Here is a 144,179-nt window from a genome sequence, read left to right as displayed (position 1 = left end):
GAGAAGGAGGACATTCGTGACTACGTAACCCACGTGAGGAGTCTCTTCAAGAGAATCCCTATGGGCGAGCGACCGATTGAAAGAGCAGTTTTGACTGTATTCATCAGCAAAATTCAAGACGATGAGTTATATAAGGCTTTGGCAGGCAACTCGAGCTTGCAGCAAGATGCACTAGCTAGAGTGTTTGAGGAAGCCATCAGAGTCGATGATCAGCTGAAGGAACGGAGCTCCAGGAGCTCGAACCTAGAAGAGACCAACTCGTGAAGCTCAGAGAGAGCGTCAACCTCTAGTGAGCGATCAGTCCCATCATCCCAAGATAAGGGGAAGGCCACCGAGATGAACTAAGACTTGGCTAATGTAAAGATGGAGTTAGCCAGGTTGCAAGACATGGTGAGACGCCCAACGTGCCCACACGTCCAATGCGTGTACTGTGGCGGAAACCACTTGCCATCCGAGTGTCAAGACCCTAGGTCAAGACCTTGTGCTAACTGGAGTAGGTTCGGTCATGACGTCGCACATTGTAGATTACCAAGGAGACTTTCGTACTCGCAACCCTACTGCCAACCTTACCTAGCGAACAGGCCGCAGCCATTCTTCGAAAGGGGAACCCCATTGGCCCTCCCTGTGCCTAACAACATTAAGCGAGTTGTTCCTAGGATGGACATAAACCCTACTGGCATACCCAGACCACTTGGTCCTTACATGACCCATCCACCGAGCGATGCTCCAGTCCACTATGTGGAAGAACCAAATGAGGAAGAAACTTACCTATGCCCTTACATCTCACATGACGATGAGGGCAACACTGTCCTCATGGATTATTGCCCCGTGTCGATGATGGCGTTAGGAAGAGGACGAGGTAGAGGCCTAGGAGGGCAGACGCAAGAGCCAATCACCTGCTGGACTTGTGGTCACCCAGGTCTCATCACCTGCTGGACTTGTGGTCACCCAGGTCTCATCACCTGCTAGACTTGTGGTCACCCAGGTCATGTCTCATCACACTGCCCTAAAAGGGAGCAGCAAAACAAAGACAAGGCTAACCAAAGGTGTACTGAGTGCAGAATCACTCATCTCTTCGTCAATTGCCCAAAGTGAAAGCCGTCTTCTAGCTCAGCCAACGTACCATCTATCCCATTGGGGCTATTTGGAGTCGAGAACCTCAATGGGGAGGCGACACCTATTCCATTACAGGTCATGACCCATGCCCAAACAAAGCAGGTCCTGGCATATCACTGCCAGGACCTAGCAACCTTGACACAGCTTCGATAGAGAAGAAAAGCCGCAAGCAGAAGAAGAAGAGGTTGGAAGCTAAAATTGCACTAAAAACGGAGAGTGCTACAACTCTGCTTGCTGGAAAGAAGGTCTCTGATACAGAGGCAAAGACTTTAGCCCCTAAGATGTCCAAAAAGGAAAGTGCTAAGGTAGGGGAATACCCGCATCCGAAGCAATAGTTAGAGGCCATAGAAAAAGTTAATGAATGGGTGAAGGAGGCTCAAGAGCATCTAAAAGACGCTAAGCCCATCATAGAGGATGAAATCGACGACCTCTCTAGCATAAGGACGCCAACCTTACCTCCTCAACCACGGTCGGGGGAAGCAACTGCACCACAAGCAGTGCCACTAGGGCCAAGCCTTGATGCTACAGGGTCGTAGATTAGTCACACAGCCATTGGTCAGGACGATCCAGGTTAGGAGAAAGACGAGCACCCAACGATCTCCTGACCACGTTGGTGACTATCCTTGTAACACTTAGCCTGGGAGATCTGCTTAGGCAGTATCCCACCCTATGGCAAGATCTTAAGCAGTGAGTTGAAGGGTCAAGAGAGCAGGTCACGACAAACTCGCATGACCACGATGCAGAGATGCAAATACCGAGTTTGACACTGCACTCTATGCCTAAATCCTTACACATCAATGCCTTCTGGGAAGGTTCCAAGATGCATGCGGTCTTACCGGTTCTAGCCCTAGGTGATACAACAAGAAAGGGAATCGTGGACACGGGAGCTGGGGTTAGTGTGCTTAGCCACGCGGTGCTTCAAACTTGGGGAAACCCGCCTGTCAAAACTGCTAGGTTTAATGTCACATTAGCAAACAGTATGAGAGTCAAGCCATTTGAGGTGCTTAAGAATTGGCCAGTGAAGATCGCAGGTGTCCAATTCTCTGTGGACTTTATAGTCATGAAGGGAGTGGACTACGATATCCTATTAGGCCGACCCTGGATGCGCAACGCTAAGTCATCAAAGATTGGGGTAACAGCTTGATCTTCCTTGGCAATAGAACGGATGCCGTGAGAATAGAGATGGACACTTGGAAGACCTCACCAATCGTCTTAGATGCCATCTCTGCTATATTCAAGGGTAACGCCCAGTTCAAGAAGTCCTACGGGCACTTGACCAAGTATATCCCATGCCCAGAGGACGAGCGGGATTGGATGCATGTTCTCACTACAATCGACCTGCCGTTCTCTGATCACGAGGCGTATGAGCAAGCCATCAAGACAATCAGCAAGTCTAATGACACACCCTCTGCACCAATCTGCATGATGGCATGAACCCTTCATGGGAAACCTAAACCTGTCAACTTCCAAGTCCCAACCAACAAAGGGAAACTCCAGGAGATATTGGAATACTTAACAGACAAGCTAGCTAGCAATCCAGCTACAAACTTCGAACCACTCCAAGATCGCCTAGATGAATCCAAGTGGCAATGGACCAAAGTACATGAATTAAACCTCATGTATAACTGGGCCCTAGTTCTTGACCACAACGACAAGAGATATGCCAAGCCCTAGGAGACGACAAGCAATCTGACAAAGAGGACTCTCATGGCAAATACGAAGATTGCCAATCCTTCAGTTGACGAAAGTGAGGGTGAGGTAGACACCGTTGAGTACACACTGAAGGGCAAGAAATAGAGCAAATACGAGCAGACTCCAAGCCGTAGAAAAAGAGTATCTTCAGGAGAGAGCGAGGAGTCATGTGCATGGAATGTGATCGTACCTGGTTGGAACACGTAGGGATCATAGATCTTGAATAAGCAGGTCTAGCCCAGCTAGGAACGACATCAATACTTAAGAGAGAGTCGACGTCCGAACTGCACCCACCAGGGGAGACCAACTCTTCTAGCGACGGCGGGGAGTTCAACTCTGAGTCAGAGATTAGTTCGGATAGTGATCCAAAAATCCCTAGGCCGCCCATGGCCAGACGCACCAAGGGGGACCTACCCGTCCACCTGAGGCACAAACGATTAAGGCAGAAAAAGGCAAAACAACCCAGGGATACACAAACGGAAGAACAACGAAAACCGCAAGACCTCCCTAAACGATTTACGAAATTCCAAAAAGGGGATAGGGTAGTAGTTCTGTTAGGTGCCGAGCATCAAGGGCAAACAAGCGAACAGATCGAGGGACCAGCCAAGGTCAAGGAGATGAACCTAGCCCAGGAAGGGGAAACACCCCAACCAGTCTTCATTGCTAATGACTTGACTGAGGAAGAAGAAACGAGTCTTGTCGCTCTCTTGTGAGAGTACATAGACGTGCTCACCTGGTCCTTAGAAGAGCTTAAGGGGGTAGATCCGAGTGTCATGACTCACAACATACCCATGATGCCAAACGCAACGCCAGTCAAAAGCAGCGATCGTACCCTATGAATCCAAAACACGCTCATGCTATCAAAGAGAAGATTGATAAGCTGATGAGAGCGGGATTCATTTACAAAATTGAACACACAGACTAGGTGTCACCCATAGTCATCGTGATGAAGAAGAATGGAAAAATCCGAGTGTGTGTCAATTACAAGAAGATGAACGCTGCTACTAAGAGGGACAACTATCCATTGACATACACCGAGCATATGCTTGAGAGAGTGGCAGGCAAAGAAGCCTACAGTTTTCTGGACGGCTTCTCAAGATACAACCAGGTGCAAGTGCATCCTGCGGACAGGCACAAGACTGCCTTCGCCACTGAGTGGGGCGTCTTCACTTACATAGTCATGCCCTTCGGGTTGACTAATGCACCTGCCACCTTCCAATGCCTCATGTGCACCATCTTTAAAGACATGCTTCGCAAGGAGTTGGAAGTCTTTATCGACGACCTCTGTGTCCACTCGACCTGGATCAAACACTTAGACAAACTACGCGTGGTCTTTGAGCGGTGTTGCTTATATCGTCTCTCCTTGAACCCCTTAAAGAGCCAGTTTTGGGTAAAGAATGGATGCATCTTAGGGCACGTGGTGTCGAAGAATGGCATTTCCACTGACTTTTTGAAAGTCAGGGTTATTGTCGACCTTCCACCCCCAATCAACTACAAGGGAGTTCAATGCTTCCTAGGCCATACGGGGTACTATCGGCAATTTGTAATGAACTATGCATTGATCGCCAGACCCTTATACAAGCTGTTGATCATCTTCAAAGACCGAGGCATGCCAACGAGCATATGAAGAGTTGAAAAAGGCTCTAACCACAGCACCAATTCTACGAGCCCCAGATTGGACCATTACTTTCCACGTGCATATTGATGCTTCTAAGTTTGCCGTGGGGGCAGTGTTGTGCCAACCTGGTGAACACAACTTAGACTATCCAGTGAGCTTTGCTAGCAGAGAACTCACTGAGATGGAAATGAACTACTCGACGACAGAAAGAGAAGGATTAGTCATGGTGTTTGTTGTGAAGAAATTCCGGCACTATCTATTGGCCACACCTTTTACCTTTTTTGTGGACCATCAAGCCCTGCTCTATCTAGTAAACAAACCTTGCGCCACAAGACGCATAGCTCGATGGCTCCTTCTGCTCTTGGAATTCGACTTCTCCATGGTTATATGAAAAGGAAAGCAGCACTACATGGCTGACCATATGTCATGCATTCCCACAGGAGAAGCCGCTGGACAAGATATTGTTGACGAATTACCCGATGCCCATCTCTTTAACCTGTCTAGCGAGAGAGAGATTTATTCAAGGCTGATCTAATGCCATATTGGGTAGATGACATAGTCCAAGTACTTGAACATGGACTGCCTGATCGACCGATGGAAAAAGGCTGACTTAGGCGATTAATCCTTAAGATCCAGCCCTATCAACTGATCGCAGGCCAACTCTATAGGCTCGAGCAAGAAGAATTGCTATGCAAATGCGTATGCAAACATGAGATGCATGATGTGCTCTCAGAGGCGCACAACGACATTGCTGGAGGGCACTTTAGCGGAGATAGGACAGCACGAAAAGTGTTGCAATCTCAATGGTGATGGCCCACGCTTTTCCGCAATGCAGTGCAATTCGTCAAGCATTGTGACGAGTGCCAACGGACAAAAGTCTCGATTCGCAAGGATCAGATGGAGTTGACCCCAGTTATCGCATGAAAACCCTTCGAGAAATGGAAAAGTGACTTCATAGGACCCATCAGTCCTGCGGCCTAGTATTCACAGGCCAAGTACATCATTATGGCCATGGACTACCTCACGAAATGTGCAGAGGCAAGAGTGACACGAAAAAACAGCGCTAGTACGACTTCCAAGTTCTTATGGGAGTAGGTGATTGCGCAATTCGACTGCCCCATCGAACTGGTCAGTGACCAAGACATGCACTTCATCAACGAAGTGATAGCGCATCTCCTGTCCACCTTTCTCATCATCCATTGCAAATCCTTGCCATACTACCCTCAGGCAAACGGTTAGGCTCAAACCACGAATAAGATTCTTATCAATGTCTTGACCAAGGTGGTCTCAGCCTCACGCAGTGACTGGGACAACAAGCTGATAGCAGCTCTGTGGGCTTACTGCACAACTTATAAAACGACTGTCGGTCAAACCCCCTTTAGGCTGACCTATGGAACTGAAGCGGTTCTATCATTAGAATTCTTCGTTCCTAGCCTGAGAATAGAACTTCAAGAACGATGGGAAGGGAAGGAGGCATGGACGCAACGCCTGGTTGAACTCGAGCGCCTCTCAGAGACTCACCTTCTAGCCACCCATGTGCTTATATGTGAGAAGGCCCGACGCAAGAGTTGGTTTGACAAGCATGTCAAGCAGCGCAACTTTGAACAGGGCAACTTAGTGCTCCTCTACTCAGTTAAGGGGCATAAGCAGAAAATTAAATTTAGAGCTCTTGGACCTTTCAAAGTTCGTGCGATCAGCCGCACAGGCAATGTCAAGCTCGAGACCTTAGATGATGAGGGCATAGGCTTCTTCAATGGCAGTCATGTCAAGAAGTACTACCCTCCCACCCATCCTTTGCACGAGCCCCCGATGTTAGAACCGCCTATCGATACGAGTGGCCACAATCATAGAGACTGATGATGAGGATGAGGAAGCCGTAGAGCCCGCATACCTCCATATCACAGTCACTACAAAACAAACATGTGCTTTCAATGCCTTGATCGACGAGGGAGTAGACTTCAATGTCTTAACTCATGATCATTGGACTCAACTTGGCAAACCACCACTTCAACCCACTAATGTGAAATTAAGCCCATATGGGGCCCATTCCTATGCACTTCTCGGCAAGTGCAAAGCCACCGTTTCTATCAAGTCTGAGACTATCCCAATGGTTTTTTACGTGTTGCCAAATGCTAAACATGCAGGCACGAAGTTGCTGCTAGGGCAAACTTTCAAAAAGCAGACTCACTGCAATGTTGATTATGAGTCGCAGCGCATCCACCTCGCAATGGGCAACGTTTGCATTGTCACTGCCTTCAGCAAGCGCTGTGCGACCTCATCATTGTTCGCAACGCCACCGGTAGAAATATCCGTAACCAACTCCAAGGAGGGGGGTAGTGCGCGACCGCCACCTCCCAGATTTCATGAATCACAGTCCACAACAGCAAAACCTAAGGCCCAGCAGCCTAAATTTCAATAGCAATCTAAGCCGCCGCAACCGCCACCTAGGAATCGAGGCTCCTATCCTCATAAAACCAAAAACCCTAAATCTAGGAAGCCAAGACATAGTCACAGCAAGCGCCGCATGCTCAAGCAAAGATGGGTCCCTAAACCCTCTTGCATGCGCAAGGCTACTACGTGGGCAACACCTGGCTGTGGATCCCTAAGGCCTAGACGACCAAAGGCACTACTCAAACGCCACCCTCAAGCTTGATCAACCCAAGTCCCATAAAACCTCCAAACCATTTGCCGCAGTGTTCCCCAAAACCACAGCCATCTAACTCATCCGTGCCTAAACCCAAGAATGTCACACAAGCCTATCGGCCCAAACAATAGACTCCGTCACATGAGTCATCGCCCGACCAAGTCAACCCGACTCCCCAAATCATCCCTGAATGCAGCAGTTCATCCGTCGTGGCTGCTCCTAATCCGCCCATAATCCAAGCAGTCCAACCGCAAACTCAAGCACACTCCCAACCACAACTCTTCATTGTCACCGGCGCTAGTTCTAGCAAACCGCGACCACCCGTCGGCCTTACGCCCTCGTATAAATGCAAATCCTTTTTAGCGCTGGCCGCCGACCTCGCTGAGGACATCGGGGATGACGTGGTGGAATACATTAAACGACTAGACACCACCTTCATGTTGCTAGCACTAAGCTACGACCACTTGGACTTATGATTATTGAAGGAACCCTTTGCAACTGAAGTTCAAACCATGCCCTGCTCCTAGGAGACCTTTGAATTCGCATTCACAAACACTTCTCGCTCTACTGCTCTGAATTTCTCAACAACGAGATCTCCGAGGAGCAAGCCATCAAACAGCGCCTCATCACGTCATACGATCAGCGAACCACTTCTGCTCTCAGTGATCAAGAAATCACAGTGTTATCAAAGCTCGCTGATACTGACTCCCCATTCTTGAGACATTGGTACACTCTTAGGCTACAATGGGAAGTCGAAGGGTGCCGCATAATGACCAACGTTGAGCAACGCCGCGCGATCAAAACAGCAGAATACGACCCCACATATGTCGCGCCAACCTCGTATTGAGTGTTAACCACTCTTCCGGGCCAACCCATGGAAGAACACATCAAAGGACACCCCTACCTCGACCACTTATTGACTGAGGAAGAGTTACACATTGCTAGTCGTGTCAACTGTGGTGACTTCCTAACAGATGTTCTCACATACATCACGCAAGTGAGGATTCAACCCTCTGATCTGGACTGCGAAGCTCACTTAGAATACAACTCCTAGTTCTATGATTGGCTCCTTCACAAGTAACTCCTACGCCACCATGCCAAATGCCCTTGCTCTTCTGACCCTAAACCCTAGGAAGGATTTTTCTCAAGCTGGAAGGGGAGGGGGTGAGGTGAATCAAATCAGGCCAACCAAATCAAAATTAGTGAAACACATAAACATATATTATGAAAAACTGGCAAAAAGTCAAAGGCTGAAAAGAAAAATCTACGGTGGTTCTTAATGAATTCATTCAAAAAGCATAGAGTTTCTCTTTTTTCAGCAATCAGCAAATTACCATGTGGAAAGCACTAATGAAAATTTCGGTTTATGACAGGAATGAAAAATATCGCAACAAGACCATGCCCACCAGCTTCCATTCACGGAAGAGGAGAGAGCACAATACAGCATCACCTTGGAGAGCCGCGCCTACAACCAACTAAAATTCCGAACTATTCATAATGTAGAAGGATTAGTGGCCAAGGAAGAGGTGGCCAGGAGAGTTGTTGAAGACTGCAACTTCACCAAGTACCTGGAAAGATTCGCACAAGAACCCAACCACACAAGCTGTGTGAAATTTCTCAGGTCTTACGACCCCGACAACGAATGCGGCACCATCACAATAAGAAGGGGACAGAATGCCAAGCAAGTGTTGGTTCGCTTAACCCCCGCCTTGGTGGAAAAGGAGCTGGGACTAGAACCAAAAATAGAAAAGAAGCAGAAGAGAGATGTGTACGCCATACTGGGGATGAGAAAGGAGGACGTGCTAACAAACGACGGCATCAACATCCAAGATATCCCCGATGCAGAAACCAGATTGCAGGCAAAACTGATACATGCACTCTTTTCTAGCCAGCGCTATAAAGCATTGATGCACCGAATCAGTATGCCGGTACTTGAGAATGTGGTAGCTCATACCCTGCATAAAGTCGATTGGAATGGCTATGTGCGCAAAACCATCGACCAGGCAGCTAAAGCACTGGCTTTAGGAAGCATGCCCACAGGAGGAGAATCCCCAACGTCTAAGGCCATAGAAAGAAAGAAGGCCTCCTCCAAAGCCTCGTTCATCGCCTATGGAAGCATCTTAACAGTGCTTATCCAGGAGGCCGTGAAAGAGATGCAGGATGCAGAGAGGGAAGGGGAAACCTTGACAGGTCACCCCCTCATAAGTACCAGGAGAGGTCAAGCGACAGACTGAGACCGATAAGGAAGGACAGGGGCAAGAAGAGCAATCAAGTAGAAAGCAGGTCAAGGAAACCAAAAAGAAGGCAGCGCAGAAGAAAAAGAAACCGGATGAAGGCCGCAGGAAGGAGAAGGAAGTTTTGGAAAAAGCAAAAAGACAATCCCTCAGGGAGGCCGAGGAGAGAGAGAGAGAAAGAGGAAGCAGGAAGAAGAAGAAACAACAGAGCAAGTCAAGCAAGCTTAAAAGGCGTCAAAGCAAGAGGCTGAAAGGAGAAGAAGAGAAGAGCTAGAAGAAAAAGAGAAATTAGAGGAAGAATACAAAAAGGCCAAAAAAGAAAGGCAAAGAAGAGCTGTGGAGGAAGAAGAGAAGTTAAGAAGAAAGGAAGAGGAGGACTTGGCCAAGGCCACACGCCAGTCCATTGAGCAACAATGCAGGGTGGATGATCCACGAGCCTGGAACCAGCTGAGGGAAGAAGGGCCTAGCTCTAGGAGCAGGCACTAGAAGCCGCATTGCCCGCAGTCCTGGAAGGCAAAGGCAAAGCACCCCTTCATCCTATCCCCACCCTCATGGCACCCTCCACTGAACCCACTATGCTCACCCCTAGCATCCCCACCAGCATGGAAGTTTCCAATTTTGTGGCCTGGATGCAATACTTCATCAGTAAAGAAATGGCCCAAGGGAAGAGCATAGAAACCGTGACCACACGGCCAAAAAGGCCAGTGGCAAATGCAAAATCGAGGCAGGACCAGAAGCGTCCGCGTATGGAGGCCTCAACCACCCCCACCCACGCAACAATGATGCCACCAACGAGTTACAATGAATACGTCGCCGAGCTGCTCTCCCAATTGGAGAGGGCGAAGGAGGAAAAGAGAGTGGTGGTGGCTAAGTTGGTGGCAAAGAAAGAGCCAGTGGTCGCCTTCCAACCAACTGGAGAAAACCCGCATTATAGCCATGCAACAACGGCAAATATTTGACCTCAAGTAAGAATTGAAAGCAAAAGAAGACATGGAAGAAAGCTACAAACAACGGCTTGAGGACGAAAATCAAGAACTTGTGCAAATGCAGCGGGAATACAAGCTCCTCCTGATGCAACATGGGGAACTGGAGGCAAAAACTGCCACCATTGAGCAAATGATGGAGGAACTAAGCGCCAAAGAAGAGAAGAGAAGACAAGAGAGGGAGCAACAACGAAAAGAGATTGAGTCCATGACCTATCAACTACACCTCGGAAGGAAAGAACACGAGAATATGAGCAAAGAACTCAGAGCCCAGGAGCAGAAGCTCGTAACCCTAGCACAAAAGTAGGGGGAGAGCATGGAAGGAATGAGCAAAAGGGCCGAGGAATGGGCCACGCAGAATGAGAAACGGTTGAAGGCACTGGCGCGGTGCCTTGCCTTGGTGGAGAAAGAACAAATCTTTGCAGAAAGCAAAGCGAACGCTACCCAAATAGCCTTCATTGTGCCTTCCTCAACACATTACTGGACACAACCCAGCCAGAGGGAAAGAAGTCGTTGGAGATGGTGTAGAAGAAATTGAGTATCGCACGCAGAGCCCTACATGCGGGGCTACAGATGCCACCCCAACTTGCGGAGGTTAGGCTGGGCTTAGAAGAACAACGAAAAAACCTGCTATTGGCCGGCCTAAACCCCCAGGAGGCTGACGCACTCGGCTTTGAGGAAGGGGCGCAGCTAGACGACCAACAGGGGAAGGACACTAACATTGAATATGTCATAAGAAAAACCAGTGAAGAAATAATCCCACAACCCCCCTCGCCGCACGATCAGGAGTAGCAACAACTCGACCCGCCCCCGAATAGACAAACCATCCTCAAGGAGCAACGGAGAAAATTAGTGGAGGAAGCCAAAAGGCAATTGCAAGCCAAACCAGTCGTACAGCCATCCACATCCCTCCCACCATGCCCCGATGACCTCCCAATGCAATTCCACGCGGAGCTGGTAATTTGGGAACGGCAGGAAATTAAAAAATGACCCTTTTACTTTCAGTTTCCTCATGCCTAACAGCCTGAGAAGGGTCCTGCCAATTAAGGTAATAGAGGAGGTGATCGCGGCTGGCACAGCCGACGGACCAAAAATGGCTGGATAATAGGGCAAAGACCCCCACTCTGTGGAGCACGGAGAAATCAAAGTTTTGGCAAGACAAGGTATTCGAGGTACCACACACTGTAAGAGGCTACAATTGTCAACCTCTCTAGAGAAGGCGAGTATGCGATATTAACATACTCGCCTAGATAGCATTTTGCAACACCCTACCCTACGAGAGGAACGACCCCACATTCATGGCGTATCCTCATAGGGTAGGCGTGGATTTTGTTGCTACCCTCCACGAGCACCATGACTTCCCCATCATCTACAACTCCAATGCCACCTCCTTCGAGCATGCCCTCCTTTTTTATTTAGGAAGCCTAAGTGACTCCATAACGCACGTTCTCGTAGACTTCTCCTCCTATCCAAATCCTGCCTTTAACTACATGTAATTACCTTAGGCTTCTTAAGCTATTACTCAAGCAAGATCCGACACCACAAGAGAATGGCTTGCCCCCCCTCTTTTTTGATCCCAATGCTATTGATAGCTATGCTATGGCACACTTAATGATGAGAGCTAGCCTACTCCCCTCCTTTTGCCTAGCCCTCTTAGAGGACATGAATGACAGCCAGTTTACTAGGTGCAATCACCCTTTCCTCTCCACCACCTCTCTCCATGTCCGCATGAATTTGAAAGGATACATGCAAAAGCCACCAATTTTTGTGCAAATCCATCCGACCCCCTTCCCCTCCTCATCCAGATGAAGAGAATTAGGCCTGGCTGTCATTCCACTACTGTAACAAAAAAAAAAAGCACGAAAAACACTCTCCACTGACTGGACAACATCGCCCACTTGCAGAAGCACTTACCACTACATAAAGCACGATCACTGCACCTAGGGATTCTTAAGTTAGGTGTGTCCGGTGGCTTCGGTTGGCCAGCTCCACTCCCAACCCCCCAGCCCTTTTGCTCCCCCACTTCACGCTTAGGGCACCTCAAGGGCAGGACATACCTAGGGAGGTAACACTCGCCTATGGTTAGACCTGTCACCCTAAGCCACTTACACCGCACCTCCCTTGGCACAAATGGGGTCCTCAAGTGTGGGACATCACCCAGGCTCGCTTGTGGTTAGACCCACCTCCCCATTCCACTAGCACGAGCACAATGCACTAACACGATGAGGTAAGCACTCCCCTTAGGAATAGCACCGCACCTTCTCCTTTCAAACATCATAAAAAGCAACAAACCACCGACTTTGGAGGACCCGTCAATCGCGCAAAACCCATTTGGCTCCTCCGACGAAAATTTCACAACTCCCACAAGCACCTAAGTCTCCAAGTGGCCCTCACCATTACACCACTTGGTCAATTGCCTGCCAACCTACAACAACACAGAGGTGCCATGGGACTAGCATCCGTCTAGGAGGGGGTAATGTTAACCCCAAGTCGAGATGGCAGAAAAAGGAAGGAAAAAGCAGAAAAAACGTGGAAAAATAGAAAAGACACGCAGGCGCCCTCCAAAACTAAGCCGGGGCAAAAAGCACAATTTTAAATGAAGAGCGCCTCAAAAAACTTGGAAAACTCTTGTAAAAGAGCGCCAGGCTCCCTCCTCTGTCAATTGTAAAATGCTAGATGGGTGTAGGCTAGAGGCATAAGGCTAGAAGAGGAAAATGGAAAAAGACCTTGCCACAAGGGCAGGTCATGTAAAAAAGGGATGGGTGCCCATGGGATTTTAGGGTTTGTATATATAAAGTTCAAGAAGTGAATGAGAGCTCATTCTTTGGTGTGTGGCTAACAAGAGCTCTCTTCTTCTTCTCTTCTCCTCATCTTCTTGCTTGTGTGTGCTCTTGAGAGAGGGAGTGTGAGAGTGTGAGGGAGTGAGTGTGTGAGAGTGAGGGATCAAGAGAGTGAAGCTCTTCACCATCTCCTCTTCTCTTCTTCTCTTCTCTTCTCTTTTCTCGCGCGCGCGGCTATGGAGGATGGAGCTTGGAGATGGAGGAGGCTTGAGGATGCTTGAGCTCGCATCTAGGATCGTGGAGCTACCGGGGTGTGTGAGAGAGGAGGCAACTCGTATCGGCATCAAGGTAAGCTCACTACACTCATAGGATCGACGGCGCGTCGGCTAGGTGAGAGATAGTCATTAGAGCTTGCTTGAAACGTTTGAAGCAATAAGCGGTCCGTGGGTCTTGGCGGTTGAGTGAAAGCTCCCACAAGATGTGTCTTAGTAACCTCCTCTAGAGCATCCCAAGGTTCAACCAGCTCAATTGGGACTAATTGGTGGGGTGAGTTAGTAGGGACATCAAAGGCATTGGGACTACGATCTAGAGTCGTAAGCATACCTCTTCTAGCCATTGTGTCTCGGTTAGTAGAAGGTTTATGTACATCACTCTACTTCACATCATTTGATGAAGATTCAGTCATTGTAGTACTAGAAGTAGAGGTAAGATTTGGTGTTGTGTCACTCATCCTTGGAATAAACCATTCATAGAAATTAGGATTATACTCTAATGAAGCATGGTCATCAAGAAGTTGTTGATCATGGGTGAGAAAAAAGATATATCTAGTGACATCAATCATCATGTCTCGTTGTCCTAATCAACTTGCAATGTGTAGCTCTTATTCTGAAATAAGTTTGTCACACAAGGGATCAAGTTTAGCCAATTTAGAAATGTTGACACCACGAATAAGTACAAGCTTTCGAGAGATGTAAGAGCAACATATGTAGGATCGTGCATTGAAGTCTAAAGTGCCTTTCTTTGCAGTAGTAGTCATTAGGCAGCTATACCATATCATGCAGCTAACCCTCAACTAGAATACCATTTCCATTCAAACTCATTTTGTCCTGCCAATGCTGCAACATCTTTCCAACTCATGTGTGCTTCCCAGTGTAGAACATAGGAATTAATCAATGCTTCTCTTGCTCTACCTTGGTCGTTTGCTTTATAACTTCTCCCACAATTTGCTAGGAAAATCCAACAAATTTGTGAATGCTCTAACCATGTCAAAGGCTTTTCTAAGAGTTCCTAATGCTCAACAATATGAATTCCAAGGTCAGCATGAACATATGCATGAGCAAGTGAAGTCAAGAGTGTTTCATCTAATTCTTGAGAACTCATAGCTTTTAATTGATCTCTGTGTTGCCCTCTCTTTTCTGACATCTCCATGATTGATCGTTTAGCTACTTTCAAGTGTACTTGAGCTTTTGGTCGAGAAGAATGTGACTTGTGAATCAATGGGTTCATTATGCTCTCTGCACTAGATTCTATATCCTTGTGTGAGATTGAAGTATTGGAGGCTTGTTCTTCACTGAAGTGACAATCTTGGTCACAGCCAAGGGATGGATTGCATGGGTTCCATCTCAAAATTAGAAGTAGTAACTTTTGATTCAGTGGAGTAGTCAATCATGACAGTCAAAGATGACTGCACTTGGATCCTTGAATTGAGTGAAAGTATTCATGGTCTTGGTATTTTCAAATTTATTTGTGACAACATGCATAGAGGGAGGTCGTTGCTCTTTTGATATTTTCATAGCTATCCCTTGTGGATCCTTTTCCTTAGATTGAGCAGCTACACTAGGCTACTGTTGCCAGATTTTCTATTTTGGTTTGGGTGACAAAGGTTCTTGGTTTCAAGGAGACATTGGTTGTTTTGAAGAACCAGCAATAACCTAGGGTTGTTGCTTATCAACACTTGAGGGCTTTATCTCATCTATCCTTGGACTTTCCATTTCAGGTTGAGGAGCCTCACATGGAAGTGGTTGCTTTGGCTCTAGCTTTTCCTTCTTACTCTATAAATTTTTAGACACTACCAGTTCCTCGTGTGGATTAGCAGCAACTTCAAGTGGTTGCTCTTTTGGAATTGTGGGCTCAAGTGTCATAGGAACTAGCTCATCAGTCACTAACTTAGCTGGTGTTGTCTCCTCAATTATCTTGGTCCATGACCTAGATTTATGTGTGGGTCTCTTTTGCTTTCTCTTGGATTTGGATGGGACTTGGTCTGTGGTCACAGGAGGTGGCTTTGCAGGTGGTTTTGATAACCAAATCCAACAATTTTCCACATAAAACCCTTGAGCATGGAGCAATGCTTTGGACACCCATCACAGCCTTGTGCTAGCTCTCCATCGACACTTCTAATTACTTGCCCTAAATCTCTTTCCCCTTTTAGATGCAGTTCTATTCCAAACATCTTGAGAAGCTGTGATAGTGTTTCTAGTAGCTATGGTCTTTCCTTTGGTTTCAAGAAGATTCCTACAATTGAGCGGCTCTCTCTTGTTCTTGTGTGTGTCTTGAGTAGTTCACTAAGAACTCTTTGGCTATCCTCTCTAGGGATTTGATCTGATTCTAAGACAAGCTTCTTGCCCTTCTCTAGAGAAGAGACAAGTCGCCTTTGCTAAAAGTAGTGACTGTCTCCATGTCTAGTAGGTTTAGCTATATACGGTGTGCTTCATAGTCCACAATGCATGTGATTGCATGCTTGAAAGGTCTTCCGAGCAAGACTTCCTTTCCCATATCTTTTCAATTTGGGAGCACATATAACAATGTGGGCATGATTTCAATCTCAACAATCAAGAGAATTTTGCATCATCCTAAGAGGGAATAGGTTGATCCTCCATATGGCAACTTGATAACTGTGTTGTCCACGATGAGTTTAGGTTGTCCAATCTCAGTCCATACCTCATAGGTCAAGATGTTCTAATTTGAGCCTTCATCTATGAGAGCACCAATGATGAGCTCTTGCTTGGTAGTTAGTTTGACCCTAAGATATGCATGAAGGATTAGATATTCATTGTTTGGGTCAGTGTTTGTGGCTTGGACCTTTTGGATATTAGGCATGGTAGACCTAGTTAGGGTACTACATAAAACCTTGCATGTTGGACAGTCATGATACATGCGAGTGATGTTGCACTCAATGCAGCTAAGTTCATCCCTTGGAAATTTTTATCTATCATCGTCCGATTAGCTAGGTATGGCCTAGGCTCTTGTGTTGCTCACTCTAGCAATATGTGAATGGATAGATTGATGGGAATGTTCACTCGTTTGTGTTGACTCATCAAGTTTTAGGACTTTGAGACCTAAGGTCGAGTCCACTATGAGGCACGTCGACAAAGTATAAGGCTCTTAATAGCTAGATGACAAACTTTGCAACTCTTCTTGCAATGGTATTGTGTGGTTCTTAGTGTGGATGTTCTCGTTCAACTCTCTAGGCTTGTCAATTGCTCTTATATTTTGCAACTTTGTTTCTTGGACTTCTTATCATTCAAATTTGTCTGTTATTGGTCAATTGGCCTTGTGATATTGCACCAAGTGCAAATGGTGATATTATGGGCTCAATGGTTGGCTTCTCCTCTCAATTTGCTGCGATCTTGGCAGTTTCTTTGCATGTGGTTCAAAATGATTCAAAGGGGTTAGGACTTATGGCAGCTTGGTCGATAATATTTTACTCATCGTGCCCTTGTAACGATTGGAATGGAGCACATGACAATGGCAGCTTGGTTGGACAATTTCCCCCCTAATGACTTGCAGTGTGTCCTATATGTAGATGTGAAAGTGACTATTGTAGTTGTGCACTATGATCCTAAATGACCTAAGGTAATGTCACAACCCAGTGTGTGATGCCAAGGTTACCTAGGTGCTAAGTGCAATGTGTGCCAAGTCCTTGCAATATGACGAAGTGGTTACCTAGTTTAACAAGCTCCTTTTTGAATCTTAAGTCATTGAGATATTTACTTCAAATGCTTAACTTCAAAACCTACAAGTTAAGGCACTTTGCAACACTTTGATTCAAAAACTCGCAAGAGTGAGGTGTGCAAAATTAGGCTTTCTTCCTTTCCAATGCAATGTGCATGGGTGCAAGCAATTCCTCAAAGTGTCATAACCATGTCATGCTAACAATATGGCAAGTAAGGACATCACTTTGATGCAAATACATAAAGCAAGAGGTTCAAATTTAGAATGTGAGTAAGACAAGTATGAGTGAGCCCTGAGGCATAGTGTGTGTGTAAGTGGGAGTGTGAGTAAGTGTGTGAGTGAGCGAGTATGAGTGAGGGATAAGTGAGGTGTGAGTGTGAGTGAAGGATAAGTGAGATGTGAATGTTATGGGTATGAGTGAGTGAGTATAGGTAGAAGTGTGAGTGAGCGAGTGTGAATGAGGATGAGTGAGTGGGATGAGAGGGATAAGTGATGAGGAATGAGTGAGTGTAAGTGAGTGGGTATGAGTGAGGGGTGGGTATGAGAAAATGAGTGAGTGCAAGTGAGTGAGTGTGAGTGAGGGATGAGTGGGCAGGGATGAGAGAGTGAGGTAGGTATGAGTGAGTGAGTGTAGGTATGAGTGTGAGTGAGTGAGTGTGAATGAGGATGAGTGAGTAGGTATGAGGGAGTGGGTATGAGTGAGGAACGAATGTTGAGGGATGAGTATGAGAGAATGAGTGAGTGTGAGGGAGTGAGTGTGAGTGAGGGATGAGTGGGTAGGATGTATGATTGAAGTAATGATACCTCTATCTCTTCTCCTTCTTCTTCTTCTCCTATCTCTTCTCCCTTCACCCCTTCTTTTCTACCTTATTATAATACTTCTTCCACCATTAGATTAATTGCAAGCTTTCCAAGAATACATAAAAATTAATACCATATGCATAACCTTGCCACACAAGAAATCCAACAAGGAGAGTACGAGTTTGCATTTTGTGTTTGAGATTTGAGTTTTGAGTTTTTTGTATGTGTTTTTTTTTTAGTTTGTGTTTTGTGTTTTTTCCTACCCTAACAATGCCTATCTTCACAATCTTAATCCAACAAGCCAATTCCTTCAGATTTAGCCTTCCTAAGTTAGCCACATGGGTTTTGGAATGCTAGCCACAAACATGAACGGTCAAAATCCCATCCACCCCATCCACGCCCATGCACAAGCCTCCTATTCCTCCACATGATAGGAGTGTCAGAACCTTGGCAATTGCACCATCCTAGGTCTTGGCAATGGAATCAAAATGTCAAGCCTAACACACCAACAATCAAGACTTTGGACTGACTTCTATTGTTTCAGAAGTTGCAACTCACTTCAGTGACAATCTCTCACCTTGTCTCTCAACACTCCACTCTAACTCACTAAGCATCCTCCTCTCCAACCCAAGAAAGCAAGAACATGAGACTAGCTCAAGTTGCAATGAACTCACCTAACTTACCTTCTTGTGTTTGACGACCCGAAGGCTCAAAGATGGTTACACGACCACGATCAATACAATCCAATGCCATCGCTCCTTCGCATCCACAACTAAGCACACCAACGAGTCGAAGAGCTAGTACGGAAAACAAGAAAAGCAAGAGGATGGTGAAGAGCTTCACCTTCCCTCAATCCCTTGCTTAACACACCTCTCACTCTCTCCCTCTCAGTCACTCTCAACACAATGTAAGCAAGATGATAGATAAGAAAGATTGAATAAAAAGCTTGAGTAGTCACATTGATAGAGCTTCCGCATCATGGATGTGTCTAAAGGGGTGAATACGACTGAGACCTCCCACCATTATATAGACCAAGAATTGGGGTTAGAGTTAGGGTTTGTGCCCCTTTTGTGTTTAGGGTTTGTGCTCCTTTTGCGTTTTTTTGCATTTAGGGTTTGCGCCCATTTTTGGACATTCTACCCACTTTATGGGCTCTAGGCCAATCAATCATCGTTGCATGCTTCAACCTTAGCCTAATTAGGCCAAATCTAAGATATTCTAATCACAAAAACATGTGTGCAACTCACACAACACTTGTGGGAGCAACAAACACAATTGCAAGTGATAGATACAATTTGCACAGGAGTGAGCCCAACTCTCACAAAGTAATACGTACATGATAATGTGGTAATGTCCATAAATTACAAATATAATCCAAGTGCCCAATAAATAATGCACTAACATTCTAGAAAAATATATCTACCAAAAAATAGTAGCTGGCACTTCCACATTTGTAGTCTTCTCAAAACACCATTAACAGTATGTTGGGTGAATATGAATTCATACTCTTCCTATGAACACGGAAGGGTTTTAACTGTTTTAGCTATTTTGTCACCTAGGAGACCTATGTGCAATCGATTATAGCTATGAGCAAACAAAGTAAAGGTATTATCCACTTGTCTAATGTAGGTGACAATATCTTCACTCGTATTTGTAGCCATGTCGACAACTAAAGTTTAGATAGATAGTCTGTCGTATGAAGGGTGTAGTTGTCTAAGTTTAGTGTTGGACACTTCATGATTCTGATTATTTCATTGCTTTGATGTTGATGATGACTTACAATTAATTTCATGTGTCCATTAGTGATTCTAATTGTTTTAAATTGTGGCTATTAGTGCTTATTAATGGTTTTTGTTGGTGGGGTAGCTATTGACTATGGTTTCTTTGCTAAAGAGTGGGAAGGGATAATCTTGTTTGAATCTTTTTTTCTCTCCTTCTTTTTCTTCAGGTTATATGTTTGGATAGTGGTAATAGTCCACAGCTATTGAGTTGCCTTTTTCTGCATTGTCGGTGGCTTTGTCATCCCTTAGGGGTTGTTGTGGCACCAATTTTCATATGCTGACACATGCAATGGTTTGCTTGCTTCTATTTAGATCTCATAGTAGTATGTTATTGCATTGAGGTTGAAGGCACAACAAGCTCTTTGTTCCTTCACACAATTACATGTTTATATTGTTATTTGATTGTGGTTGACACTACAACTTAAGTTTGTGCAAAGCAATTGAGTGGGTTTCTAATAATGGAGCCAAATCCATCTATTCTAGGTATAATAACCTTGAGCATGCAAAAAGGCACTGGGGTTCCATCACAACTTTGCGATGGTTCTCCTCCTAGATCATTGACACCTTGGTCTCAATTTATGGATAGTAGATGCTAGTGGTTGAGTTGTAGATGTCAAAACTTTGTCATTAGGGCTTTTGCTTTCAAGGTTCACTTCTTCAATTCACCCATGGAGTGAGGTATTAACACCCCTCCCCAAAGATATCATGACATTTTGCTAAATGCATGGGTGGCATGATCTACATGGCAATAGTAAGATCACCCTTGTAGAAAGCTACTATGATCTTCACATTAGAAAGGGCCAAGTTGATACACCGAGTGTCATAGTCAATATTACAATTAGTTTGCCACTTAAAGGTTTTTCCTAGTACGGTTTGTTTCATAAGTCCTATCACATATGCCGGCACATGGAGAATCACGAAGAGGCTTTTGGTCTCAATGCCTAGCATTACTTTACACTTTTCAAATAAATTGCATGTTTCATCCCTTGATGGGTTAGGTTTGACATTAGCTTGAATTGACTGAGGTTGTCCTATTTGCAACTAAGCATCATGCCTTAGGATGTTACACAGATCCCTCATGGATGAGTGCACATCAAGGGTGTCCTCCTATGTCACGATTATTATGGCCTTAAGGCAAGCAAGTGACATTTGATTCTATGCCCGCTCTCTCATTGAACATTGTGTGAGGTACATTTAGTTTAGAATTGGTATCAACATTCAACAAGTTTTGTTCTACAAGTAAGGCTTCTTCCTTAGGTATGCCATTGTCAAGTTTCTCAAGTATGAGAGTATCCTTTGTTGTCGTCCTCTATGCAAGTGAGTGGGCCAAAATTATGCATGCTTCGTAAATCTGCTTTGAGTAGTGCGAGGCTGGTATCTAGGTCAATCGATGATGTCTTCCAAATTTCCATTTCTACATTATTTTTTTAGTACAATTTCCAAGGAATATTAGTCCATCACTCACTTTGGATTACTCAATCATTTCTCATACATGGTCTACCTAGTAGGATGTCGTAGTCTACTTCCTTCCTTCATGATAGTGAAGTTCACCAAGAACTGGGCACATGCCATATTAAGTGTCCAATCTTTCAAAACCCCCAAATGGTATTGCTTTAGCGTTGTTGGCCAACTTTACATTGAAACAAGCAATCTCAATGGGATGGTAACCACAAGTTTGAAGAACCACATGGTTGAGACCAGTAACACCAACTCTTGTGTTGATGATTCCTTGTTCGATTGTGTCTCCTAATGCCACTATTGATACGACTGCACATGTTTCCATTCATTCCTAAAAGGCATTTATCTTCTCTCTTACTCAAGTATTTCAAGTCCTTAATTTCCCTTAGATCTAATGTACATGGGAGAGAAAGGCAAAATCATGCTCGTGATTTCTTGCAATTGGTCTTTCATCATTGATTCAATGTCTTGAAGAAGTAGTTGGGCTCTTTCACACAATTCTTTACCTTCTCTGTTATTTCCAATTGCTACTTTGGGTAGTACATCATTTGGTGGCTTATTGACAATGGGCTTAGGTGGTCTAGGTATTCTTGTTAGATCAATTTCTGTCCTAGGTGTGGTGGTTCGTTGGTTGTTAGGTGCTAGTAATGCCAATGGAGCTCCTTGTCCCAAGTTGTGAGCCACCTAATCAATGAATAGACTTGTTGCAAGTCAAATAGACATTTGGCTATGCATTGCCTCATGCTCAAATCTCTCATAGTTTATGCAACGGTGTAGTCAAGTAGAGCATTTTGTAGAAAGGTGGCTTCATCCATAATGGATGCATTGCACATGAACTCCAATGGTGGGTTGCTTTGGCATATCTTGGAGCTTTGCTATCTCTAGCTTTAGTCATGACATTTCTTGTATTAATTTGATCCCCTTCACTCTCTGTTGTGTATTGTAGATTGGATGCTTACTTTGTATAGTAGATTTCTCACTAAGGATGATGATGGCTCCCATTGGTTGGATAGTCTTTGCATTCCATTTTTTCAACAAGTCATCCACTTCTATTGCCTCCTCAAATACATTGGTCAACATATCTCCTTGCAAACTTGGGATTCTTGCTAGTAAATTGTAAAGCTCTTCATCTCTAATCCCATTTATGAGGACTATAGAGACCACTTTTTGTGTTAGCCATTTAGTAGTAAGGACCCTCTTATATAGACTTTAGACATGCATAACATAGTCTTTGACCCCCTATTTGTATTTCTGGCTCATATTCATGAGCTTGATCATAAGGTTATTCGTATACCCTACTTCCTAGAATCATTGAACGAAGAGGAATTGAGTACTTTAAAGTCATTCCTTTTGGCTTCATCTAAGTTTTGAACCAAGTTTTACCTTTTTCACTTAAACATAGACCAAATACTTGTGCTTTCTTATCTACATCTTGGAGGTTTTTGGCATCATAGACTTGCTCAAATTGCTCCATAAAACTATCAAGATATTTGCCTTCTTTATACAATTCATATTGCTTCACAACTATGGGGATCTTATTTTAGTTCTTAGTGTTAGGTGTGAGACCTAATCTAGCTAACATGGAGGATACTGAAGTGGTGCTATTTCACTTATTGGTAGAGCTATCCATTAGTTGTTTGATGAGAAGTTTGGAATGAGTGAAGTCTACTTTTAGGGCTCATTCTTTCTTGATGTTTGCTATTGACCTCATTCATCCTACTACTTTTAAGACCCATTGGACCTAATTGAGTTCAGCCTCACTTCTTTGTCTATATGTTCGATGCACCTATAAGAAGCTAGCAACTTGAAAGGGATGCAGGAGACGCGGGAGAGAAGAGCACACGCAATGTAGGTGCTGTCAGCCATGTTATGACAGCCTTATTGCACTTTCATATATATATATATATATATGAATAAAGAATATGGGCAGTCATATACAGGGGCAAGCCCAAGGGCCTTTTATCCCAACAACCTCCCACTAAAAGGCCAATGGGCCAAGGAGTGAAAAAACAAAACAAAAGAAAAGAGACAAGGTGAGGAATCATGACATCTCACCCAACGCCCAATCGAAAAGCGAGCTGTGCAATAAGTGTCGAGAATCTCCAAGTCCAAGACATCCAGGAGGCAAGTGATCATGGAGCTCCATACAACGGAGCAATCCAGTACAACTCATGAGTGCAAGGTTGTACATCATCATCATCAAAGTAGCGCATAACATCAACGTGGCACATACAAGACACCGGAGAGCATCCAAACTCTCCAAATTCAATCACTAAAAGAGGGCTAGCATCCCAGACACAGACTAGGTCTCAAGTCAATATGCAGCCTCAGCGAAGCGGAAGACTGAAAAACGACTTTAGAATTAGTCATAAAGCGCACGAAACGCATATCAAGAGGTCGAGAGGTATCTACATCTCATAAAAGATAGCATGACAGCTGCGTAGAACTTGCTAGGCATCTAAATCCCAAAACTTGTAAGCTGTAAAGTCACCATCTCCATAACCAATGAGTATGCATCTGCGTGACATAGGCTCATGTGGCATACTAACAGATGTCTAGCCAAACATCTTCAAGTGATCATAGGAGGGTCTCATGCCACTCTATGTCTCATGCGGAGTAATAACATCCAAAGAGAAACACGACATCCGATTAACCAAGTAAGCTGCCGTCATAAGGGCCTCAGCTCAAAAGCCATAATACAACCTAGCTGTGGTAAGCATAGAAGCACCCTTTGCCTGTAAAGTCACGCACATGCCATGAGCAATCCCATAATACCATGGGCATAAGAAATCAATGCCATATTGCTGACAAGAGATCCGTAAGCTGGGAGAGATAGCATGACTCTCATAATCCATCTGCATGCATCTAGGCCTGCTACTAGCAGAATCCATAAACCTGTCAAGCATAGTAACAGCATCCTCAATCCATACCAAAGGGTAAGCCCAAACATGGTGGGTAGCATGATCCATGAAGGTCACAAAATACAATGCTCCACCAAGTGACCGAGAAGGCATAAGTCCATATACTACAACATGGACTAGATCTAAAGAAGCATGCCTCACATGATCGCCATAAGTCAAATAGGCTCTGCACAGACCATGAGTACAATGAGGGCAAGTAGCATGGGGAAGAGCAGGCAATAAGCCCATATCACATAAAGCATCCATCTCAGTGTGTTGTACATGGCCTAGGTGATAATGCCATAATAATGCATATGGTACCCGCATAACTGCAACCATAGAATCTCCCACATGAGAGACATGAATTACATAATCACTGCTATATCTAGCACCTCTGGCCAATATCAAGCAACCACGATGGATTTTCCATGAAGTATACCCAAGAGAGATATAATATCTTACAACATGCAATTGACTGACAGAGATTAGCCTCTTACTGAGCGTAGGTATATGCAAGATATCACGGAGCATAAAAGAAGACCCATTTGGCAAAGCCAAGTGTACATCCCCTGTACCAATAACATTGCAATCCTGCTCAAGGCCCAAAGAAATACATCCGTCAACCTCCCTGTAAGAAGAGAACCAAGCTCTATGCGGAGTAACATGACAAGATGCCATACTGTCTAAAAGCCAATCAAAGGTATAGGCCGTATCACTGAGCAAGTAATCTGCAGGGTAACACGATGCCAGGAGTCTAGGCTTAGCTGCATCATCATGGGTAACTACATGCACCATACCACCATCAACAGTGGTCTCGCCTACTATATCATTGACTCTGCTCTCATGTCTAGTGCGGTGCAATCTTTTCTGCTCTCTAATCCACTTGAACCATTTACACTTCATATGCCCTGTCTTTCCACAATGAAAGCAAACAGAACTTGTAAAACCTATAGAAGAGGACAACTGCTCTGTAATAGCATGAGTAGGGATGTCCAATACATCCAAGGAGCTCAAAGAATTAGGGGAACTCTCATTAGAGAGAATAGGCTCATCAAGAGGACTATCTGCATGACTAGGAGAGCTGGAAGACATCATAGCATACTGCAAAGGGGACTCATCCAAACTAGAAGGAGAGAAAACAAAGGCATCAACCACGGATGCAAAAGCTCCCACACGGACAAGCCTAGCAGACAAAAGCATGACATATCCAACCACTATAGCTCATAGCCATAAAAGCATAAGCATGCCTCGGAGCCATAAATGCATAAGCATCCCTAAAACATAGGAATATACATAACTTTGCAATGTTTCATACCATGTACTGACATACATGTCCAGCCAATGGCAAGTGGCAAATAAACCTCCAAGAATTAAGCTCCAATAAAAGCCCAAATATTTGTGTAAAATCATCCAGGTAAATAGCATAGATACCATACAACAGAGAAGCAGGATGGCCATAAATATAAATGCCAAGCACTATCCAAGCCCACTGATCAGTAAGTATCTCGCATATCAAATGCAAACGAGCAATCACAGCTCAATAGGCAACTGCCAAAACAAGGGAGTAGTTCATTGCTCAATACTTGTAAGTGCGTCCAAGTAATAGCCAAGATCCATAATCAGAGCATCAAATCCCATATAGCATCCAAGGTCGTAACCGAAAAAGCCAAGTCAATATCCAACTCCTCAAGGGAATACTCAAATGAATGTTGAGACGAGCTCAAACAACTGTCATCCACAGCCAAAGCATAAAGCATTCACCAAGACATCATAACCAGTACTGGGTAGCCTAGGCATAAACCATGTCATAGATGAAATGCCAACTGTAAAGAAGTGACAATCAAACCCAAATTGAGCTCTAATCTCAGCTCAAAAGCATTCTGGATCATAAACAAGACATGTGGTATAGTCCAAATACATCATGACATCATACCGAGTAGCCGGGAGCACCCCGTGACCAATAGGCATAACCCAACTATAGCATAAATAGCTTCAGCCCTGAAGTTTCCAGCAGCAAATAACAGTCCAAAACTAAGCAAAATAATGCTCAAACCAAGCTCAAATCAAGTGCCAACTCATAGGCATACATTCCCAGACATGTAGGCACCAACCGGGCATAATCGGGCATCAAATGCCAAGACCTGTAAGCATAAAATTGAAGTAACAGGTGGCTGCCCTATTTTGGATAGATTTGGGACTATTCAAAATAGTCAATGGCTGATATAAATCAGCTCCAAATGCATCTCACATAAGAGGCATAACATCCACAAGTGATCCGGTATCAATAGATATCAATAGAAGCATCACATAAGCCATAGACATACAAACACATGCCATCTCAGACCTGAAATCTATTGCAGAATATTCTATCATCAGAATTTAGTGAATCCAACATCATCGTCGTGTCCCAAGCATGTCAAAACCCCAACTTAGACTCTTACCTTGCCTGAATCGGGTTCCGAATGCCCAAGATATGACAAAAAGAGTGATTTTTAAGCCATTTTTGCAAACATACGCAAATAAATCGTGAGCATGATGTTGTACTTGAGGGGCCAAATCAGGGTGGGTAGGGGCTAAGAAAAAGCCCAATGAAGGCCTACAATAGGCCTACACAAGCCTAAGACAAGTCCAAGCAAGAGGTAAAGAGAACAAGCTTCAATGATGGAAGCTATGGCTGCCTCTTCATGAAACCCTGCTATTCATGTCAAAGAATGGTTGAGAACTGAGTGAGAAGCAAGCTCTCATACCTCGTGTAGATGCTGGGGAAGGCAAGGAAGCACTCGCGAAGGACCTGCTATATATATATATATATATATATATATATATATATATATATGAATAAAGAATATGGGCGGTCACTATACACGGGCAGGCCCAAGGGCCTTTTACCCCAACACAACTTGTATTACTAGACCTTTCCCTAGTCTCTTATCCTCTCTCAAGTTTGCTAGTATTTCTTATATTGTCCTCCCTTCATGCAATGTCTTTGTCTGCTCGTCATATTGCATGATTAAATATGTCAAATATCCAATGGGAAATTAGTTGAGTCGAAGGCCACAAGCTATCTACATTCATGCTTGAAGTGGCTGTGACTCTTACCTCCTCTTGTAAGGCCAAGTTTTTTATGAGGATGATTAGTCCATATAATGAGATGTTGGCTCCCAAGGAAGACATGTCTTAGTCTTTATCGTGTGTCAAATATATTACACACCGTGTTAAAATAATTGTTGCCTAATTTGCCCTCATGGGCTAGACAAACAATGATGTCGTCTCTATTTATCTTTTGTTAGGGTATGGGTCTCCTTTGCTTTCATCCTTGTGTTTTTGTTCAAGCTATGAGATCTATCATAAGTGCATTTTCTTTCTAGCGTGCTCTTTAGGAGTTCTCTTACTTAGCTCATCTTTATGTGTGTTCTTGGTGGCATGTTAGTCCTATTGAGAATCAAGCTCGGTGATCAATACTGTAGCCAGGCTGTCAAACATCACATGTGACATAATAAATGAGTCGATCTGGCTTAATCGTAGTTAGCGTGTGTGGTCAATTAGTGACCTATCTTTATTTACTAGAGTGTGTGACTAAGAGTCTTCTTCAGCATTAATGAAATAATGAAGGAATGAGGGTACACTACCCTCTATTCTTGATGGCTCCATCTCTCTCTCTCTCTCTCTCTCTCTCTCTCTCTCTCTCTCTCTCTCTCTCTCTCTCTCTCTCTCTCTCTCTCTCTCTCTCTCTCTCTCTCTCTCTCTCTCTCTCTCTCTCTCTCTCTCTAAATATGGTATCAGAGCAAGCTTTGTGGAGAGCAGGAGTTGTGGAGCTTGACTAATGTGGAGAAAACAAAAGAGTTTGAAAACATTGGCGGCCATGGTTCTTCCTTCTTGAGGTGAGCATTCAATCCCAACCTCCTTTAGGCTTGTTTGTGCCTATTATAAGGACTATAGCGGCTTAGTTGAGCACATTGGAGTTCATCATGGAGCTTGTATGGCTCAAGGGGATGACCAGCATTCGCTGTAACAAACATGCAGATTATGCTTGTTTCTCAAGTTGATCTAGACAACTCGTTGGCATTGTTACTGGTCCTCTTGGCATCAATTGGCAAAGCATTGATCATCAAAGTATCTCTTGGACCTCTTGGCATTGCTTACCTTTCTTCTTCACATTGGTCATTGACATTGGGCATTGGATTTGAGTTCCCCATTGACTATCAAAACAAGGTAGGTCTGCTATAATACATACAAAGACAACATATATCGCACTGCTTGAAGTTCATTGAAGCTTATATTAATGTCTACTCATGCTCAGATGATGCTTGGACACTTAAGGATGTAGTGTGGAAAGTCTTGAACATTGTTTACTCATTTTAGAGAACATTTACTACTAGTTGTAGTAGGCCCTTGCTAGTTACTATTTGAGAAAAGACTATCTTTCATGCTTATATGAGATCTATGCTACCATTGATGCCTGTATGGATATGTCTCAATCCCTAGATGATATGCCAAAGGTTGTGAGATGACTTGTGAGGTTATGGAGTTGATATAATTCAGTGAATGCAAGGTTTTTACTATTGGTTATACTATGGTACTTGACTGCATATCAGACACTTTGGGTGATGTATTGATGTATGTTGGGGGTATTATGAGCTGCAAATGTACTTGGATCATTGAACAGTTTGTATGGGAGTAGAATCTACTTAAAAATATTTGAAAGGCCTTCAATTTATGTCTTTTTGAACAAGTAAATGAATGTTTATAGTGAGCTGAAATTAAAGTACAGCCAACTTACTTACTTCTACATACTTGTTGAAATCTTGCTTGTGAAATATTTGTAGCTAGGTTGTAGCTGCAGTTAGCAAACTCTAACAAGTCATTGCAAACTATTGCATTGCTATTGCCTAAGTGGGCAATCCTTTACTATTGTGAATAGTTGACAATAGCATCATGGCAAATGCAATAGGTAATGACAATCTTACTCAAATTGTGGGGGAGAAATTGGACAATAAGAAAATTACCTTATGGAAGTTTAGAATGCAAAACTTCCTGATTGGAAGATGTTATCGGGACTAATGTACTAGAGATGAAGATGAATCAAATTTGCTTGATAGAAATCCTCCTATTGAGAAGCAGAGAGCTCATAAACAGTGGATGGAAAGAGCAAGTAAAGTTCTACATTGGTTCTCATTGTACCTATCAGATGTTATGGCCATGTAGATCACTGATTGATGATCTCCGAAGAATGCATGGGAGATTCTTATGAAAAATTATGGAAATGTAACACTGGCAAGGAAAATTCAACTTATGCAACAATTTAATAACATGACTAGAAATGGTAGATGCATACATGCTTACACAATTGAAATTAGAACCATTGCTGATCAACTTGGTTTCATTAGATCAAAGGTTAAGGATGATGATGTGATTGTAGTTACCCTGAATGGTTTGGGCAAAGAATACAAGGCCTTTGATACATCTATTTTTACAAGACCAGAACCCCCTAATTGGGATGAGTTGCTTGCATTGTTGCTACATGAAGAAGTCAAGCTAGGCTTGAACACATGATCTAGTACTTGTCAGAAGATAGATGTAGCTTTTCACTCTAGTTGAGAGCTAGAGGTGGTAGGGCTCAAGGAGCCTCTCGAGGTCATGGTAACACTGAAAATAGTTATATGCAACAACAACAAAATTCTTTGAATGGTTCAAATGCATAGGGTAAGAGAGGCTCATGATATTTCAGAGGCAGGGGGAGATCACCTAGAGGTAGAGGTACTTGGTAGTCTACTGATTAGTCAAATAGAGACAAAGATTCTCATTATTATGGCAATGTATGGTTATATTGCAAAAGACAGTCACAAAAAGCAAGCTAGTATGAAAGCTAAGGGCAGACAACATGGTCATTATGCATTGTTCAATAATGCTAATTATAATTAGTCATATAGATTGTTTTCCATGACACATGTATCAAAAGATATGCCTAAGCAAGGAAAAGCCAATGAGAAATGGTACATTGACTCAAGTGCGTTGAATCATATAACCCCACATGAAGAATGGTTTAATGAGATGACTATAGAGCTCATGGTTATGCATGTACAAGTGATGATACATATCATGACATTAAGCATACAGGTGTTTATTCTTCGTCGTGCATGATGGGAAGAAAAAGAGTATCTATGATGTTTTGCATGTAGCATCTATTATAAAAGCTTCCTATTTGTTTGCTTAGTGGATTTTGCAAGTAAGATTCAACAAAGGTGGATGTTTCATAGAAGAGTATGGAAATGGCTATAAGTTGATTGTGAAGGGTAAATAGAATGGTGGAATGTTTACTTTGGATACCGCTATTCTTTGAACTAAAGGTAGCCATGTTTGCTCATGATAGAGGACTAATCAAGATGCTGAAGTTTGGCATAAGTGCATTGGGCATGTTAATATAAAAACTATGTAGTAGATAGAGATTGTACTTAGTCTTTTGAGATTCAAGTATATGGATTTAGGACAGGCATGTTCAGCTTGCCAATTTGGAAAGCAAGCTAGGTTTCCATTTGTCAGATATGTCAAGAATAGCACTAGACCATTGCAATAAGTGCACTTAGATGTTTGGGATCTAGCACATAATGCATCATTTAGTGGTGCAAGGTATTATGTCTCTTCCATTGATGATTACATGTACACTTGGATGTATACTTTGAAGCATGTTGAGAAATGACAAATGATGTATGCTCTAGGAAGAGTTGTCCTGAATCCCATATGCACAGTAAGGAGAGTGGAATAATCCAATTTCTATAAGGCATTGTACTTGACTATCACTTTAAAATGGAATGAATACAATGTCATGATGCTTTGTACTTTCAGTTAAGTGTCTTATCTTTGTCAGTCCTACACAAGATTGTGTTTATGAGTCCAAGCTACCATCTTGGAACCTAATTCACTTGTGTAACAGTTTGTCTCTACTTGTCTAAGTCATCATGAGCTTGGTCTTCATCTTCCACCCACCATATCATCCGCCATGCTCTAGATCCATGACTTCTGACATGGTATCATAGCCTAGTCGGGCATGGCATGACTCCCTTCTCTGCTCTCTCAATCCCTCTTAACCTCAAGTCAACTCAATGAGCTTATCTCTCAACTCATCTCCACTTGCTCCACCTTGGTAGCCATAGCCAAGTTTGCACCTAGCTTCTTTCAAGCTTCTATAACCTTCTCTACAGAGCATATCTCTCCAAGCTCCCTTATGAAGATTTATTCGTTGACTTCGAAGGCTTCTTTGTATCACATAAGAACTGGACATTGCCCTATCTACTACTCAGCATTGTTCTTTCTCTTAGATTCTATCTTGCGTGGCCTCCATAGCCAGGCAGCACCTAATCACCTTGGAGCCCCTAGATCTCACACTACAAGCCATTATTCATCATGATTCCTTCTAGGGGAATCTTCTCTAACTTTAGACATACCTCTGTGGCACATCACATCTCAACATTGGTGCTACTTTAGCCCAGCATTATCGAATTTCGTCGTTGTTGTTCGAAATTGCATATGCATGCGTTTGCTTGATCTACTCGTGACGATTGTGCATTGATCTAGAAGATGATCATAGGGCTTTTATAGAGCATAAAGAGAGCTTCATTTTCATTAAAAAAAGTTTTCAAAATGATCCATTATAGCTCCTACAATCAGTGAAAAACCAGGCTTGGGTCAAAACCCTAATCTAGGAAGCCATAGCAAATATTACTTAAAGCTTCAATTTTCTTCATTTTCTCACTCCTCTTGGCACATTCAAGCTCCTACCACACTGCATTGAGTAATCACTGTGTTTAGCAAATATTTCATCAACCAATCATCAAGCTTTGGAAGATTTGGAGAAATTAAAGCTCAACGGGACAACATCATTGCTACTACAAATCTCAAGCTCTTTAATTTCAGTCAAGTAGAGTTCCTACCATTCAAGATCAGCTACAACACTTAGTCTTGTAGCAAATATTTAATTGATTTACCATCAAGGAGGGGTTTCAAGCTGAAGGGGTAACATCAACCATCATGCAACAAGAATCATCATCTTCAAAACCATAACATCTTTTGATACGACATAGTGGGATTTGATACTACCCCATCACTTGTGCTTGAAGTAACTCACCTTCTGATTCTTGCTTCAAAGATTATTCTCAGTCAGTGTGATGATTTAAATCCCATGTAAATCTCAATCTTCTTGTAAAAGGATAGACATTGCACGAGAGTTCTCGTGGTAAGACCTCCTACTAAGATGACTAAAGTGGAACAAATAGCAAAAGTTTAATGGTGAAGGCTTTCATGCCTAGAAGGAGAAGACCATGTACCACCTTATGCGGAAAGACTTGTGGGACTTGTTCAAAGATAAGGAAGAAGATGTAGATGACAAGAAAGAAGATACTGCAAAAGACCAGCCTAAAACAAAGGCATGGAAGAAGATGAACAACAAAGCTCTAGGTATTATTGCATGGGGTCTATTAGATGATGTATTACATCACATCTCCGACATCAGGGATGCAAAGAAGGCATGGGAAAACTTGACAAAATCTTTGGTACATAAGCAAAGAACTCAAAGGTAAAATTACTTATGCGATTTTATAAGTTCGATGTAAAAGACAGTTCATCTATGACTATACACATCAATAAGTTCAAGAGCCTTAAATCTCAACTAGCAACTCTTAAAAAGAACATTGATGAGGATAAGGCAATAGCAATGCTACTTGCCAATGCTAATCATGAACCACATGAGAACCTTGTTTCAACACTAAGTAATGTTCCCAATCTCTCACTCAAAGATATTGAGCACTCACTGCTTGATGGAGAAAGCAAATTTAAAAGCAAAGATGTAAAAGAGACCAGCTTTGGGGAAAATCTCTTATACACCAAATGAACTACAAGACCTAAGGCAAGAGGTTGAGGATTCAACACCGATGACAGAAGTAAGATGACATGTCATTATTGTGGTAAGACCGGCCATATTGCCAGTGAATGTTTTCACAAGAAAATAGTACAATAGATGTAGAATGACCACCACCAAGGTCAATACATGAATGAAGAAGAAGAAGAAGATGCTTCCGCTACCATTAACAACTTTGACAGATTGTTCTAAGGAAATTTGTTCCCATAGTGGATTTTCTTTGTAAAAACCCTTGCCAAATATGTAAAATCTTAAGCTTTAACTTGACTAGGCTGCCTATGAGCTAGTCTCCTGGGGCATGTTATCTATGGGGGGGCAAAAGCCAGCAAGTGTAGGGACTCATCATTTGAGGGGGGGTGTTGAGAAATGACAAATGATGTATGCTCCAGGAAGAGTTATCCTGAATCCCATATGCACAGTGAGGAGAGTGGAACAAATCCAATTTCTATAAAGCATTGTACTTGACAATCCAATTCACTTGTGTAACAGTTTGTCTCTACTTGTCTATGTCATCATGAGCTTGGTCTTCATCTTCCACCCGCCATAGCATCTGCCATGCTCTAGATCTATGACTTTTGACAAAGAAAAAGGATGAAGTATTGGATTTCCTTAAGGATTTCAAAAGTTGTGCTAAAAAATATTTTGGGTCATTTATCTCTTGCTTGAGATTAGATGGAGGAGGTGAATATGTCTCTTATGAATTTGTTAGGTATTTGGCTAAGCATGGAATCAAAAGGCAACTTACATGTACTTATATGTCGCAACAAAATCGTGTGGCAGAGAGGAAAAATAGAGTGCTTATGGAAGCTGCAAGAGCTATGCTAAAAGAGAAGAATTTGCAAAACTATTATTGGGCTAAAGCAGTTGTGAATATAGTGTATCCAAAAACTAGATTTTGCTTTGAGCCCTCATCAAGGAATTCGTGAACCATGCTACTTCTTCTAGAGCTTTCCCTCATCCCTCCACACAAATTAATGAGCTTAAACCAACATTTTGTGTTTCCCGTGAAGAACCACCATGCAAAAGTTTAGCTATTCCATTAGGGTAAGGGGGCCAGTATTATGGCATGCGGCTTGGCTGCTCGTTGCTTCCATAAATCGTGAGCACAAACATCAAATTGAATGGAGCGAGCTTGTTGCAATTGGCCTACAACAAGAAAAAAATTTCAAAGTCATTTCATTCTCCAACATCACAAATTGAAGCTGCTGAATAGATTTGTGTGCTTCACTAGATTTTGCTTTGAGCCCTCATCAAGGAATTCGTGAACCATGCTACTTCTTCTAGAGCTTTCCCTCATCCCTCCACACAAATTAATGAGCTTAAACCAACATTTTGTGTTTCCCGTGAAGAACCACCATGCAAAAGTTTAGATATTCCATTAGGGTAAGGGGGTCAGTATTATGGCATGCGGCTTGGCTGCTCGTTGCTTCCATAAATCGTGAGCACAAACATCAAATTGAATGGAGCGAGCTTGTTGCAATTGGCCTACAACAAGAAAAAAAATTCAAAGTCATTTCATTCTCCAACATCACAAATTGAAGCTGCTGAATAGATTTGCGTGCTTTAAAAAAGGTGTGCAAAAGTGATGCATCCAAGCAAGCACGAAGAAAGAAAAAAAGGCGAGCCCGAAAAAGGTTGCGGGAATCGGACCCCTAACCGTTGCAAAGCATATAAAGTCATTTCACATGTAGCCAAATGCACATTGTTTAGGTAGATCTTCGTAATTGGGCTGTGAATCCATAATAATAAAATAATTATTACCGAGGAGATGTAACTTTATCGACTCTTTACCAGATGGGTCCCGCCTACGTAGGGAAATACTTTGATCGATTAACAACTTGCAAAGTAAGCCTTCCTCATTTGATGGTGTAACCAGCTTTATAGGGGAACTCCGTATACTTTGAGTAGTGATCACCTGAGCTTTCGAATATATATCTCTGTCCGACAATTCTTTGAGTGCCTTCTCTCTGTCGCAAGGTCTAGCGAGCGCAACATGAGCACCCCCTCGTCTCAGGTAGTTCCCTTCTCTGTTCCTTTATCTAGGGTTTCGAAGTTGTCTCTGGTCGCCATTTTGCTGTCTCATGCTTTGCTTCGTTCAGAGCCTTGGAAAAGTCGCCATCAAACGCTTGCAAAGGGAAATAGCAGACTGGCAGAACAACCCTCCCGCGGGATTCAGGCTTAACCCGACAGATGACTTGCAGAGGTGCAGGCCTTCAAACCAGCCATCATCGTCGTCATCATTTACCGCCATTGATCATCCTTGGATGAATATTATCGTTAAACGTATTTGCTATCTGAATTTTAGCAGTATTATTGTTGTAGTTCTCTTGTGTGTAGAATCCCGAGGCTCACCAAAAATATTCAGTTCATTATCTACGGCTTTGTTGTCATTTTTATCATTGTGATTTCTTTATTAATGTTATCACTACTATCATCACTATTCTTATTGTTATCATTAATAACCGTTGGATTATCGTCACCTATGACTATACTACTACTATTATTGCAGCAGTGCACTGGCATTATCATTGTTGTCATTGTTTTGTGCTTGTACAAGTAGAGAGCTTCCTGATGATCCCCGTGCCATTTGTGCATTCTTGTAGATGGACCATAGAATTCTCAGGGGCTGCTGGCACATTCTATGAAGGCGAGCAGTTCCAGTTGCTTATTGAGTTCCCTGAGAAGTATCCATTGGATTCTCCTCAAGTGAGTTGGAAGTTTGGCTTTCATTGGATGCATGCTTGCCTCTATCAATGTGACGATTTCAGACATGGAAATGCATTGTGGAAAGTCGAACAAAAAATACTGGTCACATTTGATTTCGTTCTGATTGCTTATTAAATATAATGGCAGGTCGTCTTCACAGGCAATCCTCCAATTCACCCCCATATATACAGCAATGGACACATTTGTCTTGGTAATTATTTTTGTTTTTGGTCATTAACCATTCCATTCATTCGGCCTTGGATCTTTGTGAATCCAACAACCACCACATATGCTTTGACAAGTCTTTCGAACATTTATTGTACGTTTTTAAGCTGGTCAATACATTTGGTAATGTCCAAAAGAATTTTGAAGTATCATATGCTTTGACAAGTCTTTCGAACATTTATTGTACGTTTTTAAGCTGGTCAATACATTTGGTAATGTCCAAAAGAATTTTGAAGTATTTTAACAATTCATGGGCTTATGCTTTGCATGGATTGCAAGTGATGTACTAAATGCACAGCATGTGTAAAGAAACATGATAAAATTATAGCAAGTACAATAGAAAGAGAATATGCTAATGCTGAAGGCCATGCTTGCTGGAATATGTTGTAATCCTGGCAGTCAAGTAACGGTTTCCATCTTATTCTCTAATCTAGACCCAACAAAAAAATGGATTTCAACTTATCCTCTACTCAAGCTTCAATAAAAGAAATACCTGTCCTATCTTTCCAGCTTGTTAGTTGTTGTTTATGTTTCTCCCAATGTCTATGATGAGATGGTTCCTTGTGGTTCTTTGATGAGCCAAAGTCTCATATAGATCCAAGCTTGCTATATTTGAACCTATTCCATTCTCATAGGTGTCCATCTACCTACCACTTATTTAGTGTACATTCATCGTTCAGCCACTCACACAAAATGTCTTGCCCACTATAAGGTCATCTCTATTGAGTGTAAAAATGTGTTATGTACGTACACTATTGTTTCAAATTACATCATACTTCTTTCCCCCTTAAAGAAAAGTATTGGCCTCAAAACATAGTGAGAATACCTTTGCCTAATTCATGATCAATAAGTTAAATGTTACGTGCTCTTTAGTATGTAAAACATCAAGCCAACACCATATAGATAATGACATGAAGAGCATAGAACATATGTGATGTTCTACAGGAGAATTGTATCTATGGCAGCCTTAGGATCTTAATCTTAGCGTGCATGTTTCGATTTACATAGTTATACATGTCAATTCTTAGTGGAACTAGGAAGCCTGTGAAGTTTGTGAGTTGGTGTTTAGTTCTCATTCTCTTGAAGCTCGTCATGGAATTTCGTTTTCATATAGTTTTGCCGTTTGCATTTATAATATATATTCATGGTCTCTTTCATTAATTCATTGTAATTCACTTCCAATGAGTCTTGGCATGGGGTTAGTTTTATCCAAATTGAACTTCAAATGAGAGAGGAGGGATTTTGAAGTGACTTGCACTTTATGAGGCTTTACTTTTAGTAAGGAGATTTTGACTATTAGTTGACCTTGCTACATTAATCACATTATCAAATTCTCATTTCTTTTTAGCTTTTTTGAGTTATTATCATTTTCACAATGTTCTTCTTTTAGCTTTAAGACAATGGGATTATATGAAAAAGTATATCCTTGAGGATACTTGGGATCTAATAAAGGAGGAGAAAGTTAATGAAGCTGTTGTGTTTTCTTTTATGACTACATTTCTTTCAAATTTGTTAGGTTTGGATATTTTCAAAGCTATGATATTGGGAGTGTAGTTTATTCTAATCCCTTATGATTTGAAACTTACCTACCACATTACATGAGGGAGACAAACATGTGGTTGAGTATGTTGGATAAAACATGAAGTGTACATGGAGAAAAGATTCCCTCTTGTTATTGATAGATGGATGCTCCTATCGAAGGCCTCACTATGAGTAAAATAGTAGATTACTAGTTGCCATCATGTTTCTTGTACCATGTGTGGTGACATCTCATCTATTTGCGATGGGTAGAGAAATTTGAGGTTTCATTTCTAGGCTTTGGACTTCAGTCACATTGCAAAGAACTATTGGTTTGAGTATGATCTTGGGATGGGAGACTCAATACTTAATCTCAATACTTAATTTGGTATACACAAACAACACGGATTGCACAAAAAGAGAGTTTACGCCCAGTATTCTTAGGTTGATAAAAAAAAATAAAGATCACAGAAAATTGAAAACAGTCAATAGACAAAGTCAAATGCCAATAGATGTTGTCGCCGAGTCTTAGAGAGCAGTAAATGCTGAAAATGCAGCAATAAAATATTCGAAAACTGTAAATGCAGGCTGAACAGACATTATATGCTGATGCAGGCCACCAATCAGGCATTAAATGGAAAACGCAGGCAGCAACAAGTCAACTTGCAGCAGGGAGCAGTTGCTAGATCAGCGGGGATGTAGATGGCCTATGATCAGCAGAGCACCAAGAGCCTAGATCATGCAGTCTGACACTGTGTTAGAAGTGGTGTAGCAATGGAAGCATCGACAAATGCTGAAATAAATTGCTGAACACAAGTTAAAAGAGAAAGAAAATATAAGAATACTACAAAAGAAGAGAGCTTAGAGATGTTCTCGGGAAATGGAATCCATATACCAAACACGAGTCACGTACAACAGTGACTCATTGACTGCGTGGTACTGGTATTGGCTCCTCTCTCCAATAGAAAGTCCACTTGATGAATGATGATGATGATGATGATGAGGGAAAGGAGCCTCTAGAATATATAGGCTATAAATGTGACCCTAGTAAATGTTCGTTGGTGAGTATTAATGTTGTAAAATGCCAAGCAAATAAAATGCCTAAAATCTATACAAATGTGCCTAGTCCATTAGGCATACATCGACTTAGATATGAGCTGACAATCTTGCTAACACAATCGAATGTTTCTTTTATTGGCCAACATTGTGAAGAGATATTTACAATTTCATTGAAGTTTGCTTAGTATGTCAAAAAACAAAGTATGACAAGCAAAAGACTCTAGTATTGTTGTAAGCTTTTTTGATGCCTAATGGTCACGGTAACCATGAAATGTGTTTCATTGCCATTGAAATGATTCTTAAATGTAAAAGAATGGTTTTTCTCGCTTTTTTGAGATTTTATTGTAGACCTTGTTCATAGGATACTATTTTTACTGATCTTGTGTACAAAAAAAAAACATCATTTGTTGACATAAAAGGATTTGCATGGTATAAATGCATAAGTTGAAACTCATTGTTTATAAATAAACCTATTTCATATGTATTATTCAATTGTTTCACTTGGTGTTTCACTTGGAACTTGCCCAAGGATGAAACATTTCGGAGTGAAACGCAACGTTGGAGTGGTGAAATGTTTCATGGGTGAAAGATGTTTCATAGTAATCTATCACATTGGATTTCATCTTAGGGATTTGAAGCACACCTAAAGGTCATATGATTTGGTTTATAAGTGATAGATTCAATAAGTAATTACATTTTATTCCATGTTATAAAACATTGAAATCTTGACAAGTTGCAAGACTTTTCATTCAATATATCTTAATATTGTACGGTATGCCTTCCTTTTGAAATCATCCTAGACAGACATTCCAAATTCACAAGTAATATTTGGTGTACTTCATTTGAGTACTTAGGAACCACTTTAAACTCATTATCTTTTCATCCTCAAACTAATGACCAAATGGAGATGATGAATCTCACTCTTTTGAATATGTTGAAAGCTTGTATTAGTAAAGTTAAGTCACAATGGAAGATGTATCTTCCATTGTTGGAGTTTGCTTACAATAATACAATGTATTCATCCATAAAGAAAGCTGTAAATAAGGTATTAGAGGGTAGAGTAAGTCCTCCAACCATTCGGACTAAGGAAAATATTCATGAGTTTGCTTTAGATTTCAAAACAACAATGGATTAAGTTCGAGCCACTATCAAAGCTACCTAAGAGTGACAAAAGAAGCAAGCAAATAGATGAAGAAGATATTTAGCTTTTAAAAATGGTTAATACTTTTTGCTAAAGTTTGATAAAGGCAGGCTAAAATAAGACTTCGATCAAAATTTATATTTTCCAAGGCCCTCTAGTAGATACTTTGGGTCTTCTAAAGTAATTGATAAAATAAGTGAAGTTTCTTATTGGTTTGAGTTTTATGCTCATTGAAAAATATACAATGCTTTTCATTTAAGGCTTACACAGGATTAGAACTAGTGAAACTCATTATTGAAGATCTCCGAAAGTTGAAGAAACAAAACAAATCTTGTAACTTGAATGAATTGTTGAAATTAAAAAAATTACCTATAATAGATGCGTAGTGGATAGATGAAAAATTATGAAGGATTATCTAGATATTTTTCAATTATATGAAGAATGTTTTTAGTTGAAAAAAGCCGAAGGACTGCCACAACATAAAAAAATTTGTATTCTTTTTATTAATTTGAATATTTAATAGTTTATTGAATTTATCTTCTTTATGATTACTAGACTAGATATCTAGAATAGTGCATTAGAGCTGGCCATTGAGCTAAACACTATGCATTGGTGTGCATCTATGCGCACTTGTGTATACAAGCATGCATTGCTTTACACGTGTGCACCCATGCATGTACACGTACTCATATGTATATTCGTAGGCACTTGTGAATGCAAGTTTTCAACCATCTTAATACACCCATCGCAAATGGAGATTAACACTCCTCTTAGGCCTTGCACCGTGCACTTTCACTTGTGTTTTCTTGCAATTACTCAATACTAAAACCTTTCACACACACACACATACACACACACACACACACACAGAGTTTTTTTTTTTGGTAATATCTAGTGCAATATATTTATGTGCTCACAAATTTACAAGCTGGGGAACCCCGGAAAAGGGGGCTATCCCAAACTATCAGAAGCATAAAAAGAAAAGCTCTATGTAGGAAGCATCCATGTCACCCTCATAGCTGGCATCATATAGAGATTGCCGCAATGAGCTCGGAAGGATTGATATTGCTGGTGATTTTGGCGACCCAAGTATGCCAAATTACAATCACTCCAGATTGTCTAAAGAGCCCAATATCTCACCCAAAAAAGAAAGAGTGAGTATTGAGACAAAGAACACATAAATCGGCCAAAGAGCCAGAAACGTTTCCCAAAGCTATGACTTGGGAAATGAAGCCGAAGCGAATATGAAATTCTCCTGAGGAGGATCTTGGGACAATGCCAAAATAAATGAGGGACAGTCTCTGAGGGAGCCAAACATCTCAGACATGTGGATGATGCAATGTGATGTTTAGCAAGTGTGACCCCACTGACAGTGTGCCTGTCAAACATCTCCAAAGAAAAAGCCTTTGTTTCAGTGGCATTTTACGCTTCCAGAGCATCCTAAGATTCTTCCGCCACCATGCAAGAGACTTCGTTAAGTGCCATAGAGAATTAGCATGCTGTTGAATCCATGGGGCAAGCTAAAGAAGCTTGTATACTTTGATGGAAGTTAAGGCAGAGAGAGAGAGAGAGAGAGAGAGAGAGAGAGAGAGAGAACCGAAACCGTCTATGCATGTTATGGGATACGGCCAGGAAAAGGCCTGCGTGGCTTCGCCTCAATTGCGCTGGCATGCATCCTTTGCATTTTCGCCTGAAATGGGGCAATTTTGCCGGACACTGCTTTTCATGTGGTAAATTAGGGCATTTTGTAGCTGAATGCCTGGAACGGCAACTGTCTTCTGAGGAGGCGCAGGTTGTGCAGCCCAAGGATGACATGGTGCTTGATGCCCAGACACAGGAGACCCTTCAGCCCCCTACTGTCATGGGAAAAGGTAAACAACAGGTCCGAGCTTTGGATTCTCCTAGCTCTGATTGGATTGAGGCACGACAAAAAAAAGGTAAAAAGTTGGACGCAGGCCTGGCAGATCCTGGGCCTCATGTTTCCCCGGATTCCATGCGCACGTACACGCGCAGGAAAGACATGGTCACCCCACAGCAGGTTGTGCGTACCATGGCCCCGTCAGCCCCCCGCAATCCGTCTTCAAGGAAAGTCTATTCCGAGGGCCCCAAGGGCCCACCTGCTAAGCTGGCGTTTGATGCGAAAGGCAATGTGATTACTCCTTGGGATAGGCGTTATCCCCGCCCTGCTCCCAAGGTAGTGGATTTCCCTTCTACCTCTAAAGCAGGTTGCCCGAATTCATTTGCAGTATTGGCTGATTTTTTGGATGAGGGTGTCCTGGATGCCCTCGCGGAAAAGATGCAATCGAGGCAACAGGCGCCTCGTTCCTGACTTCCTTTGTTTGAAAATATATGAAGATTGCCACGTGGAACGTGCGAGGCATTTGCTCTCGCCATAAGCAGCATACCATGTGGTCTGTCTTGCATGAAAATCAGTGGGATGTATTATGTGCAGTGGAGCACAAAAGTCATGGGGAGGCAGGAAAGGTTGTGGATTGTCGTGGATTTCGTCTGTTTTATGCAGGGACAAATGCTAAGCATTATTCGGGCGTGCTGATGATTGTTCATGAGAAATACCAGCCTGTTCTTGTTAAAAATGATGTGCACGGCCGCTTTCTGGTAATCGAAGTCCTATTTGAAGGTGAGATTTTATGGCTGCTGGGACTTTATGCTCCCAATGATCCCACATCCCGACGGGATCTATGGTTGACTTTGCAGGGCTCCATGGCACTTGGCCGCAAAGGGTTTTTGATGGGAGATTTCAATATGTGTGTTGACTCTTCGCAGTCCACCTCAGGGCATTCGGTAATGGATACGCCAGAAAGCCGGGTGTGGAACTCCTTTGCTTTGCACATACTTAAGCAAGATCTTTGGTCGTGGCTTCACCCTTCTGTTTCAGGTTTTACTTTTCATTCTGCGCAATATGCAACCACTTGGTCACGACTGGACAGAATGTATATCATGCAGGGGGATGATTTTCTTTCCGAGATGCTGGAGATGAAGGTCTTGCAGCAATATGCGTTGTCGGATTATTTTCCCCTCCAGCTTGAGATGCGGGCACAATCTGTTGCACCTTTTATGCAGTTCCTGGATAAGCTCCCTTTACGCTTCAACTCCTCTTATTTGAAGCATCCAATTTTTCAGGATTATATGCAGCAACTGATTGAGAGGTTCTTATTGGACTTCGCCTCTGAGGGCTTGGCTTCGTTTGCACGCCTGCTCTCTAATGTGCAGCGGGTTGCTCGGCAGTATGGGATTCACACTGCCTCTCTTTGTCGCCGCCGTCGACTTGCAGCAGAGGACTTATTGGCCTTGGTCCGTTCCTTGCTCTTGGATTCCCCAGATGATGATTTTCTGCTGTCACTGGAGCGGCGTTTGGCCCATCTTATTCAAGTCTTTAGCTTGAAATCTTATCAGCAGGCCAAGCTGCATAACTTGACTGACACATTGCACGATAATGCTTGCCAGTCTCATAAGTTCTTTCGCGCCTTGCATGCTTCTCCGGTTCGCGAAAATATGACTCGACTTCAGGACTCGGAAGGTCGCATGGTCACTGATCTGCAGACCATTATCAATATGTGCAGAAATTATTTTATGGATCTTTTTGGTTCTTCATCCTTGCCGTCTAGCCAGGCTACGCATGCCCGCTCGGTCTTCTATCAGCTGGTCCACCAGCAGGTTCCGCTTGATTTGCAAGCCTCTTTGGAGGCGGATATTTGCGAAGAGGAGGTTATGGATGTGTTGTTGCACCTGCCTAAGGATAAAAGTCCTGGTTGGGATGGTCTCACTAATGAATTTTTTGAGCACTCAGCCACGCAGTTGGTAAAGCCTTTGGTGGTCATGTTCCAGCAGGTTTGGGAAACAGGGGTCATGCCTTCTTCATGGAAAGAAGGCCTCATCAAACTGATCCCCAAGATCCCTTCGCCGTCAAAGCTGCAACACTGGAGACCAATTTCGTTGATGGGCGTGATGTATAAAATCTTTTCCAAAGTGCTGGCAAATCGGCTTCACAAGCACCTTCCAGCTCTTGTGCACCCCCTCCAATATGGTTTCATTAAGGGACGCAACATTTTGCACAATATCTTGAATGTGCAAATGGCTATTGATTATGCGAGGCACTCCAATCAGCAAGTGGTCTTGATTCAACTGGACCTGGAAAAGGCGTTTGACTGTGTGGACTGGTCTTTCCTTGCAGAGCTTATGTCTGCTATGGGCTTTGGGATCCGCATGTCCCGATTGATCTACACCATTAGTACTGAGGCTTCTTCAAGACTTATGCTTAATGGTGGGGTCACAGAGCCATTTCTCCTTGCACGCTCGCTCAGACAAGGCTGCCCTTTGAGTCCTCTCTTCTTTGCCTTGGCGACTCACCCGGTCCTTTCAATGTTATCCTCCATGGCGGCTTCTGCCCAGCTGGCAGGGTTATCTCTTCCTTTGGGGCAGCACTTCATTAGCCAATCCTTGGCTGATGACTCCTTTATGATTTTGCAGGCGGACAGGGATAACATTCGCAAGGCATTAGATGTTTGGACGCTCTTTGGTCAAGCTTCTGGTCTTCGCATCAATGCCTTCAAGTCAGCCATTCTCAGTTGCACGGAGCCTGATTTAGAGTCATTAGGCTGGCAGGGCCAGGTGGTTTCTCGTGGCGCGATTGTCAGGCATCTTGGATACCCATTGGGGGTGGATGTACGGCCAAAGGCCCTGCTGGAGTGGATTTCACACAAACTGGCCGTGAAGTTTATGTATTGGAAGTCGCAAGCCTGGCCGTTCCATGTCCGCCTCAAAGTGGCTCAGACAATTATGCTACCAATGCTGACGTATTTCCTGCCATTACTGCCATGGACGCCCAGTACTTTGAAGGCTCTTACTCATCCCATTCGTTTCATGCTATGGAAGAAAGATTCACTGCAGGCAGGCATTTCCTGGATTTCATGGTCACATGCATGTACCCCTAAGCGCATGGGTGGTGGAGCTATTTTGGATGCAGAAACTCATATGCTGGCTCTTCGTTGGTCTCTGTTTCGTGCCATGTGTGTGGATCATCACCCGTGGACCATCATAGCCCGTTATTTTCTTGAGGACAGCGGCCTCCGCCAGGGTAACACACGGCTTCGAGCCTCATGGTGGCATGTCCTTAATGCTGACGCTCGTTTCTCCAATCCCTCTTCCTCTTTGTTAGTGCATTTGGTCGGCTCTTGGAAAGTGGTGCTCCAAAAGGCCCGTTGGCATCCTGTAGGAGACCGCGTGCAGACAAATTCTTTTCAGCTGGAATTGTTGGCGGTATCCACATTACTTTCATGGGAAGATAAACATCAGCTCAGACCAAGATTTAACCGCATGGCCCGTTTGGGTGTGACTTCGATTGCGGATGCTACCCTTGCCACTCGCAATGTCCTTGCATCATTTCGGACTGCTAGGAGACTTTTCAGGATCCCGCGCGGATACCGTGATTTGTGGGGGAAGCTTTCCTCGGAACTTCAGGGTAGGCAACCCTTTCCTGCCCTGGCTATGGATCGCCCTTGGCAGGACTGGGACCTTGCAGGCCGGTTGAGTCTGGAAAATGCCTCTACTAATCAGGTGTATCATCTTCTCATTAAAGATCACCAATGGTTGGGCGTGAAAGTTAATGCTGTTTGGGGCCTGCGGAAATCACTGTCATGGTGGCAGGCAACGCTGATGGAGGGATGGCAGAACAAGACACCTTTCAAATGCAAGGTCTTTCTGTGGCGGGTAATGATTGGTGGTCTTCCTCTTGCCTCGGCCCTTTCCAAGCGTCGAATCTCGAATGGCACTTGCTTCTTCTACACCACTTCGGCGGAATCGGCCCGACATCGTTTTCTTTCTTGCCCGCTCGCCAAGAATATCTGGTCGCTCTTGTCACGAATCTGGCACGCGGTGGTGGGGTTTTCACTGACTCCCTTCGATTGGGTTTTTGTGCGCCCGAAGTATCCCACACCACCACCGTTACATATGAAGATCTTATTCCATTTTTTCAGATACTGGGGATGCTGGCACATTTGGACCACCCGAAATGCTTTTCTCTTTGATTCGGCTTCTAATGTACCGCGACATATAGCAAGGCTTAAAGGGCTCTTGCATTGGCAGCTAGATCTCATCAGGCACTCTGACTTGCTCCCTCGGGAGGATTTGTATTCCTGGCATTTGGCAATTGCCTCTGGGTCCTTGCCATGATTGGTGTAACTTTTTAGTACCCTAGTCCGGGGATTTCCCGCACGTTGGCCTATGGCCCTCGTGCCTCTTGTAATCGTGTAATCATGTAATCTTGTACTTTCTTCGTAATTAATACAATTACCTTTTACGAAAAAAAGAGAGAGAGAGAGAGAGAGAGAGATACACACACACACACACACACATCACAAAGTATGGCCATAGAGGTAAGTATCAGAACACTTGTCATATTATCTCCCTAGTGTTAAAACACTTGTCACACAATCCTCCTAGTGTTTCACCACTTATCACATCTCATGACATGTCATTGAACACTTGTGCTACTCCACTTTCTCTTTTTACACTCACTCTCCTCTTTCTCCTATAAAGAGAGCTTCTTTTTTCTCATTCTACATTAGTTTTCTTGGCCGTAAACTCATGTACAATAGCCAAAGATAGTCTGAAGTTGGCCCTATCCATCTCCATCATCATCCTCGACTCCTCCATCATCGAATCAAATATCTCCATATTTCCTCTTTTTTCATTGTGTTTTTATAGGAGAGCAGACTTGTAAATTGATTATAGTATCTCCTTCGCACGAGCTCCTCTTTCATTTCAAGAACAAAGAAGAAAACCATATTAATGTATTGCTATTCAACAACGGAGAAAGACTAATTTTTCCTCCTTTAAAGTGAAACATAGAGAGAAATTTTGCCTATCTCATATGCTTCTCTAACAACTTTGTTTGCGTCAGAAAGTACCTCAAAGTTTAATGGTTTGTCTGTACTGTAAAATTAGCCCCCAACAAATAATGTTTCTACGTAGACAATACATGAATTACAGCCAAGAGCTCTAGCTTCTTTCTCATAGACTTGCAAATTCTTTTTTGCATCGTGGAGAATTCAGCTCTCATAAGCCACAACTCAGCCGTTGTGCATAAGAACAGTCCCAATGATGTTACCGCATGCATCACATTGAACTACGAATGACTTCCTTAGATTGGGTAACACAAGCACATGATTTGAAGTCATCTTTTTCTTCAAAATTTTAAATGCTGAAATTTTTACTGTTGTCCATATAAATGGCACATCCTTCTTTTGCAAAGCATGCAATGGAGATGCAATTTTAGCAAACCCGTATATATACTTTGTGTAGTAAGAACATAAACCCAAGAAACTGCGGATCTCATGCACATTTCTAAAAGCCATGATCGTATTGCCTTAACCTTTGCAGGGTCCATGTGACTACCATCAGCTAATATAGTATGCCCCAAAAAGTGGATTTTATGCAAGAAGAATTCACTTTTCTTATCATTGATAACGAGCCTATGCTCACGCAATTCATTGAACACAATGTCTAATTGTCTTCTATGCTTTGCCTTGTTTTTTGAATATATAATCATGTCATCAAAGTAAGTGTTTACAAATCCTTTATGTGGCTTGAAGATGTGATTCATCATCTGATCAAAAGTGGCGGGAGCATTCGTAAGTTTAAAAGGCATAAGAAAAAACTCATACAATCCAAAAGATGTCCTGAAAGTTGTCTTAGGTACATCTTCGGATCTCATGCACGTCTGATGATATCCACTTTTGCCATGAACCATCATTTTTTTGCATCAACAGTATTGGAGAACAAAAAGGAGATGAGTTGGGCTAAATCAGCTCTTTTTCTAACAGCTCATTCATGTGACATAGAATCTCCTTCTATTGGGTTGCACTGACTCTATATGGTGGCTTATTAGGTGGGCTACATGCGGGGATAAAATCTATGCCCTGATCTTCTGGCCACAGGTGATAGCTGCCCTAGAAGTGACTGAGAGAAGCAATTAACATACATTTTTAGAAATGACATGCAATCCCTCTCTAACTTAGATATGTTTCCAACATTCTCACTATCATCTTATCCTTAGTAAAAACCAAGTATGCTGAAAGATGATTTTTCATTACGTTAGAAATGGCAGTTGTAGATACAACAGGGATGCATTCACCTTTCAACTTTACATGAAGTGCGACTATCTTTTCCTTATGTTGAATAGTGATCTTTTTGGCTCGAGAATCAATTACTGTATGCATACGGTGACACCATGACTTTACAACATGGACATATTCACCTTTCAACTTTACATAAAGTGTGAGTACCTTTTCCTTATGTTGAACAATGATCTTTTTGGCACGAGAATCTATCACTGCATGCATATGGTGACACCATGACTTTCCAAGCAATATATCGCAACCCTCAAGCGGAGTAATGAAGAACTCTTTGCCGTCTACATATCCTTGTGTATACAACCGAAGCTTTCCAATGAGCGGTGTGACAGGCTCTGCATGGCCTTTACATGCCATTTCAACTTTTCCCATGGGTTTCACCTCATCCTCTTTGATGCCTAGGTGGGTTGCCATGTCAACAGAGATGAAGTTGGCTCATGCACCATTATCGAAAAAAATCAATGCGTGCTGATTCCTAATTTTGCCCCATGCTCTGCACAACTCAGTAGCATCATCATTGGGCTGATCACTAACAATATTGAGCACCAATCCTATTGATCTTTTGGGCTTCTTTCCTTTAGAATCTCCTTGATTTTTTGATTTTTCAGCTTGCTACCTATTGGGACAGTCCCTTGCAATGTGACTCTCCTGTTCACAAATAAAACATTTATTTGCAGCTATCAATTCCCTATGTTGTGCTAATGTTTTCAAGGCCTTTCTTTGCTGTTTTGGCCTCTTTTCAGGTTCATTTTTAGATTTGCCCCTTTTCTCAGCCTTAAATAACTTTTTATTCGGCTTCTCCCCACTCTCTAGGAAGCCTGAATCCTTCCCATGCAACAAAGTATAGGTTGTAGTAGTAGTCTCTATGAGCTGTGACATGCTAGACACAGTGGATTCAATGCAAAACTCCTTGATTCCTTTGGGCAGCCCATAAACTTCTTTTTCCACTTGCTTATGAAGGGGTACGGGGCGATAAAAAGCAATAGGCAGCAATACATTCCAAAACTTCTTATTATATTGCTCCAAATTCTTACATTCCTTAGCATCCAGCTTATTCCAAGCTATCATGATGTCCGCCTCAAAGGTGTTGAGCTAAAATATGCATTACTTGCTGATTAGCCTCTTAAACAGTCCCAAAACACACTAAAAATGCTCTTTTAGAGTAAAACCCTAAAACGGGGAATGGTTCGAGAGAGTTCAGTGGAAACCCTAAAACGAGGAGCGGTTTGAGAGAGTTTAGTGGAAACCCTAATTTTTGGGGCGTCCTTCCACATCTATAAATAGACAGGCTGCCCCCATTCAGCCTCATTCCATCTGTGCAGGTTTCATACTCTCTCGTGCAGATTTCAGCCATCAGTCTACCTCCATGTGGCTGTCCAGCCCTTGCGACTGTCGCCACCTCTCCCTCCAGCCTCGCGGTGCCCTGACGCCTTCTTCCAATTGTTGCCCACTATCAGGCGCCATCTCCCAGGCTGCGTTTGGCCTCCAACTACCATCGCCAGCATCTCCAACGTCAGGCGATATCCTGCAGCCTGCGTTTGCATCCTTTTGGAGCCACGTAGTGTCATCTCCCCACTTTGCAATTGTCACCTCTGTCTCTGGCAGCTCTTGGTGTCAGCGTTTTGCAGTTTCCTCTCTCTTCACTCTCCGACTGGTGGTCACAAACTGGGGATCCGTCTCCGGTGGACGCCACACTCCAACATTGCTCTACCCTTGAGCACACTGTACACTCTTACATTCATTTACAACATTCATTCACTTCAGAGTTGCGTTCTCTCTTTCCCTTCTTCTATTTGTGTTTGAGTTTTGTGTTTAGGGTTTGAGTTTTGCGTTTAGGGTTTGAGTTTTGCCCTCTGTGTCTTTGTCCGTGTCTGTCTCTTTGTGTTTCTGTTGTGGTCATACACTTTGTTGTCCTCAGTGCAAACCCTAGCAGTTTTCTTCACAAAAGGTACTTGTCAGTCAATTCGATGCAAACATTTGCTTGAATTGTACCCATGTTGATGGTGCTCTACCTTGCATCAAAAGAGTGGACCACCACTGTAATGCATTCCCTTTTAAGAAAGTGGTCGCCTTTCAAAGCTTCGAGGACTCAGTGATGTTCCCCCTTGAATATGTTGCATCAAATTGTTGAATGAAAGTCAAAGCTTTCAATCTATCTTGTGCACCACTGAAGGACTCAAACTTCACTGCTTTTCCACCCTCATCATAGTCTTTTGCTGCCCCTTTGGGTGTCAAGTTGTCATACACTGGCTATTGCAAAAAGGGTGCATTTGCTAAATTTACATCAAAACCAATGCCAAACAGGGCATTTGCATGACCAGCATTCATTCCTTGAGCCCCATAAGCATTTGGGGCTGTAGATATAGTACCAAACATGCTATTTGTGCTCCAGGCATGAAACCAATGGTGCCATACATAGGATCTTGTATATTTCCAGCCATACGTGAATACATTGGCCCTTGCACACCATGCATTGGCTGTAGGATACCATAGGGATTTGTGCCATACATTCTTGTAAGTTGTATGTGGTCCTTGTCCAATCACAACAAAATCGTGCTTCCACCAAGATATATCGGCTACCCCATCATAGTAAGTATACCCAGTTGTCCAAAGTCCATTGGATTGGCACTTCCATGATGGCCTTGCATTTGCATTCCTTGCCCCATAGGTACCAATTGTTTCATTTCATTACCATCTTTGGGAGCTTCAAATGAAGTGTTTGGCATTATCGTCGGTGCACCTTGCTGTCCCGAATGTGTAGAAGACGACTTTTTCCTCTTGCCTTTGTTGTCCTTCTTGAGAGTATTCAAAAATCAAGTAAATTGAGAATCTTTTGCCAATTCAGCAAAGAGATTCCTTGCTATCCTCATCCGATTCTTGAACTAGTCATCAAATTCCTCCTTACTTTGCTGGTCATCGGCCTCCTTATACCTTGAAGACCATGCATATTACCCAACGACAATGTTTTCAGCTTGCTGTCCATGGTCTGAGCCTTGTCCAAGGATAGGCATTGCATTTCCTTCATTCGCATGTGAATGTTCATACCCAGAGGCATCATCACTGCTTGAGTCCATCTCACTATATGAAGATAGTGTGCTGTAATTTGTCAACTGAGAGTAAATATCAGCACTAGCACAAGGCTTTGACTTGCAATCAAGTGCATTAGGTCCACCAAATCAAGGGATTGAGTGGTGTCTCAGCAATGGAACCACGAAACTAGCCTTCCTTTCGTGGATGGGTAGTAATTCCTTGATTACAACCTAGTTATAGCAGCAACATTTATTACAAAACTGAGAAATGCAAATTAACTTACAATCTTGGACATTGGACACCTTGTTGGCCCCGAAACTAGCGCCCCTTTCGGTATTTCTTTAACTTAATTGAAGAAGTTGATGTACAATGCCCCTTGATTCAGTAATGGATTGGTCTTCGCCCACTTTGATGGAGATGGAAAATGCCCCAAATTCGTTGATTTGTTGGTCCCTCCACTTGAATTTGATTGAAAAAAGCTTCAACATTGTTGAATCCATTTCTCAAAGCTTCCACTTTTCTAGCACGCTTCTTGAAGTTGTCGCTAAACCCTAATTTCTGCTGCAAATTAGGGTTTATAGCAAAGAAATTTGAAAATTCTCAGCCTCTGATGATCTCAATGATGTAATTTTTGGAGCAAGGTTGGGAGATAAGAGAGAAAATTGAGGAGAGAGAAAATTCAGACTTTCTTCGCGAAGAAGTGAAGAAAATCAATCATTTATTGTTGCTGCCTTGTTTCAATAGCTTGTAGATGCTATCACCTATTGTTGATTGGTTTTCTCTTGAACTAAAAATGTCTCTCTCCAGTCTCTAAAGATGTTCTTCAGTCTTGCGTGGGCATTTTTGACAAGTTGCAGCCTTTCCAAATAGTTTTTTTAGCATTATCCATAATTAAATATAAACTTTCACTATATAAGTATAAAAAATTAATCTAATAATTATTTCGGTGTCCAAAAAAAAAATCTAATTGGCAAAAAATTAGATTGGCTAGGTAATCTCCATTCCGAGTATCTTTGTGCCATCTTTGACCATTAGATTGGTGTTACATATTATTAAATGCCACTTCTCTAGTGTCACCCAGCTGACACTTATGGCCAAATGAATGACCTAGGCTAAAGATTGGCACCAGATACCACCAAGTACTTGTGTGGCATAACTTGTAGTAACTTTTTCCTTTGACGTCTTGTGATTTTCTTGAGACTTGGGCTCGTAAATTTACTCTAATCCTAGTTATAGCTCACATGTGCAACATTTAACCATGTGATTAAAAATTAATCCACATGTTAAGTGTGGTTTAAAAAATACATGTTCTCATAATAGAGTTAGTTCCTTTGCCTAAGGGAAAATATGAATTACCATCCAAATGGATTTACAAACCAAAAATATATCCATCTAATGCGATTGCCTTAGTACATGGCAAGATTGGTAGCGAATGGATTTAAGCAAGAAAAGAATATTGACTTTAATGAGAACTTCTTAATAGTAGTCAAGATAACCATTCGTTGTATGGTTCTTGCATTGATTGCCAAGGAGGATATGGAGATTTGAGAGATGGATGTCAAGATAGCTTTTTAGAATGAAGATTTGCATGAGGATATTTATCTATAGTAGTAGCTAGAAGGGCTTGTTGTTCAAAGTAAGGAATAATTGGTATGTAAGCTCCACAAGAGATTATATGGATTGAAGCAAGCTCCCAGGGAATGGTATCACAAGTTTGATGCTTTCATGAGGTCTTAAGGATATACTAGGAGTGAGATAACTCACTCCTTATATACAAAGAAGGCTATGGATGGTAGACTTATGCTCTTGATCCTTTATGCAAATGATATGTTATTACTAGAAAGTCACTCTTGGATGTGGATGCATTGAAAAAAAAATTCCATGAACTTTGACATGGACTTAGTGAATGAAAATCACAGTCTTGACATGCAAATAACAGAAAACAGACATAAGAAGCGTCGGCTCTGGTCTCAAAAGGAGTAAATTAGAGAATTCTTGAGTGTTTCAATATGGAGAGAGGGAACTATGTACTTGACATCTTTGGGTGTTTGGTACCTTGGTGGTTTATGCTCTTTCTTGAGATTGCTAGTTGTGAGAAATGACACTAGCTACGGAGGGGAGAGAAACGAGAGATGGTGACATGGAGTGAGTGTACTTACTGAATTGAAAGAGTAAAAGTACAACGTGAGTTTAGGTCAAGGGTTGGCCTAACTAGCCTTCCACCAACTAACTTGAGTTAGGTTTATTTACTCGTGCCTAGTGTCACTACTGTAAGTGTTTGCACCACCGAATTACATTGGGCTCTACTCAGAACTGACAAATTCCAACACCCCTTTGCAGTGCCAATGTCATGAAGTACAAGGATGATCAATCACCAAAGGATAACAAGTTCAAAGACTTTTGAAAAGCCTAAAGCTTCTCACATGGTAATGCTTTGGTAAAAATGTTTGCAACATTTTTCTGCGTGGATACATACATTGAGCTGATCTGTCTTGCATAGCATCTCTCTCTAATATAATGATAATGTACCTCTGTTTTTCGTGCGAACATGACACAAAGAATTTGTGCCATTGCAGTAGCACTCTGATTGTTAGAAAGAATGGGTGTAGGACCCTCCAATGATATATCTAGAGTAGCCAACAATTTGCGTAACCATACACATTCCACTATTGCCATAAATGCTGCCTTGTACTCAGCCTCACAAGATGAGGTAGCCATTGTAGGCTATTTCTTACTTAGCCATGAAATGCACAAACGGCCCAGAAAGAAATAGTGTCCACCGGTAGACTGCATAGTATGTGAATCACCAAGCTCAATTTGAATCACTGTAAGCCTATGGATGCAAGTCTCCCTTTTGGAAATGATCATGGGATTTGAGTACCTTGCAAATATTTGAAGATCCACTTAACAGCTTACCAATGTATGGTTCGTGGGTTGTGCATATATATGCTTACTTGTGATACTTCATATTGAATGTTAGGGCGTGTGTTGCAAAGATAAATAAGACAGTTAACAACGTGGTTGTAAATTGCAACATCAGACATCTCTTCACCATCATGCATGGAGAGCTTTAGGCTTGGCTCCATAGGAGTGCACATATGTTTGTAATCTGGCATGTTAAACCTATGTAAAAGATTGTCCATATATTGTGATTGTGGCATGGCGATGGCATGCTGATTTTGGATGAACTGAATTCCCAAATAGTAGTATAGACGGCCCATATCTGACACATACTAAATGCATGTTTCAATTCAGTCTTGAAATTTGTAATTTTATCCGCTTTAGGTCCAATGAGCAGCATGTTATCCTTATATAAAGAATGATAATTGGCAAGTCCGCCCCTTCGTTCTTAACGTATACAGTGGGAGCAGTTGGACTATTTTTGAACCGTTTGCTAGCCAAATAAGCATCGGTTTTAGAATACCATGCATGAGGAGCCTATTTGAGATCATAAAGAGCCATAGGCAATTTGCAGACCATGTGCTTTTTTCCCTTAACCACAAACCTTGGAGGTTGTGAAACGTGAACATCCTCATATAGGTCCCATTCAAAAATGCTGTCTTTATGTCCAATTGATGTACTTTTCAGCCATAATTTGCAGCCATAGCAATGACACATCTCACTGTACTCACACGGGATGTAAGAGCAAAGGTTTCTTCATAATATATAAATTTTTTCTATGCATATCCTTTTGCTACCAACCATGCGTTGTACATGTCAATAGTGCCATGAGTCGTGTTTAAATTTAAGAACTCATTTTGTGCTAAGGTCGAATAGCCTTCTTACTAGGTGGTAAATCCATAAGATCCTAGGTAGAGTTAGTGGCAATAGAGTCTAACTCTTCTTGCATGGCTTGCATCCAATGCCCATCTTGTTGAGCTTCATTTAAGGAAGTAGACCCATCATCATCTAACAATGAGCTCGTGAACACATGCTCATCATAATCATCATCTACTTCCATAAAATCAGCCAAATGTGCCCCCTTGCATTATGTGCTTTATTTCTGCCAGCCCTTCTAGTGCATTGAGGTAAGGGAGCATCCATTCCACTCTCTTGAGGAGTTTGTAACAGCCATCTAGGTATTGTTTTAGCTGCATTTACAGCAGCCCTTTCATGTTGTATTGCATCTGTCATAAGTGTGTAGCAATGGAACCATAGACAAGTGCTGAAATAAATTGCTGAACACAAGACAGGAGAGAATGAAAATAGAAGAACACTCCAAAGAAGAGAACTTAGAGATGTGCTTGGAAAATGGAATCCATATATCAAACATGAAACAATTGCATATAACAATGAGTCATTGATTGTGCAGGTAGTGGCACCGACTCCTCTCACCAATGGAAGGCCACTTGAAGAATGATGATGACTGTGGAAGAGGAGGAGCCCTAGAATAAATAGACCCAAAATAGACCAAATATGGCAGTTGGTCAACTAGCATTAAATGCTGGCCGATTGGCATAAAAGTGCCATAAATGCTACACAAGTAACCACAATAAAATGCCTAAAATAATGACAAGTGTGTCCAGCCCAACTGGCATGCACAGATTCACTCAAGCTGACAATCTTGCTAGCACCCTCTCTCAGATCATGGGTGATTTGATACATTACAATGATACAATGATAATGACTCATCATTGTCCATACAATATAGAACCACCAAAGTAGAATCATGGATACCCAAGCAATGGGTGATCAAGCCTCACCAAGGTGCATTAGAGAGAACTTGATGTCAATGTAAGTCATACCAGCTCTTGAAAATAGATAACAACCATAGCATGTTTCTGTGTCTGTTATCAATGGCTCGTAGTAGCATACAAGACTATCCTGTCAAAAAATGACCGTGGATTCCTTGGCTTTGGCCAATCCACCAAAGTGTCTTTTCTGTCAAATAACCAGCTCATCATCAACCTGGATGTTAATCCTAGCTTTAGGATTTGAACTTGCTAGACTTCGGGCAATGTGTGAGGGACGTCCTCTTTGGAACCTGTGTACCTATATACTCGTATACATAAGTTTACACTCCTTTGGCACTGGAGAGTGGTGAGGGATGACCAACATCACCTTGACTAGAAAGGAGTAGAGGAAGAGGCAATCAAACCCTTCGCTCGATTCGAAGAAGTGGATCCCCTTCATGCCTTGGACTTCTCCTTGGCCGGAGGATTGGAGTCGGAGTCTGAGGAAGAGGATGACTCATTGGAGGAGTCTGCATCTCGCTTGGTCTCCTTCTTCTTTTGTGAGGCTAATAACTCCTTCCACTCCTTTTATAAATGTCCCTTCTCACCATGGTGATAATATTGAATCTTTGACTTCCACATCACCCGAACTCAATGCAACATTCTTCCAAGTTTGTTTCTCTTGTAGCAAGAGGCTTTTCAATTCCACAAATATAAGGGGCTATTGCTGCCATTGCCGCCATCGCTCTCCTCCCCCTTCAACGACAACATTAATGAGGTGTGGAATCCAAGATATGACTCAAGAAGTGAATTCAATGTGAATATGCGACGATGTAGTAGGGTTTGCAGGGAGAAACAGAGAGTGTGTACAACAAAATATTGAGAGAGAGAGAACGAAAAACACAAGAGAACAACTAATGAGTATCATATCATCTTGATTGTCAACATCATTGCTATACAAAGAGGATGTTTGAAAACAACCGGATATGATGGTTAGTTAGTGAGACAAATGCAAAGTGGAGGAGCCTTGTTACTACAAAACGCAAGTGGTAGGGGCTTCAAAGTTGACACCAGGTGCCAAAAGGTTGATGTGAAAGGAGGAGAATGTTGATGCCAAGTTGGGGATGATGACACCAGGTTGGGAGAAGCCCTCTAGACTGAAAAACGCATGTGAAGGTGGGGCCTAAAGGAGAAGGGTGCTGATGCCAAGTAGAGGGATGGTGAGGCCAGGTGGAAGATGCTCCAAACGCAAGGCTTGATGCTATGGAAACAGGGCACTTGAAGGAGAGTGAGAAATTGTTGGAAGACAGTCAAGAACCATGAATGACATGTGTAGAATGAATGGAGAGGTGGCCTATTTATAGGTTTTAGCTATATAGGGTGGTGCACCATTGAGTGGGCGTCCATTGATCGAGTGCCTAGAATGAGGGTACCAGTCCTTCTTGGGGCTGTCAGTGTGAAACCCTAATTGAGGTGGATATACAAAAGAAGTGGTTTCTCAACACCCCCTTGGTTCGAAAAACGGATGACATAAAATGTATTTATACTTGGGGCATATTAAGGGTGCATTCACATGTACAACTGAATAGTGTGTGTGTACTATACATGAAGGTCAAACGGGCCTTTATTCCAACAACCTTCCACTTAAAGGTCCGAAGTGAACCTCTAACCACCTCCCACTAGTCGTATGCAATGCTCATGTTGAGCTTTGCTTAGACTTTTAGTGAGAACATCTACAAGGTTGTCCTGTGTTTTGATCTTGGTCAATGTGATTTGACCATCCTCTAGAATCTGTTTGATAAAGTGATATCGCACATCTATATGCTTTGTGCGTGAATGATACATGGCATTCTTAGCGAGATACATAGCACTCTGGCTATCACTTCCAAAACTGTGTACCCATAGACATGCCGAGATCCTCTGCAAGTTTTCTCAACCATATAGCTTCCTTAGAGGCTTCAGTAGTAGTTGATATGCATTCAACTTTAGTAGTACTCAGTGCAGTGATGTTTGCAACGTGGAACACCAAGAAACGGCCCCACTAGCAACTGTAAAGACGTACCCGTTGGTGGACCATTGCACTTGATAGCCTCCCAATGTGTTTTGCCAGGATTTGACATAAACTTGCTAACAACTCCCATTGCATGAGCAATGTCTGGAGGAGTAGCAACCATAGCATACATAAGAGAGCCACAAGCTGATGCATAAGGGACTCCCTTCATAGCATTTGCTTCCACGTCATCTTTTGGGCTGTTGGCTTTACTAAGCTTAAGATAAGGAGGTAAAGGTATCCCAAAAGGCTTAGCTTTAGCCATGTTAAATCTGTCTAGTACCTTTTCAATGTACTTTTCTTGAGATAAAAACAATAATTTCTGCATTCTATCTTTGCGAATCCTCATGTCCAAAATATGCTATGCATTCCCCAAATCCTTCATGGAGAAAGCTGATTTCAGCAGATTTTTGAGAGCATCCAAGCTAGTCTTTCTTTTCCCAGCTAGCAACATATCATCCACATACAAAGCAAGTATGATGGCGCTGCCATCTGTATCCTTTTTCACGTACAAGCAATGATCTGCATGGCTGCGTCTAAACTCATGAGATAGCATAAAAGTGTTAAACTTTTTGTACCACTGCCATGGTGCTTGCTTCAGCCCATACAGGCTGCGTTTTAGTTTACACACCATCTGCTCTTTTCTAGGAACTAAAAAGCCCTCGGGCTGTTTCATGTAAATTTCCTCATCAATGTCACCATGCAAGAAAGCTGTTTTTACATCCATTTGGTACAGCTCTAAGTCCAATACAGCAGTGAGAGCACAAAGCATATGTAGAGTGGTCGTCTTCACAACAGGCGAGAAGACCTCTTGGGAGTCAATCCCTCCCTTCTGTGCGTACCCTTTAGCAACCAATCTTGCCTTGTACTTGGGTTTCCCATCAACTGTCTTTACTTTGTAAACCATTTGTTTGGAAGAGGCTTTTTTCCTTTGGGCAATGACACAAGATCCCAAGTATCATTTGCATATAGAGATTTAATCTCTTCCTGCATAGCTAGCTCCCACTTATTGCTGAATTCGCATGACTTGGCCTCGTTGTATGTAAGAGGCTCACCCTCATCTGTAAGCATCACATAATGCAAGGAGGGGTCAAACCTATGTGGTTGCCTTCTTACGCGTGTAGACCTGCGTATCCAATGATCAACATTTTCAGGAATTGGGTCTGCATCTGGAGGTATGTTATTTTCAGCACTTATTGGCTGCTATAAGACATTTCCAGCATGCTGTTCATGCTGTACAGCACCTTCATTTTCATTACCAGCACCTGCATTTTCGTAATCAGCAAGGCTATCTTGCTGTCCATGATCTCCTTGTGCTCCTATTTGTTGTCCATCATCATCTGGCTAAAAAATAATTGGCTGATCATCAGTTTTAGCCTGTGGTACAACACCATGAGGCTCATTTTCTGAAGTAATAGGTGGCTGCAAATTCTGAAATTTGACCTTTTTCATATCTTCATTAGAAGCTAAAGTACCTTTCAGCAATTTTGCCTCATTAAACACAACATTACGGCTGCGAATAATTTTCTTGGACTGAGGTAACCACACTCTGTAGCCAAATTCACCCTCATCACCATAGCCCATGAAAATGCCTTTGGTGGATTTTGGGTCAAGTTTGTTCCTCAGCTCATCTCTAACATGCACAAAAGCATCACAACGAAATATGCGTAAATGGTCATATGAGGCCGATTTGCCAGACCAAACCTCCTCAGGGATGTCATTATTTAAGGACCTGTTTGGAGAGCAGTTGATAATGTGAACTGCGGTTTCGAGTGTCTCTCCCCAAAATTCATGAGGGAGATTAGCAATCGACAGCATACACCGCACTCTTTCACATAAAGTCCTATTATATCTTTCAGCCACCCCATTTGAAGGACTGTAAGGAGTTGTAAGTTCCCTCTTAATACCATGCAAGTCACAAAAGGACTTGAATTCAGTAGATGTAAACTCACCCACCCGTCGCTTGCAATGTGCAGGTGCGGGCATTGTTAGTGTAGTAATTCATGGGCGGTTAGGCACATGTGCCTTACCTCCACCAACCTCCCACTTAAAGGCAAATGTGCCTCGAGTGAAGAGGGAACAAGAAAAAAAATGACAAAGTACAATGTATATATAGAGTACAACAGGATGAGGAATAGAGGTAATCTCATCCAATTTCCATTAATTTCCCAAGGAAGGCAAAACGCTCTGCTAAGAGACTTTTCGTGAGTAGATCTGCAGGATTTTGGCTAGTTGACATCTTGACAAGATCAACAGGCTTGTCCTCAATGACCTCTATGATAAAGTGGTACCGCACCTCAATGTGCTTCGTCTTCTCATGGAAGACCGGACTCTTGGCTAATTGGATAGCACTCATAGAATTTGAATGTAGTGTAGGGAGCAGATAAGTCATACCAAGGTCTGTCACCGGACGACCTAACTAGAGAGCTTCCTTGCAAGCCTCAGTGGCTGCAATATACTTAGCCTTTGTAGTAGAGAGGAATGTGTGTTGTTGCACCTTGGACATCTAAGAAATTTCACCCCCAACAAAGGTAAACACATAGCTAGAGGTGGATTTTCTATTGTTTGCATGTCTTGCATAATTAGAGTCATTGTATCCCATGACTCTTGTATTTTGGCCACCATAACATATGCACATATCTATTGTGCCCTTTAGGACCTCATCATACCTTTGACGACATCCCAATGCCACCTACTAGGTGTTAGCCATATAGTGTGCCATAACTCCCACTGCAAAAGCTATGTCAGGATGAGTGGCTATCATGGCATATATCAAACTGCCCACTGTGGATACATAAGGGATCTTGGCCATCTCGGCCTTTTGCTCATCAGACTGTGGACAATCGGGCTGGCTCACTTTGGATATACTCCTGTGACAAGTAAAGAAGCCCATAAGGGCGGACACGTGTAATGCGTATCCCAAGAATATGTGAGGCATGTATCATGTTTTTCATCGCAAAGCTCTTCTTGAGCTGATTTTTAAGAACATCTAGCTTATTAGGAGCTCTCCTAGCAATCAAAAGGTTGCCATAACGAGCCTTCTTCGTGTATAATATCACTGCGTGTATAGCCGTGTGAATGCATAAAAGCATTAAACTTGTGGTACCATTTCCTAGGTGCTTGCTTAAGGCCCTAAAGGCTCTTTCTCAATTCGCACACTAGGTGTTCCTTGCCATTTTCCTCAAAGCCTTTAGGCTGCTGCATATAAATCTTCTCATGTAAGTCCCCATATAAGAAATCCGTCTTAACATCCATTAGATAAATGTCCAGATCTAAGTGCATAACCAATGCTAGTACCAGACGTAGGGTAATTATCTTGACTACAAGAGAAAAGACTTCCTCGAAGTCAACACCAGGCTCATGTTTAAAATCCTTGGTAACCAATCTGGCCTTATAAGCAGGTTTGGGCGTCTAGGGGTACTCTTTAACTTGTACATCCACTTGCATGGCAATGCATGCTTTCCACGAGGCAAAAGAACCAATTTCCAGGTATGATTTCTTTGTAAGCTGCTTTGGCCAATACATCTAAGAAGCAAGGCTCTGCTTATCACAGGATAATCATGGACTTGCAAAGCTCATCTAAGTCATCCCATGCATCGTGATCTTGGCCTTCAACCTTAATGCTCTTGCATTTGATTGGTCTAATATGAGATTTCTGCACCAAAACCTGCTAAATTTGGGTCTTTCAATAGTGATAATTGTTGCCATTCAACTTTTCAATGTTGAAGATGGCATTGTTATTTGAATGACCAGCCATATTGCAGGAAAAAGAGGGACAATATAGACCAAACGTGCTGTTGTAATACCTGCAAACAACCCCAAAACTACGGTCATTTGAATGACTAACCATATTGCAAGAAAAAGAGGCACAATACAGACCAAAGAGGCTGTTGTATTGTAAAACCTGCAAACAGCCCTAAAACCATTGCCAAAACAAGCTGAAAACAAGAGGTATAAACCAAATAATGAGTTATCCACAAAGTAGTACCAAAATAGCATCAAATGGAGGGGACTACTCTCATAAATAATACAACAGTTTGCAATTACAGCATGTCGAAAATGAGGTACAGTAGTAAGAAATCAATGCCAAACAAGGGCAATCACTGATACAAAACAACTTGTAGCATGCGAGCAAAAGTTGAAGTAGCTCAAGCTCAAATGCAAATAAAATCCAAAGCTCAATGTAACATCCAAGTGTCAAGTAAGTGGCTCCCATTGGAACAAAAGTGAGATGCTAGACGAGCAAATAAAGCTCAAATCCTCATGTGAGTGGCATCCAAGCATCCAAGATACATCAAGTGAATAACTGGGAGCATAAGACCCAATAAAAGCTTCAAGCCCGTAAGGTCATAGACCTTTGAAGCATCCAATGAAGTAATTAACAACCAATGTCAAATGTTCTCACCTCAAATCAAAGCTCAAATGCATTCAATAGCATAACCAAGCATGGAGGTTCAATGTCATGCACCAATACATTTGATAGAATGCCTGAATAGCATGAAAAAGCATTAGGCATAGATTGTCCCTGTTAAAAGCTTGTTGTGTACTGTATGTATAGCAATAAAATGACAGTTAAGATTGAGCAAAAGTGAGCTCAATCGAAGCCCAAAAGCATGCTGGCAGCATGGCCAAGCATGTGGCATCAACCATAGACATCAATGTATCATCCCAAGTAGCCCAGAAGCATCAATAAGCAATAGGCATATGCTTTCACTGGTAAAATAGTCTTCAGCCCTGCTTATTATAGTAGTAAAAGTGACAATAAAACTAAGACATATATGGGCTCAAATCAGTTTAAAAGCATTACAATACATTGGCCAAACATTCTTCAAGTGTCCAACATCAAATGAGCTTCTTGGGAGCATCACATAAGCTAGTAGCATGACATTTCCTAGACAAATAGCATTCAGCCTTGTTATGACAGCAGTGATATTATGAGAAAACTGAGCTAAAAGAGTGATCAAATCAGTCCAATAGCATCTCAAACCAATGATGTATGATCCCCCAAGTATTCCGCAACAAAACATAGGTATACGGGCATCTTGAAAAGCTTATATGAGCTCCAAACATTGAAGATATGGCTGTGCCTGTTTTATGACAGTATGCTGCCTTGTTTGCTCAGTTAATAGCTGAACCTCAATGACTCAAAACCAATGCTTAATGTTAATGGTCAATGCCGGGAGGAGTGGTAAACAATGCCAAAGCCTTTGTCCAATGCCGGGGAGTGGTTGAGCAAACACAAGTGCTTGAAAATGGCCATAGTTGAAAAAACGTTTTTGTATTTCCAGCCTTGAATACTGAGCTGAATACTCCTTGAAATAAGCTCAATGTATGCTCGAGAATGCTCTGAGATAGCCTCGATAGGTCGTGAGAAGTCCTAGAACAATGAGAGCTCAATATTAACCTCAAGAGGGGTGGAGCTATGGTTGCCATCAGTGAAACCTTGCTGTAGGTAACTCGAATGAGAGCTGAAGCAATGCCGGATTGAGCTTGAACTCATGGAGGAGGAGGATTTGATAGCAAGAGAGCAAGAGAGAGAGACTCAAGATGTGGGAACTCTAACAGCCACAATGTGTGATTGGCCTTCCTTTTATTCAAATGTCACTAAAAGAATAAAGAATGGAGTGATAGTGATGGGGACCCGTCGCCCATAGTGTGTAGGTGCGGGTACTGTGAGTGTAGTAATACACGGGTGGCTAGGCACAAGCGCCTTTACGCCTTTGCCCCCAACATCTAGCACATCCCAAGCTACTTTTGAGGTTTGACAAGACCAAACATGTGGAATAATAGCTCTTTTTACTGACAAGGCAATCAAAGATAGGGCTTGTGCATCCTTCGAGTCTCAACTCCTCTAATCCTTTGTAGGAGGGGAAGGGGGTGCAGTAGCAAGAACAACAACAGCAGCTTGTCCTCTAGCATTATGTTGAGGTGTCTGAGGTGCAAGACCTCCTGATCATTGCAAACCAATAGTGACATAGTCCCATAAATTCTCCGCCACAAGAAGATTACACACCATAAAACTCTATAGAGGGTAGTTGATGCCATCAAGCTTGTCCTCTTGAGTGAGGACACCAAGGATGTTGCTCTAGCCATTATGCCCTTCACATGCCATGTTGCCAATGATGCACAAAAATTAGCAGCCAAATACCTCACGTTGAAGTATAGAATGTACTCTGTTGAGTACCAAAAATCCCCAGATGGGATTAGAATGCAAATATCAAGTTGTCAAATTGTCACAATTCTTGGGTCTTGACAAATGTACCCAAGATTGAACAAATCAGCACTTAGTGTGCAATTTACATCGACACACTGTTGTATCGCTCCTCCCTTGAAATCGTATCCAAAAAGAGAATTTACAACAATTTAATCTTGAATCATCCTAGTTTTTATTGGAAATCCCCAAAAATCATTGGCAAATTTGACTGAGGCAGCAAGATGATGCTGCTGTAACACCTATTCCTTGCCTTGGAATGCATGTTGGAGCAAAAGCCCCAAATTTCTTTGCAAGTGTTTTGAAGAAATTTATATTTTACACATTGAATTTTTAACAACATGTTTGCGTGTTGATAGAAACCAGCAATTGTAATCAGCCTCATAATGTGCGCCAAAGCCTCTAGACCAAAAAGCCCAAAATTTCTTGCACAAATCTTGAGAAAATTATGCAATGTGAGCGTTCCCATTGTCCATTTGTGCGTAGGATGCCGATTCGGTGAAAAGCCCAAAATGTTGGGTGCCTTGAGATGCGTGCGCATACCGTGGGACCTTTGGGCAGCTCACAATGTAGTCTGGACTGCATCGATGGCAGTTGGAGCTGAGGGGCTGGTGATGAGCTGGAGTAGGGCGGTGTAGTGTAGCAGAAACATGTTGGTTCACTAGGACAGGTAGTGCTGGAGGTAGTGCAGTGCAAGCGGATGAGGAGTAGGGGAGGCAGCGACTGTGCAGATAGGCGCAGGCTGGGCAGCACTGCAAAGAGGTAGCACAGGTGGTGTCGTAGGAAGCCCAGGAGGTAGCGGTGTTGGCTGGGGGTGTGGACTTAAGACAAGCGGTGTTGGAGGCATAGGCACGATGCTAATGCTGCATTTGGTGGTAGGCGGGCGCAGCAGGATAGACGACTGGTGCCTGAATGGGAGGAGCTGGTGAACTAGGCGGTACTGCCAAGGCAGTGCATGGGCAGTTTGCGGCAGTGTTGGTAGTTGTGTGGACAACAACTCCTCTTCCTTGCACGAACAGAAGCTATCATGATACCAAATGTGACAATTGGCAACTTCTAACACTAGTTGCATTGTATATCCCGATTGCTACCTAGATATCCCTAGTAATGGGAGCTTTGTATGTTTTGGTCTTTTGCTTACAGTTACACACTCTTCTATTGCAGTTTTATGGTCAACAATGCTGAGGTAGTTTGTTGAGAGCAGACACTTCAGTTGCGCATTCTAGTACATTCATTTTGTGGACAGCTATACATGGGATCACACCCTACCTCTTGCATTGAATTTTGGGGCTGATTTACTGTTATTGCAGCAGCCCATTCACTCTTTGCTTTGCAGCTATCATGGCATTTGCTTTTGGGAATAGTGCCATTTTCAATATAGACAAGTTGGATAGCAACAACTTCAATTATTGGAAGACGTAGATATGGCAAGTTTTGGTTCAAAAAAAGAAAATTAGACCATTAAAATGCAAAGGCATAAATCTCGAAGAGCCATGTTCTTGCTTATCACTCTCCTCGAGTCTTGGGATATTTTCCCATTGCCATAAGTACTAATGCTTCTGTAAGTGGTTTTATGCTCAAAGTTAAGAAGGGGCCTTGCTTATGGAGGAAGGAAATAGGAAAAACATTAATGCAGGTTGAGCCTCTCATGTACTCATTGTTAGAGGCCGTAATGATGGCAAATATGGTAATGACCATAATGACCGCCATTTGCAGAGATGCATAACAAGGAAGGTTGAAGTCTAGATCTCATGGGCAGGGTCACAGTAAATTTTGTGGCCCGAAGTCATCTCTTATATGTCATTATTGCGAATAGCGGGGTCATATTTGGCCATAGTGCCATAAAATACGCTAGGATAGGCGAGATAAAGGCAAGGGAAAAGCACACAATAATGCTAAGACTTTGGATGATTGTAGCATTATAAAGTCAACTATAAAGTTTAAGGAGATAAATGTATTAGAGTACAGTTTTGACGAGTATATTTTGGTTGCTTCCTCTCTTGATGCCAAGTTAATTGATAATCATCTTTCTCTCAATGTTGGTTGCTTAATTCGGAGGCTTTCTTTGATGTGACCCCGCATCATACTTGGTTTTATATCTATTGCCCTATAACAGGCTTTGAGATTGGGAGATAATCATGTCTGTGATATTGTTTGCATAAGGGATGGATGTTTGTAGTTTGCTATTGATACTTCATTTGTGTTGCATGATGTGCGCCATGTGTAAACTTTGATTAAAAGCCTTATCTTTGTAAGAGTCATGATAGTTAGATAATGTTGGATATCATGTTTTCTTTGGTGATTTTACATGGAAAATCACTTGCAGCAACCTCATTTTGACTAGAGATATCAAGATCAGTAATCTTTATTCCTTACTTGTATATGGCACTACTGATCATACCATGATTGATCTTCCACATATATCTCTTTGGCATTGCCACCTTGGACATATGTTCGTAAAAGGAATGAATGTTTTGACTTGTTTGTAGTATCTCCTGCCTTTGGATTTTTCATGTTTTGATTTATGTGATCATTGTTTATATGATAGGCAAACTCATAACTTGCATAAAAAGTCTGGCACTATGGCATGGGTGAGTCTTTGGCTCTAGTTCGCTTAGATGTTTGTAGCTCCATACTTGGTCATGTCCTTGGGTGGCTCAACACATTTCATTGTATTCATTGATTATTCGCATAAGATTTGGGCCTATTTGATAAAGCAGAAGTAAGAAGTTTCGCCTATTTTTCAGCGCTTTCTTGCTATGGTTGAGAATGAGTTTGGGCATATGCCAAAATGCCTATGATTGGATAATGGGGGTGAATATGTCTCTAAGGCATTTGAGTAGTTTTGTGATGAGAGGGGTATTAAGCGTTAGTTGACCGTCCCCTACATCCCACCCCAGAATGGTGCTGCAGAGTGCGTGAATAGAACTATATAGGAAAGAGTCCACAATATGCTTAGTTAGGTAGGCTTACCGCATACATTTTGGATTGAGGCAATTGCTACCACTGTTCATTTGATTAATAGATCCTCGTGCACTGTTGCTGGTAGTAGAGTTACAGAGGAGTATGGTTTGGAAAACCTCTCTTATATACCCATTGCGAGTCTTTTGATGTGAGGCATTCTAGCATATTTTCAAAGACCAACACAAGAAACTAGATTTGAAGTTTGTCAAATGCACCTTCCTTGGGCATGGTGATACAAGTGAAATGGGCTATTTTCTTTGGGATTTGCAAGCTCGGAGGTTATTTGCAGTCATGATGTTGTTTTTCATGAGCACAAGATGCATAAGTAGCTAGAGTTAGTGATTGAGGTGTGTAGGGTGATCTTTTAGGAGGAGCCTCTTTTTAGTGTACAGCCTGCCAGTTAGACGATTTGTAGTTGTTGATGATGTGGTGGCCCAAGATCCATGTCATGATGTTGGACAGAGAGGACAAGATGAATAGACCCCTTAGCTAGTTTTGGGGGACTCTACTAGAGCCTCATGTTCTCTTGATGGTTATGAGTCCTCTATGCATTATTTTATGGTGATAGATCATGGTGAGCCCCTTGCTTACGGGGAGGCTATGTGCAGAGGTGACAATCACTCTTGGGAGAGGGCCATACAAATTCGATCATTGATAAGAATCATACGTGGGATTTGGTTTCATTGCCTAGTGAAAAACATGCATTACTATGTAAGTGGGTGTATAAGTTGAAGAGTATCCCTAGTTGCCCTAAGCTAGCATACAAGGTACGTTTGGATGGAAGGGTCTTAAATAGAAAAAGGGAGTTGATTTTGATAAGATATTCTTCCGCATGGTCAAGATGGCAACTTTTCACTTGGTGTTGACCTTGGTTGCACAAATGGATATGGACTTGTACCAGATGGATGTTAAGATGTGGTGGCCTAAGGAAAAAGAATAAGGAACACCTAGTATGCAAGTTGAGGAAGAGTCTTTATAGACTTAAGAAGGCTCCTAGGGAATGGTATCATAAGTATGATGCCTTTATGCATTCATAGGGTTATTCGCATAACGATGTGGATCCATGTCTTTATGTAAACAAGGCCATTCCTTATCATTTTGGTAACTATATGTCAATGATATGCAGATTGCTAGGATTACTCATGTTGAGCTGGATGATTTGAAGTGAGATGAAGGATATAGGGCATGCTTCTCACATCCTCGGTATATGCATTACGCGTAATCACTCTAAGGGACTTCTCTACCGGTCACCACAAGAGTACATTTACAAAGTACTTGAGTGGTTCCATATGTTGGATTTTAAGCCAATTGGCATCCCTTTACCTTCTCATGTGAAGGTGAGTTAGATGATAAGAGGGCCAAGATAGTCAAGATCCCATATGCTTGATGTATGCCATGATAGCCACTATACTTGATATAGCATTTGTAGTGGAAGTTGTGGCTCATTATGTGGCGATACCTCGCAAGGGACATTGGGATATTATAAAGGGTATCGTGAGATACCTTAAAGGCACTGCAGACTTGTGCCTTTACTATGGTAGCTAGGATACTAGAGTCATGGGCTATATAGACTTTGACTATGTAGGATAAATGATACTAGAAAGTCCACATTTGGCTATACCTTCACCTTTGCTAGAGGTGCTGTTTCTTGGATATCTAGGGTGTAGAAGTGCAATGCCTTGTCTACTACTGAGGCTAAGTACATTATAGCCATTGAGACTTGTAAGGAGACCTTATGGTTAGACCGCTTGGTTGCAGATTTTGGTATGGCAACTATGACTCCAAGATTGTATTTAGACACTACAAATGCCATCTTGTTGGTGTGAGAGTGCGCAGCGAAAGAAGAACACGAACACAGAGGAGAGGAGAGAAGAAGCAGAGAATGAAGGAAGAAAGTCTGCACTGACTGAGATGAATGCTGAATACACTGGAATGGACAGAACAGTCCCTGCACGCAGCCCGGAGCGTCAGTGAGGGAACCAGGACAGACTGGAAGCAGAGGCAGCACCAATGCCGGAGACGGAGACGGAGGAAGCAGTGCTGTACCTGCAGAGAGTGAATTCTGGACTGACTGGGGGGGCTGCTATAAATAGCCCCCAGCCAGCAAACTGGCCGACCAGCTAAACTGGCCGACCTGGCCAGATCTGGCCGACTATGGCCAGATCTGGTCCGACTGACCAGAACTGGTCCGACTGCCCAAAATAATGGGCAGTCAGCCCAGAAACAGCCCAGATTGGGCTGTAAAATGCCCAAGGCTGCATGCTAACAAAAGCAGCCTGAAAACACACTGACAGAGCTCCTCTGTCTCCTGTCAGACTCTGACAGGAGCTCACAACCAGGAGATGACAGACTGAGACTGAATAAGAACAGGCTAACACCCCCTCTCAACTCCTGGGAGAGTCTGAAGACCCAAGAACCGCATGTGATGAAGCAAAGAAGCCTGAGGCAACGGCTTCGTAAAGAGATCAGCTGCATTGGCCGCCGTAGGACAATAGACCACCACCAGCTCCGAATCCACGATCCGCTCTCGAACATAGTGATACTGAACCTCAATGTGCTTCGTACGAGCATGAAACACCGGGTTCTTAGCCAGAGCAAGAGCACTCTGGTTATCCACGCGCAGCTCCGTAGGTCCGGTCTGGGAAAAGCCAATCTCCGCGAGTAAGCGACGGAGCCAAACTGCCTCCATAGCGGTCGAACATAGGGCTCGATACTCAGCCTCTGTAGAAGAAAGTGCCACAGTAGGCTGCTTCTTGCTGCTCCAAGAGACAGCACGAGATCCAAGGGTGAAAGCATAACCTGTAGTGGATCGTCGCGAATCCACATCACCTGCCCAATCAGAGTCACTCCATCCAGAAAGGGTAATCCCATCTCCATACATGATCCCAAAGGATCGAGTCCCCTGCAAATAGCGAAGAACCCGCAAGGCCGCCTGCCAGTGATCCTGGGTAGGAGTTTGCATAAAGGAAGACAATAAAGCCACCACAAAGGAGATATCCGGCCGAGTGTGAAGCAGCCAGATAAGAGAGCCGACAAGGCACCTGTAACGGGTGGGATCGGTAAGAGGAACTCCAGCTGTCAAAAGCTTGGACTCAGGGTCCATAGGGCATGAGATAGGCCGACAATCAGCCATATCAAACTCCGAAAGAAGCTCGGAGATATACCTGTGCTGCGAGATAAAAATGCCCTGTGCCATCTGATAGATCTCCAGACCTAGAAAGAAGTGAAGGATCCCTAGATCTGTCATGTCAAACTCCTGCTGTAGAATGGACCGTGTATGCTCCACCTGCTGAGTGTCGCTCCCTGTAATGATAAGATCATCCACATACAAGATGAGGAACACCGAAAGAGAATCCACAACCCGTAAGTAGAGGTTGGGATCATAAGCGGAGCGCGCAAAACCACTCTGTAGAAAGAAGCGGTCAATCCGCTGGTACCAAGCACGAGGAGCCTACTTTAGGCCATAAAGAGCCTTTCGTAGCCTGTAGACATGATCCTCCTTCCCCTGTACAAGAAAACCAGGAGGCTGTGAAACATAAATCTCCTCCTCAAGAACGCTATTCAGAAAAGCAGACTTGACGTCCATCTGATAGACAGGCCAACGGTGATGAGCAGCAAGAGCCAAAAGCACTCGGATGGTGGACATCCTAGCTATAGGAGCAAAAGTCTCAAAGTAATCCAACCCTGCACACTGGGCAAAACCCTTGGCAACAAGCCTAGCTTTATGCTTGTCCAAGGAGCCATCTGTAAGATATTTGGTCTTAAAGACCCATTTCACACCAATCACCTTCCGTTTCGCGGGACGTGGTATAAGCTCCCACGTATGGTTTCGCTCGATGGAGTCGAGCTCGGCGTGCATAGCCTGTCTCCAAATATCCTGTGCAAGAGCCTCCTCCACAGTGGAAGGCTCGGAATCCTGAAGAATCTGTGACATAAGAGCATAGTTCACACATAGTGAACTGTCCCGCTGGGCCTGTAAACGTGCTGATCGACGTGGACCTGAAGAAGAAGCAGGAAAGTGAGTAACACCCGAATCCTGCATGAGCCGGCGATACCATAAAGGAATCCTGAGAGACTCCTTCTGTGAGGGAGACCGGGGGGTCTCCGGAACCTGTAAAGCACCCAAATCGGAGAGGGACTCCCCCTCACCGAGTGAAGGTAAATCCTCCGCATCTAAAGAAGGCTGTATATCCCGTGAAGATCCCGAAGTGGCGGTAGAAGAGCTCGTAGAAGATGAAGGCACATCCACCAAAGGGGAAAGGGAAGCCGAAGGAGGAGGAATAGGGGGGGTGCTAAGGGTGATCCTGGAAGGAAGTGAAGGGAGAGAAGGTGGGGGGGGGGGGTCCGTCGAGGATGAAGAAACATCTGTAATAGAACCATCAATCGGATCCTCAGAGGCCGAAGCCTCATCAAAGATCACATCCCTGCTCACCTCAACCTGCCGAGTCGTCGGGTCGTAGAGCCGATATCCCTTCGTGGTCGTACTATAACCAACGAAGATAAGCTTTCTCGACTTAGAGTCGAACTTCGTCTTCCTCTTCTTCTTGGCCACATGGACAAAAGCATCGCACCCAAAGATGCGAAAATGGGACACGGAAGGCTTCTTTCCAAAGAAAGCCTCATATGGAGTCATGTCCTGTAACGCCGAAGTTGGAGAGTGGTTGCGAATATGCACGGCTGTAGCCACCGCCTCACCCCAAAGGAAATGAGGAAGACTCCTATGCTCCAGCATAGATCTGGCCATCTCAATCATGGTCCGATTCGCACGCTCCACCACACCATTCTCTGATGGTGTGTTCGGATGGGAATACTCCATCCGAATACCATGATCCCTGCAAAACTGAGAGAAAAGGTGAGAAGTGAACTCTCCACCGTGATCAGCTCGAACACCACGAACCTTGGAAGTTGTTTGGGTCTCCACAAACACCTGCCACTCACAGAAACGGGAGTACGTCTCGCTCTTGTACTCAAAGAAATAAGGCCACACATAACGACTAAAGTCGTCCACAATCAGCATCAAATACTTGGCCTTCCCAAGGGAGGCCGTGCCCATAGGTCCGCAAAGGTCGGTATGAACCAACTCAAGCGGAGAAGTAGCCCTCCTAGAAGCAACCTTCGGGTGAGGCTGCCGGTGCTGCTTGCCCCCCCTCAAGCAGCTAGGGCACAAAGTGTGAAGAGGAGGGAAATCAGGAAGTCCCTCCACCATCTTCCTCCTAGAAGCCCGGCGAAGAGAATCGAGGTTCAAATGACCATACCGAGCATGCTAGAGCAGCCCAAGCTCATGGGAAGTCCGCGCAGCCAAGGCTGTGAGCGTATAAAGCCCACCCTCCTGCGTACCTGTCCAAAGAGCATCACCTGTAGAAGCATCCTCCACTGTGACTGCATCCTGAGTAAAAATGACTCGGGTACCTAACTGAGTAAGACCATGCATAGATAATAGCTTAAAGCCCAAATCAGGCACATAGAGAACTTTGGCGGAGGAAGACCGCCTGTCAGAAAACATAGGTAAAGTCCCCACTCCATGAACAGGAACTGTAGAATTGTCACCAATGGTGACTGTACGCCCTCTGGAACGAAGATCCTGAAGCCAATCCTGACGGAAGGTTATATGTGAAGATGCTCCACTGTCGACGAGCCAAGGCTTCTCCTGTGTGGTAGAAGCTAGGGCAGTGTCTTCCTCAACAAAGAGATGCACAAACACAGATTCTGTTGTGGCTGGGGCCGCCTTCGAGTCCTTCTCCTTAGGCTTCAAATGGGGATACTTCTGCCAACACTTCTCCTCGGGATGAGTGCCCTTCCCACAATGGGGACACTTGGGCTTCTTCTCCTTCGCATCCTTCTTGTCTTCCTCCTTCTTGTCCTTGGACTTCTCCTTCTTTTGTTTCTTCTTCTTGCCACCACCTGTGGTAGCCGTAAATGCCTTGGTGGAGCCACTGGCTCCCACCTCTTTGAGTCGCTCGTCATGCTCCAAGACAAGCGGGGAAAGCTTCTCCCATAGGAGAGTCTCACGGGTTCTCGTAGTGATGAGGCTGGTGTAGAAGACATCATAACGGGGTGATGGCAGCTGAGTCAACAGAATCATCGCCATATCCTCAGACGATATCAGACGACCAAGAGAGGCTAGCTCGCCTCGCATATCCTCCATCTTCGTGATGTGCTCCTTCATAGAAGAAGAACCATCAAGACTGAGGATCCGCAACTTCTTCTCCAGGGAAATCTTGTGGGCAAATGTCTTGTGCTGATACAAAGACGCAAGCTTTGTCCATACTTCCGCCGCAGTCTTTAACCTGTGAACATGTACAAGAACAGAATCATGGAGACTCATAAAAAGAAAGGAACGGGCTCGAGAGTTGAGCCTATCCCATAAGGCTGCACGGTCCATAGAGGTTCCATCGGACGAATCCACGGGGGGTCGGTCGATGGGCGAAGAAACAAGCTCCCATAGATCAAAGGTATCAAGGATGCAAGCCACCTTGCATGACCATAGGGAGTAGTTGGAACCATCCAACTTATCTTCCTTCGGAAAGGAAGGGAGAATCGGCACCTGTATAGAGGGAATCAAGGAAGGCATTCGCACAGTTGATGCAGTCTTCACTGAAGAAACCTTCGCAGTAGATGGAACCCTCTGAGATGCATGGACTGAAGAAGGACGAGTGCGAGGAGGGTCTTCCCTATGTCGAACTTCACGATAGTCCCGCCTCCGCTCAGAGGAATGATGAGAAAGAAGCTCATCCTCTGAGTCTTCAAAGCCTGAAAACTGGTAAGACATCTTCCAATCTGCAAAATACCAAAGAAAGTTGTGCCGCTGACGAAATAGGACCAGCAATGTGGTCACCAACCACCAAGACGCAGGCAAAGAGTGCCTACGAACACCTGGATCTGCAAAACGCAAATAGATCTGATGTCAAACACCAGAATTGAGACCACCAGCACCGGGAACCAGCCCAGACAGAGATCGCCTGCAGGAAAGGAGCAGCCGGGGGTAGAAGCGACGTGCAGAACAGCAAAACGCAGGCTGTAGGAAGGTCGCCCTGCAGCAGAAGAGGTCACCTGGCAGCAAACGCAGGGTTGCTGCGTCACTGGATGACGTGGCAGCCCCTGTGTACAGCAAACGCAGGCTGTACAGCCTTCTGATGCAGTCGCCTGGCTGGGATGGACCTGTGGGCAGCCGCTTGAAGGAATCGGCTGGTTGTTGTGGAACTGTGGGCAGCAGCAGTAAGATATTTCTCTCGTCCTCCGTGCTCTCAATCAGGCGATGATACCATGTGAGAGTGCGCAGCGAAAGAAGAACACGAACACAGAGGAGAGGAGAGAAGAAGCAGAGAATGAAGGAAGAAAGTCTGCACTGACTGAGATGAATGCTGAATACACTGGAATGGACTGAACAGTCCCTGCACGCAGCCCGGAGCGTCAGTGAGGGAACCAGGACAGATTGGAAGCAGAGGGAGCACCAATGCCGGAGACGGAGACGGAGGAAGCAGTGCTGTACCTGCAGAGAGTGAATTCTGGACTGACTGGGGGGGCTGCTATAAATAGCCCCCAGCCAGCAAACTGGCCGACCAGCTAAACTGGCCGACCTGGCCAGATCTGGCCGACTATGGCCAGATCTGGTCCGACTGACCAGAACTGGTCCGACTGCCCAAAATAATGGGCAGTCAGCCCAGAAACAGCCCAGATTGGGCTGTAAAATGCCCAAGGCTGCATGCTAACAAAAGCAGCCTGAAAACACACTGACAGAGCTCCTCTGTCTCCTGTCAGACTCTGACAGGAGCTCACAACCAGGAGATGACAGACTGAGACTGAATAAGAGCAGGCTAACAGTTGGCATGTAATCCGGTCTTTCATGCAATGACCAAGCATATTAAGATTTGTTACCACTTTATTAGAGAGGTGGTTGAGGACAAATAGATAAAGCTTGTCAAGATCTCTATAGATGAGAATCTTGTAGATTTGCTAACTAAAAGTTTGCTAGTGGAATATTATAACTTCCTTAGGAAGATGATGGGCGTCGGATGAGATGATGTCCGTTTCTTATCTTGTTGTATTTATATATACACTTTGTACTTTGCTACTTTTTTCTTGTTTTCTTCATACTTAGGCATATTTGCCTTTAAGTGGGAGGTTGGTGGGGGTTTAAATGCTGCATGTGTCTAGCTGCCTACATTTATCTTGTACTTATTGCTTGCACACTTATACATTGCAGGTAGCGGTCACCCATCATTGTTACTCTATTCTTTATTTTTATTATGTCAATAGACTAAGGGAAGATAAGTCACACATTGTGATTGTTGGAACTTGGAGTTCCCATATAATGTCTTACTCTCCCTTGCTCCATCCAATAGCCTCGCTATAAAATGCCACATCAATCATCTCACTACCATCATGCATAGAAAGCTTAGAACTTGCTTGTCATGAGGACATGTATTTTGGGAACCTCACTTAACATGTGGATTAATTTTTAATTACATGATTAGGTAAATGTTGCACATGTGGGATGTAACTGGGGTTAAAGTAAATGTACAAGCCCAGGACTCTAAGAAATCACGGGATGTCAAAGGCAAAAGTTGCTATAAGTTATGCCGCACAGGTACTTCGTGGTATCTGGTGCCAGTAGTTGGCCCAGGTCATCCATTTGGCCATAAGTGTCAGTTGGTGACATTAGAGAAGTGGTGCTTAATAGTACCTAACGCCAATTTGATGGTCAAAGATAGGGTAGAGACACTCGGGAATGGAAGTTGCCTAGCCAATTTAATTATTGACCAGTCAGATTATTTTTCAGGGCATCAAAATAATTATTAGATTAATTTTCAGTATTTAAAGGCTAAGAATTAATATTTAATTATGAAAAGTGCCTGACAAACCATTTGGAAAGGCTGTCACTTGTCAAAAATGCCCATGTAATATTGAAAAACGTCTCTAGAGGTTGGTGAGGCATTTTTATAAATTCAGTCTATAAGAGAGAGGGAGGGGAGGCTGTTCGTCTGATTTGCAGCCATTGGAGGACCTTTGAGGCTGCCAAGGGCAGGAGAAGACCAATCAACAGCAGGAGACAGCATCTATAGGCTGTTGAGACAGGGCAGTAGTAGTAAATGATTGATTTTCTTCAGTTCTTTGTAACTACAAGCTGTTGTGGCAGGGCAGCAGCTACATTTGACTGACTTTCAGTCATTCTTTGCGACGAAACTCTGAATATTCTTTCTCTATAGCTTTCCCTCTCATCTCCCAACCATTTCTCAGTCTTGCTTTGAAGATCTCAGCATTTGGACCCCTGGAGGTTGAGAAATTTTAGATTTCTCTGTTGTAAACCCTAATTTGTAGCAGAAATTAGGGTTTAGTAGGAGCCTTAGGAAGTGTGCTAGAAATTGAAAGCTCCAAGACTTGGATTCAACAGGACTGAAGCTGTTTTTAGCCTATTCAAGTGGAGGGACCAACAAATAATTGATATGGGGCATTTCCCATCTCCATCAAAGCGGGTGAAGGCCAATTCATTGCCCGAATTAAGGGGCAAATTGGATTAAAGACTTGCTGGTGATGCATCACATCAAGGAGAGTTGGAATACCGAAAGGGATTGAGAGTATCCCATTGTAAATCAACTTTTTCTTCAATAAAGCTAAAGAAATATTGAAAGGGGAGCCAATTTTGGGGCCAATCGAGTGTGCATTGTCCAAGATCAGTAGGTAAATTTGTATTTTCAAATTTGCACTAATTGTTTACTGCTGTAATTAAGTTGTAATCAGGGATTTGCCACCCATCACGGAAGGAAGGCTAGTTACATAGGTTCTGTTGCCAGGACACCATCAAATCCTTTGAATTGGTGGGCCCGTGGTACTTGATTACAACTTGGGACTAATTATATTGCTGAAATTGTTCTCAGTATGAATTATAGGAAGCATGCCATCACATGGTGATACGGGATCAAGTGGAGAGGATACATCACTCCTTGGTCAATCATGTGGTAAAGGGGGAAATGCAATGACTGATGTTGGGCATGGTTCTCAGCATGGCCAATACATGGGAACATGGACATCAAGGCAATTATGCACATGCAAGCATGGGACAACAAGGATACTTTGGTGGTGGTACCATTTTTCATGCTAATGGTTGGATAGGCACCGCATATGGGAATGTATGGCACAAATCCCTATGGTATGTAGCAGCCAATGCATGGCTCACAACACCCAATGTATTCGGGTAATTCAAGTGGAATGCCTAATCCCATGATTGCAGCATAGGCATGATGCGTGGGGCACGAAGTGGGCCATATGGATATGTATCAGCACCCCCAGGGATTATTGGAGCACAAGGATTTGGTGTTGGTCATGTTGGTGCTTCAGATAATGCTGGTTTTTATGCAAATACAGCCAATGCATCCTTTTTGTAGCAACCCATTTATGGTAACTCAACTCCCATAGGTCTGTCGAAGGACTATGATGAAGGTGACAAAAGCATGAAGTTTGAGCCTTTCAGTGGTGCACAAGATAGGCTGAAAGCACTTGTTTTTATTTAGCACCTTGATGCAGCCTATTCTAGAGGTAACTTCACAGAGGCATCTAAGATACGCAAGGCAACCACATTTTTGAAGGGAAATGCATTGCAGTGGTGGATTACACTTCTTATTCAAGGGAAGTCACCTACCACTTGGGTCTAGTTCAAGCAAATGTTTGCTTCAAATTGGTTGACAAGTACCTTTGAAGTAGACATTATGACAGCTTGGAATTAGTTGAATTCCAAAGATTGCAAGAACTTAGATCAGTATAATAAGAGGTTTTGGGATGCATTGTTGCCAGTTACTTCTTATCGCAGAGTACCCCTCCATGAGTAGGTGAAGTATATTTGTGGTTTGCCAAAGGGTATTTGGGATATTTGCATTAAGTCCACTGTTTTCAACATGTCTTAGCTTATAGAAATTGCTACGATAGTCGACACATTGTTGCGTGGAGAGGATGTAGGATTCCACGATGCTGATGCCAAGTCACATGTCAAAGAGGCAAAGACTGAGAAAAAGGGTATATCTGAAAATAAAGCTGAAAATTAGAAAAGATCTGAAAAATAGGGCTAGAAAGAGGAACAAATCATAGAGAAAGAGTGGGGAAGGCGATGCACTGTCACGTAAACCTCAGTTGTCAGCTGTCAATATGGTTTATCACACTGAGTTGGACGCCATGAAATAGCAATATGTTGTTGATTCGAACTTTGCTAATGTTTATAATTAGCTTTGCAATGCCCAAAGCCATGGACACTCTGTGTAAGAGATGGATTTTTGATGATGCATAGACGACTGTGTGCCACAAAGCAGTTAAGGCCTAGAGTTATCACTGAAAGCCATGCTTCTCCGTATGCAGGACATAGAGGTATTGATGCCATGGTTAAGGCAATGGAGCATTTCTTTTATTGGCCAGCTTTGAGGTATAATGTAGAACAGTTTGTTAAGACATGCATTGTATGCCAGAAGGTAAAGCATGATAGGCAAAAGATACCAGGTTTGTTACAGCCCTTGCCTATTCTAGATAGGCCTTGGCAGAGCATTGCCATGGACTTTATTTTTGAGCTTCCTAAGACACCTACAGGGAATGATGGGATATGTACTATCATTTGCAGGTTTAGCAAACAAGCCCATTTCATTTTGGTGAGGAAGAAAATAAAGGCTGATCATATGGCACGATTTGTTTTTATAGCACATCTTTAAGTATCATGGTATATTAGAGTCGATCATTAGTGATCGAGATCCTCGGATGACCAGTTTATTTTGGAAGGGCTTGTTTGAGAATATGGATATCATGCTGAAATTCTCATTATCCTTCCATCTGCAGACAGATGGTCAATCTGAGGAAGCAAATTTCATAGTATTAGATCTTTTGAGGTGCTATGTTTCAGACTGCAAGACACAATGGGAGCAGTATTTGCCATCGGTTGAGTTTGCTTACAACAACACAGTGCATAGTTCTATGGACAAAGCTCCATTTGAAGTGGTTGAGGGTCGCAAGAAGGTAATACCTATTTTGTAAACTAAGGATAAGATCTTTGAGGCTGATTGTTATGTGAAAAACTTGGATGTAGCCTATGCAATGATAAAATGTGCACTTTAGAGATCACAAGAAAAGTAAAAGAGGGCAGTCGATCACCACAGACGCGCTTTGCAGTTTGTAGAGGATGATTGTGTATTGCTGCATTTTGAAAAGGCAAGGCTGAAAAAGATGAAAGGAAGAGAAAAATTTTCCGAAGATGAGTATGAGATACTATGGGCCCTTCCAGGTGATGGAGAAGATCAGCGATGTGGCATATCGGCTGAAATTACCTCCATGTTGGTGGATACACAATGCCTTTCATGTTAGCTTGTTGAGGCCTTTTCATGATGATGTGCCAGAGAATATGTTTACTGAAATTCAGCCTGAGGTTGAGGAGCTAGATGAGATTTTGGTACTTGAGCAGATTTTGGTATATAAGGAAAGAAAGGTCAAAGGTAAAGTTTCTAGGAGATACTTGGTGAAATTTCAGAATTATTCACCAATGGATGGAAGAGAATGAAGTGGTAGACTATCCTCAGTTGTTCAGCTTTACCTAGATGTCTTTCAGGTAGAGCTGACTTTAGTTCGGGCTTTGTCAGGTTCAGCAGAGCAAAGGTCCGGAGTATTGCTTGATGCTCAAGAGGGAGGTAGCACTTCCACTCCTTAGTTATAGACAGCTCTCGTATGAGTGGATCTCGGATATATTTAGCATGCATCCAAGGTACCGCGCTGACAATATGTTTGCCATGAGATCACTACTTAGTATACTAGTGACTGTGAGATGCATGCAAATTAGTATGAGTTTCACCTGAGTATTGAAACTATACTTTTGTATCAACTTATGATCAATTTAGCATGAATTTTGCCTCAATTTTGAAACACAAATTTTGATCAATTTTAGCTTAGTTTTTGATAAGCTTGAGAACCGTTTATGGTCACTTTTTGGATCAGTTGTGTATTGGTTTTTGCACTGATTGCTGGTTAGTTTTTGCAATGAGTTTGTGATCAGTTTGAGATCAGCTCTCAGATTAGCAGGTGATCGGTTTATGATTAGATTATGCTCAATTTTCAATGGTTTACATCTAGTTCCATGGACAACAACATATGTTATGATTCCATTGATGTTTTAGCCATGGTTTATGCTTGGTTATGCTGTGCTATGGGTTGAATTTGCCAGATGAGTTGAGCTCATGAGAAACGGACATGTCACATGATAATTTGGCAATGTTTTTGAGATTCTTTGTGAGTCTTATGCTATGTTATTTTGGGTGGTAATTTTCAGCATATGTTGGGCATAGGAATGGCTGAACAACAGTGCACAATGTTGTGTTGACTATGATGACCTATGGAAATTCTAGTGTAGTGCTTTGCTCTTGATGCATTTGGTAGTGCAATCAAGGACGATTGCAAGGATTTCAAGGGGGAGGATTGTCATGAGGACATGTGTTTTTGAAACCTCACTTAATATGTGGATTAATTTTTACTCACATGATTAGGTAAATGTTGCACATGTGAGGTGCAACTGGGGTTAAAGTAAATTTATGAGCTTGTGACTTAAAGAAATCACGGGATGTCAAAGGCAAAAGTTGCTATAAGGTGGTATCTGGTGCCAGTTGTCGGCCTAGGTTATCCATTTGGCTATAAGTGTCAGTTGGTGACACTAGAGAAGTAGCGTTTAATGGTACTTAATGCCAATCTGATGGTCAAAGATGGCGCAGAGACACTTGGGAATGGAAGTTGCTTAGCTAATTTAATTATTGACTAGTCAGATTATTTTCCAGGGCATCGAAATAATTATTAGATAAACTTTCAATATTTAAAGGCTAAAAATTAATATTTAAGTATGAAAAATACTGGAAAAACCATTTGGAAAGGTTGCTACTTGTCAAAAATGCCCATGTAAGATTGAAAAACGTCTTTAGAGGTTGGAGAAGCATTTTTATAAATTCAGCCTGCAAGAGAGAGTGAGGCGAGGTTACTGGTCTGATTTGCAGCCATTGGAGGACCTTCTGACGTTGCCAAGTGCAGGAGAATACCAATCAACAGCAGGAGACAGCATCTATAGGCTGTTGAGAGAAGGCAACAACAGTAAATGGTTGATTAGTTGCATTTGACTGATTTTCAATCATTCTTCGTGACAAAACTCCGAATATTCTCTCTTTACAAAATTTCCTCTTATCTCCTAGCCATTTGTCAGCCTTGCTCCGAATATCTCGGTATTTGGACCCTTGGAGGTTGAGAAATTTCAGATTTCTTTGTTGCAAGTCTTGATCTGTAGCAGAAATTAGGGTTTAGTAGCAGCCTCAGGAAGCGTGCTAGAAATTGGAAGCTCGAAGACTTGGATTAAATAGGACAGAAGCTGTTTTTAGCCTATTCAAGTGGAGGGACCAACAAATAATTGAATTTGGGGCATTTTCCATCTCCATCAAAGTTGGTGAAAGCCAATTTATTTCCCGAATCAAGGGGCAAATTGGATTAAAGACTTATTGGTGATTCGTCACAGCAAGGGGAGTTGGAATACTGAAAGGGATTGGGAGAATCCCATTGTAAATCAACTTTTTCTTCAATAAAACTAAAGAAATATCAAAAGAGACGCCAATTTTGGGGCCAATTGAGTGTGCATTGTCCAAGATCAGTAGGTAAATTTGTATTTTCAGATTTGCACTAATTGTTTGCTGCTATAATTAAGCTGTAATTAGGGATTTACCACCCATCTACGGAAGGAAGGGTGGTTACATTGGCTCCATCAGAGTCCTGATAGGTTTACAATCGTGCATATTAAATCTATGTAGAAGCTTTTTCACATACCGTGACTATGATGTGATGATACCATGCTGATTTTGGGGGAATGAATTCCGAAATAGTAATTTAAAAGTCCGACATTTGACATAGCAAATGTAGTTTTCAATTCAGCTTTGAAATTTGTAATTTTGTACTCTTTAGGTCTAATGAGCAGCATATCATCTACATAAAGAACGATGACTAACAAGTCCCCCCCTTGATTCTTAATGTATAGAGTAAGAGTAGTTGGACTATTCTTGAACCCTTTGCTATTCAAATAAGCATCTATCTTAGAATACCATGCACTAGGAGGTTGTTTCAAGCCATACAAAGGCTTGTTAGACATCCTCATGAAGGTCACCATTAAGAAGTGCTGACTTATGTCAAATTGATGCACTTTCCATCCATGATGGGCAGCCATATTAGTAACACATCTAACTCATGCGGGATGTAGGAGCAAAAGTCTCCTTAAAATCTATACCCTTTTTCTGAGCATAGCCTTTGGCAGCCAAGCGTGCCTTGTGTTTGAGTTTAAAAGCCCATTTAGTGCCAATAGCCCTCTTGCCAGGTGGCAACTCAACAAGATCTCATGTGCCATTAGTAGCAATGGAGTCCAACTCTATGTTGGAAACTCGAGGGTCTATTGTGTACCCCAAGTAGAATAAAAAAAACATTATGGAAAAAAGAAAAACATCTAGCTAGGTTTCTTTTTTGGGTTGGTTTTTGGGGGAGGGGCGGAGGGATAGGGAGGAAGGGAGGGAGCGAGATTCAAATTGTGATGGGAATTGGATTTGAGAGGGAGATTGAGATTGATTTAATTTTTACAGATATTCTGTATGATTCTTGGTCCCCTGCAATGACCGTGAATTCTGTTTGCATCAGCATCTTGTCTATGCTATCAAGTGCCACAGAAAAGGTATAGTTATTAGTTGATTGTTTCATGTTTTTGGTTCATTATTTCATGTTTTTAAACAATGGAAAAAGAAGTTATATTATTTTGATGCAAGTTTGAGAGTTTCTTAGTAGGAAAGTACAAATAATTATTGTATTGTTAATTTTTGCGAATGAATTTCAACAAGTGGCTGGTGCATTTTGAATTTTCCAAGCATGTGTGGATCACATTTCAAAAAGAGCAAAGTTTATCATAGCAAGTAGATGTTTGGGCTTTGAAAGAAAAAAAAATGCAATGATGGGCTCAGATGAACTTGCACTTAAATGTCACGAAAGAATTCTAAATTTGTATGTAATGATTGACACTTAAGTTTTAACTCATAAAGATGAAGGGAGGAATGAACATTTACAATGATGAATTGAGCGAGTGGCCATATAATTGACTATACTTGTTTGAATCTATAAATAGACGAGTATGGACATTGCTCAAGATGTGCCAAATGTATACGAAATGTGTTAAAATATGGAGTGCTTGGGATACAAGATGGGTGTGCCCAAAATGGAGCTAGGCTCTATCTCAACAATCTTATATTTTGAAGTAGCTTTGTTTTAGCTTTCTTCTTTCTTTTTGGCTTGCTTCCCCTCTATGATGATATATTGCCTCTCTCTTTCTCTCCTTTTCTTCTTAAATTTCATGATGAAACTAGTTTAACATATACATCTTACACGTTTCTCTTCTTGCTCAATGGAATTGAACTTTCCTTTTGTTGGTAACACAAGCAATTGTTGTATCCATGGAAACAACTAACCACTATTAAGTCAAGAATATTGCCGTTGTACATGTACTTCCAAGGATGTAAGACTTGCATATCTAAAAACACTACCATAATACTTGTACTTGCAAAAGAGACAAGATTTACATGTCAGAAAAAAAGTCAAGGACCAATCACCCAATACTTTTTGGTATGAACCTATTATAATTTTGCTTCCATCAAGATGATATACTTTCTTGTTACAATTCGATAACCTTTCCTAGCTTAGTAAGGAGTAGACATTTGTGGCCACTTCTAGTTAAGGTTAATACAAGGCAACATTGTAAGATGTTGGGTCTTAAATGCATAACTTGAAATATGAGAGAACCCAAAGGTGGGGAAAAAAATCTTATATTACATCAATAACAAAACAATGTATGACGTATGGCTTGAGAGCCTTGGCCACTTCGTTTGTGGATTTTGTAGAGCTTGTTTGTACCCAATCCAAGACACTCATGATTAATCATGATCAGTCTTCATGTGATGCTGTGTAGCTAGGAACACTTTAGTCATCCGCACTTCTTGGAATCACTTGCTCACAGTTGTGTCATCTTGCACTCACAATTTTACCAATGACTGGCTGTAGATCTTGATCACTTCAAACCATATCTTGTTGAGGAGAGAAGACTAGAGGTTCATGAGACCAATCCAGAAGATGCTCGATCTATCATGATCATAACCATCCACCCACACCCTTGATAATAATCCCCTTTGTAAGCCCATAGCCAATAGTCTTTTATGCTCTTTGTCCAACTTGCATCTTGACATATTAATATTTTATCAAAAAGATGGGTGACTTCAATTATATGAATTTCTCCACGGAATCAAAAGTGAAGGTCCCACCAAACACATTCATCCGTTCACATGATGACATGCTGCCCTCTAGTCATGGCTTAAAACCTAGATGTGCATCAAATACAATATGCGCTAAAATTGGATGACCTATTGTAGGTCCAAAATAAGGTTTTAGATTGAAAAAAGAGAAATCTAAATGTGAAGTGAAAGCTAGAGAAAAGGACGGGAAATGTGAAGATGAATGGGAAGCACCAAATTGAAAAAAGAGGAATCTAAATGTGAAGTAAAAGCAGGAGAAAAGGACGGGAAATGTGAAGATGAATGGGAAGCAGCAAACTGAAAAAAGAGGAATCTAAATGTGAAGTGAAAGCAGGAGGAAGGGGCGGGAAATGTGAAGGTGAATTGGAAGTACCAAACTCATACTCAAATGAAACAAAGGATGAAGTATTACCTTGTAGAACATCTCTGAACATAGAATTTTCTTTGAATCCACACCGGTGCCAATTTGGGTCTCCATGGCGACTTATAGTCGATTTTTGCATAATTGAAGTATTAGTGTAGACAAAATCATGGTAACACAAAAAAGGATTGTATGAACCTGCCATTGGGCTTGATTGTGAAGAATTTGAACTTTTGGATGTTTCTTGAGTGGATAGTCTTTTCTCAAGTGAGAGGCAATCTGTCTCATTAGTAGAGTGCTCTAATTGAGATGTACCTTGTGAAGGAGCATGAGAGAAGAAGAGTTGGGCCATTGTGAATGATTCGTAAAAGAAAGGTTAGTAGATGGAGTGTGTCTTCCAAATCAAGGCCATAATGTGTTAATAGAGCCTCCATTGAAGGAGTAGCTCGAGAAAGCATTAGAATTTAGAGGATCCAAAGATGGAGTTGTTTGAGCCATCATGAAGTGGTTTCGTGTCTTTTGTGTATCTTGTGCAAGTCAAACTCTCCACGATAGCCACATGATACTCTTTACAAGAGGACCCGCTTTGATACCACGTGAAGATATGCTATGGCTTGCATAGAGAAAACACAGAATGTATGAATGGGGTATGAACATGACTAAAACACAATATTTTAGACAAAAACACAATAAACACAAAACACCAAATACAAACACAAATCGAGAAAGAAGAGAACTTTGAAGCAAATGAATCAATGCTATAAATGATGGAAAGAATGTTCAAGATGGTCAAGGGCAGAGCTGTCCAACAGCCAATGGTTCTCGTGGGATGGGCTGAGGGAGTAGTCAGAGTGTGATGTCCACTGGAGATGGATCTGGAGTGCTGTAACCACCAGTTGGTGGCTGAGAGTGCACTGAATGTGGAAATGTCGCAGGCTGCTAACCAAAATGCAGCAGTCTGGAGGCTGAAATCTGGGAAATGCAACAATGTACCACTCATTGGAGGCTGGAAACTGATCATTGGAGCTGATAACAGTAGGATGATAGTTGTAGGGATGTGTGCTAGTGTAGGTCGGCCTGCATAACAGCAAAATGCAGGTTGAGAACTGCTGCCTGAATACTGATGTAGTAGTTTGTGCAGGCCTGAATAGAATGCAGTTGTCTAAAGACTTCCTAGAAGTAGGGCGACAGTAGGAAACTGGGTGCCAGGTGCTGGAACAGTCATGGCTGTAGCCGTTGATAGCTGGACAGCAGATGATGATGATGTGGCAGCAGTTGTGTGAGGCTGGACAGCCATTGGAGGCGGGCTGCAGGTTGGAAAGAGGGTGCCAACAAAGGTTGTGGACTGGTGTAACCTGCAAAACAAGGATGGAAATGGGATAGGCTGAATGGGATAGGATCCCCCCAAATTAGGGTTTTGCTTATAGGCATTAGACAAAGGGTGCTTGTTGGTTGCCCTGTGGTTTACTAAGACTACAGAGGTGATGGTTATCGTACCAAGGGAGCTCAAGTGATCACCAGAGAGGCCAAGGTGTCGGACAAAGGGTACTCATCGACTGACCGTGGCCTACCAGGAATTTCAAAGGCGGATTGAACCACTTTGAATTTTTGAAGTAAGGTTTTCATTCTAGTAAGTAACTATGCCCTTGGGGGAGATTGAAAGGGATGGCTAGATGCATATCACAAAACAAATAAGCTATCTAGGCCACTCGTGGGTGTAGTTGATGAGGAAAAAAGGTGAAGAAGTATGGAGGTGTGGTGGTAAGGTGATAAAAGAACCATCAATGAAAATAGGTCAGGTCCCAAGATTTGCTTAGGGGTGCTTTGGACAAAGAGATGCATAGAGAGATGCTACATGATGAGAATGCATGTGCAATGGGTGCCACTTGGACAATGCTCCCATAGAAAAATTGTTTCCTTGCCCAAGTTCCCTTTTACAAAGATGATGATGATTATGCAATGCAAAGGGTAGGTACAATAAGGAAGGGAGGCCAATATTGAGGACAAATGCCAAAACTGTAGAATACCCTGAAAGGGTAGGAGCAATGTTGGATGCTGAGGAACTTGATGTTGGCCTTTGTGTGGTGCTAGGAACCGTAATGAATTTAATGATGAGAATGAAGGTAGACTCGACACCCCTTAGCTGGAATAGCCAAAGGAGAATCAATCATGTGGATATGCAAAACATGATCATACCCAACCTTGGGAGAGGGCTCTTGTGTTGACCAAGTGGCATAGGCAAGTTGTTGAATCTCAACCTCAAGAGAGGGCTTCATGCTAGTCAAGAAGCATTAGGATAGTAGTTTGCCATGCAAATAGATCGATTGGATGGAGGAGGACCTCATCCTCCCGAATTGGAAGAATGGGGGAAAGTTAGCCACCATAGGCATGCTTGGAACTTGTCCTCGGCAGATGGCTCCAATGCTAAGCAAGAATATAGAGGCACAACCACCAAAGTAGCAATCCATGTGTCATGAAACGTAAACAAACTAGTAGCATGGGAAATAATGGTTAAAAGGAAAGAAAGATGAGGACCAATATATGAAAACATACCCAAGTCCCTTTTGGGAGAGAAGATACTATCGACGTCTCCATGCTAATGGAGGCAATACTCAATAATAAGGTAGGAATTAAAAAACTAAACCTTTAGCCTAGGTAGGACCCATAATATTGTCCTAAATTGAAATACAAAACTCAACATGAAAAGATCAAGAAACGAATTAACATACTAAATGTCTCATATTGAGATGCTTTAGATGTTGTGCTAAATGAAAAAGAAAGCTAAGTGAGTGTAGAATGCAGTAGAAGACTTAAAAAAATATGGCTAAGCGTCAAGGAGATGAGCCTAAGGTTCTTAAGAATGACCTAGGACTCCTAAGAGACTAGCCTGAAGGAGGATAATGGCCGAACTTGTTAGAGATGCTATATGGTAGTGATTGAAGGGGGATCCAATGGCCAGCCATTGATGAACATGGATACTAGCGGTTGGAGAAATTGCTCTAGGAAAGGGAATTGGATTCAATTTTGGTATGGGTAGAAGACCCTTAGCTGTGGATGAGGTGGTTTTGGGTGTGGGTCTAATACCCTTGCCCTTTGAGTGACAATTGTGATCTACATGGCTTGGTTTTTGGTAAAATATGAAAAACCTACTCTTTTTAGGCAAGAAGTGCCAAGAGGGTCTTTATGAGGGTGTTAGTGTACCTCTTTCTTTTTCCTTCAAAGAAGGAGACTAACCATTGACATCGGGATGTGGTCTGTGTTTAGGATCAATTGTGGAACATGAGAGGTCTATACGTGGAGGGGATTCCTTTGCACTCCTTGGTTCCTTCAAAGAAGGGGTTGATTCATTAGCACAAGATAGAGATTTGTGCGTTTGAATGGAGAATGGTGGTATAGTGTGCAGGAGGGGGATTCCAGATTCTCCACACAACAAGACCAGAGGACAGACAATAAAGCACTTGAGGGTGTATGTAAGGCATAATGTTACATAGTGGCATTTGTGCTAACGATGTGAGAGGGTACAAAATGGTGTATCTTTGAGTGTCTAGTCATGGCCTAAAACCTAGATGAGCATCAAAGACAATGTGTGCTAAAACTGGATAACCTATTGTAGGTATAAAGTAAAATTGTAGAATGAAAGAAGATGAATCTAAATGTGAAGTGAAAGCATGAGGAATTGCTGGAAATCTAAAGGTAAATGGGAAGCACCTGATAGAGTGAAGCAGTGCGGAAGCGTATGGCCAAGACAAAGAGTGAATAGAGAGAGCGAAGAGAGAGAGAGAGAAAGAGACAGTGGAACATAGAAAATTTGCAGTGAAGAATGTGATATAAGGATGTAAATATGTACATGGGTGCAGAGTGTGTGTCTACATATGTCTCCACCTCGAAGATCTCACACTCTGTGACCCTAAGGGCAGTCTCTATGATCAACAGCTTGGAAATCTGAGATTTGAACTGACTGATTGTGTAGAGGTTGGAGTAAATTTATGAGCTTGGGACTTGAGGAAATCATGGGATGTCAAAGGCAAAAGTTGCTGTAAGTTATGATGCTCATGTACTTGGTGGTATCTGGTGCAATTTGTTGGCCTAGGTCATTCCAATTGTGGTGACACTAGAGAAGTGGCGTTTAATGGTACCTAACAGCAATCTGATGGTCAAAGATGGTGCAAAGACACTTGGGAATGGAAGTTGTCTAGCCAATTTAATTATTGGCCAATCAGATTATTTTTTAGGGCACTGAAATGATTACCATATTAATTTTAGTATTTAAGACAATGGGGTAGGTGAATCTCAGATACATCAATCGAAGTCTGGCTAGTTCAACTCCTAGAGTTGGGATTGCCATCTAGGTTCATGACATGCTAGTATTTGACAGAGAGCAGGATTGACTCCTAGTCTTGTGCTCACATGGGGAGACACTTTGGTGTGGCCAAAGGTGGGGAATCCATGGACACATATGTTCAGAGGCATTTTTGACAGGATGGTCTTGTATGCTATTGCAAGACATTGATGACGGATACATAGATATGCTATGGTTCCTCTCTATTTTCTTGAGGAGTTACAATCAACATCCTCCGAGAGAATCTCTCGGAAACAAGCTGTGCCTTGTGCTTGTCCAAGGTCCCATCTGTAAGATACTTGGTCTTATAGATCCTCTTTACACCAATCATCTTTAGCTTCTTCAGACAAGGAAGTAACTCCTAGGTCTGGTTCTGCTTGATAGAATCAAGCTTAACCTGCATAGCAGTGCGCCAAACATCTTGTGCAAGAGCCTCATCAATTGTAGTAGACTCATGTTCTTGAAGCATCTGTGACATAAGGGCATAGTTCATGCAAGGCGAACAATCCCTCTAGGCTTGAATCCTAGCCGATCTGCGTGGCCCAGGAGGCGTCTTAGGGAATTGAGTACTCCTTGAATCTTACATGAGCCTATGATACCATCGAGGAATGGTAATAGGTTTTGTTTGCTAGGAAGGAGAGTAAGAGGCCTTCGGTACCTATAAAGCACTCGTTTATGGAAGAAACTCCCCCTCACTAACGGAAGGTAGATCCTCCTCATCCAATGATGAAGGCTTTTCCTTTGACGGCTCAATGCCCCCTTGAGGACACTTGAGGAGATGGGCAAGGGATAGGATTACTTGATGATGAGGTAGTAGATGAAGGAGCCATTGAGGGTGGAAGGGGAGAAGGAGAGGGATAAAAGGAAGGACGGGGAGGAGTCGTAGACGAATTGTTAACTGAGAGTACGTGAGGATCGAGACACGTGAGGTTGAGATATGCACAGTGAGAGAGAGAGAGAGTGCAGAGTAGAGAGTGAGGAAGAGAGAACACAAGACTCGATGTGGGTACAATCACTAAGTGTATCGCTTTAGGTTTTTGATAATATAAGATATGCAAGGAAAGCTTTGTGGCTTACACGTTTGTCGTATGGTGAGAGAGCTTGGTATTATTGAGGTTCCTATCCTCCACTATGATAGTCAAAGTGCTATCATGCTTGCACAGAATCTTGTCTTTCATGCAAAGACAAAGCACATACAGGTGAAGTATCATTTTATCAGGATGTACTTGACAGCAAGAGCATCGAGGTTGTCAAGCTACATACCAATGATAACCCTGTAGACCTTCTCACGAAGGGTCTTCTAGCAGAGTGGTTTGCTCATTGCTGCCAAATGATGAGGGTTGAATAATATATATGTATTTCAACTTTGTACATACTAGACTTAGTTGATTCTTTCCTCTACCTTCAAACACATTGCCTTTAGGTGGGAGCTTGTTGGGAATAAAGAGTCACTGTGCCTTTTATAGTGCTCGGGTGTGCATGCACCCTTACACATGTACTACCTAGAGATAACCCTAGCATTTGACATACATCTAAATGTACCAACTCTAAGGGTGAAGACTTTACATTGTTTAAAATCAACATACTTGAAGATCGCAAATAACCCAAATGAGAAAGCACTTTCATTTTAGTTTGACTCATGTGTTCCAACTTGGAGCCCTTGGCAACAATGTGAGAGCCCTTACAAATTTTCCATTTGCTATCCCCAAAGATGGTGTGATAGCCTTCGTCATCTAGCTTTCCTGTGCTTATTAGACTCTTCTTGAGTTGAGGTACATGCTTCACATTATGCAAAACAAACACAGAGCGATGTTGGAATTCCAATTTCACATTGCCAGTACCTACAATTTTACATGCCTAGTTATCTCCCAAACGGACAACATGACATGCACCACCATTATAGTAAAAAAACCACTCATGATGTGGTGTAACATGAAAAGATGCACATGAATCAAGTATCCAAGTGTGCATGTCATTATTAGAATTTGCAATCAATGCATGTGCACTAAAAAAAGAAGGAAGGAGTACATCACCGTCACTGTCATTCTCATGAGTGACTATATTTATCTTCTCTATCTGCACATTGCTTTTCTTTGTAGGTGGGCTGTCCTTTTTCTCAGCCTTGTTGTCTTCAGTGATTTTGCTTTTGCCTTTTATTTTCTTTGATTGGAAACAGTTTCGTTTGTAGTGCCCTTTCTTGCCACAATGATGACACTCCATATGTTTTCCATGAGATCTGCTGTGTGCTCTATTTTCAGAACTGTCCTTTTGCTGAAATCTGCCCCTAGTGTGTAATACATTAGAAGACTTGTTTGTTGAATTATTTGGCGTGTTGAGTTCTTCCATCAGCAAAGCATCCACATCAGAATATACAAACTGAGCATTTGAGTTGCTCAAAGCTGTCCTGAAAGTATCCCAACTTTCAAGCAAAGTGCATAGCAAAAAAGTAGCCTTGAACTCATCATCAATGTGGAAATCCAAAGCAATCAGCTAACTGAAAATTGAGTTGAACTCATTCAAATGTACAAACATGATGGTTGTAGCTTCTTTCATGCGAAGGTCCATCAACTTTTTCGGCCAATAAACCTTGCTGGCTGCACTTTTTTGAGCATAGAGTTCCTCAAGTCTTTGCCACATTTCATATGCAGAATTTAGCTTCTCGATGTTAAAGAGCCAGTTGTCTCACATCGGGAGCTCTATGGTAGAGCGTATAAGCTCATCCAAATCATCCCATGCTTCTTTTTCCATACTTACTGGTTTTATTCCCTTTGCTTTGATGGGCTTCACCTATTTCTTTTGCACCAAGACATTGTAGCACTATTTCTACCATATTGCAAAATTGTGTGCACCCTCAAGCTTCTTGATGTGCAAAAGGTGGTTGTTGTCATTGTTTCCAGCCATGATTTGCAGCACTAAATTGACTCAAATATCAGCAAATGCAAGCCCAAATGTCACACAAATGACCACGGTACGCTGCAAGTGTCAATGAGCGGTAAAAATCGAGAAATTGCAGCAATTTCAGATCTGCAAATTGATTTCCAGAATTAGAGAATGTTTGCTACTGCACTCCACAATCAATTACAACGAGATTTATAGGTCAATGCACCAATTGCATGTTAAATCATCGAAATTTTGTTGCAATTTTGTTCCAATTGCATTCTCAAGCAAAATTTGAGGATTCTGGTTAAAGGCCCCAAATTTTCAAAGGCAAATCCACCCAAATTGCATCAATACATGTACACAAGTGCATATACCAGGCAATTCTCACACAATTTGATGAAATTTTGCAAAAGCCACAGTTCTGTCTGGTTTGGTGTGCACAAATTTTAGTGAAATTGATAAAATTTCACTAGAATGTGAAAAGCCCTGAAATTCCTAGGCAAATGTGCTTCAAATTTGCGATTTTTGAGTCAGATTGTCCTGTTTTGCATCAAAATCCCCAAATTTGAGAGAAGCCCAATTTTTAGGGTCAAAATTTCACATTGTGCGTGGGCATGGGAACGAGCGTCAGTGGGAGAGAAACAAATTGTAGAAAATAATAAATAAATGACGAAAATGTCTGCCGAGTTATAACGCCGCGACAGCGTGGATCTGTCGCCTATTGCATGCCGCGCGCTTGGTCATGGTCCATTAGGCCGTCGCCTGCTCGCTAGGCCATTACTTGTGCTGGCCTGTCGTGCCTAATTGAGCCCGCTTAATCACGCGGACGTGTCTCGAGTGTCGCTTGTTTGCAAGGCCGTCACAACTATTCATCAAGTAGTCGCCTACTCTCCTAGCGTGCAACTGTCCAGCTCACACTTGACTATTGGGCCTTGAGAAGTGTGCACTCTTGAGCTGCCTCGAGAAGTGTGCACTTTTAACGTGGCTCTGATACTAGTTTGTTAACTGAGAGTACGTGCGGATTGAGACACGGAAGGCTATATGTACAGTGAGAGAGAGTGAGTGTAGAGTAGAGAGTGAGGAAGAGAGAGCATAATACTCGATGTGGATACAATTGCTAAGTGTACCGCTTTAGGTTTTTGATAATATATATAGAAAGTACATATATAAGGGTGGCAAGGGTAACTTGGAAGGAAGGGGAGGGGCTGATGGTGGGGCAAGAGGGGATCAATTGTCGATTATGAAGAACCACATGCTACATAAGAACCATCGATTGGATCTTCAGAGACCGCAATCTCATCATAGATCACATTCTTGCTCACCTTAATCTTTCGAGTATTCGGGTTGTAGAGTGGATAGCTGTTGGTGGTCATATTATAACCTAAGAAGATAAGCTTCTTCGACCTGGGGTCGATTTTACGCCTTCTTTTCTTCTTGTCCACATGGACATATGCCTTGCAGCTAAAGATGTGAAAGTGAAAAATTAAAGGCTTCTCCCCAAAGAAATCCTGGTCGGGAGTTATATCTTGTAATGTCGAAGTGGGGGACGTGTTGTGGATATGTATCATAGTAGCCATTGCCTCACCCCATAAGGAATGGGGAAGACTCATATGCTGGACCATTGCAATTTTCAAGTATGGTTTGATTGGCACAGTCCACCACACCATTTTTTGATGGTGTGTTTTGGATGGGAGTACTCATTTGATTACTGTGGTGCTTGCAAAATTGAGAAAATAAAACCAAACTCCTTACTGTGGTCTGCTTGGATGTTGTGGACTTTGAAAGAGGTTTGTGTCTCTGCAAACACCTTCCACTTGCAGAAGTGGAAGTATGCCTTGCTCTTGCACTTCAAGAAATAGAACCACAAATAATGACTAAAGTTGTCAACAATGAGCATAAGGTACTGGGCCTTTTCAATGAAGGCCATGCCCATAGGTTTGCAAAGGTCCATATGTATCAACTCAAGCGGTGTAGAAGCTCTCCGAGTAGCGACATGTGGATGAGGTTGCATGTGTTGCTTGCCCCTTAAGCAACTAGGGCAAAGAGTGTGAATGGGAGGGAAATTTGGAAGCCCCTTGACCATCTTCTTCCAAGAAGCCTATTGAATGGTATTAACGTTCAAATGCTCATAACAAGCATGTCAAAACAGTCCAAGCTTGTGGAATGTGTAGAGTCCACCCTCTTGTGTACCTATCCATAGAGCAGCTCTTGAAGATGCATCCTCCACTGTGATTGCATCTTGGGTAAAGATGACTCGGGTATCTAGTTGTGTAAGATAATAAATAGACAAGAGGTTAAAACCCTCATCTGGTACATAGAGGACTTTGATCGAATAAGTATATCGAATGGGTAAGAGGGTAATGGTCCTCACCCGCATAGGGACAAAAGAGTTGTCACCAAAGGTGATCGATCCCCCTCTTGATCTCATGTCCTAATGTAAACGTAGGGAGGAATGTGAGAATGACAATTCTTTGAACTAATCAACTTGATCAATTTTCACCATGAGAATGAGAGAGAGAGAGAGAGAGAGAGAGAGAGAGAGAGAGAGAGAGAGAGAGAGAGAGAGAGAGAGAGAGAACCGACCTCTCTCCCTTTACATGAATTTATTGAAACAAATCAGTAGCATTGAGTGGTTAAACCATATACAAAAGGATTGATTTGTTGTAATTCTTGAAACCCTAATTTTTGCAAACTTTGGGCAGCAAGTTGATTTTCTTATTTAGTGTTTGATTAGGTCAAGCTAAGTAGAAAGTGCTTGGATGATAGATAGATAGGAAAGTACAAACCATATGGTTGAAATTTTCGCATGAGAGCTTATTCCAAATGAAGAGAGAGATCTCTAATATATAGGTGTGGGGCTTGGGTGCTCAAGAGAAGTGAAAGTAGAGGTTACAAATGACAAGTGTTTGCTTAGAATGGCAAAGTGTAGGGACACTCGTCTCTTTAAAGTGACATATATCCTATTTTAGATGCCACATGTCACTTTTCTAGAGAAAGAAATGCTCCTAAACCTTCTGCTCTAAAAATCTCTTAAATGGTTAAGAATTCGAGATAGTTGTTGAATAGAAAATTGTTCCTTGAGAAATTTCGGAGTCTTTGACACAAACAAAATTTTCATTTTAGCAACTCCCAAAAATAGTAATCTTCTAAATTTTAGGAGTTGCCAAATTTAGATTTCGGAGAGGTTCATTATATAAGTTCATTGATTCACGGTTTGTTTATTTGATCATGAATATCTAGTTTCACTTTTATAATCACTCATTATATGTGTTTCTAGTCAATTTGACTATCTAAATGTAAAAGTCTTAGTCATTATGAAGTTTTCGGTGAATCTGACTCCCTAACTAAACTTTTAATTTCTCTTGGGTATCTCGTCAATGACGACCCAAGTATAATTATAGGGTGTTTTGACCATTAGCCACCCTTGTTGGGAATAAAGGGCCATCGTGCCTTTTATATGTGCACGGGTGTGAACACACTCTTAGCACATTGTACTTTCATACATATATCTATCTAAAAACCTAAAGTGGTACACTCGTCATTGTACCGAAAAACGTAATCAACCTCTACTCTGCTCTCTCGCACTCTCTCTGTGTCTCTCACTGCGCATAACGATGGTCTGCCTTGATATCCGTGCCTAACATTTCCCTACAAACTGGTATCAAAGCCAATGGCTCACTCAAGCTGTTGAGGGGTAGATCAACAGGTGTAACAGTTTTGTGGATTGTTGAGAGATGCAGGCGACACGCAAAGTCTCGTGTAACAGTCTTGTGGACTGTTGAGAAGCGGGCGATAGCTGCGTGACCAGTTGAGTTACATGACAGGTGACGGGCTGCACGACGGGGGCTCTACACGAAATGTCGACCTGCAGAACGACGGGGGGCTGCACGACGGGGCTCCACGATTGACTTGTGAACGGGCAGCGGGGGTGACTAGTTGACGCGGCGTGAGGGACCTGCGACAGGCGCCTTGTCCAGGGGGGTGACCAGCGCGAACAGCGAACAGGTGGCGTCAGCGTCACAGTGCATGATTGACGGGTCAACGGACCGGTCATCAAAATTTTTGTTCTCTTCAAAATCCTTTGAAATTCCCCCCTCTAACCAAGGTTTCGCGTGCGTAAGCACAAAATCTCAGATCAGTGCAAAATCGCCTCAGAAATTTGGGGCTTTTCTCGAATCTGGGGATCTCAACACAGAATTGGACAATCTGACTCAGAAATTGCAAAGTCGGTGCACATTTGCCTGGGAATTTCGGGGCTTTTCACATTTCAGTGAAAATCTTTCAATTTCATTGAAATTAATGCACGCATGATTGGAAAATTTGGGGATTTGTCCAGATTTGGTGTGAGCAAGATGCAACAGCGACATCTGTGTCAGAAATTGCAGGAATTTATGACATTTTGTCCCCGACATTTGGGGCTTTTCATGTACATGCACGAATTGGGCTGAAATTAACCCAATTTCTTGACATTGAGGCACATTGGATCCCATGCAATTTGGGGCTTTTGCAGTTTGGGCAAAATTTGTGTAGCATTTGGTCATTTTATGTACATGCAGGTTGAATTCCGCGCAATTTGGACATCAACACTTGGTAAAATTTGGGGGTTTTTCTGAAATTGCTTTATTTTGGCAAAATTGGGCAGTCCTATGCATGACAAAGGAAATGCAGATGTGTGTGTGACGCTTTGAGCACAAAACTTTGGGGCTTTTGACCGTTTTTGTCAAATTTTATGCCCGTGGGTACATGTACAACAGAAATTGCAGCTGAAATTTTGGGATTTCTCATGTAATGTGATGCACATGCCCTTTGGGACAGCTGTAATCAGTTGGATAATGCTGTAGCACTTGGTTTGGTGCTTCTAAAAACTTAATTACAGATCTGAAATCTGTACTTTTGCGTGGTCATTTATTGCTGATTGGTACTTGTTTGTACCTTGGTCACTTGGGTGACAGTTTGGGCCTGCATTTACTGGTTTTTTGGTCACATTTGGGTTGGCTGGCAGCAATGACAGTAGTAATTTGATGCACATAAAGAAGCTTGAAGGCGCACATAATTTTGCAGTTTGGCAAAAACAAGGCTACAATACCCTGTTACAAAAGAAGCAGGCAAAGCCGATCAAAACCAAAGGGGCAAAGCCCGCGGACATGGATCAGGATGATTGGGATGAGTTGAATGAGCTTGCATGCTCAACCATAGATCTATCAATTTCTGATGCCTTGCTGTTCAACATTGAAGGTTTGGATTCTGCATATGCTATATGGACTAGACTGGAAGAACTGTATACACAAAAGAGTGCTGCAAGCAAAGTGTATTGGCTGAAAAAGCTTATGGATTTGCGTATGAAAGAAGGTATAGTAATGTCTACTCACTTGAGGGAGTTTGACTTCATTTTCAGCCAGTTGGTTGCCTTGAAGTTCATGATTGATGAGGAATTTAAGGCTACTTTTTAGCTTTGCACTCTACCAGAGAGTTGGGATACATTCAGGACTGCTATGAGCAATTCTAATGTGATCCTTTTGTATGCTGATGTAGAGAGTGCTTTACTTATGGAAAAGATGAATCGACAGAACAATGCATCCAGTAAGTCTTCCAGTGCTTTGCATACTAGGAGTAGATCACAACAAAAGGGCAAATATGATGGCAAGGGATGCAGTAAATCACGTGGCAAAGATGTTGAATGCCATCATTGTGGCAAGAAGGGTCACTTTAAACGTGACTGCTACAAATGAAAGAAAGAGAAAGGAAAAGGCAAGAAGACAGATGATTGCAAGGAATAGAAGGACAGTCAGCCTAAGAAGAGCAGTGTAAAAATTGAAGAGGTGAATGTAGTCACTCATGATAGTGACAGTGGGAGTGATATACTCTTTGTCTCTTCACATTTTGGTGCACATGCTCTACTTGTAGATACAGATGATGACATACATACTTGGATTCTTGATTTCCGCCTATACAGGGGTTCGACATGGTGTTGTCCATCTTGGGGACAATTATGCATGTGAGATTGCAGGTATTGGTAGTGTGCAGTTACAGTTTCAGCATGGCTCTGTCTTTACACTTCAGAATGTACGGCATGCACCTCAGCTCAAGAAAAGCTTGATTAGCACAGGGCATCTAGATGATGATGGTTTTCATACCATCTTTGGTGATGGAAAATGGAACATCTGTAAGGGATCCAGGGTTATTGCCAGAGGTTGTAAGAGTGATATGTTGTATCCACTTCATGTATCTAGTGTGCGTAACCATGTTGTTGGCGTGACCGAGCAGCCAAGCGTTTCTTTGTGGCATGGCCGGTTGGGACATATGAGTCAAACAAGAATGAAAGTGCAATTAATGTGGCTGATTATGTCATGTTGATAGACTGTGGTGAACTGTCTTGCTTCAAGGAAGCAATGGACAGACAGGACAACAAGAAATGGTATAAAGCCATGCTGTCAGAGATGGAATCTCTTGAAAAAAATGGCACTTGGGACTTGATGCAGCTGCCTAAAGGGCAGAAATCCTTCCATGCAAATGGGTTTACAAAATGAAGGTCACTTTTGGTTCCTCACCAATTCAGCCCATATAAGCTGCGTTTCAGCTTACAAACCAAATGCTCTTATTCTGGAATACCAAATCCTTCTGGCTGTTTCATGTACAGCTCTTCATCCAAGTCACCATGAAGAAAAGCAGTCTTCACATCCATCTGATCCAACTCTAAATCCAAGGATGCAGTGAGAGCAAACAAAACACGGAGCATAGTCATCTTTACCACTGGTGAAAAGACCTCCTCGAAGTCTATGCCTTCCTTTTGTGTATAGCCCTTAGCAACCAGCCGTGCCTTATACTTGGGCTTCCCATCAATACATTTCACTTTGTAAACCCATTTATTAGGAATAGCTTTCCTATCCTTGGGTAAAGGTACAAGCTCCCATGTGTTATTTGCATATAGAGACTTCATCTCTTCTTGCATAGCAAGCTCACACTTTCTCTTGCTTTCACATGACTGTGCCTCTTTAAATGTCAGAGGCTCACCTTCATCAGTCAACAAAATGCAATCCAAAGATGGCTAAAATCTCTGTGGCTGCCTTCTGACACGTGTAGACCGTCTTACCCAATGATCTGTATTATCAGGCAGTGGACCTACATCCTGAGGAATGTGCACACCATCACTAGGTGGCTGATTTTCAGCATTTTCTTGCTGCTGTAATCTGTTTTCAGCATGTTCTTCTTGCTGTCCTATTTCATCCTGTGCATCTATTTGCTGTCCATGATCTTCTGGCTGTAGCACAATAGGTTGCTGCTCATTTTCAGCATCAAAAGGGACAGAATTTTCAGCTAATGGTTGCTGAATGGCTGACTGTTCATGCTAAAATTTGACCTTCTTTTTGTCAAGATCACCATGTGTAGCATTTTTCAGCAACTTTGTCTCATTAAATACTACATCTCGGCTGCGTATTATCTTCCTGCCTTGAGGAAGCCAAACTCTATAATCCATCTCTTCCTCATCTCCATATCCCGTGAAGATGCCTTTGATGGATTTCATGTCGAGTTTGGTCCTCGCTATAAAAGCATAAGCAGGTAAGGCGAATCCAAACAGCAAGCAAAGCACAACTATGATTCGTTTATAGGATTTGAACCCGGTTCGAAGCCATTCCTTTGACACCTTAAACTGGCAAATTCTACCATGGAATATGCAATCACGAAGGGTAGGATGTTCTACAGGTACATGCATAAAGGCATCACAGCCAAAGACACGTAAATGGTTATAGGAAGCAAGTTTGCTAGACCAAACCTCTTCAGGAATGCTATTTTTCAATGCTCGATTGGGAGAGCGATTGCATACATGAATCTGTATTTTTAAGAGCCTCTCCCCAAAATTGTTGCGGGAGATTAGCTGTGGACAGCATGCATCTGACTCTCTCACAAAGTGTACGGTTAACTCTTTCAACCACTACGCCATTTGATGCAGGATTATAAGGGGCTGTCAACTCCCTCTTAATGCCATGCATCTCACAAAACTTGTTAAATTCTTTTGAGACGTTCTCATCCCCATTATCTGTTCTTATGGCTTTCAACTTAAGCCCTTTTTGTGTGGTAACAAAAGCATGAAAATTTTTAAAAGAATCCAATACTTTCTTTTTGCTCTTAATTGCATACACCCATGACTTTCTATTGAAATCATCAATGAAAGTAACAAAGTACCGTGCATCCCCATACGAATTAATAGGCATACTGCGCTCATCAGAGTGTACTAGGTCAAGAGCATTAGACTTCTTAACGACACCAGAGTAATAAGGATAATTCACTTGTTTTCCATGTAAGCAATCATTACAAAATTTGAGACCATAGCCTTTTACATCAAATCTCCCTAAAGAGAAGAGAACCTAAAGGCCTTTTTGGTTCATATGACCTAGTCTTTTGTGCCAAAGCTCCATTTGTGAGCCAAGAACTTGCCAGGTAATGCTTTACAATGCAAGTAATAGAAAGTCCCCCTTTTGTTGCCTTTAACAATCAGCATAGAGCCCTTATGGACCTTCCAAGATCCACCACCAAATGTAGTAAAGTACCTTTTAGCATCAAGCTGCCCAACTGATAGTAGACTCTTCTTTATGCCAGGTACAAATTTGATATCCTGCAAAATTAGCTCTTGGCCATTTTCAAGAGCTAAGTGAATGGTGCCAGCACCCTCTATCTCACATGCATAGTTATTACCCAAGTAAACCTTGCCTAGGCAACCCGTAGTGTATTCTGGAAAAAGACTCCAAAGAGGGGGTAACATGAAAAGAAGCACCGCTGTCCACTATCCATGATTGTGACAGCCCATCATGAGCTGAAAGTAAGGCATCAATCACCTCCTTTTTGGTGATGTGCATATCACCTATTGCTGCCATAATATCTGCATCATTACATGAGGCTACAACAAGTATCCCTTCAGTGTAAGGAAGCTCTTTAATGACCATATTGGATGCAACATTTGCCTTTGCAACTTCTTTTGAGGAAGAGCTGTCATCATCTTTCTTTTTCTTATCTTGCTGTTTCTTTCTTTCTTGCTCTTTCTTGAAGTACCGGCAATCAGGCTTTTTATGCCCTTTACGCCCACACTGATAGCATGTGACATCTTGCTGTTTGCCCTTGCTTTTGCTTCTGCTTTTGGTCTTTACTGGGTGCATTTCCCCTCTTTGCAGACCTGCCTCTTACATGGTAAGCTGAGCCACTGCTTTCACCACTAGACTTTCTTTTGATTTCTTCATCGAGGATTGAACCTCTAACACCATCAAAAGTCAAAGCGGGGTTGTTGCTAAGTGACACAACCAAGGATTCCCAGCTGTCAGGCAAAGTCATCAATAAGAAAATAGCTTTCAATTTATCATCGAAAGCAGTCAAACCAGAGTCCTGCAACTGACTCAAAACCCTTGTGAAAGCACTCAAATGCTCAAATGTTGGCTTAGACTCATCCAATTCCATGTTCACAAGTTTACGCATAAGATGCACTTGACTAACAGGAGTTGTATTTTCACAAGTATCCTCAAGCTTTTTCCATATAGCATAACCTGTATCAAGACACTTGATGTCTGTAAGTACATCATGAGACACTGCCATCTTAATGCATGCAATGGCCTTCTTATTAAGTCTAGCCCAATCCACATTTGTCATAGCTGCAGGCTTAGTCTCCAAGAGAGCATCTTCACAGTCCTTGAGAGACAAAATGCCTTGCATCCTATCCTTCCACAAGTCAAAGCCAGTGCCATCAAACCTCTTGATTTCAAAGAGGGATTTTGTGTCACTGCTGCTAGAAGCATTTGCAGCCATTTTTCATCAATACACCAGAAATTCAATGCTGCAATTTATGTCAGCAAAAATGAGCTGAATATTCAGTTGATATCAGCCCAATTTTTCAGCAAATAATAGCAAGATTCAGTCCAAGTACATGTACAGCAGTAGAATGAATGACTTTCAGCATACAATAAATGCATACATCACTGCCAGATAACTCTCACTTCAGCAATATCACCATAAATACATCTGCACCAATCTGAGATTTGCAAATGATCACTAAGACTGCTGCAACATGAATAATCAGCAATACATCAACTCAATAGGAGCTGCCCAACATGTGTACTGCATACATATGTGCTCGTATCAACTTATGATACCCCAAAACACCAAGAATTCTCTGCAATTTCTCCAAAATCGAACCAGCAGGATAAAAATGATCAAATCACTCTGCTTATGGCAACAAGATTGCTTCAGAAATATTCCCGAAGTGCATTTCACACATTAACTTTGCCAAAAACCACAAATTTCAATAAAAAACCCAAAATTTCATTGACCAATCTGCCCCGATTGCATTAATACATGTTCCCGAAAGCATAAAATGGGCAAATGTTGCAAAAGCCCCAAATTTCTCGGGTCCAATTGTGCACCAATGTCTGCCAATCTGACTCAGCTGACCAAAATTTCGCCAATACAGCAAAAGCCCCAAATTTTATGGGTCCAACGTTGAGAATTTTCACTCGGCTGAGCAAAATTTCAGTAAATTTGGCGAAATCCCCAATTCAAACACGCACAATGTTTGCAATTTCTAACGCAGATGCCTTAATCTTTGCATGAGCAGTTTTCAATCTGAAAAAGCCCCAAATTACTGTGCCTAAATCTGCACAAACTTGCAAACTGTGCTTGAGCACGCAAACCCCGGTCAGTGAGCAAGGGGTCTCCTTGTCAAATTAATAAAAAATTCACGTGAATTGCTGATATCGTGACGAAAATATCAGCCGTTGACCAGCTGCCTGTCCCGCGTGCTTGTCGCCTGACAAATCTGCCTGCGCCTGTCCTCGTGAGCTGTCGCCTGCCTGTCATCTGCTGTCGCCTGCCTGGGAGCTGTCGTTTGCAATCGTCTGCTGTTGCCTGACTATCGCCTGCTTGGGAACTATTGTTTGTAGTCGTTTGACTTGTGCAGGCTGTCGCTTGTCAACATAGACCAGAAAACTGACGACCTGACCTGTGGGAGGTGACAGCTTGCTGAAATGTGTCGCCTCAATGCGCGCGCAGTCGTCTGCTGAAAAACGACTTGCTGTTTTCTTCGCACGGGCGATCTGGAACTGACTCGCCTTGACTTCGGGAAGCGCACACACCTTCACTGAAGCTCTGATACCAGTTTGAAGGGTGTGAGAGTACGCAATGGCGTGCAAAGTCAAAGTGTTAGCCAAAGAGCAGAGATGAACTGAGAGTTAGAGAGAAGAGTGAACGCAGAGATAGGTGTACCGATGTGATGGTACACAAAGAATAAAAAGAATGTATTTATATGTTAGGGTACATTAAGGGTGTGTTCACACCCGTAAGTCTATTTACACGGAGACAAAGGGACTTTAGACTCAACAATCGCATGAACAAAAAGCTTGAAAAGACACAGGAGGTCAGAAGGGTTGTATCTACAAACCCCCTTGCATTTGTAGTGGGGTTAGTAGATACATGGCATATCTTGGCAAAAAGTATTGGGAAGCAGTGAAGGGTATCATGAGATATCTTAAGGGCACAAAAAATTTGTGCATTTGCTTTGGTAAGCAGAAGTCATTTGTTGTTGGCTTTATGGATGTAGACTATGTTGGTCATCCTGACTATAGAAAGTCTATTTTAGGATACGTGTTCATGTTCACAGGGTGAACAATCTCCTGGATATCTAGGCTGCAAAAGTGTGTTGCATTGTCTACCACAGAGGCAGAGTATGTAGCTGCCATTGAGGCATGCAAAAAGAGGCTCTATGGCTTTCATGTGTGGTGAGAGAGATTGGTATTATAGAGGTTTCTATACTCCATTGTGATAGTCAGAGTGCTATCATGCTAGCACGGAATCTTGTCTTTCATGCAAAGACAAAGCACATACAAGGGAAGTATCATTTTATCGGGAATGTTCTTGACAACAAGAGCATTGAGCTTGTCAAGGTACATACAGATGATAATCCTATAGACCTTCTTACGAAGGGTCTTCTAGTAGAGCGGTTTGCCCATTGCCACCAAATGATAGGGGTTGGATAGTATATGTGTATGTCAGATTTGTACATACATAGACTTAGTTGATTCTTTTCTCTACCTTCAAGCACGTTGCCTTTAGGTGGGAGGTTGTTGGGAATAGAGGCTCATTGTGCCTTTATGTTGTTTACGTGTGAATGCACTCCTACACTTGTACTTTATATATATTATCAAAACCTGAAGTGGTTCACCCTGTCATTGTACTTGTGTTGTGCTCTCACTTCTTTTGCTCACTCTCCCTACTTTGAACTCTACACTCATGCAAGTCTGTACTCTGTCTTGATCCTAGTAAATCAGCCGTCATAGGTGTTGTTTCTTGAATAGTAGTTCTCTCATCGACCACTTCATCATTAGCAATGCCTTGATCAATGGGTTGGAAATTAGGTTGTTGTTTAGGATGTGGTTGTTGCTGATTTTGTTGTTGTAAACCCTTAGTAGGTTGTTAAAATTGACGAAAATCAAGTGCACTTTGTTGAAACATGTGGGTGTGAATAAGTGGTGTAAGGCATAATGAAGATGTATGGGATGGCTTTTGATAGGTTGGAATCGGTTTGGTTTGACCTATAAGGTTTTGTTGCTTTCTATTTGGGTTCTGATGTGTTTTGTGAGCTTTTGTATGTCTTTTGTAAGTCTCTGTATGCTTTTGTATATATATTTTTTGTTGGGTTTAAAGAATGCAAATACTTCTCATTTGTGTCTCAAAGCATATTTTCAACAATGACGAGTCACATGAAGGTAACAAAATACAAGTATCCTTCGATGGATTTGGCATGCATGGGTCCACAAGCATGACTATGTACAAGCTGTAATTTTTTGTCAATACACATATAGTTGCATTTGTACTACGTACGGATCAATTCGTTCCGTATGGTTGTACCATATCGTGCGGTTTGTATTTGTACCAATTTGTATTGAAAAACACGTTATTTTTGGTCTATGAAGACTAGACCACACAGTATCTTCCAACTTCTAAGTCTTAGGCTTATTATCATAATTTCAAGCCTCTCTCATTTTCTCTCTCCCAAATTCCAAGATGAATATGCAATTCCAAGGATATCTCTCTCCTTCTCTCTCTCTCTCTCTCTCTCACACACATACACACACACACACACACACACACACACACAAAAGAATGAAAAGCCTCTTTGTCCATCCATCTCACACGTTGCTTTGTTTTACGATGTACGATGTATGATGTATTACGTATATACTCCCATCTGTGTTCTAGTAGCGTGTTACGTATGTTCGGCATGAGGTTTTGTGTTGTTACCCTCATGTATTCATCCTATTAACTCAAGTGACTTTGTATTTTAGCTCTAAATATGTGTTTTGTTATTTGTAATCCAAAATAGTCTTTTTTTTTTTTTGTACTAATATCCTATCTTTCGTAGCTAACAACCGTAAGCATGTGTTGATCCACTTTTGGGAAACGAAGCACAATGTATTTTGCTAAGTACACAACTTTCATATATCGTATGAGTAGGTGCTTTTAAGGGAGGGAGATGATGCACCATATTTATTACTTCTCAAGTGAAGCAAATTCTCATAATTAAGATGATCAAATCAAGCAATGCCATAACTTTGTGTTATCCATAATGGTGACATTAATGTGTAATGCATCTTTTGATGCTCTCCTCTTATATAGATCAGGTTGATATAGGTCATTGTACAAAGTGCCAGTGACAACCGGGACATCCCCATCACTATAGTCATAGACATTGCATCGATCCATGTGAAATTTAATGACAAAACAAACACATGCAATGGTTGAAACTGAAAGATATCTTAGACTTATGCAAAACCTTTTTAAGCATGGTAGTTTTCCATCTACTGCAATAATGGGAATTTGTCCAATGCCTTGGATTGCATATGAAGCATTGTTTGGACATACAATTGATCCCCCCCTTTTGTACATTTGCATATGATACAAACAAGTGATGAAAGGATGTTATTTGCTCGGAGCCATTGTTGTCAAAACATGTATTTTTGTTTTCAGCTATTGAAAAGCCATGTGCATGTGAAGAAGGATCATATGAACAATACATAATATAAACAACAATCGTCATATATCCGATTGCTTCCTTTTTTCACAATCCTCTTTTTGCATCCCTCAATAAAATGGCTATTTTTTTTCGCAATAATTGCATCTCTTTCTATTAGTATCCTCATCCTTGGTGCTTGAAGAGTCCATGGAAGAAGCTGATTTTCCTTTTTTGCCCTTTGACTTTGATGGATACTATGACTTCTCTTTGTTTCTATGGTTGGCTGTAAATGCTTGATTTTCCATACTTATGTTAGAGCTACTTACTCGGGAGTGCTCTTCTTGGAATAACAATGACACCAGTGTATCAAAATCTCCTTTTGCAAGCAAAGTATACTGGTAAAACTATGATAAGTATAGTGGGGTGAAACACTTTGATAAGTATTAGGAAGATTCAATTATGACAGTGGGTGACCTAGATGAACCTGTAGCATTTTGTGCAGTGGGGCTTGTAGGCATAACATAGGAACCACATACATATCCCCAAAGCTGTTAGGCAACCAAAATATGCTTCATCATGTATGCAGTCCAAGGTAACTGCGAAACGTTTTCCCTCGAAACGTTTCACCTTTGAAAGGTTGCATTTCACCTTTGGGCAAGTCCTAAGTGAATCACCAAGTGAAACGATTGAATAATATGTATGAGAAGGTTCTCTTCATAGACAATGAGTTATAACTTACACATTTATACCATATGAATCCTTTCATATCAATAAATGATGTGTATTCTACATCTAGAGTATCCAAAAATCTAAAAAAAAAGAAGAAAAGAAAAATCCATTTAAAAATCATCTTTCAGTCAGCTATTTCACTCAAGGCATTTCATGTTTCAATGAAATGTCTCAGTTGTTTCATGTTTCAGTGCTAGCCAATTTATTCGAATCCTTAAATATATTTAACAAATCGTTTTTGCTTGCCATTGCTTGTTGTATGAAACTGAATTTTCACAATAGCAGCTGCTGAATAGATACCTGTAGGTGTAGCTCTATGGATCAAGGGAAAAAAGCCAAAAAACTTTACAAACTGGGGCTCAATTGATGATCTTATATCCTCGAATGTTAGTGAAGATCAAATTTACCTTAGTTTTGATGAATTGATCCAAATTTCACAAAAGCTCCAATTTTCTAATGTGAAATTGAGCAATTTTTAGCTTGCAAATGGAAAATTGTAAATTTTTAGGGAAATTAGATGATTGTCTGGGAAAGCTCCAAATTTTGGGTCCATTTGGAAAAGTGATTGAGGATCTCTAAGCAAAAATTTTTAATATGTGTATTTCTATGTGAATTTGGGCCTATTGGTGGGAATAATGCAGATTAAGATTGGGAGCATGTGTTGGGTATTTCACTCATGCCTCACTTATGCCTATGCTCACATTAGAGTGTCGGTGATTAGTAGGACACTGGGGCACTTTTTACTCTTGGTAGGAGAGGTTTTTTTCCCCCAGACTTACTATTTTGTATGTGCTTATGACACACACTTACGGGCACTTGCCGTGTTCGGGTGTGAACACCCCCCTACAACCCTAAGGTTTTAAGGGTTGTACCTTGTACTTTCAGTTGACACTCTTTCAGCCTATTGCATTGGGTGTCGTGCTTCACTCTCTACTGTCTACTGTTTTCTGTCACATTTGGTATCAGAGCATTGGCTCAGCTCAGCTCAGGTCCTGCCCAGCTCCGCTCAGCCTCCAGGAGCTTCTTGCTCAGTCCACCTCCTGCCCTTTCCCTACTTGGTGTGGCTCTAGTGCTGCTAGTCTCCAGCAGCTCCTCGCCCAACGCCACTACCCTGTGCCACCAGACTTCAGCTCGCTAGTCGGCCAGGGAGCTCCTCGCCCTTGCAGCTTCCGCCCGCCTGGAGCAGTGCACGCCCCCTGTGCTGTGCCAGCTGCCTGTGACGCCTCTGTTCAGGCATCGTCAGCGACGTGTACTGCTATGCCGCGTTTGACGCCTCCTGTCCGCTGTGTATTGTTGCGCCGCGTTTGACGCCTCCTATCTGCCGTGTGCTGCTGCGCCAGATCAAACGCCTCCTGTCCGCTGTGTGCCACGTCAACGACAGCCCGTCAAACGTCAAGTATTTTTAAAAATTAATTTCTTTATCCTTTCATTCTAGATAAATTTCTGGAAGAGGGGATTCCTATGCAGCAGGCACAACATTCAGTAACTTGTCTAGGACACATTGAATACAAATTTTTGGCCAAATTTATTAGACATTTTGGGGCTTTTATGTTTTTTGAGGACATTGGCATATGAATTGCAGCTACAGTCACAGAAAGACTGTTTTAAACACATTTGAGGCAATAAATTTTCGGGATTTTGTTGGTACAGTGTTGCTGAACATTGATTGCATGTTGGATTGTGTGCATAACAGACAGTTTTGACAGAGTGCACCTCTGTACACTAATTGCAGAAAGTTATTTTCTACAATTTCTGGAAATTTTCAGATTTCCAGTGAAGTTCTGCTTCGACATTGCTCGTTTGTATTTTCGGTAATTGAAAAATCATGGCAAATCAAGGAGGAGATGTTTTCACCTATGTATCCAAGGAGGATAGATTGGATGGAAATAACTATTCAGTTTGGTCCTTTATGACAAAGAATATACTTGTGGCAAAAAATCTTTGGGATTATGTGAGTGGAGAAGAAGCTCCACTTGGAGTTGTGGCTCCAGCTACTCCTCCTCCATGAGGACGTGCACCACGGGCACCTCAGCCTGCTCCACTTCAGCTACTTTCCCAAAGAATAGCAGCTCAAAAAGCATGGGATACATGGGATGCACAGGCTTTGTCGCTGATTGCATTAGCAGTTCAGCGGTCAATCATCCCCCACATTCGTTCAGCAGCTTCTTCACGAGAAGCTTGGCTAACTTTGGAGCAGATGTTTGCAGGCAAGAATGAGGCTCGCATCTCTTTCCTAAAGAAAGAGCCAGAGACATTGAAAATGGATGAAGGTGATTCTATTCAGGATCACTTGAACAAAATTCAGGACTTGCGAGAGCAACTCATGAATGTTGATGAGTACTATTCGGATGCACAGATGATATCCACCACTTTGAACTCATTACCTCCTTCTTACTTGGCTTTTCATACGGCCTTAAACCTCACAATGAGGATTGCCGCGTAGCCAATCACTTTTCTTCAATTAGTCAATTTGCTTCTAGAGGAGGAGCAAACACAGAGAAATAGTGGTGTGGATGCTATAGCCTCTGAGCAGGCTTTTATGGCTAGACAGAAGGGCAAAGGCAGCCAAGTGAAGAATGCTCCGCAGGGTTCTGGAACTTCTGGCACATCCCAGACAAACAAAAAACAAGGGGACACGCAAGCCAAAAAGGGTAAATGCCATTACGGCAAGAAGCTAGGCCACTACATTACTGAGTGCAGAAAGCGCATTGCCAAAGAGAAGAAAAAGGTAACAGAAATGTCTGTTTCTGATGTTCCTTCCATTGCTATTGAGTTCGCGTCCTTTGTTGCAAACAGGGACTATTGTTTTTACACATGCAGTTATGACACCTCTTGGGCAGATCGAGCATTCAGCTCTACTGAGGATGCAAACACTTGGTTTTTTGACAGTGGTGCTTCTAGGCATATTATATATCGCAGAGATTTATTTGCATTTGTTCATGCAGCTCCAGTTGGCAAGTCTGTACCATGTGCCAACAATGCATCATACCCTGTTAGAGGTATTGGGGAGATTGTGCTCACAGCCATTGATGGCTCTCTTCTCCGCCTACAGGATACTTTATTTGTGCTAGACATAAAAAAGAATTTGCTTTCTATCTCTTCTTTGGCACGTTGTGGATTGCAGGTCACATTTGATGATGACCGATGCATGGTGAGAGACAAAGAACACATGACTTTGGTCTTGACAGACACTTTATGTCATGGGTTATACGAGTTGGATGCTCTTTCAGTTGATCAGTCAACGTATTTGACATCCACTCTTACTCCTGCTATGATACATGTAGAGTTATGGCATGCTAGGATGGGGCATGTGAACTTTGGCAGCTTGATGCTCTTACAGGGTACGCAGATGTTAGATGGATTACCTCTACTGGAGAGACCTCTTGAGCACTTGTGCGAAGGATGTATTTTGGGGAAAACGCATCACTTTTCGTTTCCCCGTAATGTTGCTTTTAGAGCAACAACCAGGTTGCAGTTAGTGCATTCAGTTGTGTGTGGGCCTATGCAGACAGTCATTGGGAGGATGTTACTATTTTGTGACTTTTATTGATGACTTTACACGATTTTGCTGGGTCTACTCTATGGTCAAAAAGTCAGAAGTGTATGATGTTGTAAAATTAAGACTCTCCGTTCGGACCGAGGGGGGGAATACATGTCCTCTATGCTGAATTCTTTTTTAAAGCAGAAGGGCATTGTCCATTAGTACACTACTGCTTATACTCCACAGCAGAATGGGGTTGCAGAGAGAAATAATCGGTCACTCATGGAGATGGCCAGATGTATGCTAAAGGCAAAGAGCTTGCCTCATAGTTTTTGGATGGAAGCCGTCATGTGTGTTTGCCATGTTTTGAACATATGCCCCACCAAAGCTTTGAAGAAAATTACACCTTTTGAGGCTTGGAACAGCCGGAAACCTTCTGTTGGACACTTTCGTACCTTTGGGTGCCTTGCATATGCACATATTCCAAAGGTACTTAGGAAAAAGTTAGATAACAAGGCTGTCAAATGCATTTTTATGGGATATAGCAGTGAGAGCAAAGGCTACAGATTCTATGATCCTGTTTCTAAAAAGGTGTTTGTCAGTAGGGATGTACTATTTGATGAAAAATCAGAATTGTCCCTGGCTGGTTTAGATACATATGAGGCTGCCCGTGATGTATTTGAAGGGCTGCTGCCCATTACATTTGGTGATTCAGCTGGAGTTTCAGCAAGTGAACTCGATGTTCAGCCAGCTGCTCCTTTGGAAAACACAGAAAATCAGATTGGCTGATCTGAATATTCAGCAAAGTGATGAAACTGAAATTCAGCAAGAGCTTATGCACAGTCAGGAGGCAAGACAAATGCCTAGATGGTATTTACAGACTATGGAAGATAGCCATTTGGATGCACCCATGGCTGGTCGTACTAGAAGGCAAGCTCGTATGCATGATACTGCACATACCATGGAGTTCGTTATGGCAGCAAGCACCTTCGATGATGAGGAGCCTGAATGTTTTGAGGAGGCACAACAGAGTGTGCATTGGATGGCAGCAATGAAAGCTGAATTGGATTCTATCACTAAGAATCAAACATGGGATTTGGTGTCTTTGCCATTTGGGAAGAAAGCCATTGGAACAAAATGGGTCTACAAGCTGAAACGGAATGCAGATGGATCCATTGACAAATACAAGGCAAGGCTTGTAGCTAAAGGCTATGCACAGAAAAAAGGCATTGACTATGAGGAGACATTTGCTCCTACCTCTCATATGACGACCATTAGGTCTATGGTTGCTTTGGCTGCTCATTATGGATGGACTGTGCATTAGTTGGATATTAAAACTGCATTTTTACATGGGGAACTTCATGAGGAAGTATATGTACAGCAGCCCATTGGTTTTGCAGTTGAGGGCTTGGAACACTTGGTATGCAAGCTGAAAAAAGCTTTGTATGGTTTGAATCAAGCTCCTAGAGCTGGGTATGCAAAGATAGATGCTTTCTTGCTTAGCCAAGGGTTCATTAATAGCTCATGTAAGTCCACCCTTTACGTATGTAAAGAGGGGGGATCCATGTTGATCATTTGTCTTTATGTTGATGATCTTTTGCTTACAGGGAGACATGCTGATCAGATATCAGTATTTAAACAAAATTTTCAGCAAACTTTTGACATCTCAGACTTTGGGTCTTTGCATTATTACCTGGGCATTCAGTTCATACATGATGCTAGAGGTATTGGGTTATCACAGTCAAGATACATTTGTAAATTTCTTGGCTTATAGGATTGCAAGCCAGTTTGTACACCAATGGAACTTGGACTTAAACTGTCATTACATGATGACAGTGATTTGTTTGATATACACACATATGCTCCAGCAGTTGGATGTCTTGTTTACTTATGCAACACTAGGTCAGACATACAGTTTGTAGTTTCAGCCCTGAGCAGATATATACATCGGCTACGCATGTCACATTAGCAAGCTGTTAAGTGTGTCTTCCGTTACTTGCAGGGTACTAGATCTCTTGGATTGCTTTATGCCAAGGGAGGACCACTGCAGTTACATGCTTACAGTGATTCTGATTGGGCTGGTGATTATGATTCACGTCACTCCACTAGTGGCAATTGTTTCTTTCTTGGCTCGTCTTGCATATCTTGGCTTAGCAAGAAACAGTCCATTGTTGCCACATCATCATGTGAAGCTGAATACAAGGCAGCTTTCACTACCACAATTGAATGCGTATGGATTAGACGCTTGCTTGCTGATCTGGATGTATCTGTTACAGAGCCTACTTCTTTGTTCACTGACAGTCAGAGTGCCATTGCAGTGGCACGAAACCCAGTGTTTCATGCACGCACAAAACACATTGAGATACATTATCACTTTGTCAGAGAGAGGCTACATGCAGGTGATATCGGTCTTGTCTATTGTCCTACCACCAGTAATGTGGCAGACAACTTCACCAAAGCTCTTCCTCCTGAGAAATTTGAAGCATTTCGCCATGGTTTAAATTTGATTTCCTTTGGTGGCGGATGAACCTTGTACATTTGATCACTCTTCACTCTAGGGGTGGTTTGTTGGGTATTTCACTCACGCCTCACTTACGCCTACGCTCACATCAGAGTGTCGGTGATCAGTAGGACATTGGGGCACTTTTTACTCTTAGTAGGAGAGGTTTTTTCCCCCAGACTTATGGTATTATTTTGTATGTGCTTATGACACACACTTATGGACACTTACCGTGTTCGGGTGTGAACACCCCCCTACAACCCTAAGGTTTAAGGGTTGTACCTTGTACTTTCAGTTGACATTGTTTCAACCTATTGCATTGGGTGTCGTGCTTCACTCTCTACTGTCTACTGTTTTCTGTGCTGAGCTTCGATCCTACCTCCACTCTCACAGCATGAATATTTTAATATTGTTCACTATCTGGCTGAATCTGTGTGATGTAGTCTATCGTCATGTAAAACGAGATGTCCGGCGAAGTAACGGGACTATTGGCTCGTGGAATGCACAGATTGCCTCTTGACGGCTGAGATCAGCCTTTTTGGATAGGGTGGTAATCAACTTGATCAAACACTAATTGCATCAAGCATAAGATTCACGTAAACTACTTTGGGGATTGGCCTTCAATTTCCTCCTTGGGTGACAAATTCTGCCCCAAACTTAATGTTAGTTGGTTGACCTCTAAAAATTCTCTGAAATCCCGAAGTTTTGGTTGTTGAATGTCAAGTACTAGGCCCCAATTTTTGAGCACTCTACTCCTTGGCGGCAAGTAGACCCTATTTTTTAGCCATATATTAGGGTTTAGTAGCAAAAATTCTTCAATTGCATCCTCTTGGGTTGGCTGAAATTTAATACTACCCCACTACAAATGGCTGATTGACTGCAGCCTACAATCAATTGCAGTCCCACATGCAGCCACCAGCCCTTGTGGGCTCCAAACTTGTTGTCGCTTCCTTGTAGACAGGCTATAGAAGCTGTGACATGCTGCTAATGGCCTCTTGATCAATTGGGGGCAGCTCTTTGATTGCCTCCAATGGCTTCCTTGATCACCAATGGTTGGAAGATTGTAGTGGCAAGTCTCTCTCTTTTCTTCTCTCAACCTCTACCATACTAGAATGAGGCCCCACCAGCCTCTAATAGTCTCTCTCTCACTTGCATGGGCAATTTTTGCCAGGTGTCAGCCTTCTAAATGCATTTTGCAGCTATTTTGAGCGCATTTAAATTATTTTTAGACTATTAATTTTAAAAATAAATTTAATTATTAAATCTTACTTAGAAAAGTCATAATTTCAACCAACAATTAAATTGATTAGGCCAAGTTGTCATCCAAGTATTCTTGAGTATTTATTAGCTCTTGAATTGGCATCAATTAATTAATTAATGCCTAGTTTCTAAAGTCACCAATGACATTAATGGCTAATAAAATCTTTGAGGCCGAAATTTGTCACCAGATGCTAGGTGTTGCTTGACTAATATAACTTGTTACAATTTTTGCCAGTGGTATCAAGTGATATCTCAAGGTTGTGGGTCCCACATTATGAAATAATTATCTTGCAGCTCACATGTGCAACTCACATTTATACATATAATTAACTTTTAATCCAATGCTAAGCAAAGCATTAAAATTCCATGTCCTCATGACAACGGTTGTTGTGAGATAGGGCAAGTCTTTGGCCAGAAATTTTGAGCAGTGTGGTGGACAGAGAACGCACGGGTTGTTAGCTGATTTTTAGGGGCACGCAACTGACATGTTATGGAAAGAGTGGAATTGAGAAGTAGAAGGCGAGAAGGTTGAAGTAAGCACGAGTAGGCTACACAAGATGGGAAGCTTCACGGATAGACTCTGCAAGTAGATTTCCAATGTAGAGAGACCACAAACAATAGTAGCTAAGTTCAAGACTCGAGGGCAATTGAAACAATAGTGGCTCATGAGCAAAGTGGCTGTGATGTCCTTGGACATCTATATGGGCACTAATAGCATTGGTCACGGTGGTTACGAAGTGACTTGGTACGAATGTACTAAGGTAGGGCAGCTGAGTCTTATAAATAGGACTCAAGGCCCTATTGTGCACATTCATTGTGTGATCGCCCCACTATTGGACTCTTGACCCATTGGTCGATGCATACATACAATGGGATGGTTTAGGTTGGTAGTATGGGATGCCAACTCTTGGGATGCGGTTATGACCCAGAGTGTTGCTAGCTTCTAGGCTTGGGAGTGAGCTCGTTTGGCTTATGGTTGCGAGGTGAGTTTGATGTCCAGTCCCTTTTTTGGTGAGTTTGGCTTGCGTTGTGTCTCATGTACAGGTTGGGTCTTAGGGGCATGTTTCATTGGTATCGAGGACATTTTAGTGGCGGCTAATAAGAGGTATGGCTTTGATACCACTATTATGTCAGGATTCAGCAACACACACAATCAATCACACTAACAATGAATGAGTGAACAAGAGAGTCAAGTGCCAGAAGGTCACATCCACTATGTGAGAATGATAATGAAAGTAGAATCCCTAAGGTACTTAAAGTACCACATCCACTCTATGGCAGGTCCTACCTCCAATTGCATAGCGGTTAGTCAAGTGTTCCAACCACTTTGAAGCTAGGTAAAAGTGTTGTAGCTTTGAGTGAAATTCAAGGAATAGACCTTGCATGAGCTCGACGATAGTGGAGGCATTTCTGGCCTTCCATGAGATGACCCCTAAAAGAAAGGTTACTAGGTGGAGCATTATCCTCCAAATCAAGATCATAATGTTTCTTAGAGTAGCTTGAGAAAGAGTTAGAGAATCCCAAGGTGAATTGGTACGAGTCATTAGCACGTGATGTATAGTGTAATCAAGAACAAACCAAGCACTCCACGATAGTCTTAGATAACTCTTTAGAAGAGCATGGACTCTAATGGAGATACACCATGGTTTACATAAGAAATTAGGGTATATGACCATGGTGGAAACACAGTAAACTCAAATAGTAATGCGAAAACACAAAATGAAAAAATGAACGTAACTAAATAATGAATGAAAAATGCTTGAATGTGTACAAATTGCTCAAGGGCAGAGTTGTCCAACAGCTGATGACTCTTGTGGGAGTGGGCTAAGGGGGATATCGATGTGCGTCGTCCATCGGAGATGGATCCCAAATTCAGTAACTACCAATCCAAGTAGACAATGATGAAGAAAAGTGCTGAAAACACAAAAATGACTTGCCACAAATAATGATGTCAGCAAGCTGGGGCGAAATGCAGCGTATAGGAGTTGCTAGGCTGAAGGGCGATAGCTGGAGATGACCATGGAAGCAGGCTGAATGGAGAGGACAGCAACTAGTGCAAATGCAGGCTGTAGGAGTCACCAGGATGAAGGTGACAGCTGTAGATGGCCACTGCAGGAGTGGAGAAGATGGTGGCAGAAATTGGGATGAAATGCAGGTTGGAGGAGTTGCCAGGCTTACGGGTCTTGGGTGCCAGCTGAGGATCACCACGACAGCAGCTGGATGAGGGGCCTGATGGATAGATGCTGGGATGAACTTCAATGGAAGTTGGTCTGGAAAAGGATGAGGATGGTTCCATTCTAATTTATGATAAGAGGTGAAAATTTGAATTGAGATCCCACCTAGGAGAGTAATGTAATGTTGTGAACTTTTAGAGCAAGAAGGGAGATGGTTTCTATCTACTTTCTGCCTCACCATGGATGGCAGGGAGGGGTGGTTGTTGTTTGAGTGTCAACATCTTTATTTGTTAACCTCATTATTATGAGGATTCCTTTTGTTTCTCATGAAGGGGACGAAGCCCTATGTGGCAATAGGCCTATGAGATCCATCATATGTGTGTCTTGGGATATGATGGTGGATTTTTGCTCCAGAAAAGAGCAGCCCACTTAACACATTCTTTTATTTGAAAAACTTGAATGCTTGTATGGCTAGCTTTGAATTCTTTCACTGTGTCACTTTTAACAAGGCCCTTCATGTGCTGGAAAGTTTTCTCACAAAGGATCTGCCATGTGAGTGTTTTTATCACATGTCATTGCTTGGTGCATTTAAATCATATGACCATAGAATGTTGAAATGGTGTTTATATATGGAAGGAGTGCCTCACGTTTGGGGTGGTTGAGGAGGATAACATAAGAGAGAATCGTTATCTAGGCCCTTGAGCATAGTGACATGGAATTGCCATTTCTAGCTTCCTGTCCCAGTCCCTGCCTCTTGTTAGAGTCCCCTCCCATGGTGACAAAAAATGGCAATTCTAGTCCCCATTCCCATTCCCCTTCCCAAAACCCATAAGGATATAAGTATGTAGTCGGCGTGAGATTTTTAACTATAACTGGGCAGCATTGTTCTCATTTGATGTCTTCCTTCTCTTGGAAAGGGAGTCATCTTGCTGAAGGTTTAAATGTAATCTATATTGTAGAACGGAACCAATGTTTAAAAGGTTTGGAAGATGCTGGGAAGGTTCACTTTTCTCGTCTTTGCTGATGACATTTTTCTGTGTCAGATCAGTATTACTGCTGAATGTGCTCTGGATCTTTAGTTGAGTCATAGAGACATTCTTTTCTTGAATGTGTAGGCTTGATATTCATTGTTCTGGGCGAAGTAATGCATCTAAAGACCCCTGTCAAAGGCCTGATTTGATGCCATCCATGGTGCTTCAGAAAGAACATAATGAGAAATTTGGTGCAAATTAATGGCCAACTTCTGGGTGATGATCAGTTGATGGTACAATAGTAGCAATGCAACTTGCACAACAACGTACAAATTTTTTTAAAGGGTCAAAACGGCTTTCTCTTCTTGAGCTCATGCCTATTGCTTTCTGTTAAAATCTAATGCAAGCTTGATATTGAGGAAACATGCCCTTTGGCGATAATAGCAGTGATGCCAGTTTTTCGTGTTTCATATGAGCTGTTGGTTCTTATCTTGGTGCACACTCACAAGCTGAAGTTCAGATTTGATACCATTTTACAGGTAAGTAGGATATTAACTGTCTTTTTCTCCTTGCTCAGGAAAGGCCTGCAGATAATGATAGGTATGTTAAGAACTGCCGTAAAGGAAAGTCACCCAAGCTTACCTCATGGGAATACCATGATGACAAGGCCTGATTCAACTGAAGATTCTAAACCAGCAACATTGGAGTTTGCAGGTTGCATTGCAGTTTCTGGATGTTATATAAAGCTGCGCTCTTTCCACTCAACTCTCCATTCCTTTTATTGTATAAGTTGCTCAACAGCTTTTGGTTCTGTACATCTGTTTATAAGAACTGTGAGGCTTTTTGCTGTAGCTTGTCACATCAGGTCTTGAGCAACTCAAAGCAGACTTGAATCAAAAGAATGTATAATGGGGTGTATGTTTGTGAGAGAACGCTTAACTTCAGAACAAAGCTTAATAGATTGACTCTATGTAGGAGTTTGAGGTACAGGCAATGGAAGCAGTCCATTTTGAACCCAAACATAGGGGTGGAAGATGTCATGTGCATACCCCTTTTTTTGGTGGGAAGTATGTGCACTCAGCACTCACAGCAAGGGGTATAGAAGTGAAAGCACATGCAAAGTATGATTTGGCTTGGGTCAGGCAAGTGGGCCATGAACTCGTACTTGTAATCAGATGTTGGTCACATCACCCAGGATCTCACCAGGATGGACCATTGCAAGGGATTGGCCATGAACGGCAAGAGCCAAAATGTTATGATCATAGCTTGTCTATGGAATGCTTGAATTTATATAATTGAATCTTTTGAAATGGTGTCATGGTTAAGAGTGCATTCAAGATGGTATAGCTAAGTCTAGTTTACGTGATAATAACAAAAGCATTGAAAAGCTAAAGTAATTGACCAAGTAGACCTTTACATGATAAGTGAGCATTGGAAAACTAGACTAGATGCCTTGTAGAACCTTTGTACATAATTGTAAAGTTCTTTTAACATCAGGATGTGATTGTAGGCTGGACAAAAAACTTAGTACTTGATCTCAACAGAAAGTTGTTTCAAAAATAGGCATTTTCCTTGTAGGACGATGCTGCTATCCTGAGTGCTTTTAGGTGGAAAGTTAAGGTATTATTGCCAACAATAAGGTCTAGACATTTTATGGGTGGAGTATTGGACAAATATGTTGAGAACCACACACGCACAAGAGGTAGTACTTGGCATGGTAGAAACATGTTATTTGGATGGTACATTTTCATGTGCACATCAATTCTTGGTCGCTTCCATGTTGTCCATTTGTGAATGCTTGCTTAACTATGTGCTCTGGCTGTGAGGTAGGCATGGATTCTATATGCGAATGGGTTGAGTGAATGTAGGTTCTCCTTATAAATTTATAGTTGTCCTTTGCAGCCAATGAAAATATGGGATTGTCTGGAAATATACATGCTTGTTTAATTTCGAGAAATATGAGAACATGTGATGTAGACACACGTGTTAAACGTGAATTGGTCGAGAGAATGAAGGCTTCTAATTGTAAGTGCTTTGTTGGTCATTGGTAGTCAATGAAAATGTGAGGCTGCTGTGGACATATTCATATGGAAATATATGTGCTTGTTTAGTATCGTGAAACACATGCTTATGGGACTACTTGGAAGTCTAAGCTTTCATTGCAATACAAGGTGCAAAAACAATTGATGCTTACTAGTATTGACTTTGTTACTAGCTAGCTTGTTTGCCATGAGTCCCACAGCCTTCTATATGTAGTGATTGAATTGTTAGCATGATCTTTCATCACTTTCTACTTCATGTTGTGAAGTTTCTTATTCATGTTATGTTTGAGACCTTTGCCCATATTAATATTGAGAAATTTTGTAACGGATAGACATGAGCATGCACATACCTTATTTAAGGATCGTAATTCTTGTTTTTTTCTAAATATAGAGAAAGCAACTGTCCACACTTTGTAGTCCACCATAGTCAAGTTTATAGAAGCGCATCCTTTCATTTTGAAAGAAATGTTTGATTAAACATTAGTAGATGATTGTTCTATTGTGCATGTTTGCCACAAGAAATTATAATCATAAACTTTATGAAACATTATTAAGACTGAAGTCTTATCCTAATAAAACCACCTCCTAGTTACCTCTTAGATCAACTTTTTGTTCGCCCCTAACACTTTTTTATGGATGAACATATTTTTGGATGTGCTTAGGATCACTTTGTTCCCTTTCCCAAATTAAAAACCTCCTACGTATGCCTCTCACATCAACTTTTTATTCACCCCTAACACAAGGATGAACATATTTATGGACGTGCCTTAGGACAACTTTTTTCCATGTCCCAATTATTCACAATGATTTGGCATGGTTAATTGTTTAATCCATCTCTTTGGTTACAAATGATAGTTATGAGAAAGTACGGTTTCTTATGATTGGAATGTGTTGTTAATTTTAAAAAAAGGGGAGGAAGTCATACAAGAGTGGCATTGGATTCCTTTAGCTTTGGGTTAGTCTAGAAAGGCAATCTATCAATTCTTTAGACTTTGCTACTTTTGAGCATGGTTGCTTGTTGTGCAATGTTGCAATTATAGGTTGTGTCTACTATAAGCTCCTCTTAGTATGTCACCTCTCATCCCATGCACCCTTTTAAGCTCATTCGTTATCTTTGGTGACATTATCAATTTGTGTGTCATCTCATTTTGTGCTCTTAGCTTGTTTTATTGCTAACCTTTCTTTCCTTGTTGCTTATAGCTTAGTTCTTAGGCATGTTGCTTCCAGTTCGATATTGTTGACAATGTGCTTGTTGCTTGCTATAGTTGTAGTGGTAGTACGTTGTTATGCTCGTGTATAGTGACTGTCAATATTTTTTATTCATATATATATACGAAAGTGCAATAAGGTTGTCATAACATTGTTGACAACACCTACATTGTGTATGCTCTTCTCTCTCGTGTCTCTTGCATCCCTTTCAACTGGTATCAGAGTAGGTCCTTCGCGAGCGCTTTCTGGCCTTCCCTGGCATCTACATGAGGTATGAGAGCTTGCTTCTCACTCAGTTCTCAACCATTCTTTGACATGAACAACAGGGTTTCATGAACAGACAGCCATAACTTCCATCATTGAAGCTTGTTGTCTTCACCTCTTACTTGGATTTGTCCTAAGCTTGTGTAGGCCTATTGTAGGTCTTCATTGGGCTCTTGCTTATGCCCTATCCACCCTGATTTGGCCCCTCAAGTACAGCAGCATGCTTACGTTTTATTTGTGCCTATTTGCAAAAATGGTTAAAAAATGACTCTTTTTGTCATATCTTGGGCATTCAGAATTCGATTCAAGCAAGGTAAGAGTCGAAGTTGGGGTTTTGGCGTGCCCTGGATGCAATGGTGATGTCGGATTTGCCAAATTTTGATGACAGAATATTTTGCAACAGATTTCAGATTTGACATAGCATGTATTTATATGCCTATGGCTTATGTGATGCTTCTACTAATGACTATTAATACCGGATCACTTGTGGATGTTATGCCTCTTATGTGAGATGCATTCGAAGTTGATTTAGCTCAGCCATTGACTGTTTTGAACAGTCTCAGATGTGTTCAGAATAGGGCAGTCACCTGTCACTTCAATTTTATTCTTACAAGTTTTGACATTTGATGTTCGATTATGCTCGGTTGGTGCCTATATATACGAAAATGTATGTCTATGGATTTGAGCTTGGATTGAGCAGTGATTTGCTCAGTTTTGGACTGTTATTTGCCGCTGGAAACTTCACGGTTGAAGCTATTTATGTTACAGTTGGGTTATGCCTATTAGTCACGGGATGCTCTCGGCTACTCGGTATGATGTCATGATATATTTGGACTATGCCGCGTCTTGTTTATGCTCGGGAATGCTTTTGAGCTGAGATTAGAGCTCGATTTTGATTTGATTGTCACTTCTTTATAGTAGGCATTTCATTTATGACATGGTTTATGCCTAGGCTATCGTGTACGGGTTTTGATGTCTTGGTGAATGCTTTATGCTTTGGCTGTGGATGGTAGTTGTTTGAGCTTGTCTTGATATTCATTTGAGTATTCCCTTGAGCAGTTGGACATTGACTTGGCTTTTTCCGGTACGACTTGGGTTTTTCTGTTACGACCTTGGATACTTTATGGGATTTGATGCTCTGATTATGGATCTTGGCTATTACTTGGATGCACTTATAGGTATTGAGTAGTGAACTGCTCCCTTGTTTTGGCAATTGCCTATTGAGCTATAATTGCTCATTTGCATTTGATATGCGGGATACTTACTAATCAGTGCACTTGGATAGTGCTTGGGATTTACAGTTATGGCCGTCCTGCTTTTCTATTGTATGGCATCTATGCTATTTGGGTTGCTATTGCCCGCGTATATCAGGGAGGAGTTGATATTTATGGCCACCCATGTATGCACATGGTCTGCTGCTATGTATTTTAAAGAGTCTCTTACCTAGATGCTTTTACACATATATTTGGGCTTTTATTGGAGCTTGATTCTTGCAGGTTTATTTGTCACTTGTCGTTCTTGGCTGGACATGTATGTCAGTACATGGTATGAGACACTGTAAAGTTATGTATACTCCTATGTTTCGGGGATGCTTATGCATTTATGGCTACGAAGCATGCTTATGCTTTTATGGCTGCGAGCTACAGTGGTTGAATATAACATGCTTTTGTCTGCTAGGCTTGTCCGTGTGGGAGCTTTTGCATCCGTAGTTGATGCCTTTGAGTTCTTCCCTTCTGGTTTGGATGAGTCCCCTTTGCAGTATGCTATGACGACTTCCAGCTCTTTTAGTCATGCAGACAGTCCTCTTGATGAGCATGTTCTCTTTGATGATTCTTTGAGCTCCTTGGATGTATTGGACATCCCTACTCATGCTATTACAGAGCAGTTGTCCTCTTCTACAAGTTTTACAGGTCTTGTTTACTTTCATTGTGGAAAGACAGGGCATGTGAAGTGTAAATGCTTCAAGTGGATTAGAGAGCAAAAAAGATTGTGCCGCACAAGACATGAGAGTAGAGTTAGTGATACAGTAGGTGAGACCACTGTTGATAGTGGTATGGTGCATGTAGTTACCCATGATGATGCAGCTGAGCCTAGACTCCTGGCATCATGTTACCTTGCAGATTACTTGCTCAGTGATACGACCTATACCTTTGATTGGCTTTTAGACAGTATGGTAGCTTGTCATGTTACTCCGCATAGAGCTTGGTTCTCTTCTTATAGGGAGGTTGACAGATGTATTTCTTTGGGCCGTGAGCAGGATTGTCATGTTATTGGTACAGGGGATATACACTTGGCTTTGCCAAATGGGTCTTCTCTTATGCTCCGTGATGTCTTGTATATACCTACGCTAGTAAGAGCTTGATCTCTGTCAGTCAGTTGCATGGTGCAAGATATTATGTCTCTCTTGGGGAAACTTCATGGAAAATCCGTCGTGGTTGCTTGGTATTGGCCAAGGTGCTAGATATGATAGTGATTATGTAGTTCATGTCTCTCATGTGGGAGATTCTATGGTTTCAGCTACGCAGATACCACATACATTGTTATGGCATTGTCGCCTAGGCCATGTATGATACACTGAGATGGATGCTTTATGTGATATGGGCTTATTAACTGCTCTTCCCTATGCTACTTGCCCTCATTGTACTCATGGTCTGTGCAGAGCCTCTTTGGCTTATGGTGATCGTGTGAGGCATGCTCCTCTAGATCTTGTCCATGTTGCAATATATGGACCTATGCCTTCCCAGTCACTTGGTGGAGCATCGTATTCTGTGACCTTCATGGATCATGCTACCTACCATGTTTGGGCTTACCCTTTGGTACGGATTGAGGATGATGTTACTATGCTTGGCAGGTTTATGGATTCTGCTGCTGGTAGCAGGCATAGATGCTTGCAGATGGATTATGAGAGTCATGCTATCTCTCCCAGCTTACGGATCTCGTTAGTAATATGGCATTGATTTCTTATGCCCACGGTATTATGGGATTGATCATGGCATGTGCCTGACTTTATAGGCAAAGGTTGCTTCTATGCTTACCAAAGCTAGGTCATCTTATGGCTTTTGTGCTACTGAGGCCCTTATGACGACAGTATACTTGGTTAATCGGATGTCGTGTTTCTCTTTGGATGTTATTACTCCGCATGAGGCATAGAGTGGCATGAGACCCTTCTATGATCACTTGAGGATGTTTGGCTGCTAGGCATCTGCCAGTATGCTACATGAGCCTATGTCATGCAGATGCATACTCCTTAGTTATGGAGATGGTGACTTTACGGCTTACAGGTTTTGGGATTTAGATACCCAGTACGTTCTACGCAGCCGTCATGCTGTCTTTTATGAGACGCAGACACCTCTCAGGCCTCTTGATGCTCGTTCAATGCGCTTTATGGCTGATTCTATAGTCGTATGTTAGTCTTCCGCTTTGCTGAGGCCGCATATTGTCTTGAGACCCCGTTTGACTTGTGTCCGGGATGCTAGCCCTCTTTTGATGATTGACCTTGGAGAGTATGTATGCTCTCCGCTGTCTTTTATGTGCTGCGTTGATACTATGCGCCACTCTGATGCTTTACAGCCGTGCACTTATGAGTTGTGTTGCTTGCTTCATGGGAAGCAGTCATGGATTGCTCTATTGTCTAGAGCTATGGGATCGCTTATCTCCTGGATGTCATGGACTTGGGGATGCTTGACTCTTCTTGTGAGGAGGTTCCCGCCACTTTTTGCATAGCTCGCTTTCTGATTGAGAGTTGGGTGAGATGTCATGATTCCTCACATTCTCTCTTTTTTTTTAATTTTGTTTATTCACTCCCTGGCCCATTGGCCTTTTAGTGGGAGGTTATTGGGGTAAAAGGCCCTTGGGCCTGCTCGTGTATAGTGATCGCCCATATTCTTTATTCATATATATATGAAAGTGCAATAATGCTATCATAACATTGTTGACAACACCTACATTGTGTGTGCTCTTCTCTCCCACATCTCCTACATCCCTTTCATGCATTAACCGACGACGGTGTTTCCAAAGCCCAATGAAATCCATTACCCCCACCATTTATCTCCAATCAATGATTACTATCCTTACAATATGTACTAGTTTCATTATCCCCACCGTCTATCTTCAATCAATGATTACTATTCTTGAAAGCGCTATTGGTTTCATTGGATTGTCAACATTGCAATAAATGGCAATCCCAACTTGAAGAACCTTCTTCTCCTATAACTTGATACGTCTTTAATTGAGTAGGACACATTATAGGAAAATTCCACTAGTGGAAGATATTCAATCCACTTTTTTGGTTCCCAGATGGTTGTGTTGTGTGTAGTGTTTGTGTTGTGAGTTCATTTATGTCAAACGAGCGTGGTGGTTTTCTATTGGATTGGATTTTGTGTGCGAGCTACATTTTGGAGAATTGTGGTGCTGGGTTCGTGGTTGCAGAGTTGAAGTTGATGCAGATGAAGAAGAAGAAAAATCTTATATCCTTTACAAATTTGTTGTGATTTTCTAGTTTGATAACAAGTGTTAATGTATAATGGGTTTTCCTTTCTTTGTATTTTTCTATCAGATACAGGTTATAAGTTGGGGTCGTAATGGATGGCTTCTTTTTGAAGAGATAGTGACGATCAAAGTTGCGCTTTTCCCTGAACTTGTATTCCCTTTTTCCTGGGTCGCGAGGACGCTTCCTTATTAAGTGTGGGGATATGTTGAGTGTTGAAATGACTTGTTTTTTTGGTTGATTTTTGTTGTTGATTGATTGGTTTAGAAGTGGTTTGAGAGTGTTTTGGATGATATTGATTGTGTTTTGGAAGTTCATGATGTTTATTAGTGGTTATGTGATGTTTTGATAGGTTTTGATTGGTTCTGTATACCTTCTGTTTTGTTCTGTTTTGGTCTGTTTTGTTCTGATTGTCTTCTGTAAGGAGGGATGGAGTATTGATTGATGAAGATTGAGATATTGAGAAAGCTTATTGAATGGTTTGTGAAAGTTTGGAATGGTTTGAGAATGAGTTATGTGGTTTTGATGACCTTCTGTAACCTTTTGTAGGTCTTCTGTAGAGCCTCTGTTTCTGTTCTGTTCTGTTCTGTACTATAGCTGTTCTGGTACTGTTCTGTGGCTGTTCTATATGCTTCTGTATGTGTTCTGGTGGATGAGAGTGTAGCTTGGGAAAGTTTTCTAGCCTTGGAAAGAGGTGAATACAAGTGCAAAAGAGCTGAAAGAAGTAGCTGCTGAAGACTCAAGTGAAGACTATAGTGAAGTGACAGTAGTGAGATATGAAAGGACACTGTAGTGGCTCTGGTGACTCTTCATATCAGACATACCTCTTGGGAGGGGTATCCACGACCTAAGAAGGATTATTGAGGGTGATTTTGAGATATTTTAGTGAGGATATGATGTATGATTGATAGAGAGAGAGAGAGAGAGAGAGAGTCAGAGATAGCCAATTCTACTCAAACAGAGTGATTGTATATGAGAGATTGAGAGAGAAAACTATGAAGATATTGAAGATGAATACTATGTGATGTACTTCCATTCAAAGATGGTGTATTCCTTTGCTTTCTTTGTTCTATTGATGGATTTTGTGAAGATGTTGAAGAATATGGTTGATTCTATCAAATCTGTGGGAGATCTACATGATGCTGTATGAAGATTTGTTGTGCCTGGTGTTCTTTTCTTCATTGTGATCATATGAAACATGATAAACAAGCTTGTTGATGTTACAAGATAGATTTTCTTGCAAGAGAATTCCCTTTTCCTTGGTGTTCCTCTCGGGGCTCCAAAGTCGTAAGGGTAGGAATGGACTCCTAGAAGACTACACCAGTCGACCTTGATGCCATTTCCGTGATGCTTAAGGGTGATGCTCAGATAAAGAAATCCTACGGGCCCCTGACTAAGTATATCCCATGTCCTAAAGACGAGCGAGATTGGATGCATGTCCTTGCTACCATCGACATGCCGTTCTCGAACAATAAGGAGTATGAACATGACATTAAAATGATCAGCAAGCCCAAGGGTACACCCTTAGTACCGATTTGCATGATGGCATGAAATCTTTGCAGAAGACCCAACCCTATCACTTTCCAAGTGCCAAACAACAAGAGGGAAATCCATGAGATTTTAGAGTATTTGACCAACAAGCTAGCTGGTAATCCAGCAGCAAATTTCAAGCCACTCCAAGATCTCTTAGATGAACCAAGGTGGCAATGGACTAGGGTGCATGACCTAAACCTCATGTAAAATTGGGCCCTAGTCCCCAATTAAAGACACGAGACATACCAAGACCTAGGAGACAACGAGCAGTCAGATGAATATGATTTCGATGACGAATACGAAGACTACCACTCCTTCGGTGACAAGAGTGAGGGTAAGATAGATACCATAGAATACAACACTGAAGGACGAGAGATAGAACAAATACGAGCAGACTCCAAGCCATAGAGAAAGAACACCTTTAGAATAGAGCAAGGGGTCATGCGCGTGGATTGTGACCGCACTTGGTTGAAACATATAGGAGCCATAGACTTTGAACAAGTAGGCCTAACCCAACCAGGTGCCACGTCAGTGCTTAGAACAGAGTCACCCTTTGAGCTGCAACCACCGAGAAAGACTACCTCTTCTAGCGAAGACGGGGAGTTTGATTTTGAGTTGGAAGTGAGTTTAGAGAATGACCCAGAAATACCTAGGCCTTCCAAGACTAGACGTGCCAAGGGGGACCTACCTGTCCAGCTAAGGTGTAGATGATTAAAGGAAGAAAGGGCAAAATAGCCTAAGGACAAACAAGTAGACAAACAACGAAAATGATAGGACCTCCCTAAGAGATTTATGAAGTTCAAGAAGGGTGATAGGGTAGTGATCCTACTGGGTGCCAAACATCAAGGGCAAGCAAGTGAACCCATCAAGGGACTTGCCAAAGTCAAGGAGGTGAACCTAGCCCAGGAAGGGGAGACACCCTGACCTGTCTTTAATGCCGATGACTTGACGGAGGAAGAGGAGACAAGTCTTGTTGCTCTCTTGTGAGAGTATATAGATGTATTTGCTTGGTCCTTAGAAGAGCGTAAGGGGGTAGATCCGAGTGTAGTGACTCATAACATACCCATGATGTCAGACACAATGCCGGTCAAGCAGCGATCATACCCTATGAATTTAAAACACACTCATGCAGTCAAGGAAGAGATTGACAAGATGATGAGAGCGGGATTCATCTACAAAATTGAGCACGTAGAGTGGATGTCACTCATAGTCATTGTAATGAAGAAAAACAGAAAGATTAGAGTGTACGTCAATTACAAGAAGGTGAACGCTACCACTAAGAGGGACAACTACCCATTGTCATACACCAAGCACATGCTCGAGAGAGTAGCAGGCAAAGAGGCCTACAATTTTCTAGAAGACTTCTCTAGATACAATCATGTGCAGGTGTATCCTGACGATAGGCATAAGACTGCATTCACCCACCACTGAGTGGGGTATCTTTGCCTACATAGTCATGCCCTTTGGGTTGACTAATGCTCCATTCGCATTTCGACACCTTATGTGCACTATATTTAAAGACATGCTCACGAAAGAGTTAGAATTCTTTGTAGATGACTTGTGTGTTCACTTGATCTGGAGAGAACACTTAGATAGTCTTTGAATGGTGTCGCCTATATTGTCTCTCTGTGAATCCCTTAAAGTGCCAATTCTCGGTAAAGCACAAATGCATCCTAGGGCAAGTGGTGTCAAAGAATAGCATTGCCACGGACTTTTCGAAAGTCAGGGTCATTGTTGATCTTCCACCCCCAACCAGATATAAGGGAGTTCAATGCCTCTTAGGTCATACGCGGTATTATCGACGGTTTGTGCTAAATTATGCATTAATTGCTAGACCTCTATACAAACTATTGATTATATTCAAATGGATTGAAGAATGCCAACACGCATATGAGGATTTGAAAAAGGCTCTAACCACAACACCGATTCTATGAGCCACAAATTGGACCATTACCTTCCACATGCATATTGATGCTTCGAAATTCACTGTGGGGGCAGTGTTGTGCCAACTTGGCAACTATCCAATGAGCTTTGCTAGTAGACAACTCACTGAGATTGAGATGAACTACTCGATGATAGAAAGAGAAGGTCTGGCCATGGTATTTGCTGTGAAGAAATTTCACCATTATTTATTAGCCACGCCTTTCGCTTTCTTTGTGGACCATCAAGCCTTACTATATTTAGTAAACAAACCTTGTGCTACAGGATGCATAGCTCGGTGGCTTCTTCTGCTTTTAGAATTCAACTTCTGTGTGGTTGTACGAAAGGGAAAGCAGCACTACATGGCCAACCACACGTCACGCATCTCCACGGGAGAGGGGTTGGACAAGGCATCACTGATGAGTTTCCAGATGCGCACTTGTTTTAGCCTATCCAAAGAGAGAGATTTATTTTGAGCTGACTTGACGCCATATTGGGCAGACGACATAGTCCAAGTGCTTGAGCATGGACTACTTGAATGACCGATGTAGAAAGCCTGACTTAGGCGACTTATCCTCAAGATCCAACCCTATCACTTGATAGCAGGCTAGCTATATAGGCTAGGGCAAGATGCATTGTTGCGTAGATACGTATGGGAGCATGAGATGCATGATATGCTCTCAGAGGTGCATAACAGAATTGCTAGAGGACACTTTAGCAGAGATACAACATCCCACAAGGTGCTGCAGTCTCAACTGTGGTGGTCCACGCTTTTTCGTGATGCCGCATGATTCGTTAAGCACTGTGATGAGTGTCAACGGACAAAGGTCCTGATTTGCAAGGATCAGATGGAGCTAACCCCAATAATTGCATGACAACCCTTCGAAAAATGGGGAATTGACTTCATAGGATCCATTAGTCCTGCAGCACAATACTTGCAAGCCAAGTACATTATTGTAGCCATTGACTATCTAATGAAATGGGCAGAAGCAAGAGCTACGAGAAAGAATGATGCTAGAATGACTGCCAAGTTCCTATGGGAGCACGTAATCTCACGATTCATTCGGTTGCCCCATCGAATTGGTTAGCGACTAGGGCATACACTTCATTAATGAAGTGATTGCACATCTTCTATCCGCCTTTCTAATTATCCATCAGAAATCCTCACCATACTACCCTCAGGCAAACGGCCAGGTGGAATCCACAAATAAAATTTTAGTAAACGTCTTGACCAAGGTAGTCTCTGCTTCGCGCATTGACTAGGATAACAACTTGATGGCAACCTTGTGGGCTTACAGCGCACAGCCTATAAAATAGTTGTAGGCCAGATGCCTTTTAGGTTGACCTATGGAACTGAAGCAATTCTACATGTAGAGTTCTTCATTCCTAGCCTGAGGATCGCACTTCACGAATGATGGAAAGGGAAGGAGGCATGGATGGCGGAATGTCTAGTTGAACTCGAACGCCTCTCGAAAACTCAATTTCTAGCTACCCATACGCTCGTATGTGAGAAAGCATGATGCAAAAGTTGGTTTGACAAGCATGTCAAACAGCGCGACTTTGAACATGGAGACTTAGTGCTCTTGTACTTTGTTAAGGGGCATAAACAGAAAATGAAGTTTAAAGGTCTAGGGCCTTTCAAGATTTGTGCCATCAGTCAAACTGGTAATGTCGAACTTGAGACTTTGGAAGGTGAGGACATAGGCTTCTTCAATGCCAGTCAAATCAAGAAGTACTACCCTCCCACGCATCCTCTGCATGAACCACCAATGTTAGAACCCCCTACCAAGGTACGAGTAGCCACAATCATGAAGATTGACGATGAAAATGAGGAAGTCGTAGAACCTATTACCTCTGCATCACGGTCACTGCCAAGTAGACATGCACTTTCAACGCCTTGATCGATGAGGGAGCAGACTTCAATGTCTTAACCCACAATCATTGGACCCACATTGGCAAACCACAATTATAGCCCACTACCGCCAACCTAAGCCCATATGGGGACTGATCACAAGCACTCCCAGGAAGTGTAGGGTTGCAGTTTCTATTGAGTCTGAGAGCATACCAATGATCTCTTATGTGTTATCAAATACTAAAGATGCAGGCACGTAGTCGCTGCTAGGTCGAACCTTTAAAAAGCAAGCTCACTGCAATGTTGATTATGAGTTGCAGCAGTGTATCCACCTAGCCATTGGCAATGTCCGCATAGTAGCAGCTTTCAACAAGGGCTGCACAACTCCTACGAGATCTGCAAAGCCACTGGTGTAGCAACACCTGTAGCCAAGACTAAGGAGGGGGGTTGTGACTTATTACAACTTATCAAGCCTCTACTCCAGCAACCCGCTCAGGCCAAAGCCAATGCCCATGAACCCCAATTCAGATGAGTACCTAAATATCAAAGCTTGCCACCGAGGAGGAATCGGCCACACCTTCACAAGGCTAAGAATGCAACCTCAAAACCTAGGAAGCCAAGACAAAGCTACAGACAACAATGTACGATCAAGCTGCGATGGGTTCCTAAGACCCTATTGCAAGCGCAAGGCTATTATGAGGGTGATGCTTGGATATGGATCCCTAAGGCTAAAATAGCCAAAGGTACTGATCAAACATTGCCCTCACGCTTAATCATACCCAGCCATACAACGTGTCAAGGCCTAAAGCCGCATAAGCCTCGAGACACCAAGCCCATAGATTCACACACTGATTATGCCCATGAAGCTGACCAAGTCTATTGGCCCAAATCTCGGTCTGCTACTCCCACACTAGTACCACGTAACTCTACCAAGACTCAGAAAGCCGCATCCGCAAGTAGCAGTGCCCCATTAACAGTCCACAGTCCCAGCCCATTGTGCAAGGGACCCAACCGCAATCTCAAGGACAACCGAAACCGCAATGATTTGCTGCTAAACTCTCTAGTTCTGTCAAATCTCGACCACCCACAAGCCTTAGACCCTCCTATGAGTGAAAATCATTCTTGATACTGGCTGTCAGATCTAGCCAAAGACACAAGGGATGACGTGATTGCTTGCCTTAGATGCTTAGATACCACATTCATGTCGTTGGCTTTGAGCTATGACTGCTTGGACTTGGACCTGTTGCAAGAGCCAGTAGCAACAGAAGTTCGTACGATGCCTTGTTCATGGGACACATTCGAATTCGCATTTGTCAAAGCACCCCACTCAACTACAGAGTTGCTGAGCAATGAGATATATAGAGTGCAAGCCATCAAACATCATCTCATTACGTCATACGATAAGCGAGCTACTTCTGCTATCACTGACTAAGAAATCAAGGAGTTAAAACAAATTGCTGAAACTGAATCTCCATTCTTATAGAATTGATACTCTCTTCAGTTACAATGGGAACTCGAAGGATGCCAAATAATGACCAACACTAAGTAGCGACAAGCAATCAAGACATCAGAGTATGATGCAACTTATGTTGCTCCAACCTTGTATAGGGTGTTGACAACTATTTATGGCCAACCCATGGATGAGCACATCAAAGGACACCCTTACCTTGATCGCCTCCTGACCGAGGAAGAGTTGCATATTGCTAGCTGTGTCGATTTCGACAACTTCCTAATGGATGTCTTTACTTACATCACACACATAGGCAATTGACCCTTCGATCTGGACCACAAAGCTCAGCTGGAGTACAATCCAAATTTCTATGCTTAGCTCATGCAAAGCTAAACACTCGACCCGTACGATGAATTCCCTTGGCCCAATACCTTCAATCCTAGGAAGGATTCTTCTCAAATTCGGAAGGGGAGGGAGTAAGGTGAGTCAAATCAGAACCAATCAAAATCAAGCAAACGGATAACACATGAGAAAAAACACGCCATCGTGAAAACCTCAGTCTACACTTAAACCCAAAAAGGAAAGAAACATGTTAACTTGGGATTGAGGAAAAATGTCACAAAATTTTTGAAATAAAGGGTGAAAATTTTGAAAGGAAAGTTTATTTTGGAGCTTAAATGTTTTCATTCAATAAACATGAAGTCTTTCTTTTCAGCAAATAATTGTTTTAAAAGCACTAATGGGAATCATGGTTCATGATAGGAACGAAAGATGTCGCAGTAAGATCATGCTCACCGAGGTGGTAGCCAAGGAGGAGGCTGCAATGAGAGTGGTGGAACAATGTAACCTCTCGAAGTATCTAGAGAAGTTTGCGCACGAGCCTCACCACACAAAGTGTGCGAAATTTCTGAGAACATACAACGCCAATCAAGAATGTGGAACAATGACTATGGGAAGATGAGAGAATGCGAAACAAGTGTAGGTGCCATTGAACTAGGCCTTGGTGGAGAAGGCATGGGGGTTGGAACCTAAGGTGGAGAAGAAACATAAGAGAGATGTGTATGCTATACTAAAGATGAAGAGGAAGGATGTTTTGACAAACGACGGCATCAACATACAAGATATCCCCGATGCTGAGGCCCACATGTAGGCAAAATTAGTGCACTCACTCTTCTCCAGCCAGCGCTATAACTACCCCATGCAATGAATTAGTGTGGCTATGCTAGAGAATGTGATAGCCCACACCTTGGATGAGGTAGACTGGAACAGCTACGTGTGCAAGACTATAGACCAAGCAGCCAAAGCACTAGCCCTGGGTAGCAAACCGGTAGGCGGAGAGTCCCCAGTCTCTAAAAGTATAGAGAGAAAGAAACCTTTCTCAAAAGCCTCTTTCATCGAATATGGAAGCGTGCTGACAGCCATCATCCAAGAGGCTATAAAAGAAGCTCAGCAGGGAGAAGAAGGAGAGGATGAGACTCCAGATAGGTCACCAATCAACCAAGATAAAGAGCCATGGAGTGACAGGATAGAAACTAAGACAGAGATGGAGGATCAAGAGGCTCAATCCAGAAGGAAAAGGCAAAGAATCCCACTAAAAAGACAGCTCAGAAGAAGAAATAGAATGAGGGCAAGAAGAAGGAAAAAGAAGATCTAGAGAGAGCCAAAATAGAGTCCCTAAGAGAGGCTGAAGAGAGGGAGAAGAAGAAAAAGAATGAGGCAGAGGAATTGAAAGAGGAAGCCAGAAAAGCCAAGAAGGAGTTGGAAAAAGAGGTTAAAGAGAGGAAGAAGAAAGAGAAGGAAGAAGCTGAAAAACTGGTAGAAGAATCAGGGAAAACAGAGGAAGAGAGAGAGAAGAGCTATGGAAAAGGAGGCGCAATTGAGGAGAAAGGAGGAAGACACAACTTGAAAAGACGAGGCAAATATCTATGCAACAAAATGAGATCTTTGATCTAAAACAGGAACTAAAGACCAAAGATGACAAGGAGGAAAACTGGTGGCAACGGCTCGAAGATGAAAATCAAGAGCTAGTGAAAATGTAGAGAGAATATAAACTTTTAATCATGCAACATGAGGATTTGGCACCAAAAACAGATTGGATCGAATGAGGCATGGATGAGTTTGCCGCAAGGGAAGAAGAAAGGAAGCAAGAAGAGGAGAAACATCACAGAGAGATGGAAACCATGATTGAAAAGTTGAGCCTTGAAAGAAAAGAGCAGGGGAGAATGAGCAAGGAATTGAAAGATCATGAGCGGAGACTCATGGCCCTAGTACAAAGACAAGGAGAAAGTATGGAGGAGATAAAAAAGAGAGTCAAAGAGTGGGCAGGCCAAAATGAATGAAGAGTAAAGACCTTGGTGCATTGCCTGGCTCTCATGGAAAAAGAGAAAGTCCTAGCAAAAAGCAGAGCAGAGGCAGCCCAAGTGGGCTTCAATACTCAACAATGAGCTTTCCTGAATACTCTAATGGATGCCACTCACACGGAGGAAGGGGAGTCCCTTGAGGTGGTAAACAAGAAGTTGAGCATAGCATGCAGAGCTCTGCTGCAAAGCAGAGCTACACATGCCACCACAACCCGTTGCAGTTGGGTTGAACCTTGATGAACAACGCAAGTACCTATTGTTGGCTAGCCTAACCCCCTAAGAGACTGATGCATTGGGGTTTGTAGAGGAGGTACAGTAATAATATCGCCAAAGGAGTGAAGCTGAACTGCAATTTTACTGGGGCAGATTTGAGAAAGAAGTGATCCCACAATCCCCTTCACCCCACTCTACTCTTTGTATTTCAAAGATAATTATGATAACCTATTAATAAGGAACTTGTCTAATTTGTGCAATTGAGTCATTAATTTGTGGTTTAAGGTTCTATTCAACAACATTGATATTAGAGTAGAGGTTTAATTGGTGGAGTCATCATTATCAGTCCATGGGTTCCATACATGTATAAGAATCATCATCATCATCAACAATTCCTTCTTTTATCTACCAATTCAAGTCTTTGTTCCAAACTTCTCTCTCATATTTAACTTGGGACTGCACTCCTCTTCCCAAGACAAACAAACATCCTTTACATTCATAAAATCAAAGGCTTATCTCAAGCCTAGTAATCAAGTTTATATGGGGGGATTGATTTCATATCTATCCACATAGAAGGCGGAGGTATAAAGTCCCCTTCAATTATAACAATATTTTGTTTAAAAGTGAGAGCAACTAATGTAGATGTACTCTATGTGATTTAGCCAAATAGGGAGGGGTTAATCGTTTTCAAACCCTCTCCTACAACCATCAATACTTGTGCCATCAAATTATTTCTAAATACACAACCTTTCACATAGAGGGTGCAGGAATTATAAGTACCGTGTGATGCGATTTAAAACTCCCCCGAACATTCCTATGATCTTTTTAAAGCACATCGTTCAATTTTAGTAAATTCTCAATGGGATTAAGACTACCCTATGCGAATCTATATCATGTGGAAACGAAAAGGGTGAATTTGATGGAACCTGAACTTCTGCAGGAGGGGTATTATCGGCTTTCGTGCTTTGGGTGGGGACTCCAACATGTGCCCCTCTTACTCCTGCGTGTGCTCCTCTCATGTGGCACTTTGGGGCCATTGCAATTGGGGCTTGGGCAGGTGGAGGGTGTGCAGAATTTTGCTGCAAGCTGGCAGTTTTCCCTTCCTGCAAGGAACTCCCTTCATAGACCACCTATGCCCCCTTTCTCGATCTGCGGGTGGTACCCTTAAGGAGGCTCTCTTGAGGAAGCTTCTAGAAGCTTTTTTTTTTCTTTTGTTTCCTGCTTTCTGATAGGGGGCATCGTGTTGAAGATGGGGAGGAGGACGAGAATGATGATGATGAATCAGGTGGGGGGCCAGCCTGGCGGAGCTGCTATTGCAGATCACGGGGAGGGGGGGGAGGGAGGGCACGTCCTGGCTGACGAGAAGGGGGGGGAGGGCTCCCCTTTTAAATGGGGAGGGGGGAGTGGTATTAGGGTTGGGAGACGGCCGTTAATGGCTGCCACCCCTTGGGGGCTACATGCCCCCCCTTCTCTCTCATTACTCCCTCTCTCTCTCTCTGCCCGCCATGTAGTTGACAGGGGGAGAGAGGAAGAGAGTAAAAAAATTAAAATTTTTAAATTAAAAAAGGGGGGTTTTCATGGGGGAGGCACCGGGGGGGGGGGGGGGGGGGAATATTACAAACTCCGAAGTATCATTCTTCATTATGCTATCATACTCAACTTGCATAGTTTCTCTCCATGGTGGATTGGCAAGTTATTCTTCCAAGTCTATTGGCTCCTTTACTTCTCTCATAATCTCATCCAAATAAATGCCATATTGACTATGTCAGTCGAAGCCTTTCTTTGCTTTTCTATTATAGAGACCTCCTTGGTCCATCTGCCTCTTTCTCAACTATGGTAGACCCTTGGATCACTACAACCATAGAGCTAATTCATCCATCATGACAATGACGTTTTCAATGGCATGATTGCAAGTTCGTGAACTTTGTCCTCATCATCTGAAGATGATGCTTCCTCCTCCTTTTGAGAGAAGGAACAACTCTTGGAATAGATTCGTAGTGGACTACTTCTCTGGATGATAAAGTGAAAGAGCTTATATTCTCCTCCTCCACTATATGTGGCTGCTCCTTGAATACCACATCATAGCTTGCTTGATCTTCTTTACCGCTTGGTCACACAATTCGTAAGCCTTTTGCTCATCATTATAACCCAAGAATATACATTTTGTGCTTTTTGGATTTAACTTGTTTCTCTTATCCTTTGGAACATATGCATAACATTTAGTCCAAAAGTTATAAAATGTGAGATGGTTGGTTTCTTACCAGGATAGGCCTTATGAGGAGTTTTGCCCTTAAGAGCCTTTGTGTAACTTTGATTACCCAAAACTAGTTAGGAAATCCCTTGCCTGTAAGCATGCACCTTTCCATTTCCACAATTGTGTGATTTCAACATTCAACAATGCCATTCTATTGAGGTGTCGTCAATTAACACTTGATTCCTTTTGTCTTACAAAAAGTCTTCAAACTCTGTTGAGTTGAACTCACGACCGCCATCTGTTCTAAACTTCTTCACACTTTGCCATGTTTCATTCTCAACAAGTTTTATCCATTCTTTAAACTTACCAAAATCTTGAGCCTTATCACGAAGCAAGTGCACCCACATCTTCCTACTGTAGTCATCAATGATCAATATAAAATAAGAAGATCCTCCCAAGGCTTTTGTAGGCATTTTATCGCACAAGTCAGCATGCACTAACTCTAGAGGAGCCTTTGCTTTGTTCTTGCTTTCTTGTGGAAATGCCTTTATCTATTGTTTGCCTATCATACAAGCTTCATATGGTACCTTCATTTCAGTTGCTATAGGTGGTGCGTAGATCAGATGTTGTACACTCGCGTAGTGAATGCCGGAAGGTCCCCAAGAATAATAGAACTCTACTTTTTGCACAAAATTCAATGTAAAAAGCATGAACGACATGAACAAGAGACCAATTGGGTGCAATCTCCCCCCATGCCTTGTGTGAGCGCTCCACAAAGCATGTATTTTATGTATGAATCATCTTCAAGCTCAAATAATAGCCCAAATTACAAAATAGCAAGCTTTTAGCTTTTGAGTTTGCTTTAGCACAAAATAGGAATAAAGCTAAGGGACGGTGCCCAAAGAGTCTGGCATGCCCAAAACAATGTCCAAGTACAAATAACATAATCGTGCGCCCATGCGCATACAAAATAATAAATAAATATCCAACGCCTCAATAAATAGGCGCGACAAAATATAGGCACCATGCCTAAGGTATGTGCCCATCAAAATATAAATGATAAATCGAATACTCGCTATCCTCCAATGCTTTCCTCCGCCATAGTTGCTATCTCTACACATCAACTGAAGCATTCACAATCGTTAGTAAAATAATACAATTAAACCGACAAAAGTGAATACCTAGCAGTCTTCACCTACATAAATAAATCAACAGGTTAGAAATCAATCCTAACCTTAATTTATTACGAGTGCGCACTCTAAACTCATAAACGTTTATTAATTTAATATGCATTTTGCGGAATCACCCGCTATTATGGAATCACCCATGTACACACTAAATTAATGAAACGCCCGAAAAGGATAGGCATCCCCATCAACTTCTCGCACAAAGAATCCACTTTGTATATGAGCCCCGGTCATCAAAGTTTACGAAATCCACCGTAAAATCTCACGGAATCCATCATGTCACGGAATCCACCGTGAAATATGCCTTCTGGCATCATACCCTCGGGGTGGGATAGCAATTGACCTCAATTGCTATTAGATCAATGTGGAGCTAACAGAGTGGGGAAAGCATTTAAGTCTCTAGCGTGCATCCATTGTGCTTCTTCTACAGGATGGTTCTTAAATTTAACTAGATAAGAATATCTTCGGCCAGTTCTAGTGGTCATAAAGTCAGTGTCTATGATAGCTTCAGGTTCAAGTATTTCAGTCTCTTCCTCTAACAAAGGTGGGTTTTCATAAACAAGGTGTACAGGTAATTGGCCTCTAAAGGGTCTTAATAAACTAATGTGAAATGTGTTGTGAATTTTCCAGTGAGGTGGTAATTCTAACTTGAATACATTGTCATTAATTTTATGAATGATCCTAAATGGTCCATAAAATCTAGGGGCTAATTTCACAACTGGGTGTCTATCTACACTTTGTAGTCTACGTTTTTCTATTCTCAACCAAACATAATCATCAACTTTGAAATTCATTGCTTGTCTTTTCTTATTGGCTTGTTTGGTATATGATTGCTGGGCTTTGGCAATCATGACTTTAACCTCATCAAAAATAGTATTATGCATAGTAGCAATATCATCAGCACTCTGAATTCTATTTGACAAAGATGCAACAGGTGTAGATGATCTATAACCATAAATCACTTCAAATGGTGCTTTCTTTGTAGATGTGTGTGGTGTATTGTTATATGCAAACTATAATAAATGCAAATGTGTGTCCCATGTCTGTGGTTTAGAAATAGTATAGGCACGTAAAAGATCTAGTATAGTATTGTTAGTAGCTTCTGTCCCATAATGTTAGCAGATGACAAACAATATAGTCCATTAGTTTCAGGATGAAATGCAGATGAAATCAATTTTTGTGCCAAGGTTAGCAAACAGAGTAATCCAAAAGTTGTTACAAAATCTAGAATCACGATAAAAAATAATAACTTTTGGTAATCCATGGTTAGTAAAAACAGTTTTCAAAAGCAATTGTGCTGCCTGTGATGCTGTTAAAATTTTCTTACATGGAATGAAATATGCTTGTTTACTAAACCTATCTACTACTATCCAAATCATATCACGGTTAGATTTAGTATTAGGTAAACCAGTAATAAAATCCATAGAAATTTGTTCCCATGGTCTTGACGGAATAGACAAAGGCATAAGTAATCCATACTGTTTACATGATGTCTCTTAACTCTTTGACAAATCAAATATTCAGAAACAAAGTTAGATACATCAGTGTCCATATGCGGCCAATAAAAATCTTCAGTTAATGTATGTAAAGTAGATATGATACCTCTATGACCTTGATATGGAGGACAATGAATCTCATTCAAAACAAAAGATCTGAATGGAACTGTAACACATAATCTCTTTTCATAAAACATAAATCCATCGTTATAAGATAGTGAATCAATAGGAATCAAGTTATTTTGAACTAATTTATTCCAATCAGCATGAAAAGTAATGTCCTGATGATAAGTATCTTTCATAGCAATCAAAGAATCAAATGATATAACAGAAATATTATGAATGGCAGGTCTTCTACTTAATGCATCGGCCACTACATTTTCTTTACCGGGTTAATATTGAATGATAGGATGAAAACTCTGAATAAAGGCTGCCCATTTGATATGTCGGTCAGATATTTGGGGTTGGCTAAGTAAATGTCTAATACTTTGTTGATTAGTCATAATCATAAACTCTGAACCCATTAAGTAGTGTTTCCACTGTCTTAATGCTTGTACAATAGCTAATAATTCTTTGTTATATGTGGAATATTTCAGTTCAGAGGGTTTCAGCTTACAATTAGAATAGGCTATGGGATGATTGTCCTGCATAAATATGGCTCCTATTCCTGATCCACTAGCATCAGTCACTACTAAAAAGAATGGTCTATTAAAATCAGGCAACTGTAAGACAGGGGCATGGGTTAATGCATGTTTCAATAAGTCAAATGATTTTTTGTTGATTATCGGACCAATGATAAACAATCCCTTTCTTCAGAAGTTTGGTTAATGGTAAAGCAAGTAATGAAAAATTACGTACAAACTTCCTATAGAAACTAGCAAGACCTAGGAATGATCGTATCTCATGTACATTTTTAGGTACAGGCCAATTCAATATTGCATCTATTTTCTTAGGGTCAACTTTAATTCCATCAGATGATACAATATGACCTAAATACTCAATTTTTGTTTTAAAGAATTCACTCTTTTTTGGATTTGTATACAGTTGATTATCTTTTAATAACTAGAAAACCAATGACAAATGCTCATAATGTTCTTTCTCATTTTGACTAAACACCAAAATATCATCAAAGAAGACAATAACACAATACTGATATTTCAAAAATATACGATTCATCATTCTACTAAATGTAGCAAGTGCATTAGTCAATCCGAAAGGCATCACTAAAAATTCATAATGACCAAACTGTGTCCTAAATGCAGTCTTGAATATGTCAGACTTATCTAATTGGATACCTATTCTTTACTGTGATCGTATTTAAAGCTCGATAGTCAATGCACATACGATAGGTATTATTCTTTTTCTTGACTAACAGAATAGGTGCACCAAATGGAGAACTACTAGGTCTAGTCAATCCTCTATTTAGTAATTCCTTAACTTGACTTTGAATTTCTTTTTGCTCTATCTGGTTATGCCTATATGGTGCTTTGCAAGGTGGTTGTGTACTAGGAATCAAATCTATTTTATGGTCTTCTAGACGTGAAGGAGGTAAACCAGGTGGTAGATCTTCCGCAAAATAGTCTTTAAAGTGTGCAAGAAATTCTTTATGCCTAGGGTGCATATGATTTTCTTTAACTTGTAGTTCATTCACCCAAATGAGATAGGATTTACTACTTTTGCGTAATGCACGTTTAGCTTGAGTATGCGAAAGCAATGGAAAAACATTAGATGCATGCATACCATACAATGTAATATGTTTTCCTTGAAATTGAATATTAATTGAATGCGTGGAATAATCTATATCTGGATTATGATGATGACGCCAAGGCATACCTAAAATAATGTCACTGGACTGTAGTGGTACAACTAGAAAATTTCTTCTTTCAGTGTATTGACCAATTTGAATTTCTAAATCATGCACTTCCTGTGTACCATTATACCTAGTGCCTAAGAATACTGCTTTAATGCGATAATGCGTAGGTACAGTCTCTAACTTCAATTCCTTTATTAGCTTTGCAGAAATAAAATCATGAGTACTACCATCATCATGCAAAATAATCTTTTCCTTTCCATGCACTAAACATTTCATTGTCAATAAAGAATGTGGAGTTGGCATACCTGGTAAAGTATCCAAAGGAGTAGTAGTGTCGTCCTCATCTTCCGTGAAATCAGGCATTTCTTCATGTTCGTCATCTTCCATTGCTCCAAGGTAGTTGATATGGGCAAGTGGCTTCTTCGAATGACAATTTACTGCTAGATGTCCAAGCTAGTGGCATTTATAATACACTATAGGCTTGGCTTTGGATACATTGTTTGCAATGGCAGGAAGTCTAGGTACATTAGGATTTGGCTGTGGAATAGGCTTAAGGTTTTGATTGGCATTGGATGGTAAAGCAGGTGGTTTTGCCCAATTCTTATGGAAAGATGATGAAGAGAAACGACCTTGATTAAATCTTCTAAAATTTGAGTTGAATTGCTTAGATCCATAGTTACCATTGGCTTGGAATTGCTGTGGACGTCTGTCTCTTCCTCGCAGCTTGTCTTCAGTGTCATGAGCTAGTGAAATTGCGTCTTCAAGAGTTGTAGGCTTGAACATATTAACTTCAGCGTAGTAATGCCCAAGGAGTCCAGACATATACTTGCACTTGTGTGTCGCTTCAGGTACGTCTTCAAGCATGCGTAACTGGAGTAGTGCATTCCAAAAGCGCTCAGTGTACTGAGGAATAGGCTCACGATCCCGTTGCTGAAGATGATCCCATTGCTTTATAGCTTTTTCATGAAATTGTGGAGGAAGGAAATTCTGCATAAACTTCTTCTTGAAATTCTCCAAGGTAGTGGGACAATCTATACTCTTGTGTACCACAGTCCACCAAAGAGATGCTCTATCCACTAAATGATTAGTGACACACTTGATTTTATCTTTTTCTGCATATGTTTCCTCATGAAAGTAGTCATCAAACTGACTAATAAATGCAAGAACAGTTTTTCCCTCTCGAGTGCCATTGAAAGTATGGAATTTGAAATTTATTTTACTTATCTTTGATTCCTTGCGGATGGATTGAGCTTCGAGAGTTGCGTCAATGGTACGTCGGATAAGGTCTTCAGATTGAGGTTCCTCTTTGTCGGTAGTCGATCTTTGTAAATTAGCCAATTGAACTTGCAATGCTTGTCTAGCTCGTCTTTCTTCTTCCAACTGCATCATAATTAAGTCCAGCTTTTGCTCCATCGTAGGTTCAGGTAGGTCACCTTCAGCCATTAAATCATCTATATGTGTTTCCGTCATCCTGCAAAACTCAAAAGACCTTACACTCTCAAAATCAAGTTAGCGGGATGAGCGTAGCTCAAGTTTGGGTGTACAAGGCTTATATGTTTTTGGGTGTGGCTTTCACAATCTTCGTCTTCGACTATTGCTGGATTTGTAATCTTTGAGAAATCTGCGTTTTATCCTTCTTCATATGCTGAAAATGCTTCAGGAAACCTATGTATGCGAAGAGTACCTTCCAATGAACAACTTTGCAGTTCGGAGTTTCAGCGCAGGAACAGCCCTTCTATGAGTTTTGAACAGAGGTCGGTTTTGACTTCAGGTGACTTGTCTGACTTGCAGAGTACCAGACTTATGTGATTTGCAGAGTTTGTAGACTTGCAGAACTTGGTTGCTTTATGTAACTTGTAGAAGTTGACTTGAAAGAACTTTGAAGACTTGAATGGTTGAATGACTTTAGGTGACTTAGGGGATTAAGAAGTTTTATGCTTCCTGACCAGTCGTCGTTTTTAAGGACATGAATATGTCCTGGCGCAAATTTCGGTGCTCAGAACATCCTGATGTCCTTCATAGCGAATCGTTTTGAAGCTTAAGTTAAGCTTCTAATTGACTAAGCTTTGTAACTTAAAGATTGAAGCTTTTAAGCTTGGCAAAGAATATGGCTTATCTCTGTTCTTGACGACTTGAAGAAGAGGATGTAAGAGTGGTCCTCCGCCTCTGCCAGCTGGTCCTTCGCAGTCTGATGATGGAAACAGAGGTTCTTGATCGCCAGGAATCAATCCGTATCGACCGTTCGCGACGAGATTGACCGTAGAGCCCGATCGTTCCAGGAGCTCTGCCTTCACTCAAGATGGGTAGCAATTGGAAGCTCTTGATCTCAACTTTGCTCCGATACCACTGGTGCACAGATCAGATGCTGTACGCTCGTGTAGTAAATGCCGGAAGGTCCGCAAGAATAATACAACTCTACTTTTTGCACAAAATTCAATGTAAAAAGCATGAATGACATGAACACGAGACCAATTGTGTGCAATCTCCCCCCATGCCTTGTGTGAGCGCTCCACAAAGCATGTATTTTATGTATTAATCATCTTCAAGCTCAAATAATAGCCCAAATTACAAAATAGCAAGCTTTTAGCTTTTGAGTTTGCTTTAGCACAAAATAGGAATAAAGCTAATGGACGGTGCCCAAAGAGTCTGGCATGCCCAAAACAATGTCCAAGTACAAATAACATAATCGTGCGCCCATGCATATACAAAATAATAAATAAATATCCAACGCCTCAATAAATAGGCGTGACAAAATATAGGCGCCATGCCTAAGGTATGCGCCCATCAAAATATAAATGATAAATCGAATACTCGCTATCCTCCAATGCTTTCCTTTGCCACTGCTGCTATCTCTACACATCAACTGAAGGATTCACAATCGTTAGTAAAATAATACAATTAAACCGACAAAAGTGAATACCTAGCAGTCTTCAGCTACATAAATAAATCAACTGGTTAGAAATCAATCCTAACCTTAATTTATTACGAGTGCGCACTCTAAACTCATAAACATTTATTAATTTAATATGCATTTTGCGGAATCACCCGCTATGGAATCACCCATGTACACACTAAATTAATGAAACGCCCAAAAAGGATAGGCGTCCCCATCAACTTCTCGCACAAAGAATCCACTTTGTGTATGAGCCCTGGTCATCAAAGTTTACAAAATCCACCGTAAAACCTCACGGAATCCATCGTGAAATATGCCTCCTGGCATCAATAGGTAGGTGAGCAACCATACCTTGCTTATGCATCTTCTTCAACACTACAAAACCAATGTGATCAAATCTTTCATCCCAAAGTTTACTTGTGCCTACACCAGTGGTGGCTGTAAGAGCAGCTACTAGCTCATATAGGTTGTTTCTCCCTTCTTCTTTGTTGACAACTTTGCCAGCACTGTCAATAATTTCTACACCTGTCTTAATGAACCTCACTTCATGGCCAATAATTGAACTGTCAATAATTTATGCACTCATCTTAGTGAACCTGACCTCATGGCCAATATGTGTTTTATAGAAGAAATTGATAGCATATTTCTCTTACAATACATTTAAA

The 144,179-nt window shown here is 42.0% G+C and overlaps 1 protein-coding gene across 1 annotated transcript; it reads left to right on the top strand.

Moving 5' to 3' along the window:
• The first annotated feature begins 34,723 nt into the window (after nucleotides 1–34,723).
• LOC148041185 (ubiquitin-conjugating enzyme 15-like) lies at nucleotides 34,724–117,912 on the top strand. Its single transcript, XM_087677491.1, has 6 exons — nucleotides 34,724–34,883; nucleotides 34,969–35,072; nucleotides 35,473–35,575; nucleotides 35,723–35,786; nucleotides 82,211–82,299; nucleotides 117,180–117,912. Exons 1-6 carry the CDS (start codon nucleotides 34,863–34,865, stop codon nucleotides 117,273–117,275), a joined length of 477 nt encoding a protein of 158 aa, XP_087533617.1. The 5' UTR covers nucleotides 34,724–34,862; the 3' UTR covers nucleotides 117,276–117,912.
• The last annotated feature ends 26,267 nt before the right edge of the window (nucleotides 117,913–144,179 follow it).

The sequence above is a fragment of the Lygodium microphyllum genome, chromosome 1, assembly GCF_053477565.2.
Source record: "Lygodium microphyllum isolate KBCC chromosome 1, Lygodium_microphyllum_v1.1.10, whole genome shotgun sequence".
Taxonomy (NCBI): domain Eukaryota; kingdom Viridiplantae; phylum Streptophyta; class Polypodiopsida; order Schizaeales; family Lygodiaceae; genus Lygodium; species Lygodium microphyllum.
Note: the sequence above shows the minus strand (reverse complement) of the source record. Positions and strands in the feature narration are given on the sequence as shown.

Bases quoted from the DNA above. Each gene is read 5' to 3' on its own strand.
- LOC148041185 (XM_087677491.1), top strand. From the start codon at position 34,863: ATGAGCACCCCCTCGTCTCAG. The intron at 34,884-34,968 runs GTAGTTCCCTTC...TGCTTCGTTCAG, and splicing joins TGAGCACCCCCTCGTCTCAG to AGCCTTGGAAAAGTCGCCAT. The intron at 35,787-82,210 runs GTAATTATTTTT...TAATTTTTACAG, and splicing joins CAATGGACACATTTGTCTTG to ATATTCTGTATGATTCTTGG.